At 41.7% G+C, this 144,179-nt stretch overlaps 4 protein-coding genes and 1 long non-coding RNA gene across 17 annotated transcripts; 2 read left to right on the top strand and 3 right to left on the bottom strand.

The window, feature by feature from the left end:
- The first annotated feature begins 20,618 nt into the window (after positions 1-20,618).
- Positions 20,619-23,438, top strand: LOC123470615. Its single transcript, XM_045171150.1, has 2 exons — positions 20,619-22,677; positions 22,885-23,438. Exons 1-2 carry the CDS (start codon positions 20,619-20,621, stop codon positions 23,436-23,438), a joined length of 2,613 nt encoding a protein of 870 aa, XP_045027085.1.
- Positions 23,439-32,948: 9,510 nt separating this feature from the next.
- On the top strand, positions 32,949-38,456 carry LOC116935489. The gene has a single exon (XM_032942787.2). The coding sequence runs from the start codon at positions 32,949-32,951 to the stop codon at positions 38,454-38,456; it is 5,508 nt and encodes a 1,835-aa protein (XP_032798678.2).
- A 1,454-nt stretch (positions 38,457-39,910) lies between these two features.
- On the bottom strand, positions 39,911-88,500 carry LOC116932107 (twitchin). 13 transcript variants are annotated; one of them, XM_045170893.1, is made up of 73 exons: positions 88,325-88,500; positions 87,005-87,487; positions 86,719-86,740; positions 84,091-84,253; positions 83,309-83,450; positions 83,010-83,160; positions 82,632-82,835; positions 82,152-82,453; positions 81,752-81,981; positions 81,361-81,672; positions 81,199-81,289; positions 80,917-81,089; positions 80,311-80,808; positions 80,153-80,232; positions 79,915-80,081; positions 79,831-79,850; positions 78,764-79,642; positions 78,176-78,205; positions 78,069-78,107; positions 77,655-77,852; positions 75,864-75,902; positions 75,229-75,264; positions 74,354-74,501; positions 74,225-74,289; positions 73,986-74,157; positions 73,549-73,688; positions 69,162-69,287; positions 68,924-69,068; positions 68,525-68,812; positions 68,303-68,447; positions 68,116-68,240; positions 67,675-68,028; positions 67,400-67,606; positions 67,169-67,309; positions 66,935-67,102; positions 66,719-66,843; positions 66,404-66,581; positions 66,096-66,243; positions 65,455-65,478; positions 64,786-64,922; positions 64,341-64,646; positions 63,947-64,249; positions 62,968-63,252; positions 62,585-62,896; positions 62,214-62,343; positions 61,953-62,125; positions 61,268-61,843; positions 61,023-61,189; positions 60,684-60,819; positions 59,680-60,570; positions 59,471-59,595; positions 59,246-59,402; positions 56,747-59,119; positions 56,374-56,655; positions 55,935-56,234; positions 55,711-55,846; positions 55,473-55,639; positions 55,198-55,330; positions 49,733-55,109; positions 47,627-49,628; positions 45,924-47,495; positions 43,717-45,792; positions 43,220-43,413; positions 42,953-43,130; positions 42,335-42,391; positions 42,024-42,075; positions 41,842-41,962; positions 41,630-41,726; positions 41,419-41,564; positions 41,127-41,283; positions 40,746-41,063; positions 40,562-40,675; positions 39,911-40,493 (listed from the first exon to the last, which is right to left on the bottom strand). In XM_045170893.1, exons 2-73 carry the CDS (start codon positions 87,315-87,317, stop codon positions 40,297-40,299), a joined length of 26,535 nt encoding a protein of 8,844 aa, XP_045026828.1. In that variant the 5' UTR covers positions 87,318-87,487; positions 88,325-88,500; the 3' UTR covers positions 39,911-40,296. The 13 variants fall into 13 exon arrangements, with proteins under 13 accessions (XP_045026828.1, XP_045026831.1, XP_045026834.1 ...); XM_045170896.1 differs by lacking the exons at positions 75,229-75,264; positions 75,864-75,902 and adding an exon at positions 76,525-76,569; XM_045170899.1 differs by lacking the exon at positions 42,335-42,391.
- LOC116932109 lies at positions 71,851-73,542 on the bottom strand. The gene is made up of 2 exons (XR_006644280.1): positions 72,989-73,542; positions 71,851-71,937 (listed from the first exon to the last, which is right to left on the bottom strand). It is a non-coding gene; the product is annotated as an uncharacterized LOC116932109 (long non-coding RNA).
- Positions 88,501-96,910: 8,410 nt separating the features above from the next.
- On the bottom strand, positions 96,911-98,947 carry LOC123470614. Its single transcript, XM_045171149.1, has 4 exons — positions 98,194-98,947; positions 97,703-98,138; positions 97,353-97,653; positions 96,911-97,297 (listed from the first exon to the last, which is right to left on the bottom strand). Exons 1-4 carry the CDS (start codon positions 98,945-98,947, stop codon positions 96,911-96,913), a joined length of 1,878 nt encoding a protein of 625 aa, XP_045027084.1.
- Positions 98,948-144,179: the final 45,232 nt, after the last annotated feature.

Genomic DNA, 144,179 nt, shown 5'->3' with positions numbered 1-144,179 from the left:
GATTTAATTTTTTAAAGCCACCTATTAGCGGGGTAGCGGGTTTTTTTTTTTTTTAAAGGGGGAGGGTAGACGGGGTGATAGACACGACAGGGCAGAAATGGGTAAGTCTAGACATTTTAAAAAATGCCTTAAGGTATTACGCTTTAAGGCAAGTTACAGGTCAGGACATTTTTGCAACACCCAGGGTGGTGTGTTTTTTTTAACGACAGTTGGAAATTTAGGGCTTGGGCTTGGTGATGTTGCTTACCGAAACAATTTAGTTTATTTTCTAGCTGCCTGTGAATGTTTACGTCATTGTCAATGGCGTAGGTGCAGCCGTTCTGAATGTGATGCTGGAGATCGGTGTTCGATTCCAGATGAGGTGATGAATTATTGTGGTTACGTTACGAGAAATTCTCGTTCATAAATAAAACAAGTTTTCATCGAGCAATATGTGCTTTTTTGTTTATTAAATAACTTAAAAAATAATAATTCCCTTCAATTCAAACGTAGTATATTATAAAGATACAATGTACTCACTTCTTTATTTGAGAATCGGTTGTGATTCAAGAATCTCGTAAACTTTACCCAAGAGCTCTACACATCTCCGGTTTTTCGTATATGGAAACATACGAATATCATTAGGCTATCACCGAATAAATTTCGCATGTAAAAAAAACCAACGAAAATCATCAACAAAAATGTACCTTTGCAGAAATCGTATACTGTTAACGATTTTTCTACGTTTAAACTAACAAAAACCGTATTATCGTTCGCAACATATGGTTTTCATTGGTTTTAACGAACAAAAACCGTTAGTAGCAGACGAACATACGGTTTTCGTTGGTTTTAGCGAACAAAACTCTTTAACAGCATACCATTATATTTTTCGTTTGTATTGAATGAACGAAAACCGAAATTAAAGATTATCAGTGTTATTATCTTATTGTTTTTTAAAGTTCGAAAAAGATGTTTCCGATGGAGGCATATTGGTAGGACTATGGCGTTAATTTAGGACGCATAAATGCTGATGTTGTGTTAAGCTCAGAGCTCACGATAAAACTGGTTACAAAAATATATTTGAAAAGCTATACTAGAATAAAGTGCAGGGATAATGGGGCTACGTGATGTAGGGGAGACCGAGGCTATTCCAGTCATGGGTTTTTCCGGTAAAAAGACTTAACTAAATATAGTAAACTATATTTTTTTATTTGCAAAAAAATATTTTATGTGTACAATGTCGTGCTGCATTTGTGTACTAAAAATCGCCTGTTCAACAACATTTGCTGAAATACATCTTGTTGTCCATATTGCAAGTTTCTTTAATGTCACATACATATTTGTTATCTAGATGTTTTTTTATTTTGCATTTATTTTTTATCTGGAATCGCGTTAGGGTCACTCATCGGGGCTAGTCCGGTCGACTTGGTATACAGTCAAAAAAGAAAATTGGCGGGTTTAACCCCCTTAAACCAGCCAGTTTTCTTTTCAGTTTTCACGGCTTGTTACCAGCTTGTTAACCGGTGACCTTCGAATCCGAAGAGTCACATTTTTTTCTGTTTTGACTCATGACGCACTGAGAAATTTTCAGTTTCAATTCCGACGCCGTTCAGTGAAGATGCTTAGCCATCAACGCAAACAAAGCCAGGACTAAAAGGAGCAAAACGGAGGAAAACAAATTAACAAGAAAAGGCGTAATTTTTCACGAAAAACACGAACAAATTCAAAATGAAATAACGGACAACGTTTGCGTCAAAACAACGAGGTCCGGTCATTCTGTTCTTCATGTTAAAAGAAACTTATAAATTTTCATAATAGTTAGAGCACCGAAAAGAATAACCCCAGGCCTGGGGTCAGTCCGGTCATTTAATGTAAAATTATGTTTTTCTTTAAAATATAAATTATCAATTCAGAAATTTAAAAAAAATATTATGAATATACAAAAGTAATACAAAAAATTATTAAATATCTCTCACGGTTAAAAATTTTTAGGGAAAAAACAAAAGCCGGTGGCTTGAATAGCCCCGATCTCCCCTTTGCGTTTATTGGAAATTGTTTGTATGTTGCTATTTTAATGTTGCTTTTGTATGAAATGCACAAAATTACCTTTATTTTGTTTAGCTTTATAAAATTTTTGTGATATTGCATAGAGATATTGCATAGACGAAGTTCCAAATTTCTCGTCTTTCCGCAGTTCCCTTCCTTGAAACGACTGACAATCCAAAACGCCATCTCTGGTGTTGACCATGCGTAGATCTAGATGTTTTGCTATGGTTACTACTACTAGTATACTTCATGCCCATTTTGCCCGAAAATCCTTCTCTGCTAGTCAAGACGCTTACCTTCCCTGCCAAGCCCCACCCCGTTTGCTAGGTCCGTCGTCCCACTAAGCAGTTTGTCCGTCACCCCTATTGCCAGCTCTGACCTTCCGCACGTTCACTAACTCTGCCAGTCGACGCGATCATCGTTTTCCCCTGTCAATCCTTTTGTCGTTCTCCCCACACAGATGGGTTGGGTAGGGTTAAAGTATTCAATGCAGTCCACCTGCCAGTTTCTGAACATTACTTGAAAGTTTTGAGTATGAAGTGGTAAGTATGAAGCATTATTCTGAATAGGACTACCAACTTTAAAACATTCTTTATGTCAATGTGACCAATTTATTTTCACTTTTCGTATGCTAGCGTGGAATATGACAGCGACCTGCAACCTTTAAATGGTTAGGGACGATTGCCCTTTTTTACAAAGGCTCTCCACGTTTGCTATAGCTGCCCCCCCCCCCAAAAAAAAATTAAAATCTATTGTTCCCCGTAGCTAATGCTCCCCAAACTAATGTTGCTCATACAAAATAACAATTGATCGCCATCTATGATCCAATATCCGATAGATCGGTACCCCGATCCGATAGGTAGGCTAGTCCGATTTTGCTAGGCCAGGTTTTTTTTGAGGGGCTGGTAGTTTGTCTAGTTTTAGTGTTTCTTATAAAGAATAACAATATTTATTACTGATTTATAATCGATAAAAACAAATCCATTGTTACAGTTCAATAGAAGACAAAATTTTCTATAATACTCATATTTTTTAAAAATTATTTGCATACCAAGTAAAGATATAATTGATAAATACGGCAATCCCTAGCAAGACAAGTTTTCTCTAATCCAAAAACGATTAATACAGAGTTGTAGATCTTTTTACGCTGATCATTTTTAATATAGAGTTTAGGGTGTGCAAATGAGCGGGAGTGTCCGTAAAACGCGTACAAAGTTTTGAGTTTTACGGAACTGACGCGCTGCCCGAGCCAGCCAGAAGGGGGGTCGGGCTGGGGGGATTGCGTGTACCCATGGGAGAGGGGACAGTGAAAGGGGGTTTACCTGAGCCACACCATACGGCCCCATGTTTTCCCTTTGCCTCGTATATTAACGGTGGTGTAATGGTTAGCCGGTTAGCCGGTGATGCGAAAGGTCCGAGGTTCGAATCTCGATCAAGTCGGTTAGGAAATCTTAGTTTTTTGAAAAATTGGCTCTAATACCTAACCAGCAACTATTGTGGATATGACACAAAAAATTTCATTATTTTCTATTTGCTTAACTATTTGCGATAAAGCTATAAAATTTTACACAAATGTGCACACGATAAACACCTTTGACCACAATTTATTTCAATTCAATATCTTGGACTTCTTCTTAATTAAGAATTGTCTACTTGCCCTCCTGCCAACGAGCCCTACTCTCCCCTATACTTCTTATACTAGGAACATCTACTTGCGTGACTCCACTCACAACTCGGCCATGTGACGAAGAATTTGAACATCAGGTTTATTGGGATTATAATTTAGAAAATTGACAATTCGTTAAAAAGGCATTACTTTTTGCTTAGCAGCACACTTTGAAGACTTCTCAGTACGAACCATAGGCCATGGGCTTCAAGAAAAAACAGAGAGTAATTGTAAGCGGGAAAAAATATGAGGATTTTTTTGAAAATCATCTAAGTCGCTGACAGCATCGGCTATGGCAGAAGAAAGAGAATGGAGCATGTTACTAGTGGAATTGGGTAATCAAAATATAACTTCCCCGCTTTGGATCCTGAGATTGTTCTGGTATGCTACTCTGAAATGTTTGAGATCCGCTTGCGTTTCTATTGGCTGGTTGAATTTTTGTCCCAAAAGTGGGTGTTGTCTTGGTCATTGATTTCGTGCCTTCTGTGTTGAACTTGTTCTGTGAGTTTGTCTTTTTCTCTTATTATTTCTCGTCAGCGACGATGCTTGCTGCGGTGGCGCTGTTTGCTGGCTTGCTTGGCTTGTTTGTATGAACTTGAACAACCAACTGCATGGTCTTTTCATATGGATGAGTTTTCGTTTGATATTCTTCGTTAACTGTTTGTGGAATGGTCTGGTGACTCCCAGGCAGTTGTCCAATTTGCTCGAAAGGGATACTATTTCTCCCTTCGGAAGCTCCAAATTTGTGGCCAACTGTAGTTTCCGTAGTTATAAGGATAGGTTTGCGGATGTCCGTGGTGAAAGTCTACTGGAATCTTAACAAAACCTTCTCGAGATGGATGGATAATTCTGTCACCTCGAGAATGAGGGGTTAATAGTCAACTTCCTCGTCTCTGTTTACAATGTGCTGCCTCAGAACGAAATCGAAGACTTCTTTTTGGTGGTGTGAGTTTTTGAAATTCGGTGATGTTGTAGATCTGTCCTACCAGGAAGATCAGAAACTGCCTCGCATGTGTAACGAATATCTTCGACAGCTCGGTCACCTGTTGATCCCTAATGGCCGTCGTCTTCTGGATCAGTCCACTGGTCTTCCCTTGACGTATTTTTGGAAACAGGTTTAACAGATGAAAATTCAATACTAACTTAGCGAGTAGGGAAGAGAAATTTTTCACAGTGGGACGTTAGCTTTGTCATTAGACCAAGTATTACGAGAGGGTGTTTTGTCTAATTCAGGTACCTTTTCATACCCTTTGTTTTATTTAAGATTGATTACTTGAGGTCTATCTTCTTTGCTTTGGAACTAAGGACAGGGGAAGAAGGCTTTTCAATTTCTTCGGTTTTCCTCTCTGATGTCTTACAACCTTGAAATTGATCCTGCAACGCTGAGAGACGGAAAACATTTTATTAAAATTACCTACTTGTGCTAATGGTTTTTACTGTTTTGGTAACTGACACTTTGGATGTAACCGACTGAGATTCAGGGGTTACACAAAATTCTATGTCTAAAAAATATCATACAACATTGTGGTTGAGTTCTAAAGATCGCTGCCACCATTATGTAAAGCATTCTCCGTCTCGGGTGTATGACTTTATGAAATTAAGACAAGTTTAATAAAATGAAAAAAAAAGCCCGTTACCCAGCACGTTGAATATACAGTCGCGGCTGTAAGTTTCTTTACGTGTAGCTAAAAAACCCGCCTTTTTACTGTGTATTGGCGGATGGTATGTGCCTATGGCAGAGGTTGAGATACCTTATTTGTTCTATTTTTTTGTTTCTTACACCCTACCCCTCCGCCCATATTTATACTTAACTCTTCTTTTATCGAAAATTACTATTTTACCACGATGTGTCATACGATTACGCAGCCCTATTATCTCACACTCTAGAGAAATGAATAAAAAAGACGTTTTCTGATTCAGTCAAACGATGGGACTTAATGTTAATTTCCATGCCCAAGTAAGTCAGAGTGTAGCTTAATACTAAGTCGTTATTGTTAACACGTTAAATAAGGTTGCTTACCGTATGCCACATCGTGATAAAATAGTAATTGATGTTAAGCAGAAAAATTAAGTAAATATGGGTGGAAGGGTAGGGGAAAGAAACAAAAGAATGGAACAAATGAGGTATCTCAACCTCGGCCATAGCCATATACCATCCGCCAATACACAGTAAAAGGGCGGGTTTTTGAGCTACATGTAAAGAAACTTACAGCCGTGACTGTATTTCTAGTCTAAGCCGTAAAAATTCAAAGAATAAAAATTCGAGAATACATAAATAAAAAAGTGGAACAGAGTAAAGTAAAAAACAATAAAAATTCCAAATTGGTCTTACCGCACGTGAGATGGAAAACGAGGAGCCTCAAATCAGGAAGCACAGGGAAGTGACAGGCCTAGATAAAAGCTGAAATAAGAAACACTCCACTTTAAGATAGCTACTAAGAGGGAACCACAACGATTTATGACACAATAAATGAAAAAGTTTGGAAAAAGGAAACTGGTTTACACTGAATTTAAAGGGATGCTCTAAAGAAGAGAACTTATCAACTCAAACGCAATGTTTTTACTTGAAAATGACTAAGCACTGAAATACAATCAATAGCCTGAAGGCAACTACTACTGATTCAACTCCATACAGATACATCCTCTGAGGAGAAATTGATAGGCTTTTATAGTTTTGGGGTTGTTTGTAAAAACATCGCTCTTCTGGGATTGATGCGACTTTCCGTCACTCTCCAAATAGAAATTTCGAGTTCCGTGTGAAAAATATACTTTTACAATAAATGGGCTCTGTGGGTCCAATAAAAAAGCATGTATTCATGCAAACAAATAAGAAATCGGAAAACAAACGGCAAAACCATGTGTTTCGTTTATTTTATACAAATTACACACCCGAACAAATCGTATCTACATGATGCAAGATGGAGGAATAGGAACCTTATGGTGGAGAAATAGGACTGAATCTGTGAAATGGGGTACTCATTCTACGGGTCCTTTTTTGGAGTCTTAAATCCTCGGGTTCTATATCTGGGACATTCCACGCCAAAAAAACCAATCGATGGCGCGTCAAAATTTAGATTTTGATAAAAATTGGAGTGTGTATTGGAAAATACATAAACGATTTATTGTCCAATTTTTGGATTTTTCATTTAATTAGTTTAAGAGTTATTCCGATGTAAAAATCGCATTTTTTCATTTTGCCGTGAAGGCAGAAAAAATTTTTATTTTTCTTTTTTCTTATTCTTGCCTCTATTTTTCACTCGATTGTGATTTTTAAAATGTCAATCGATTCCTTATTACTTTCTTTATATAGTTCATAAAATTATTTTCTTTTTAATAAAAAATTAAATGTATAGTTAAAAGAATGAAAAAAAATTTCTTCCAACTTCAAAATTCTGTATCACAGAATGCTTGTCGATTGAGAAACTTTAATTTTAACCACATGAAAGAAGAACTTTCATTTATCATTATATAAAAAAACCACGTGACCTTTTTTCTTTATAGTTGATAATTAATTCAATCTATAAAGGGCTCTTTTTGCATTTAAAGACATTTTTTTTAGCCCTGAGCATTCTCCCCCCATGAACGCTTGTCTCAAGGTCGTTTTTACGATATGAAAGAGGGAATCGCTCCCCTCCCAAAATGGCCGACGTTCATGGGGGGAGAATACACTACCGTCACAAAGTTTGGAAACGCGTGGTGGTTTTCCTTGCGTTTATCATGGCTCCTTACGGAATTTTGTAATTTACCGTTCAAAAGAATAATCTATTCCCACAATTTTTTTTTATCTCCAGGTTGTTCTAGTCTTTTCGGAAAAGGTTAGTGTAAAAGTTTGGGAACACATCAATTCCCCTCATAAGACTACGAGTAAAATTAGGAAGACTATAAAAATCATCAAAATTCTAGAAAACATTATTTTTTATTGAAACTTACACCCTAAGTAGATAATAGCTTCATCATAAAAGTGTAAAGTTTCAAATAAATGTAACGTCATCTAGATTTTAGTTCTAGAATACCAACTAAAGTAAAAGAGTGAATTGGGACAGCGTTTGTGCTAACAGTCTTCCTTATGGGGAATGCGTCTAAAGCCGATCTGCTAATTTCGAACGAAAACTCAAATTCGTTGGACACTTATGCTAATTCTGGACAGTTTTCTTTTTTAACGCTAATTCATTCATTCGATTTAGTTTTTAATTCTGAATCGATTAGCTTAAGACACCTAAGAGGGTGCAATAGGAAAATATTGTGAAATTTATGTTTTAAAAAACCGATGAGCTGTCAAAATGAAACATCGTCTGTTGAAGCCTCGTAACTTGCAATCGAAACTCACCCAAACCACAAAATATTTACTTTTCTAAATTTTATGATACCCTATTCTCTTTAAGTAGCCAATAGGACATAATATCTCTGGTAAAAAAACAAAAAAGTAAATGACGCTGAAATTTCGAGAAAAAAGCATTGAAATTTCTCCAAGTATGCCGTAATGTCCTAACTTATGAACCGAAAACAATTGTCCCAAATTTACCCTATCCTAACCAATTTCACTGTAATAATGTTTCTAGAGTGTTTCTTTATGAGGTGGTAAAATTTGTTACTACTGCAGGCATACAATTGAAATAATTAGTTAGTCATGTCTGACGTGACTGATTTATTTGCACACGTAAAACATTCACAAGTTTATGGTTAGTGCAAACAAGGGAAGATTCTGACCAGACTGTGTGGGTGGTGAACGAGAATTTGTGTTATGATCCGTCAGTCAGTCACGTCGGCTGCCCGGATATGAAATGATCACTAGTAGAAAGAGAGGAAGGATAAGTGGTAGACTACTTACAGTGCGGGTGTGCCCATGTCGACGTCTTATTGGCGCTGGGTAGAAGCCGCGGCGTTGAAGCAGCAGTGAAGGGGCGACGGTGGGGAAAACAAATGAACGTGACGTACACAACAAGTCTCAGCAGTGAAACGTTTATTCTCCTCCACACTTACCAAAAAATTTCTACACAATAGCAGGGAACACAAAATAAACAGCTACACACGATTGCTAAAAAGGAACTTACACGGAGGCGAAAGAGATGTGGGTTTTATACTACATCTCGGTTTGGGGACGCTTAAATTGGCGTGGGTAATAAAAAAGAAAACACAAGCCAACAATTCACGAAGGAATGTGAACTGGTGTGAAATAAGGTCAAGAGATAAAGTGAAGACATTGACACCTCGGTCAAACGGAAGAAGGTGATAAAACAATAAAATCGATAGCGGTGGAGCAAAAAGAGGTCAAGGGAAGGAAAAACCGTACACAACTTTAGCCAGAGAACTTCAAGTTTAAAACCATAAGGTTAGGTTTAAGAGTTCTTACACAATATTCATCTAATTGGTGACTGATTTTACTCTATTTTTACATATGCTCCCATCACGCTAAATCTGGACAGCAGACTACATAGATATGGATAAGTTATATACAAATTATTTGTTAAAGAAGTGGCAAAGTCATAAAGCATGGATCTGAAAAATCTAAGCATGATGATGTTAGAAATTTCAGAACCCGAACCTGATGGTTCAGGGACTGACAATTAGAAAAGAATCTTAACGGAGAAATAATGACAAAGATCGGCGTAACAAAAGAACAGAGACCGAAGAAGTTTAATGTGAGACAAGGAACAAAGGAGATGCTTCATAACAACGTCCGGTGCAAAAATATAAAAATATAATAGTAAGAGAACTAACCGCTAGATGGCGCCACATGGAACTGTTCAAGACAAAATTTAGTTCCCATCGTTAGATGGTTCCACTAAGAGCTGGGTATCTGGGTTAGAAATCCAGCGCTAGATGTCGCCACTGAGATCCTGTCGGAAGCTGACCACTAGATGGAGCTATTCGAACTAGTCCATAATTATCGATTAGTCCATAAGCCTCGACTAATCCATAAGCATCGACTAGTCGATAAGAGTCGATGACAGACAGTATTATCTAGTAGGAGATCACCAAACTAGAATTATAAGAGAACCCGTCATGAGATGGCGCCACCAGTAATTATTAGTAAAGACACTGAGATCGGAAACTATGATTAACCGGTTACTTCATCACCATGGTAACAAGGTTAATCAGTTAATTCGTTTCCATAGCAACCGGGTTCATTCACCTCACAAGGTCACGCGCGGAAAGAAGAATAGAAGATCGAGACATCTACGCTAGCGCCAAAATTATTGTTACGATTAATTAATTCTTTGTCAACGGTGTTTTTTGTAAACGGTATAAAAGGAGCTGAAATAGGCCTCATTAATACACACAATTTTTCCACCGATTTTTCCGCTTTTGGTCTCTTCATTCCGGTAATATCTCCTAAACTTACCATTGTTTTGTACTGTTGTTATTGCTGTTTGTGCTGCCTGCTGCTGGTTGTTTGAGACGTCATTTTTTGCCGCCACTGCTGCCACTCCATCGTTGCGCCATCCGCACCATCCAGCTGTACACATCCGAAAGTTTTTGCTGTCCCCTGCATTGAAGAATTCAAGACATCAAAGTAATTTAAATACTTATAGGGGAGACCGGACCCATATTGGACACTGTACCACCTTGTACAGTGTCCGGAAAAATAGTAAAATAAGTTTTAAAAATCTTATTTTTATATTTTATGTTATTTTTTATGCATTCTTCATGTGTTTAAATTTTCATGCATTTATGTCTATTATTTTATGAGTTATTATACAAAATAAAAAACACGGTCAAAATTTACAAATTTTTCCGTTCAATTTATTGAGTTAACTCTTTCATTTATTATTGTAAAATAAAACTACGTGCATGTATGTGTTCGGTAGCCATTCCTATACACGCTGTAAAAAAGAAAAAAATTATATGTGATGTACTGTGACAGTTATCACGCTTTTACCGGGATAGGGTGTTTTGGGGGAATATTGGACGGTTAACTTGGGTGAAATCGGACAGCAAAGGGAGTGGAATGGGAGGAGCCTATTCAACGCGCGAAATTTATAATTACAGTTGACTAACAGATACGTAGCGCACTCATTTTTACGATAGATAGCCAATAACTTTTAACTTGTATGTTTCTAGGTGCGTTTTCATAACAATAAATTTAGATTAAGATTTTGTTGAATTAACGGTGCATTTTATTCAAGTATTCTGCCAACTGATATTCCATTTCAGAAGAAAATATTTGCGAAAGATGAGTTTTACGTTTGATTTGTGCAGGAGGAAACAGCCCACTTGAGGAGAATCGTTTGGTATAAAATGCAACTGTAGATGGTTTTAGGTTGAATTTCTCCGCTGATTTCCTTATTGAAGATTTTCCACTCAAAACACCGGAAATCGCTCCGTATAATGATTCTTCAATTGGCTTTTCTCTCTTTGCAATATAATTCCTCGGCATGGTTTTGTTAGACAGGACTTACTTGCTTGAAGTAAGGAAACTGCAATGTTGGAAAAGTATCGTTGAAAGGTTGAAGGCTTCTTGCTTTGACTTGCTGGTAGGCCTAGTAAGGAAACAATAATGTTGGAAAAGTATCGTTGAAAGTCTGAAGGTTTCTTACTTTGACTTGCTGGTAGGAAGGAAACTGGAATATTGGAAAAGTATCGTTGAAAGTGTGAAGGCTTCTTGCTTTGACTTGCTGGTAGGCCTAGTAAGGAAACAATAATGTTGGAAAAGTATCGTTGAAAGTCTGAAGGTTTCTTACATTGACTTGCTGGTAGGAAGGAAACTAGAATATTAGAAAAGTATCGTTGAAAGTTTGAAGACTTATTGCTTTTACTTGCTAGTAGGCCTAGTAAGAAAACATTAATGTTGGAAAAGTATCGTTGAAAGTCTGAAGGCTTCTTAATTTGACTTGCTGGTAGGAAGGAAACTGCAGTTTTGAACATAGTTTATCGCTGAAAGTATGATTGCTGCAACTGGGCTGAATGTGAGGCAACAGCAGTAGGCCTACTACAAATTTACAATAACAGTATAATTATATTGAAAGTTTAAAATTCTGTAATAATTAACAAATGTTACAAATGTTACATTTCAATTACGAAAAGAGTCATTAACTTGTGCCATGTCAATGCCTAGGCCTACATCAAACGATTTACTGACTGGACATCGACAAAATTCTGCTGTTTCATTATTAAAGAATAAGCCACAACTATCGTCAAGCCAAAAAATTACATTACCAGTAGTTTCTTCCAACGTTATGAAGCACAATTCATTCACAAAATGCTCTCCTCGAAAACTAGCAGCCATTAGCCTATTCATACATCACGACAAAGCAATGGCTACCTGCCAATTATAAAGAATCGATTGATATCCAATAAATTTTAAGCTCCGCCCCCCTCCATGTTCGCTTATCATTATTTTCTATTATAAGAATTTTTTTTTATTTTATAGGAAATCACTTTAAAAAATTATACATTTAATTAGTTGTGGAATTACCTATATTCCAGATTTTTTTGGTTGAAATTACTTAATCCCATCCCTTTATTTAGACCCTGTCTAAAGTGGTACAGGTCACTGTACAATGTCACCCCGGGTAGGTCAAAAAACGACCAAAAATTCAAACCTCTATAACTTTTTTTACATTCAAGTTATGAAGTTGAAAAAAATTCAGGGGGTGCGCGAAGGGGTAAAGATTAGTTTAGTAAAGAAAAATTTCTTTTTTTTTTCTAAAGAATGGGAGAAAAGAGACGAAAACCGGAACTGTCCAATATGGGTCCGGTCTCCCCTACTCTATTCTTTTCTTGTACCTTTAGTTGTTGCTGTAGCGTCGCGGCAATAACCGCCATTCGTGTTCCGTTCTTTACGGCAAACTCCTTCTCTCATACGCTGACACCGTATAAGGTGTTAGGCCAAGAAAATATACAAAATTAGAAACACTGACACTCCGGTTTTAGGCCTATCAAATAAAAAAAACACATTAGAATACTTACCTGAGTCGGCAGTCTCCGACACTAAATCGTGTACGATTTAATAGATGAGTCAACCCTGATTAGTAACAGAATAATAATCATTATTATGATTTTCAACTAATTTTGTTTCATCACACGGATTTCTTACTTTCTTTGCCAGAAGTTGTTAATTCATCTTGTTTCAACATTGGCCACAAGGTGGCATCTTGGTTCAATACAGAGCCGCCCATGAAGCCTCAGTTGCACACAGTCGGTCGAGTACCTAACATGCTTTCAGAAGTGCACTGGTAAAAAGTTTAATTGGAAAAAAATGGCGATTGAGTTACAACCGCCTGCCCGGTTTTCGTTTGATGGAAACATAGCAACTAAATGGTTACTCTGGAGAAATGCCTTTATGTGGTACCTCAAGGCAGCGAAAAAGGACAAAGAAGATAAAATATCCAAGTCAGCGTGCCCATTACGTTGCTAGGCCACGAGGGCTTGCGAATCAACGAAACCATTTACTTGGGCTACACAAGGCAACAGCTCGAAAATCAACGCAGTACTTGACTAGTTTGACAGGCACTTTGGGCCTAGAAAGAGTCCTGAACAATAAAACAAGAGATTCTTTTTGATACGCAGCTAACGCTAGGCAAAGCCATCTAGATACTTCGGGCCTGTGAAGCTTCATCTCAAATTTCTGAGCAATGGCATCAGAGGCGGTTAACAGATTAACGATGAATAAGTCTGACCAGTCGAGTCAATCAAGACAAGCCGGAGGGCATAGCAAGCGTGGGCCGAAGGGCACATACAAAGACAAGGGGTGTGAAGGAAAACCAAGTCGAAACAGCCATCAGGGGACGGCGATAATCAACGACTGCAAGTGGTGTGGCAGCAGCCACCCAAAAGGGAAGTGTCCGGCATATGGGAAAACCTGCAGCAATTGTGGGAAAACAAATCATTTCGTGAAAGCATGCAGGAAAAAAGAAAATTTTGACAGCCTTTAGCAAAATGAGTTTGTGTGTGATAGCCTTGCTGACGGTCAAAGTACCGAATGAACTGTTAGTATGCTAGCTATCTGTTACTAAATTGTTGGTGGCTTATTCGGTACATTTCCGTCAGTGACGCGGGCGTTCCGCGTTCAAAGCTTGTTTGCGTTAGTAGTATTCAGAGCAAATCTAACTAATGAATATAATTAAATAAAATTTTGATGAAATATATAATATTTAAAATTTTGAAAAAAGTATTTATTCATATTTAATGATTATTTAATTCGTAACGATTACACTGTATAAACAGTTATCTCATCCAAGTCTAGAACGCGGATCTCCCGCGTCGCTGACGGAAACGTATCCAATAAGCCAATAACAATTTACTAACAAATAGCTAGCATACTGATAAGAATAATTTGGGGTTTCCATATGCTACCCGATTACCTGACCCCATAATGACAATAACGAGTAATGGAAAGACTATTTTGTATTGCAAAAATTGTTCTACTAGGCCGGGGGGTAGGGGAGTCTACCGATGATACAGTCTACACTTTTTCCAGACATTTAAAACCTAGGGCAAAAAAAAAGGTGTCTGGACTGACATTACCCAACCCCCCTTATAATGATTTTGCGCCAAAACCACCCTATCTTTCCTTAAAAAGGTAAACTATTAATATTTTCTACCCACAGATAGCTTTTTCAAAACAAATCGGTGTTCACCTTTTTGTGCAGGATACTGTACGTATCTGCCTAGATCCTGCAGATCTAAACAAGTGCATCAAACAACAGCACTATCCAGTCTCAACAGCCCAGGAGCTCTTTGCAAGGATCAGCAAAGCAAGGTTTTTCTCAACGCTGGATGCGACATCGGGCTTTCTTCAAATACAATTGACAGAATATTCAAGCTATGAGACGACATTCGAAACGCCGTTTGGTCGGTACAGATTTCTTCGCCTGGTTTTCGGCATCTGCTGTTCCGCATCAGAAATATATTAGCAAACAATGGAACAACACTTTGGGAGTTAGTTAGGAGTAGAAATATAATTCGATGACTTTTTTGTGTGGGGTGAAACACTTGAACAACACAACAACAGACTAAATGCAGTGTTCGACAAGTTCCTTGAAATCAATCTCAATCTTAACATCGACAAGTGCAAGTTTCTAAAGTCTGAAATTCAGTGGATTGGTCATGTTATCTCGTGTTATCCACTTCAGCCCGATCCTGAAAAAGTTAAAGTGATTCGTCATTTCCAAGAACCAACATCAAAGTCAGATCTGCAACGCCTTTTAGGCATGGTAAATTATCTCGCAAAATTTTGCCAACAATGTCGACTGTTACCAGTCCGTTGCGGGATTTGTTAAAAGTGGATGCAGAGTGGATACAGGACGAAAACCACCGTTAGGATAAACCACCGTTTCACGAAGTCAAAGACCTAGTCGCAGCCATGTCAGTGCTTAAGCTGTTTGACTCAACGTCACCCGTTGTAATATCGGTTGACGCGTCTCCTTTCGGCCTAGGGGCAGTTTTGCTCCAAAAGGTACAGCCAGGCGAGTTTGCCTCAAGAACCCTCTCCGGAAAACAGAAGAGATACGCCTAGATTGAAAAGGAGTTATTAGCAGTCCAGTTTGGTATGCAGCATTTTCATCATTACGTTTACGGCAACCAAGTCACCGTCGAAACGGATCATAAGCCACTTGTCGGAATAGTAGAAAAGCCAAAAAGTTTGTGCACGCCACGTATACAACGTATGTGCCTCCAGTTACAGTCTTCCAGCTATACCTTGGTCTGCAAAACTGGGAAGGAAATGTTCCTTGCCGACACACTGAGCCGGGCACCAGAACCACGAGAGTACTCTAAAGACCGTTCGCAATGCCACGAAGAGCGTATTAATGCAATGCTATCCTATGTAGTACCGGAACAGTCTTCGAGAGATAAATATGCAGTGGCTACGAAGGCAGACCCGACTCTTCAGCTCGTGTGGAATCTAGTAAATCAGGGCTAGCCCGAACACAAAAGAGACTGCCCAGCTCCTGCAAAACCTTTTTGGGACGTCAGGAATGATTTTTCTACAACCAATGACCTTCTCCTTAGGGGCCATCAAGTAGTAATCCCGATCAGCCTACAGGGGGACATGCTTAAGAAGATTCACGACGGCCACTTTGGTGAAACAAAGTCAATTGAGAGGGAAAAGAATGTGGAACAAATTAGAAATTTAGTTGTTGGGTGTGGCTTATGTCAAGAACGCATAAACCAAAACTGCTCAGTGGTCATACCGTGGTTCCAGTGGTCATACCGGATTATCCGTTTCAACTAGTGGCGGCGGACCTCTTTGAATTAGCCGGCAAGCAGTATCTGTTGGTTGTTCACTACTTCAGAAACTGGACCTGCGCCGTGCAACTCAAAACGACAACACGTGCGACAGTCGTCTTCGTTTGGTCTTGTTGTAGTCTCATCATCTCAGAGGAAGCTTGCCATTCATTTCCGAGGACCTAAAATATCAGACCGTAGACAGTAGCAAAGTCGAAAAATGTCTACGGAGCAGCCAGGTGAAAGCATCGTTTCCCCAGGTGTCCAAATCAATCCGTGACTCAATCTTCAAGGAAGAACTAAAAGTGTCATTTTGTGAGTTTTCTGTTATTTTTTATTTCTTTTTGGTGTGATATGTAAGGATTGGAAAGTGGTTGATACCAGGCTCAGTGGAGACCGTTTGAAAGCAACTGAACTCTTACGTGGTAAACACAACAGATGGAAGAATTTTTCGCAAATATTGGAAAGCGATCAACAAACAATCAAGCGACAAGGCAGTAAGAGGGCCGGAAGTTTTGAACGTTCTGTAACACCCTATTGTCCACCAAGACACTAGCACTCGTCATAGGTTTCAGCAGAAACGGACATTTGTCTTTCCCACGCTAACTCTGCCTCACATCACAGCAAGAGACCAAAACTTAATTAAATTAACCAGGTTTTTTATTTTTAATCACATTTTTGAGATATTGCTGAACCATCAAAGATCCCTTAAACTTACGCAATATCAACTAATATTGGAATCAATATATTCGTTTCATTTTTACTTACAAGGCTGTTGCATTTGTCACGAAAATGGTCACAATATTCTTCAAACCTGTGATTGCGATTCGTTTACATAAACTCCCATGACGCTAATTTAGGACAGCAGACTACATGCTAAATGACATGTTATACTTTTCTTATTTAATTCTTATGTTTTTTACATATGCTACCATGGCGCTAATTTGGGACAGTAGACTACATGCTGAATGACATATTTAAATGTTATACTCTTACTTTTGCTTTTATTCGTGAATAAAATACAAGTTAGACACCAGCTATAAATTAAATTTTCCTGATTTTTTATTTTTTATTACATTTTGTGAGATATTACTGATTCGTCAAATACCCCTTAAACTAGCGCAATTTCAACAAATATTTGGATTAATAGATTCGTCCAAGTTTTCTCTACAGAAACGTTGAATTTGTCAGTAAATTCATGTGACAATATCCATCTAACCTGTAACTGCAATTCCCATGTTTTTTCATAAGCTTCCAGACGCTAAATTGGGACAGTAGACATAATGCTGAATGACATATTTAGACCTTTTACTTCTTTTATATTGTTAGTCAAAGGTGGCTCAGTCGTAAGACATTGAATTGCAAAAATAGGTCAATGGTTTCATACCATTTGGGGACTACCAAAGTATTTTACTTATTTTTTATTTTTTATCTAATTTTGTGAGAAATTGTTGAACCGCCAAATACTCCTTAAACTAAAGCAATATCAACAATATCAAGATCAATAGATTCGTTTCAGTTTCCTCTACAAGACTATTGTAAGTACTCTCAACTTAAGTTAAAGCATTTTAAATTTTAATCGTAATTTCAAACCTCCTATGCTGTGCTCCCTTCCGCTTCCGAAGTGTCATTGACTTGACCTTATTTCTCTATCCTACCAGTTCACATTTCTTCATGAACCGGTTGGTTGTGTGTTTTTATGTTTTTATAACCCACGTTAACTTTAGTATCCCCAAGTTGAGATGCGGTATAAAACCGACATCCATTTTGTTCCCCGAATTAGTTCCCCGCTAGTTGTCGTGAGCAGTCGATGTAGCCATGGTTTCTTGGTATCTGTGTTAAAGCACTAGTGCCAAGTAGTCACCTACGGTGCTGCCCTCATCGGGCAGGGCTGTGGAAGGCAAGGGCCTTCTAAGTCGTCGTCGAGTGTTCTCGTTTTTGTTTTTGTCAGTCTTGTCCTTTTTGTAACCAAGTTACCTCGTCAGTCTATTCAATTTTTACCTTTTGATTTTCCCTGCCCCGTCTTAAAGAAAGTTCGTCCTTACGTTTGTCTTCTACGTTTTGTCCCCCCGTTTTTCTCACAAGAAAATACAGTGTGCTTAAATTCCCCCCCAAGTAAATTCTCTTACCTTTCTCTGCAACGCGCCTGCAAGCACGTCAGGTGCGTTACACAAGTGTTTGAAGGAAAAATAAACGGTTCGGTGTAAAAACTCGTTGTGTTACGTCGCGTCCCTTACCAACCAGCACTTTTCAGCCCCAACCCACACTCTTCCAGTTACATCACCACGGCTCCCGCCCAACCTTAATCTGACAAGTCTGAACTTGTCTGACCTTGGCTAAACTAATACCTTTTGGTTTTGCTATCGGTTACCCTCCCTTACACTTCCGCCACCCCATTTACACCTAAAGCTAATTGTTGGCGTTAGCGCCCTTCTTTTGTTTTACCCTTTTTCTGCATTTCCACCGTAGTCGAAGACGGAGGGAGATGCAGCAACGAGGTCACTCTGATTCGTTTTCGTCGTGGCTGCAGTCGCAATCTGTTGCTCCCTTTTTTTGTATTTGTAACCTCGTTCTTGTTTAATACATTCGCAGCGTGGCCCTTTTGGCCACTGAGTTAGCCACATTTTCATCTCGTTTATTTCGGTGGTTAACATTTTGGTGCATCGACCGGGAAACTTCATCGTTCGTGTTTATCCTCGCCATCGTCTGTCCATCCACGTGTTCATTCATCCCTGGGTATCCCGGCTCATCATTTTGAACACTTCAACAGGACTTAAGCATTCGTTATCTGGCAGTTTTGTCCGACCTATGGTGGGTCAATTCTTGTCAGTATTTGCTTATCTTGTCCTATTTACCATCGTCGATACCTATTCAGGGCCGTCGATTGGTAATTTTCGGTGTCCAATACACATTTGCAATCGTCGATACCTTTACAGGGCCGTCGATTGTTTATTTCATTTTCGTCTGTGCACATTTCAATCGTCGATACCTTTTCAGGGCCGTCGATTGATCCTTTCGTTTTCATCTGTGCATATTTCAATCGTCGATACCTTTTCAGAGCCGTCGATTGATCTTTTCGTTTTTCGACTATACACATTTTCAATCGTCGATACCTTTACAGGACCGTCGATTGTTAATTCCGTTTTCGTCCGTCATATTTTCAATCGTCGATACCTTTACAGGGCCGTCGATTGTTAATTTTCGTCCGTCATATACAATCGTCGATGCCTTTACAGAGCCGTCGATTGTTCGTTCCGTTTTCGCCCGTCTGTCTAATTTTCAATCGTCGATACCTTTACAGGGCCGTCGATTGTTAATTTTCGTCCGTCATATATTCAATCGTCGATACCTTTACAGGGCCGTCGATTGTTCATTTCGTTTTCGCTTGTGCACATTCACAATCGTCGATACCTTTACAGGGCCGTCGATTGTTCGTTCCGTTTTCCCCCGTCTCTCTAATTTTAAATCGTCGAAACCTTTAGAGGGCCGTCGATTGTTAATTTAATTTCGCCCATCTTTCTTATTTTCAATCGTCGATACCTTTACAGGGCCGTCGATTGTTAATTCCGTTTTCGTCCGTCATATTTTCAATCGTCGATACCTTTACAGGGCCGTCGATTGTTAATTCCGTTTTCGTCCGTCTTTCATATTTTCAATCGTCGATACCTTTACAGGGCCATTGATTGTTAATTTTCGTTCGTCATATTTTCAATCGTCGATACCTTATCAGGGCCGTCGATTGTTAATTCCGTTTTCGCCAATCTTTAATATTTTCAATCGTCGATACCTTTACAGGGCCGTCGATTGTTAATTTCGTCCGTCACATCTTCAATCGTCGATACCTTCTTAGGGTTATCGATTATACAGTGGTGATTCCCAGAAGAAATTTATTTACCTAGCGAAATGGCTCAACCACGGACACGTGACGGCAGCATCACTAGTATGCCAGATATTGGTATTCCGGTTCATCGTAACAGAAATGATACTGGAGTTGGCAGTCAAAGTGGATCATCAGATTCCAGAAGTCAAACGTCCCGTACAGCAGAAGAAAGAATTCAAGCAATCGAAGCGGCACGTGTCGAACGAGACACATTAGTCGTTATCCTTGAGCAACAGTGTCGTGAGATAGAGCAGCTGATTAGTAACCATGGTCGCCGTTCCATATTAAACCATCTTAAGACACAGATCCATATTCGTTTGGATCAAGTGCGAGATGTCCACTTCTTGTACAATCAAAGCTTATGGGAAGCCAAGAAGCCGATGACAGACGCCTATAATTATATTATAGGTATAGAGATTCGTGTCCGAGGAGTATCACAACAGGTAGATCATTACCTTGTTGATCGACGTAATTCGCCAGCTTCTTCTGCCAGTCGTGCTACTCGGAGCCAAGCTGATGAAGAATCTTTCTTCACAATGGATGAATATCGTTACAATTCACGGCCGCAAACGCCTGATCCGATGTTAAGGCAATCAATGGATAGAACTAACGATCGATACAGATTTGATACCTCTCGACCTTTATCAACGATTGGGAGCCCGCCCACGCCTGAGTATAATCCTAGACCATTAGAGCAATCGGGGAGAGGTGGTCCACCACCTCCTTTAATGCCATCGTTCAGCAGCGATAATTGGATTAACAGGCGAACACCTCCACCAAGGGGAGCTTCAGCGGGGTTCAGCCCAAATTGGCTAATGAATGCGTTACCTCAGATAAAGATCCAAGGGAATGGCAACCATTATCTCTTCGTTTAGGGACATGATCCATAACGTGGTACCATCGGACGCTCAACGCCATGCTTTCTTAAAGCAGCTACTCACTACAGAAGTTCGTTCCTACATATCCGAATACTTGGACAATCCGTCCACTTATTATGATGCCTTAGTAGAACTTAAAAAGCGATATGGTCAACCACAAGTGGTTGCTCGGAGCCACTTGATGGCTCTTATGAATCTTCCTTCGATCCGAGAGGATGATTCAGAGGCACTAGCCAAGCTCAAACGAACTCTTTATGGAGCCATGCATGCCCTGAGGACCGGCGGATATGAGCAAGACTTGGAATCAGGAATGACTCTGGAACACGTCGTCTCCCGTTTACCTCCGCGAATGAGAAGTAGCTGGGGCGTGAAAGTGTATCGGATGACTCCAACACGAGCTACTCTCAAGGACCTAGCAAAATGGATAGACGAGATGGTGATGGGCGAATTGATGACCAGGCCGTCTACTCATAGATTTCCAGCTCCACAGAAGGAAAAGAAAGCGGGAAGTGCTAAGCCTTCCACCAAACCAACTCCTCTCTTTGGTAAAGGTCCTGTTGTTTTTCACACCTCCACAACTCCACCAGTCAAGAGACCACAGCAAAGTCCTCCCTCTGAGAGTAATTCGTCATCGCTGAAGAAAGGCGTTATTAAGAAATGCATTTATTGTGATAACGCCCATTCGATAAAAACCTGTTCCACATTCAAAGATCTAGATGTTACAGCTAGAGTGGAGTGGGTAAAAGAGAAACGATTATGTTTCAGGTGTCTGATTGGAACACATCGGGGAACTGAGTGTCCCACCGAAATCGTCTGCAACATTGGGAACTGTTGTCAACGACACCACCCTCTATTGCACGGAGCACGTCGAGTTTATCCCGCGAATGCTTCAACCACTAAAAATGCAGATCAGCCATCAGCAAAATCGTCTGATGGTCGCGCAATGACCATTAAAAACAGGGATACGGCTATCAACACTTCCCTAGCTATCGTTCCTGTGTTACTTCAAGCTAACGGGGTGGAAATAGAAACTTTCGCTTTTCTAGATCCAGGAGCGACCGTTAACCTAATTCGAGAGGATGTAGCTAAAAAGCTCAAATACAAAGGGAATGCAAAGAATGTATCCTTTGGCTCGTTTCACGGCCAAGACCCACAGTTTCAATCAACTACGGTTAGTATGACTGTGAAGGCTCGTGATAGATCTTTCGAATCGGATTTAAAGCAGGTCTCTACTGTGCCGACTCAGTACCTAAAGTTACCATGCCCACCGAAGGAGTTAATGGAGATCCGAAGTCGTTACCCTCATCTCAAAGACGTAAAACTGGTTGATGTTGAAGAATTAACCATCCTTATTGGAGCGGGAAACCAATGGCTGCACTTACGTCTCGATGAAAGACTACCTCCTGTTGGAACCGACGCTCCGTTTGGTTTATTGGCGCCATTTGGTTGGACTTGCGTTGGCGATCTAACATTAGGGACGCAGCAACATGACTCAACGGTTTGTCGTTCGAACAAACCCTTGCTGACGGTGCAAAAACTCTGCTACCATGTACAAGAATCACCGACGGAAGCATTACTTTTGCGCCAAGTTGAGAAATTGTGGGAAACGGAAAGCTTTCCAATTGTAACTCCAGCTCAACCGCTAGAATCAAATGAGGATAAACTAGCGAGGAAGAAATTCGATGCAACTATTCAACTCGACGGAACCAGGTATGAAGTAGGTCTACCATGGGTTTCAGATGATATCGCATTACCCGACAATTACAATAGTGCATTGCGTCGACTTCTCTCTATCGAAAACAAATTCGTTTACAAATCTAATTTTGCTGAGAGATACAAAGCCGTAATCTATGACTATGTGGCAAAGGGATTCACTCGGCCTCTCAAAGAAAGTGAACTGAAGGGCACCTTTGGGAGAAATTGGTACCTTCCCCATCATGGAGTCGTAAATCCTCGGAAACCTGAAAAGGTTAGAGTGGTCTTCGATGCTTCGGCAAAGTTTCAAGGAGTTGCACTCAACGAAGTTTTGTTAAAGGGTCCCAATCTCATCAATGACAAAGGTGCTACCCTTCTACTCTTCAGAGAAAAGCCGGTGTCCCTATCTGGGGATATTCATCAAATGTTTTTTCAAGTTGGCGTGAAGAAAGAAGACCGTTCCGCCCTACGATTTCTATGGCGTCCACCTGGTTCTCGAAAAAGACCCACCGTATATGAGATGCGGTGACAAATCTTTGGATCGGTCTCATCCCCTTTCATCTGCTCTCAAGTGCTCCGACATATTGCTGACCTACATCGTGAAGAATTTCCTGAAGCTGCTGAACGAGTCTACAAGAACTTCTATGTAGATAACATTCTGGATTCCTTTTACATTGAAGAGGAGGCTAGTCGAGCGGTCAAAGATTCTACAGCATTGCTAAAAACGGGAGGATTCCATCTGAACCAATGGCTCTCTTCATCTCGACGAGTTTTGTCACGTGTACCAGAAGGTGATCGTAATCAGCATCGCCTGAATTTGGATCTAGAAGAGATGCCCACGGAGAGAACCTTAGGTGTTTTATGTGACAGCGAAAGTGACAGCTTCATCTTTGATGTTAAAACTGACGTCGAAGCGAGTACTAAGCGTCGGATCTTGAGTGCTGTGTCCACCTTGTATGACCCACAGGGGTTTTTATCACCAGTGATCCTTAGCGTCAAAAGAATTCTACAAGAATTGTGGCTTGTTGGTGTTGACTGGGATGACCAAGTTCCCGAAGTAATTCAACACCAGTGGAACAAGTGGACTACTAATCTTAGCCAGCTCGAAGCGTTCAAAATCCCATGAGCTTTAACTTCGTCTAGTGACATCCAAGACATTCAGCTGCATTCCTTTTGCGATGCATCCACCGTTGGATTTGGCTCTGTGCTATATCTACGAGTAACCTATCGCAATAATATCGTCGCCGTAAATTTCGTTACGTCAAAGTCCCGCTTGGCACCCCTTCGTCCGCTGACCATTCCGAAATTAGAACTCCAAGGAGCAGTTGTGGCACTACGCCTTGTGAAGTTCGTCAAATCGACCCTTCATATTCCAATCAATCAAATCATCTATTGGTCTGACTCTAAAACTGTCCTTCAGTGGATAGCCTCAAATACATGTCGCTTTCAGACGTTCGTCGCAAATCGAATATCTGAAATCTTAGAGCATTCTCAACCAACTGAATGGAGACATGTCCCAGGTATCTAAAATCCAGCTGATGAGTGCAGCAGAGGACTTTTCCCTGATGAGATGATGGATAATTACCGTTGGGTTAATGGCCCAGACTTCTTGCAGCAAGAAAAAAAAGCCAGACCGATAACCTTTAAACTTCCTGAACCTTCTGTCGAAGATCCAGAGGTATCAGCCACCAACTGGATTGGGCTCGTTTACGGCCCCGCTGAAGAAAATAGACTCCGCTCACTTTTGGAATGAAATTCCAACTATGACGTAGTGATGCGAGATGTTGCATGGATCCTTCGTTTCATTTCCAACTCAAAATTGAAATTGCTGGATCGTGACAAATCACGCATTGGTGTCAAATGCATTCAGCACGCTGCTAATCATTGCATCAAATCTGCGCCATTGGAGATATATTCCGAAGAAATAGAGGCTTTAAAGGATAAAAAGCCTTTAAAATTGAGTTCGACGCTGATTACTTTATCACCATTTCTAGATACAGAGGAATACTGCGAGTAGGAGGTCGCTTGAATTACGCCCCCCTTTCGTTCGACATCAAGCATCCCAAAATCCTGCCTCACGATCATCCACTCACGCGTTTAATCGTCATGAGAGAGCATGAACTCCTGTTTCATCCATCTCCAGAAAGACTTCTCAGCTCAATAAGGTCTCAATATTGGATCATTAAAGGACGAGTGGCTATAAAAAGGTATCTGCACAAGTGCTTTACTTGCAAACGCCATCGAGCTACTCCCTGCATTCCTTTAATGGCCCCGCGTCATCGTCTTATTCCGTTCCAACGTCCATTCACTCATGCGGGTTTGGACTATTTCGGCCCGTGCAACATCACCATTTATCGTCGCAAAGTAAAACGATACTTTTTGCTGATAAGCTGTCTCAACACTAGAGCGGTACACTTGGAAGTTGCAGCCTCACTCGACTTGTCGTCTTGTTTGATCGCCTTTGCTTCCTTCACCGCCCGAAGAGGTCGTCCTTCAGTCGTGTATAGTGACAATGGAACTCAAATTGTTGCTGGGGACAAAGCAATCCAACAAGGCATCGAGCGTCTCAAGGATCAGAATATCGTTGGTCAAATGGTAAACAAGAAATCGAATGGCATTTTTCACCACCATTAGCGTCACATTTTGGAGGCGTTTGGGAAAGTCTCGTAAAATCAGCAAAGGTGGCACTGGAAGCCATTGTGGAATCACGTCCGCTTACCGAAGAGCTGTTACGTTGTTTCGTGATTCAGGCCGAATCGTTGTTGAATGGACGTTCACTGACCTATGTCAGTGTGGACCCCCGAGATCCCGAACCACTTACCCCTAATCATTTTTTGTTAGTCCAGAGCTCGCCTAACGCTGAAGACGACGTCATCGAGGACGAGAAATTGTATTCTCGAAAACATTGGGAAGCTATGCAAGTCATGACGACACATTTTTGGCGCCGATGGCTTCAAGAATATCTTCCCACACTCACTCACCGTCGAAAATGGCTTTTCGATAAGAAGAATTTGGCTTTGGACGATACCGTGCTTGTGGTGGCCCCGAATTCTTCTAGAGGACATTGGCCTATTGGTCGAGTAACTCGGATCATCCCCAGTCCAGATGGAATCGTCAGGTCAGTGTTCGTCAAGACCTCTACTGGAGAATACCACCGCCTGGTGTCCAAATTATGTTTATTAGAATCTGATGTTACTGATGAATAATTGTTTTCTCTCTGTAATCAGTAACAGGCCCCGCTGTTAACAACAGAAATCGTTAGGATAAATGTTAATTTAATTGTTTGTTTTGTATGTCTGTATGTACGTGTGTTTGTGTGTGTGTGTTCGTGTCATTGCCGAGGGGCAGACAAGTCTGAGCTTGTCCGACCTTGGCTAAACTAATACCCTTTGGTTTTGCTATAGGTTGCCCTCCTTTACACTTCCGCCACCCCATTTACACCTAAAGCTAATTGTTCGCGTTAGCGCCCTTCTTTTGTTTTACCCTTTTTCTGCATTTCCGCCGTAGTCGAAGACGGAGGGAGATGCAGCAACGAGGTCACTCTGATTCGTTTTCGTCGTGGCTGCAGTCGCAATCTGTCGCTCCCTTTTTTTGTATTTGTAACCTCGTTCTTGTTTAATACATTCGCAGCGTGGCCCTTTTGGCCACTGAGTTAGCCACATTTTCATCTCGTTTATTTCGGTGGTTAACATACCGTTTATCCTTCCCTTCTTTCTACTAGTGATCATTTCGTATCCGGGCAGCCAACGTGACTGTCTGACGGATTCTAACATAAATCATTGTATATCACCCAAGGCAGACTGCCCAGAATATTTCTATGTATGTACTAACCGTATCGTGTCTCTTTGCCGTAAGCAAATAAATAAGTCACGTCAAGTGTGACTGACTAGTTATTACATATGGTGGCAGCGAAGTCTTTTTATCACCGTACAAAGGGGAAAAATGACATTTACGTGGGAATAGAAAATTCACGAAGAGAGATTTTTTTGTCGTTTTCAAATAAAAGGAACCCGCATAGGTTAGGAGGCGTATTGGGTCATTAACACTGCTCTAAAGGATATTCACATCGAATCACGCCGACTCCCGACACCCAAAGTTGTTAGAAAAAACCGTTTTTCTTGCTTAGCTGTTCTGGTCATTCGTGCATGTTCTGTTTGGAGAAGACAAGAGATCCCTGATCGCTCACGCAGTAGTGGAAGATTCTTGATGAAGGATTTCCTGTCTCCTCCTAACTAGTAGCACCGCATAGGGTATTAAGCGCCCGGAATAAAAGAACATCCCGTTCTAGCCTAGCCGCGCCCCGTCGAGTCCCATCATTCGTGTGTATCAAGCAGCTTAGTTGTCGTATTCCTCCCCTCCCAAAAATAGTCACCCCGGTGAAGAAACTACATACCGTAACCTCACGTAACACCCGTTCTGATAAGCATAATGATGGTTAAGGAAGTAGGCAATGTGGAAAAGAAAATTCCGCTCGTTGAACGTTGGAGGAGATCCTTCCGTCCGACCTATCCTTCCTTTAAAACGGGTACATAACCCAGTCAAACCACGGACAACCAAAACTACATCGACGAAGATGTAGTTTCCAGAGGAGTATTTTACTCCGCTGAAAGTATGCGAACATGCCACGAGAACGAGTGGGCACACTTGGGAACCGAAAACCTTACACACCCCAAGCAACCGCACCCTTTGTAAACTTAGAGCTCACTGCCGACGCGAATCGGAAAGAACAGATATTTCTTCACAACCAAAACCAACTTCCGAACCACGCATTATCTCTGTTTAAAGAATACAGCGACACGGAGGAGGAAAGAAGGGAGCTGTATTGACAAGCAAGCACCCTCCTGCAAAAAATGGACGTTTCCCTCATGCCCAGCAATAAAAAAAGAACCTCGTTCCACAGCCAGTACTGGCACACCCGCATTCACGATATTCCGGAAGATGAACTTATCTTCGAACTATAACACCATCTGGGGGCTAACGGCCGAAATCACCTTAACGACGAGCACACAGGAGTCGCATTGCTGTCCCTGCTAGTGCTAGACCCCTCTCTAGATACCCCAGTCAAACTCTTCAAATTCTTGAACCTACGGACAGGGTATTCGCCAATTCTACTCCGATCGTATGACAGCGGTAGCTATTCCACCTCGTCTATCGACGCTCCGACCCCGCCGCATAAAGCGGACCCACTTCAGAACATCGAAGAGTGGTTGTTTGACGTCCCAACACCAAAATTCGTCAAACCGGCCCCCCCCCCACAGACCTGAACAAACCGAGTTAAGCTTAGTACAAACCTTAAATTCTACTCCAAACGAAGAGCTGCCAGATAAATCCATCCCCCATCAAACTGTAGACAACCCCACGCCCCCCACTTCAACCAGTTCACCACAACCGACACCGGTATCCGGACCTCCTTGCCCCTCGTCAGTGAAGACACCATCAAATCGAAAGCTGTCTTTCCCACCGTTACTCCCCGTATACGGGATGGCGGCAAGTAAACCCCTTCCCGAGCAGTAAGGAACTTTCGGCAAAACATATGGAAGAGAGCTAATGCGGCTTTTAAAATCAGGCTTAGAAATGAGAACGGGGATTAAATCCACACTAACCCTCACCCAAGTGGAGCAAACCGGAGCCACACTTCCCTACGAACACTCTACACACATAAGTTCAAACACTTTTACGCGTACATGCGGCGTACAGCTCACCCAACATCCCGAGCAACCGAAACCAGTTAGCAAGGGTACTCGAATCTAGTACGATAGTTGGCTAGCAAGCTCCCATGACGCTAATTTGGGACAGTAAACTAGATATCAAATGACATATTATACTTTTTTGTAAATTTACGTCTACAATAGCCCAATCATAAGACGATGGAGTGCAAACGTGTATGTAAAAATGTATTTTTTCCTAATTTTTGATTTTTATCACATTTTGTGAGATATATTTTGTTCATCAAAGAACCCATAAACTAACGCAATATCAACCAATATTAGGATCAATCCATTCGTCTTAATGTCCTCTACAAAGCTATTATATTGGTCACCAAAATCTTGGGACAATATTTATCTAACCTGTGATTGCAGTTCTCATGTTTTTTACATAAGCTAATTTGGGGCCGCATACTACATACTAAATGACAGAGACCGGACCCATGTTGAACACTTCGGTTTTTTCTTTTTATGTCCTATCCCCCTAAAGAAATTACCTTTTTATTTTTACAACTCATTCTTTATTCTATTCCCAACCTCCTCTAATTTTTACACTGATTTTTAGATAAATACATAAAACTACTATTTAAAAAAAGCAACCCTTGACGTTTTTTTTTTATCGCCCTGGAGTTTTTTACGGTCAATGTCGAAAATTACTAAAGTTATAAATATTTTAATTTTTTTGTCTTTTTTGTCCTACCCGGGATTAACTTCGACAGGTGCATGTACAGTATCCTGCAAAAAAATCGAAGGATTGCTCCATGTCTGGTACCTTGTTAAATTCAAGGATTACCCAGACACGGAAAATCAATGGCCGCGAAGAACACCAATTGCAGAGCTCTAATAAGAACGTTAACCGCAGCTGAGAAAAAGTAAGTATTTTAAACATTATGTAAACAATGTTAGCTAATGATTTTTTAATATTAAAAAAAAATTGTAGGAAGAAGTAAAATAGCCCAACTCCAATACCACCTATAATCCACTCCCTATTCCATCCTCACCAACACCCACGTTTAATTTTCCTCCCACTTCCCAACCCTTGCCTATTTCATACATGCAAACTAACACCCAATCGAATTTTTGTGCAGGATACTGTACTAGGCTGGACGGGGTATTTACGGAAGGATAGAATAGACAAAAACTTTTAAAAACTTTTTATAGATAAAGATTAGGGGAATAATAACAAAAACAACATTTTGGTAAATGTAACTTAAAAAATAAAGAAATTTTCTTATACGGAAAAGAAATTCAATTTAAGATAAGGACAAAATAGAGGGGTCGGAACGAAATAAATTGATAATCAATAATTCGTATTTATCGCTCTTTTTCCTTAATTTTTTGCAATGCAAAGTGAATTGATGACCAAATAGTTTGTTTTCAGGTTGTAAAAAGTTATAAGTCCCTCCCCCTCTACGCCCCTTTCTTGTCCAACTTTACCCCAAAAATTGTCTCCCAAAATTAAATTGCGACTTAACTTTACCATTTTAAATTTGATTTTTAGTGTTGTATTCCAGACAAATGAATTATCTTACATACTGGAGTCATTACTTTTCTTTTTACTTTAATATCTTGGACACTCTAAATTCCACGGGGGAAAAATGTCCAAATTTTTAACCCCAATTTATATTTTTTTTTATTTTTTCAATAACTGAAGAAATAACTATAGGATATAATTAAAACTATACATAATTTAAGTTTACACTAATTCTAATTAAACATCAAAATTTTAGATTTTAAAAATATATTTTCTATTTTTAAAGCCACTGTCTAACCTGGTACATTGTTCAATACGGGTCCGGTCTCCCCTACGTTTCGTCGATTGTGGATCAGTCGGAAGACGTTAGTGTGCTAGCTCAATTTTCGATGGTTCAATACTGTTTGGCGATCATCTGTGAAATATTTTTTCCTCATTATTCGTCAGCATATGTTTCGTGTTGTCTGAGAATCCCAGAGAAGTTTAAAAAACTATTAATAAGTTGATCCGGCTTTCTGGTATGATTCTTACGATCGTGATCCTAGTGCTTTACCTCTAAGCTATCTATCTTCATACGGTAATTTATTATTTTGAAACCATGCTTGAATGAAACCCCAAAATGCAGTGTGAAATATTATTTTGGGGAAGTTTATTAGATATGATAGCAGTGTTCTGTCGAATAAGGAAAAACTTGATTCGTTTTGTGAACGAAAACGAATAAGCAGTATAAACGAATACGATTAACGAATAACGAATAAAAAGGACGTTTTATTCGCGAATACGAATAGTATTCGAATAACGATTAACGAATAAATTTTCGAATAAAAATGGAATTTAGGCCATTAAAAATAGAAAATACTTGTACTAAACAGCAATCAAAATAAGATTTTTTTGCCGAACAAAAATAAAACTATTTATTTGAAATTGTATTCGAAATCATACAATTTGGAGTTATAACGAATAAGAATAACGAATACGAGTAAGGAAAATTTTTATTCAACAAATAACGAATAAATATTCAACTTTTTGCGTTATTCTATCCGAAATTTTATTCGAACATTTTATTCGACAGAACACTGCATGATAGTACGGATTCTTCCACACTACATAAATACATAGAATGTATAAATAAAACACAATTGTAATAGAATTCCCATTCTTCAAGCATGGCTTCTTCACTTTATCTTCCTCACATCCCTCGTCAGACAACCTCCACTTGAACCCACCATAAGACTGCTAGCAGCAACAAAACGGACAAATTTCCCATCGACTTCCCAAAAGACACCTGCACCGCCCGAAGACATATTCTTAAAGCAGCCGACTAACACGGAAGCACCCTCGTCTAGCCGGAAACTTCCAGAACATCTTCTTACCTGTTCCCACGCCTAGGATATTCCTGCACCTGCACCGCACACGCCATAACATTCAACCCTTTTTAGATTAAGATCACAATGCATAAATAACCATAGATATAGAAATATTTTTACTAATTGTTCACTTAAACCTTAGTTAAGTGACCTGTCCGAACTGTTGCCACAGTTTGGGGGTGGCTTTAACACAGGACTATTAAACACTAATTTATACCTCAAACTCACGCTTTCTCCCGTAAATCTCACAACTTTAAACTATAATTCTTCCCACCCCTCCATGACTCATACTAGCGGATGGTTACCCTTTATCCTCCCTAAAATTCTACTTAAGTGAGTTGACAGAACTGTCAACTTGAGTCGGGGGTGGCTTTTGCACGGAGCCTTCTTTCCCTATTGTTTTCTTTATTCAGGTAACGGCCGCATCTTTTCCATATAAAAAGGCCGTGACTTTCCTCTCAAAAACAGTTTCAGTTCCTTTCGGGCTTCCGACGAGTTCCTTTTAGTTTCCTTTCCGGTTCCATTCCGAACCCTTTTCGAGCTCTGTGACTTAACAGCTCTGTTTAAAGTACCAGTTTAGTTCAGTTAACTTAATTCGGTGAACCAGGTATTCCCTCTCCCATTGTTCAACTGTTCCCAATTGGTATGTCACACCTCATTTAACTTATGATTGGAGACTTAGACTTAGTAACCAATACATTTGCATTGTGGATCAGCCGTCTCCTTTTTATTTATTTAAACCGCTTTTAATTTAATTATTTCGTAAAGGGAAGAATGAGTAAATACAAGATCCCTTTACACAATCATTAATTTACCGATGCTGAGGATTGAACCACAACCCTTCGCCTTAATAGCCTGGCATTCATCCACAGTGCTAACCATCTGTTTAAAAAGTTTTTCCCGCAAACCAATGCACTCCGAAAAGGGTGTCCTAAATTAGCGCTTTCACTGAACACGCAATCAGATGGGGAAATGACGGGAGCAACAAAGCAGTTTTTTTTATTTTATTTTTTTTTACTTACACATAATGATTTAAAAGTAAATTCCTATTACGCCGAGTAAAAGGGGCATGGAAATCGTGAAAAAAAAATCTACGAATAAACATGTGTCCCGATAAGAGACAACGGTTTTCAAAAGATTTGTCGTTTCGTAGCTGTGACGTAAAGTTTAGAAGAAAACAATTGAAGGAAGAAGGGCGAGAGCGTCAGACAAGATGGCAAGAAGAGGCTGCCAGGAGAAAAGGGGGCCTAAGGCAGAAGGCAGTAGTTTCTTTCCTTTTGTGGGGAAAATCGTAAAGGCAGACCTTTTTTTTGTCTGCTGAAAGATAGTCGCGTGGTTAAGGAGGCATTGCACTTATGTAAGTAAGAACAAACTACATCTTAATTATTTGTTGTAATGTTAATGCTCTGTGGACAACTGAATCATCTTAACCTGTTGAATGGCGGCTCATGTTAAAGAATAAAAGCTGAATGACCCCACATAAATTCTTGATTCACTGGTAAAGGCATGAGTACGTCACAATTTTTGGTTCCGAAACCCGGGAATATTCAGTTGTCCACCGATTAATCCTGTTCTTTTTATCACTGCACAACTAACCTTGCTTTGTCGTTATTACCAGTTGGGCTTAGGCCAAAGAGTTTCGTGTTGGCTCAGGCCAAAAAGATCACGTGCGGGCTAAGGTCCCAGGGCTCAAGCCCCAATACATATCAGAATTACGATTCCTGGAAGGTATAGAAATTTATATTACTAAGAAGTGGTATATCGCTGACGAGTTTTTTACGTTCACAGAAATCGTTACTACCAGTTGGGCTTAGGCCAAAGAGTTTGGTGTGGGCTCAGGCCAAAGGATCACGCGCAGGCTAAGGTCCCCAGTGCTCAAACCCCTAATACATCTCAGAATTACAAATTCTGAAGGTATATAAATTCATATTACTAAGAGGTGGGTCAAATCACTCACGAGTTTTTACGTTCGCAGAAATAGATCACCCACACAAATTTGACAGAGGTTTAAAACACCCCACGTTTAATAAAAGGGCTTTGCTCGACCACGATCAGTGAGAGCTTAAGCTCAGTTGACGCTAGGTGAGAACATGGAAGGCATTAACGTAGAAGAAGCTATCGCCAAGCAGCTTCTTAAGAACGCCGAAACTCGTCAACAAAACTTGCTGGATCGCATCATCAGCGGCCTACAACGGCAACCTCCACTCGAACAGAGAGAGTTAGCCATCTATAGGGAGAGCTTGGAGGCGGTGACGCAAGAGTGTCTAGAACATCATAAGAAGTACGTTGCAGCGGGCGAAGGAGACGCAAGCGAGCACAGCACTTACGAAGAAACTACAAAACAGAAAATCAACGAAGTGAATCGTACAATACAAGAGTCGCTTATAGCTAGCAAAAGAGCCTCCCCGACCCAAACATCTGACGAACACGCCAAACGTCGACGCATGGAACTAGAAAGGAAGCTTCAAGAGGTTAAAGAGAAGGCACTTCAAGCTCAAAGGGAACAGCGGGACATCGAAGCCGCCTTAAAAGAGCAAGAGGTTCCCAGGACCTCCACCCCTATCCGGCCAGAGTCACCTCGGTGGTCCAGAGTACAGGATATTTCAGGGATTCACAACATGACAGCAACAACAACGTCGACTCAATGGTTGGACAACTTCGTTTCACGAATGAGAGCCAATCCCTTTAACGGTGACCCCAAGGAGTGGTCGAGTTTTATCGCAGCCTTCGAGAGCTTTGTCCACGATACCACTTTGACCAACCAACAGAAATTGTTAATCCTTGGAGATGTTCTGTCTCCAGATGTAAAGAAAAGAATGGCCCATCTACTTCAAACACCAGGAACCTACGAGAGAGCCGTAGAAGAGCTTCGCCAAAAGTATGGGGGTGTGCAGCAATTGGTTAGATATCATATACAGCGCTTGATTCTCCTTCCAAGCTGCAGACAGGGCGATCATTCAGCTTTATACGAATTCTCATCAGAACTCCATGACACCGTGGCCACGCTACAGGCCCTAGAACAAGCCGATAAGTTGAGTTACGGGACTACCCTCGAACAAGTGTCATGCAAGTTACCTCCCGACGTAAGAAGCAATTGGGCCAGGTTTGCGTTCCAATTACGACCAAAATACGCTGACCTCAATGATTTGGACCAATGGTTAATCACATATACCGCTGCTGAAGAAGAGAATAGAAGAACCCAGCTACTTATGGTACCAGCCCAGGCGGTAACAACGGCGAGAACAAGGCAAGAGGGCAGACAACTAGAACCAAGGCCACGTGGATCCACCCATCTGGTCTCTACCCTAGCAACTCCTGAGACGCAAGATCAACCCTGTGGACTATGCCGGGCTCAACCAGGACACGGCTTGCCGAAATGTGCCGATTTCGTTAAAATGGCTCTGACTCAGCGAGCAGAAGCCGTGAACCGATTAAAAAATTGCTTCCGATGCCTTGGCCGCAACCACTGCAGCGCAGAATGCAAGAAGGACACCGCGTGCAATTTAGATGGCTGCAGAGCACGACACCATCACCTACTCCATGGCGCTTCACGGATCAGCGGACGCGGTACAGGAAGCACAGTAAGCCATCACTGCATCTCGAATAGCGGAAATCTTCGCCCCACCATCTTACTTGCGGTCTTACCGGTTCTTGTGTTCGACGGATTAAAATGGGTAAAAACATACGCTTTATTAGACAGCGCAAGTGAGTCATCTTTAATTCAGACGGAGATGGCCAGAAAATTGGGACTCGAGGAACGTACCAACAACATCAAACTTAAATCAATCCATGGAACCGAATCGGACATCTCGACAACCACTACCAGCTTCACGATCGCTTCAAGTGATCATTCGGTGGCCTACACAATTAAGAACGCGCTTACAATACCCGAGTTTCACCTCACAAAACGAAAAATCAATTGGCCGTTGGAAATCCCTCGTTGGAGCCATTTGTCCACATTGCCACTAGAAGAAATTGACACTTCGCTGGTCACCATCCTGCTCGGATATGATATCCTCGATGTACACCTAACGCTAGAAGTCAGGCGGCCGTCTAAGAGTGCACCAGGTCCCACAGCCATACGAACCTCCTTAGGCTGGACGGTAGTTAGTCGGTTCCAGTTAAATCAACCAACATTTCAAGAGAATGCAGCTTCAAGTCATTGCACGTTAACCCGATTGCATGAAGACCCATTGACAGCACTGGTAGAGAATTTCTCGTCAACCGAGTCGTTCGGCACAACCCCAGATGTAAGGAAATTAGTTTCTCCAGACGACCATGCTGCATTAGCATCCTATGCTCGGACGATTCGCCTGCTGGATACCGGACGGTATGAGATAGGCCTTCCGTGGCGAATACCCCGCCAAACCCTTCCTGACAATTCCCATCAGATATTGAAAAATTTCTTCGCTTTGGAAAGACGACTACTACAACAACCGGAATTGGCAAAGCGTTATTCAAAGGCCATTAATGAATACGCTGAGTTAGGATACGCCAGACAAGTTTCATCGGATGAATTAAAAATTGAAGATTTGGGAAGTAGGTGGTATGTTCCGCATCATGCAGTGACTCACCCTCACAAACCCAATAAATTGAGAGTAGTGTTCAACCTATCGGCAAAACATCGTGGTATCTCATTGAATGCAGTATTGTTGAAGGGTCCCGACTTCTATCCCAATCTGGTAGGAGTGCTACTCCGCTTCAGAAGTAAAAAAATCGCTGTTTCAGCCGACATCGCCAAAATGTTCCTGCAAGTCCGTTTGAGGGAAGAAGATCAGCCGTACCTTAGCTACTGGTGGAGACCACCTGGCGATGTTCGCCCACCACAAACCTTTCAAATGATGGTGCAAACGTTCGGTGGCGTCTCCTCGCCAAGTTCATGTCTTTACGCTGTGCGTAAGACGCTTGAGGACAACCCAGAATTTGAGGATCTCCGTAGCAAGATATTACGCCACATGTTTGTCGACAACTACCTTGATTCATTTGACAGTGAAGACACCACCATTCAGGACTGCCTACGATTAAAGGAACTGCTGAGTAGGGGAGGATTTCAGTTGAACCAATGGACTTCATCCTCTAGAAGAGTCTTAGCCGCTATCCCACCCGAAGAAAGAGACAAGCCAGAACTAGATCTGGATTTAGACGAACTGCCCGTAGAGCGGATGTTGGGAAATTGGTATGACAGTCAAACAGATGCCTTTACTTTCAAGTTCAAACCTCAACCAGAAGTCCGGTCCATGCGTCAGTTGTTATCGGCAGTCGCCAGTGTGTTCGACCCCATCGGTTTTATAACTCCGGTGGTATTAGTTGGCAAGCTTCTGTTCCAGCGAGCCTGGAAGAGCAAAAAAGGTTGGGACGAGGAACTGCCAAACGACATTTTAGAAGATTGGAACCGATGGAGCAGCTCTCTTGTATACCTCAATCAACTTGCCGTTCCACGTCAAATAGGGGGAGATGGCAGAGGAGTGAAGAGACAAATTCACATTTTTTGTGACGCCTCGGAAGCTGCCTTTGGAGCAGTAGCATACCTCCGCATCGATCAACAGAGCCGGGTACAGATTAATCTGGTGTTATCTAAAGCAATAGTGGCTCCCATTAAACCTTTGACGATACCGAAGCTCGAATTGCAAGCTGCCGTGCTAGGCTATCGGTTATCCAGAACCATAGTAGAAGAGCTGGAGATAACTACCGACTCAATATTTTTCTGGAGCGATTCACAAACTGTTTTACAGTGGATAAAATCTTCCCATTTTAGATTCGAGCGGTTTGTCGCCAACAGGATTGGAGAAATCTTAGAAACCTCAAACCCCAACCAATGGAACCATATCCCAGGCGTTCTAAACCCAGCGGACGAAGTGAGCCGAGGAATAAATGGAGGCGAACTTATAATCAATCATCGGTTTTTCACAGGCCCTGCATTCTTGAGAGAAAATCCAGAAAAGTGGCTTATTCCGACTGAAACTTTGACACTAGCACCATCAACATCAACAGAAGCAAAGAAGGAAAGTAACGACCAATTCCCGGCAAGTCCAGCGGAGATTATCATCAAGAGGTATTCCGACTTAGACAAGATCAGAAGGATGATAGCAAGACTAACGCAGTTCCAGCGATTTTGGAAAGCAAAAAGGGCTCACAAACCGAAGCCTTCACTTTGGCTACGAAACGTCGACTTGCAACAAGCACTACACGAATGCATAAGAACAGTCCAGCGAAGGGAGTTTAAAGGAGATATTCAAAGGCTTGTCGCTGGTATACAAGTACGTTCATCTTCTCACCTGAAAAAATTAACACCGTTCTTAGACAATAGCGGGATCATGCGTGTAGGAGGTAGATTGGAGCACGCCTTGCTGCCCTACGAAGCCAAACATCCAGCCATACTGTTGTTAGATCATCAACTCACAAGACTAATTGTCAAAGATCTGCATGTAAAATTTGGGCACGCGAAGACAGAAAGATTGTACTACGAGACGCGAACATGCTATTGGATTTTGAAGGGCAGAAGAGCAGTCAAACGCGCGGTAAGGAACTGCATGCACTGCAAAAGGCAATCCAGCACACCCGTCTACCCCATTATGGGACAACTGCCCCAGGAACGGTTAGCATCATGTGTACATCCATTTTCTAATGTTGGCATTGATTTTTTTGGACCTTATTTCGTGAATATCGGTCGACGCAGTGAGAAAAGATACGGTTGCTTATTCACTTGTTTGGTAACGCGTGCAGTGCATTTGGAATTAACGGACAAGATGGACATGGGCTCATTTTTGCTGGCATTCAGGCGATTCATCGGCAGAAGAGGAACGCCGAATACTGTGTTCAGTGACAATGGAACAAACCTGACATCTGGCCAAAGGGAGCTCCAAGAAGCGAAAAAACGGATCAACAGCATGGAATTAATAGACTGGCTCGCTAGAAGAGACATCCGCTGGAGATTTTCCCCTCCTGCAGCACCACACCATGGAGGAGCGTGGGAGCGCCTAATAAAGGCATTTAAATCTTCCCTGAACGCGGTGTTAAACGAGAAAAAGGTGAGAGAAGAAATCTTAAGGACAGTTTTCGTAGAAATAGAAGCGTTATTAAACGCCAGACCGCTCACACACCTCAGTGTTAACCCACAGGATCTCAGCCCCCTTACACCAAACCACTTTCTCCTTCTACGCCCACATCCCCACGTCCCACCAGATATAGTGGAAGGGAACAGTACGTTATCCAGGAGAAGTTGGATCGCGGCCCAACAAATTGTCACTCAATATTGGCGGCGTTGGCTAAAGGAATATGCACCCAACCTCATCGAGAGCAAGAAATGGATGAAGATGGAAAGAAACATACAATTGGGAGACGTCGTATTGGTCATCGATCACAGTACGCCAAGGGGAGAATGGCCAGTCGGGAGAGTAGTGAAAACTACGCCGGGCAAGGACGGATTTGTCAGGGCCGCCACCGTACGAGTGGTGATCAGGGATTCAAACCCTCAAACCAAACCAAGATATCGGGAATACACGCGGCCGGTCGTTAAATTATGCCTGTTGTTGTTTACTGACAACGACGACAAGAGTTTTGAAGGCACAACGAATTCTTCAGTAGCAGTATCCAAATAGAAGATCCCAGAATACTAACAATTATTATTATATTATTTTTTTTTTTTGTTTGTTTTTTTTTTTCCTTTTTTCCTTTTTTTTGTTGTTTGTTTGTTTTTTTTGTTGTTTGTTTGTTTGCTTGTTTGGCTTTGTTGTGCTTCAAAACTGGGAAGGTGTGTGACGTAAAGTTTAGAAGAAAACAATTGAAGGAAGAGGGGCGAGAGCGACAGACAAGATGGCAAGAAGAGGCTGCCAGGAGAAAAGGGGGCCTAAGGCAGAAGGCAGTAGTTTCTTTCCTTTTGTGGGGAAAATCGTAAAGGCAGACCTTTTTTTTGTCTGCTGAAAGATAGTCGCGTGGTTAAGGAGGCATTGCACTTATGTAAGTAAGAACAAACTACATCTTAATTATTTGTTGTAATGTTAATGCTCTGTGGACAACTGAATCATCTTAACCTGTTGAATGGCGGCTCATGTTAAAGAATAAAAGCTGAATGACCCCACATAAATTCTTGATTCACTGGTAAAGGCATGAGTACGTCACAGTAGCTTATAAGATGAAAAAAATACTAAATTGTCTTTAAAATTCTAATGGCTTTGAAATTATGGAGAAAAAATGCCAAAGAATATAAGTTAATTTTTTTTTTATTGCGTGGATGAAGCCAGACTCGATTCTAAGTCCTTATTATATTTGCATTATTTCTGTCTAAATGATGCAAAAAACACAAAAACATTCAAAATCAATCGTTTTGTTTTTAAATTCTGCATCGATTGGTGTAAAAATATTGAAAAAAAATTTTTCGAAACAACCTGTGTCAAAAATGAGCATGGGCTGTCCGAAATTATCAGGAATGGGGTTTTTTTCTTATTGTTAAAATGAGAACTTAAGTAGAATTTAATGGGGCAGAATTCTACTTAATATGTAGAACTTTTTTTTTCTATCTTTTGATATAATTAGTTAAAGGGTTTGTTCAATATTACTGTAGATATTTCTTTTTCCCTCTAGGTGTCAGCTAACAGATGTACACTGTTTAGGTTTTTCGCCTGTAAGCAAAACATACCGATTTCAATTACCGTTTGCTGGGATATTGTTACTTTTATCATCTGCCCTTTGGACGAATTGTGTAACCCCCCTTTTTCCTTTTAGTTTATAATTCACCTATGAGATGCCCCAATAGAACCTCTATCGGGAAACCATTCGTGAAGGAGAAAAAATTTGATTTTTTGTCCCAAATTAGCAGGAACCGTGTCCCAATTCGCTCTTTTACCCTACACTGCCGGGCTTCGTTTACAACCGAGAAGAGTACGCCGCGTTATGCCTCATTATTAGAAATTTTCTAGAAATTTTTCAATGGTGCCAAAAAATCAATCAACGATCTTTGTAAACTCAAACTGGGAATCGCTAAAGTCTGGGAAATTTACTATGTTAAGATAAAGTGGCGTAAAAGAAAACGTTGACAAGCAAAGAGAAAACAAAGTAAAGAGAGAACGCCATAACTCGTTTATTACAGCCAAGAGAGAGTTCAACTTTGAAAATTTCAAAAATTGAACCAATAAACGACAAGCTTGACTAAATACGATCAACATAGAGTTGTCACGTTACCTGACTAATAGATCATTGGCAGCGTCTAGGAACAAGAAAACAGACGAATATCTTCTTGACATTCTTAAACATCGAATGCCGGTAAGATCCAGTTTGAAAGCGCACTTCTTAATAAGGCGGTTAAAAGGGAGCGATAGGAAACAGACAAAAGCAAAGAAGCTTTGAAAATAAAAACATGTTTTAAAGATGAAATCAAGTTACGAGCGCATAATTTTTGAAAACATATCGATCGACTCCTCCATCGAGCAAGTTACCAACTTATCATAGTTCAGTGGCAGTAACATTGAGCGAAAAGGAAGCAGATGTTTCGCACTTCTTTCCGACGGCTGTCACTCCGTACTGGCCAACATCAGCTGCAGTAACATTAGATACTTCTAACTTGAAACGTTTCTTTCCATCGACACTCTGAACATTCTTGGTTGACGCCTCAAGAGGTTGGCCATCCTTTAACCACGTTACTAAGTATCGAAGAACGGAATTACATTGGTAAATTTTTTAATTTCGACGGAGTATAGATAAAACGAACCTCTGGTGGGTGCCTTGTCCGTTTCACATGTGAATACGGCCGTTTGCCCCTGTGCAATGGTGATAGATTGTGGAAAAGTTTTAAATGTAGGACTTTTTGCCTCTTCGTTCGGAACTTTTTGAGGAAGCAAATTCAAAATAGTTATTAAAAAGGTTTTTTGCTGAAAATGTTCAGACGAACATACCAACGACCAGTAGTGTGCACGAACTAAATGCCTCACCAACATCATTGAAGACTTCGCACGTATAAGTTCCCGCATCTTCTGGGAAGATTTCGGCAATCTTTAGTTTGCACAAATCGCCAACACGATCATACTCGAAATCTTTGCTCGGCTTGATTTCTTTTTCATTATGCAACCAAATCACGTCGAACTTTATGGCTGCCGTAACTCGGCATTGAAGAGTAACTGATTCGCCATCATTGACCGTCTTGGAAGAAACATGCTCAATTATTCGCGGAGCTCTTTCTTTGCCTGTCGTCCTGTGACATGCTTTTTCAGAGGCTAAAAAAAAATAAACAGGTTAGCAAATAAACATGTCATTGGCATATTTTCTCTACAATTTACTTTGTACAATTAAACGGCAAGTTGTTTCACTCTCTCCGAGACTATTTTTGGCTTTACACGTGTATAAGCCTTCATCTTCCGGATATACTTCATTGATTGATAGAGTGGCAGTACCGTTTCGATACTTAAGATCCAAAATATCCGAAGAGCTCAGTAACTATAGCAAAAGAATATGATGTAATAGAAGAAGGGTGTTAATGACATTTTGGTTTCATAAGCCAGCTTGTCGTAGACACGAGATCCATATCCCAACGGAAATGACATTAAAATACGGCAATTTCAATTTAATTACCTCGCCGTTTTTCATCCATGTGACATTAGGGTCAGGGTCGCCTTTGACAATACACGTAAGTTTCATAGCTTCTCCATCTTTAATTGTCATGTCACTCAGGGGTTTCACGAACTGTGGTTGACACATGAGTGAATCGGACGGCGGTACTGTGATACAAAATAACAAGCGCTCGTAAAAAAAATCTAAAGAAAACATTTGTAGTAATTATCACATTCTAAATCTTTGGTGGCCGTGCGAGAACGAGAAGTCGTGCTTCCACCGTAAGCTTTCTGTTGTCGCTTCGAGTTGGTTGTTTCCACAGAAGTTGACTGAAATGTATTGAAAAACACGTTACTCTGCTACATTTCCTGTTTACCTTCCTTAAAAAGCTAAGCTTAACAATTTACGCAGCACAAATTTCTATTGGCAAGGCTGTCTTCGTACCTGGCTGCTAAATGTGTCGCGAATAGAGAGATGGTTGTTGGAGCTCGACTGGTAAGACGTGCTTGATGCTAGATGTTGGGAGCTTGACTGATGATTGGTAATTGATGTATGGTTTTGCGAACTTTTTGGGGGACAAAATATCAAGTTAACAATAATAACTATTATTATAAGCTTGGTCTTACGTATAAGACTCGTGGGTGCGCGTGGTGGACTTATTCTCAACGTATCGTCGATCTGGAATAATACGGTAGATCGGAATTAATTTTCAATAGTCGTCAATGTATGTGGAAATTTAGCTAGGAAAAATAAACGCAAACGATGTGCAAGGAAAGCGATGGCTGACACGGTTTTACTTGCTGCAACTTGTAATGAGAAGTTGGTGTTGAACCTTAAAAGCTTTTTTTTTATAATTTTTTTTTTTTTCAGGAGGGAGGGGCAATTGGCTGTGTTATAATGTGAAACAAACAGTTAAGTCTTTAATTTTTCAAATTACCTCCGGAGCGAAGCAAGTTGTTGACCAAGTCGGCTTGATCAGTTGACACGTGGGCACCTTTATGAGTTGACAGTAGTTATTTCCAGGCGAGAGAGTAATTTTTAGAATAGCCCATTATAAAAGAGAACCATTAGTTGTTGAATGCTTTTGAGGAGGGAGACGGAGTGGTGTGTTAGGCTCGTCAGGCGATACGTAAATTTACGAATTTATATGATGCAACTTTCTCTTTCATATAGAACAATACGATTTTAAAATCGTGTACCAAGGTTTTAGGGAGAAAAAGCTGCTTATACCCAAATTATTTCAAACGATTTTAAGTAGGAAAGTAGTGGAAGTAGGATGTTGATTTTGTACTATTAGTATTTGGTGTAGCATAAAATGTAATAAAAGTGTATCCATTTTAATGATTTCTTTCAAAGGGTTCTTTTGGATATTTTTAGCAAAACCTTACTGTAGCCATTTTGAACGCCATCATTATGTAAAAGTACAGTAGATCATAATTTCGTTGAACTGCGGCATTTTAACCATACAGGCACAGTTACACCAAGATGGTATCGATGGCGGTAACTAGTGCACAGATGAATAAACATCACATAAAACCGAAGTCTTGGGCCCTACCTTCGACGATGACGACGCAAGAAGTTTCATCCTGACCGATGGCGTTGGTGGCGACGCATCGATAGTTACCCGAATCTTCTACTTTGCAGTTTGCGATTTCCATTGTAACAACACCATCCGAGTGCGTCATAGTATAATCGTATTTGGATAATTCTCGTTTGTCTTTAAACCATTTGACCTACAAATGATTCAAAAATCAAAAACATTACAGATAGATCGACTAACCAGGTCTTCGGGCGTCGTTGCTCAATCAGTTTTTGTTATTACCGTTGGTGCAGGTCTACCGCTCAGGCAACACAGGAGTTTGCATGTTTGATGCAACTGAATGACACGAGGACGGAGCAGGAAAGTGAATGTTGGCACGGAATCACGTTCATCCTGCCAAAGTTGATACTCGAGTGGCTTGCGGCGCCGGAGTGGAGTCATATCCGGTTTGTACTGCGGTACCTCTTTTGGTAGTGCTATAGAGAAAAAGAAGAAAATAAAAAAAAAAAATTCTAAAGGTGTGTTTTAGGTGTTTCAAAAAGCTGCTCACGCAAAAACAAAATTTTGGAAATGGATGACAATTATCGGGATTAAACTTATTTCACAAAATAAACATCAAAAATTTGCCACCCGACAAATGAAATGTTCTCATTTCGATTTGTCAACCAGATAGCAGATCATTTCCCAACTACGTACGTACACTCGTGTAAACGTGTCGTGCATAGCGTGTGAACCGGGAAAACCAAAACAAAAAAATAATAGAAAAACAATGAACTCACGTTGCACGTTTAGGAAAATCGGTTCTTCTCTGGCACCATAGTGATTGACGGCTCGAACGATGTACTCGCCGCGATCTTCCAGTTTGACTCGATTGATGACAAACGTAAAATCGTCCCCGCTGTAGCGTTTCATGAACTTGACACTCTGCTTGAGCTCGCTATTGTTGTGCGTCCAAGTGACAGTGGGCGGGGCAACTGCAATAATGCGGCAATAAAATTTGGCGCTTTGTCCTTCATAAGCGAATGCTGATTTTGGCCTGATGACGAAGCGAGGCGCTGCTTCGCGTCGATCGAAGGAGTATTCGTGGATGCGATATCGCTCAATCAACAACTTACGGAGGCAGCTATATTCTGAGAGTCTTCCGATAGGTACCAGATAATCCTCCCAGCCTGGATATTTAGCACGAAGCCTGTCACGTATGGCCAGGTAGCGCGAAGAAGAAATTGTGATGGACAAGGCGCTATGGTCGCCCAGCAGCCACGGGTGGAGAAGACACTCATGAGCTGTCATTCGCTTTTCTTTATTCTTGGTCAACAAATGACGGATAAAGTCTTTGCCTTCTTCGGAAACGGTTGAGAAGGCCTCTTCGTCAAAGTCCCAATCACAGGCCTTGACATTTTTCAGTGTTTCAATGTCGTTCTCGCCTGCAAAGGGGGACAGACCGCTGAGCAGGACGTAGGCCAGCACGCCGACAGCCCACATGTCTGTATAGAAGCCAACAGGTTCACGTTCAACGATCTCCGGAGCAGCAAACTCTGCCGTTCCGGTTGAAATCTTAACCAGCTGATTGGGGTCGAGCTTGGTGGCAAGTCCGAAATCGATCAGCTTGACTATCGTGCTGTTCTTCGTTACGCACATGATGTTCTCCGGCTTGACGTCCAAGTGTATAATGTTCTTCTCGTGCATGTGTTTAACCGCCTCACATATCTGTCGCATGTAGTTGATGACCTCAGCCTCGGACATGGTGTAACCGTCGGCAGTGATTCGCTCGAAGAGCTCACCACCCGAAAGAAATTCGTAAATGAGGACCATTTCATCGTCATCCTCGAAAGCGTCATGCAAGTTGATGAGTTTGGCATGGTGAAGTTGGTTCATGATATCGATCTCCTTCCGTATCAGTTCCTTCTCGACAGGCTGTGAAACGGGAATAAACTTGGCAGCAAAAATGTGACCGGATTTCCGCTCGCGGCAGCGGTGCACGACACCGAAAGCTCCCGTGCCGATTTCTTCCAGTATGTCGTATAGGTCGTATACGCTCGTCGTTTTAATGTCGACAGGCTGAGGCACATACTTGGAATAGATATCGAAAACGAATTGATCGTAATCGTTGATCTTCCCTTCACTTGCCGTGCCGCGAATTCGCTTGCCCGTTTCGTCTACTTGATACTGACGACGTTTGTGCTGCTTCGTGCCACCACCTTTGGTTTGAACAAGTGGTGTTACATCGCTGGCATCACTACGGCCATACACATTCTCGGCGTAGATACGGAACTCGTAGCTGTGACCGGGGCTCAGTGCTGTCGCGTTAATGGCGCAGAAACGGGTAGGCCCGACTCGGATCCAACTACTCATCGGATGTTCACGTTTCTCCACAATGTAGTTGGTGATGGCACTGCCACCATCCCACGTCGGAGGCTTCCAACTCAGGCTGAGCGAGTCGGCACCAACATTCTCGACGGTTGGGAAGCGAGGTGGCTCGGGCCGGTCACTAATCTGCAACTTTATGATCACAGAATCCATGCCCAGTTCATTCTCGGCCACGAGGCGATACGGTCCACTGTCCAGCTGAGTGACGTCACGGACAGTAAGAATGGCGTGCCTTTCTTTCACTTCGACGTGATAGTGAGCACCAGTTTCGATGGTTTCACCTTCACGTGACCAGATGATTTTCGGACGCGGATTGCCCGTGAATGGAATTTTGACTACTACGTTCTCGCCTTTGTCAAAGAAGGCCGTATCGCGGAAGCGTGGTGGTACGTTGATCTTCGGCACGGTTTTGATTATCAATTCAGCGCGGGTGGACTTGGCTCCTGCTTTGTTCACAGCTCGGCAGACGTATTCATCCGCATCTTCACCTGATCATCAGCACAAAAGAAATATTACTCGAAATTGTTTAGCAGTTGGTCTAAAGCAAGAATTGCTCCATCGAGGTATTGATTACCTCCTTTGACCACATTTGACCCAGACGGGCAAGACGAGCACTTACCAAAAATATCGTTGACCACCAGGAAGTAGGTATCGCCTTCTTTGCGCGTGCTGTACTTGGAACCATAGCTAATCTCACGCATGCCTTTGTACCAGGTGATAGTAGGCGACGGGTTGCCGAGGATGGTACACTGGAACTGAACGTTGCGGTTCTCCAAACCAAGAACGTTTCTCAGTGGAGTTAGAATTTCTGGTGGGCTGGCAGCATTGGGGTCCTTGATACGCACCGACGTAGAAGCCATTGATGGCGGCGATAGGCCAGCTTCGTTTTGGGCCAACACGCGGAATTCATACTGACGGTCTTCGATGAGGTTGCTAACGTTGAACTGCGTTGTCAGGCAGAGACTGAGATTGATGCGCTGCCATGTGGCACTTCCAGCTTCGCGTTTGTCTACCCAGTAGCCCTGGATGCGCGCTCCACCATCCGATTCGGGTTTTGTCCATGACAAGTGGGCGAAGTCCTTACCAACTTCGGTGACATTGGGCGTGCCAGGTGCCGTGGGTGGATCAAAGGGCGCCTTTGCTTTGATTGGATTGACACCTTCCAGCGCAGGACCCATGCCGTTATCGTTAGCGGCCATAACACGGAACAGGTATTCCTGGCCTTCGGTTAAGCCCTGAACGGTGAAAGTTGTGTCCTTGCACTGCGAGGAGACGCAAATCCAATGCGTGTGACTGACATCGTGACGTTCGACAATGTAGTGTGTGATACGTTTGCCGCCGTCATAAGCTGGTGGCTTCCAGTTGAGCGTACATTTGTGCTGCGTGATGTCGGACACTTCGAGCGGGCCTAACGGTGCACCAGGTACCCCCGTAATGTAAACGGTGAACGACGCTGATACGTCACCGCTATCGTTCTTAACTCTCAGCGTGTACTGGCCAGCGTCGCTTTTGGTTGTCTCTTTGATGAAGATGATGAGGTATTCATCGAAAACGGTGTACTTGATGCGTACCGTTTCCACAATCTCATGTCCGTCTTTGGTCAGTGACACTTCCATGGGTTGATCGCCAGAGAAATAAATTTTAATCTTTGTATTGTCTCCTTCGGGTAGATAGAGGTCACCAGGGAGGCGGTCGATACGCGGTGGGTTACCAATCTTCAGTCTGGCCGTGCAGCTTGCAGAGCCACTCATGTTGGTAGCCTCGCAGGTGTAGTCTCCTTCATCTACTTCCCACAGTTCAGAAATGGTAAGACGGAAGACGCCGTCACGCTCTTCGGTGTGAATCCGGCCTCCTGTGACTACTTCGCGGGAGTTCTTCAACCAGCGGCTACGCGGACAAGGCACGCCTGTAGCTTCGCACTCGAAAACGACTCTCCGTCCCATCGGCACTCCCTTACTAACCAGTGGTCGCACGAACTGCGGTTTTTCTCCGCCGGTCAGTTCGCGGATTTTCACTGCCGATGCACACGTGCTTGGTTCGCTCTTTCCAGCCGCATTGATGGCTGAAACACGGAACTCATAGTCCTGGCCCTCACTCAAATTGTTGACCGTGAAGTCGCACGCTATGACGTTGTAGTCGTTGCAACGGACCCAGAAAGCACCTCCCACCTCGCGTTTCTCGATGAGGTAGCCTGTATGAGCGAAACCAGACAAAGAACGGACAACAACCATATTATGAACAGAATAAATACCATGATATTACAGGGCACGTTAAGACGTTAGTTAAACACACACACACACACACACGCAAAGAAAAACTCACCCGTGATTCGGCTGCCACCGTCCGAAACCGGTGGTTCCCACCGAAGATCGACGTAGGTGCGTCCAACTTTGACGACTTGAGGCACACCGGGTGGAGCAGGCGCGGTGAATTTACCCTTTGTCTTGAATCGGGACGACGACGGCGAGGGTTTACTCATGCCGGCAGCGTTCTTTGCCCGCACGCGGAACTCGTACTCATGACCAATGAGCAGGTTGTGAGCTACGTAGGTGGTGTCCTTTACGAGGTAATCATTGACGATGATCCAGTCGCGATCCTCCTGTAGATCACGGCGTTCAATTTGATAGCCTTGTATCTTGGATCCACCGTCGTAGCGTGGCCGTTCCCAAGTCAACGTGGCACTATCGGACCCACTGTCGGATACGCGAGGCTGACCAGGAGGTTCGGGAATCGTGAAAGGAAATTTGGCTGTGATTGGGTCGTCGCTTTCAAGTGGGTCGCTGATGCCGTATTGGTTTTCGGCGCGGACACGGAACAGATACTTGCGATTGGTTTCTAGACTGAAAACATTGTACGAGCAGCCACGCACGAACGAACTGATTTTCATCCAAACCCCAACCGAAACGTCCATGCGATCGATAACGTAGTTGGAGATGGGTGAACCGCCGTCGTCGGCGGGGGGACGCCACGTCAGCGTGCAAGTTTCCGGGGTGATATCTGATACGTCCAGCGGCGCTACCGGTGCGCCTGGTTTACCAACGACCAGGACGCGACAAGAGGCCGAGTCACTACCTTCGGTATTAGTCAATCGGATAGTATACTTTCCGGAATCGCTGCGCTTAGCGCAACGATTGAGGTAGACGGTGGCCGTGGCCGAAGTTTCAAACCGGATTCGATCGTCCTGGATGACGTCTTCGTTATTGATGTTCCATGACGGCTTTGGCATCGGACTGCCGTTAAACGGCACTGTAATAGTGAACTCTTCTCCGGCAATGACCGTCATGTCGCGGATGCTCAAGTCGCTAGTGATCTTTGGCGCACAGAGTGCTGGTTGGCAGCAAATTGGATCCGAGTTGTCACTCCACGGTCCTTGGCCGGCCGCGTTGACGGCGGCCACGCGGAACTCGTATTCGTGATTTTCCGTCAAGTTAATGACGCGCAGAGTTAGCTCGGTAACAACAGCATGCGAAGCTCTTGTCCATTTATCTTCCCGGTAGAGGCGACGCTCGACAACGTAACCCGTGATGGCCGATCCACCGTCTTGGCGAGGTCTTGTCCATACGATGGTGATCGAGTCGCCACTTGTTTCTAACGAGCGAGGCATGCCTGGCGCGCCGGGGACATTGAACGAGTGTTTAGCCTTGATCGGTTCTTCGGTAGTGGCCGGCTCTGAAGTGCCATACTGGTTCTCCGCCATGACACGGAATTCGTAGTCGCGTCCCACTACCAGCCCGCGGACTTTCGATGACGTGGCGACCACGTAGCCGCTGACTCGAGACCAAGTTGGCGAACGTGGCTCCTTCTTTTCGACGACGTAGTTAGTGACCTCGGCACCGCCGTTATCCTTCGGTGGCTGCCAGACAAGCGTCAGGCTGTCTCCTGCAAAGTCCTCGGCGTGCAGGTTAAGCGGGGCCGACGGCCTGTCCAGTACGCGAACGTGGACGCTGACCGAGTCAAACCCGGCGTTGTTGCGCAGTTGCAATTTGTATGGCCCAGTATCTTTCCTTTGGGCATTTTTAACCACGATGGTGGCATATTCATCCATCACCTGCGAGTGGACGCGAACATCCGTTTCGTCAAACACCACGTCGTTAGCAAACCAAGTGGCCGTTGGTTTGGGAAACGCACGGTAGGGCACCATGATGGAGAAATCTTCGCCCGCGCGCACGGTGATGTCACGCATCGAGCCTAGGTCAATATGCGGCCGGTCTGCCTGCTCCTCCACTTTGACAGTGGGTGACGCGCGACTCGGAGGTGATGAACCCACGTCATTAACAGCGATGATACGGAAATGATATTCTTCACCCTCTGTCAATCCTGGAACCTGTTTGCCAACAGGAGCAAAAAACCGTGAGTGACGTGACAATTATGTGTTGAGTTATGAGTTCGATGATAAAAACATAAGCTTAAGATAGTGGTTACACTTACCGTGTAATTCGTTTCGCTGATCAGAAGAGAATTGACTTCCTCCCAGTCAACTGCAGTTTTGAGTTTCTTTTGAACGATGTATCCTTTGATACGCAAGCCGCCGTCATTCAGAGGGGGGCGCCACGACAGGGCGACGCTGTTCCTAAAAACACGGTCTAGTTTGGGCGCGTCGGGGGCTTCCGGCGCAAATTTCTGGATCCGAGCTACCAGAGGTTCAGTCGGTCGACTTGGTTTACCCGGTCCAGCATCATTGACAGCCACCACGCGGAACTCGTAACGGTTGCCTTCGGTCAGATTAGTCACCATGTAATTCGTGTTTGGCGTCGGGTATTGATTGACACGTAGCCATTCGCCTCCGCGATCGCGTTTCTCCACGTAGTAACCGGTAACAGGGCGACCACCGCTGAATGCTGGAGGTTCCCATACCAGCGTGCAACTGTTGGGTGTGTAAGATGCGATCTTGGGTTGGTCGGGTGCTTCGGGTGGGTCGAACGGACTCTTGGCCGCTACCGGTTTGCCGGTTAGTGGCTCCGAAAGGCCGTAGGCATTTTCAGCACGCACTCGGAACACGTAGCGCTTGCCATCTTCCAATCCCGTCTTTACAGTGAAGTTGATTCCTGGGCAGTAGCCCGGCAAGGGTCGCCAGTTCTCTGACAAGGCGTCCGTTTTCTCGATGATGTAGCCGGTAATCTCTGATCCACCGTCGTCCATTGGTTTCTTCCAGTTTAGCGTGATTCCTTCGGCCGACACGTTCGTGTAAGTCAGTGGGCCGCCGGGTGGTGCAGGCTTGTCCATCACCAAAACCTCCAGCTCTGCACTGTCTTTTCCGTGTGCGTTGTGAGCAGAGACTTGATATTTGCCAGCGTCGGTGCGCTTTGACGAAGACACGTACAACTTGGTACGATCGTTTTGCGTATCGGTGACGATGCGGTTATCTGAGATGGCTTTATTTTGTTTGGTCCACTCGACGGTTGGCGTGGGAGCACCGGACAGCGGAATTTCCACGTTAATGGGTTCACCAGCTTTGACTTTGATTCGGCGGCTGGTCAATTTATCGAGATGAAGGCGTGGTTTCTCGCGCATCGGTTTCGCCGTGAACGGATGCGACGCCTCACTGCTCTTTCCGGGACCGGCGGCGTTGATAGCCGTCACGCGGAACTCGTACTGGTGGCCATCCTGGACCTTGTCGTCATTAAATTCGTTCAAGCGTACAGGATCGCGGTTGACTTTAATCCAACGACCACCACGCAGATCACGCCGCTCAACGTCGTAGCCTACGATTGGCGAGCCGCCATTGCTGTGAGGAGGCGACCAGCGTATTTTGATGTGATCCTTGTCTGTTTCAATGGCGTCAGGCCTGCCTGGGCGGCCCGGTACGTCATACTGGTTCTTGGCTATGATGGGCTTATCTGTGTCGAGCGGGTCTGAACGGCCCTGCACATTTTCAGCCATGACACGGAATTCGTATTTCGTGCCCTCCATTAGGCGAGGTACGGTAGCGTGGGTATCACGTGGATCGACGTAGTTAACGGCCGGCACCCAGCCACCGCCGTGCGTGAGATCACGTTTCTCGATAACGTAAGCGGTAATGTCACTACCACCGCAATCTTTGGGAGGTTTCCACGAAAGGGTTACGCTGGAACTGGTGATCTCTTCGTACTCGAGGGGTCCGGTCGGTGGTCCTGGTCGGTCCATGACGACCAACAGGAAGGAGCCCTCGTCAGTTCCTGATTCGTTGCTTAAACGCAGACGCAATTCACCCGAATCGCTACGCTTCGCATTGACGATGTGTACAATGGTGTGATAACCAATAGCCGTGATTGTGGCTCGCTCATCCGTCTGGAGCTGGCGGCCATCGCACGACCATTCAACGTTCGGAGACGGTTCGCCCACGTAGTTGACGTCAACATGGAAGATCGTACCTGCCTTGATGCGGGTTTCACGGAGAGGTGTTTTGATTTTGGGCGCTAGATGGCGTGGACGAGCCATAACCAGATCAGATGGTTCACTCGGCTCGCTGTGGCCGGCTGCGTTGATAGCAATAACCCGGAATTCGTACTCGGTGCCTTCAATAAGATCTGCAGCTCGTCCCTTGCATTCTTTGCCCGGTACCTGACCGGCGTTTTGCCAGAACGGCGAGCCTTTTTCCTTCTTTTGAATAACGTAGCCGGTGACGGGTGATCCACCGTCGTTTGCTGGTGGTTTCCACTCAAGATCAATAAAGTCGCTGTCCCAATCGACGATGTTCGGCCGTCCGGGGGCGTCCGGCTCGTCGAAAGCATTTTTGGCGACCATACTGTTGGCCGTACCAAGAGGATCAGACTCTCCGATGCTATTGACCGCCTTGACTCGGAAGTAGTATTCTTTCATGTGGACTAATTTGGTAACATCACACGTGGTGTTGGACGCCACCGCCGATTCAGCCCATGTTCCGCGCGACGTGTCCATTTTTTCGATGATGTAGTGGGTGACGGGTGCACCTCCATCATCCAGGGGCGGCCTCCATGACAAGAGGCAGCCATCTTTCTTGACGTTGCTGACTAGAAGAGGCCCTTCCGGAACGGAAGGTCGATCCAGAACTGTGACGTTGGCTGTGGCTGAAATGTTGCCCAGGTTGTTTTCCAGCGTGACTGTATACTTGCCTGTGTCGGAGCGCAGCGAGAAAGGAATTTCGAACAGGATCTGACGCTCGTAGGTAGCCATGTGAACACGGCTGTCCTCTGGATGAACCGGCTTGCCATTTACCTGCCATCTAACGGTAGGTTTGGGTGCGGCCTGGTACGGTAGATTGTAGGCGATCCGTTGACCGGCGCGCACAACTATATCCTCCAGGAAGGACTTGTCGAGTTGTGGAGCCAGGAAACGGGCGCGAGCTATGATTGGTGCTGATGCGTCGCTTGGCTCTCCAACGCCAGCCTTGTTAACCGCCGTTACGCGGAACTCGTATTCTTCTCCTTCTGTCAGGTCTGGAACGCGGGCTTTTGTCTGCGAGCCGGCCACTTCGACCGCCTTCTCCCAGATGCCGAATTTGGAGCGTTTCTCGATTATGTAGGCAGTCAGCGGTGTGCCGCAATCTTTTTTGGGTGGATTCCATTGTAAATCGATGTGGTTCTTGTCCCAGTCGGTGGGCTCCGGTGTGCCGGGCTTATCGGGTCGCTCGTATGGATCCTTGGCCGTCACAGTAGACGTAGTGTTCAGCGGTACTGACTCGCCTTGTCGGTTGACGGCTCGCACGCGGAACTTGTAGTCGTGGTTCTCCAGCAACGCAACGCGCATAGACGTGCCCTTGCAGTCGCCCACCGTGATCCAGCGCATATTCTCCGCATCCTGTTTCTCGACGATGTAGTGTGTCACGTCAGACCCACCGTCGTCCTTTGGCGGCCTCCAGTGGAGGACGCATCCTGATTTGGTCATGTCGTTGACTGATAGTGGGCCTTCCGGTGCGGATGGTACATCGAGAATCGTCACCTTCACGGTGGCCGTGTCTTGGCCGTTAATGTTAGTGGCTGTCAAGGTATAGTCGCCAGAATCGCTGCGCTTCGAATCGATAAGTCTTAGTTTGATGCTGTAGTCTTCAATAGTTAGACGGATACGCGAATCCGCGACCAGGGTCTGGCCGCGAACTGTCCATTCCTTTCTGGGTGGCGGTTCACCAATGACGTTGGCGTCCAGATCGAACGCCTGACCGGCCCGGATCTTGATGTCGCCCAGAGTGGCGCGATCAATTTTGGGTGGCAGATTCTTGGGACGAGCAATGTGAGGCAGCGTCGGATCACTCGGTTCTCCTGGTCCGCCTCTATTAACCGCTTTGACACGGAATTCGTATTGGACGCCTTCGATGAGATCGGCCACGCGGCCACTGTTGACGTCACCCGTTACTTCACAGCACGGCTCCCACGAACCGCTGTACTTGTCTTTCTTCTCGATAATGTAGCCCGTGATGGGAGCGCCACCATCTGTCTCTGGTCGTTTCCACGAGAGCTGAACAAAGTCCGTGTCGTAATCGTTAATTTCTGGCACGCCTGGTTTGCCCGGCTCCTCAAACGGATTCTTAGCTTCAATGGCCTGCGCCGTCGTCAGTGGATCTGATTTGCCTTGCTTGTTCACGGCACGTACCCGGAATTTGTATTTATGACCGGGCGTCAGGCCGTCGACGTCTAGCTTCGTGGTCGGTCCACTGGTTTGTCCGGCTGGTACCCACCTGCCTGTTGCCTCGTCCATTTTCTCGACCAGGTAGTGGTCGACTGGGATACCGCCATCATCAGACGGTGGGTTCCAGTCTAGGGTCAAGCCATCGGCATGGACATTCGATGCCTTCAGAGGTCCGCCTGGAGTACCAGGTTTGTCGATGACGATGACATCCACATCGGCAGAATCTTTACCGTTGACGTTTTCGGCTGAAATGGTGTAAACGCCGGAATCGGCACGCGTGGCCATTCGAACGTTGAGTTTAGTATTGTAGTCGACTGCCGTGATGCGGATGTGGTCGGCTGCCTTGACTTCCTTTCCGCGCAACGCCCATTTTGTTGTGGGAGCCGGCTCACCACTGACATTCACGTCGTAGCTGAATGATTGGCCAGCTTTGATTTTGACAGGCGTCAAAGTTGATCGATCGATCTTAGGCGCCATATTGCGTGGTTTGGCCACGATGGGTAGCGTGGCGTCACTCGGTTCACCCGGACCGGCCGCGTTGACGGCACGAACACGGAATTCGTACGCTTGTCCTTCGATTAGGTCGAGTGCGCGGGCATTGGTTAACGAGGCAGGCACTTCAGCAGCCTTCTCCCAGTCTCCGTACTTGTCCTTCTTTTCGACAATGTATCCTGTTATCGGTGATCCACCATCCACAGTTGGAGCTGTCCATTTGAGATCGACGTAATTTTTGTCCCAATCAGTCGGTGTGACATCGGTGGGTTTGCCTGGTTCGTCGAAAGGATTCTTGGCTAAGATTGGCTGTAGAGTTTCAAGTGGCTCCGACTCGCCCTCCGTGTTGACCGCCATGACTCGGAATTTGTACTCTTTGCCTGGAGTCAATCCGACGACATCGGCAGTCGTCTCGTTGGCTCGGCCGCAAGGCATCCAGATGCCAGTCTGCGGGTCCAATTTCTCCACCTGGTAATAGGAGATGGGAACACCGCCGTCGTCTTTCGGCCTCTTCCACTTCAGTTTGCAGCCCTCATTGTGGATATCGCTGACTTGCAGTGGACCTTCGGGTGCGCTCGGCTTATCCGTCACCGTCACTGTCACCGTGACGCTGTCTCTACCGGAGCTGTTAGTTGCCGTAATGGTGTACTCGCCACTATCGCCACGCTGTACGTTGCGCATGATCAGTTTACTGTTGTAATCGACGCTGTCTATTTGAACTGATTTGGACGCTCTGGACGATTGCATCAATTTTGTCAAGAAGTTAGAAAAATGAAAAATGAATGAATTGCAAATGGTTTCAGAATCAAGCTAGGATTTACCTAATCGGGTTACCGCTCACTGTCCATACTGCAGTTGGTGGAGGTTCACCAATAATTCCAACGTCAAATTTCAGCATCGAATTAGCAGTAAGCGTCAAATCTCGCATATTCCGCCGATCAATCTTGGGTGCAACTAAAACAAAATAAATGAGGCATTAGGTTTCCATTCATAGCAAATCCCTCAATTCTTTTCCCCATTCATCCTGACGACTTCTAACAGTTTTTTTTTAAACGCCGAAATGCTATGATGAGGCAACGGATGGGTAGAGACTTACGGAAGCGAGCTTTTGTGATAATCGTCTTGGTTGCCTCACTGGGTTCAGAATTTCCGGCTTTGTTAACGGCGATCACACGGAATTGATATTCCATGTTCTCAATTAAGTTGACGACTTTGGCTTGACAGAGCGGATCCGATGTTTCCATAGCTTTCTCCCACATAACGCTATTAACAAATAATCGAAAACATTTGCATAACTTTAGAAGAATTTGAAACTTATGTATGAGACAAGTCACCTATATTTGTCGCGCTTCTCAATGATGTAACCCGTAATGACTGCTCCTCCGTCTGAAGTCGGTTCCTTCCAAGAAAGTTCCACGTAACTTGGGCTCCAGTCGATTGCCTCGGGATTACGGGGCGCAGACGGAACGGCTGAAAAAAACGAATACACAGTTTACTCTTAGGCTGTAGACAGTTCGACCATAAGATTTCCTTTGGCCTTCCCCAGAAAATGTATTACTGAAAGGGTCTTTGGCAATGATGGGAGCCATTGTCTCCAAAGGCTCCGACTCTCCCTCCTTGTTAAAGGCCTTAACGCGGAAATTGTATTCGTGGCCGGGTACCAGACCTAACACCTCCAGTTCTGGATCTTTGGTCTTTCCCACCGGCAGCCACATGCCACTATCGGCGTCGAATTTTTCCACGGCATAACCCTCGATGGGTTCACCGCCATCATCCTTGGGTTTCTTCCACTTGAGCTTGCATCCTTCTTTGTGCACATCGCTCACCTCCAGTGGTCCTTCGGGTTTGCTCGGTTTGGCTAAATTTTTAAAATACACATAACGAAAAGATGTGAGATAGACGTACGGCAAATGTAACGTTAGCTCAAATGCGAACATAGCCTTAATTCAATAGATAACCTTATTGTGGCTAAGGAAGGGCAAGCAAGGGCGACTTACAGACGACAATCACTTCGACCTCAGCCGTATCTTGGCCCCATTTGTTGATGGCCGTGATAACGTAGGTGCCTGTATCCTTTCGCTCCGCTTTATCGTTGAAGAACTTGGAGTTGTATGGCACATTTTCGATTCTCTTAGAATGGCTCTGCTGGACTGCTTTACTACCAAGAGCCCAAGTGACATCTGGAGCCGGCTCACCGATGATCTTGACATCGAACAGGAAAGATTCGCCCTCGCGAATCGACACGTTGCGCAAGTTACGGCGGTCGATCTTAGGTGCCACTACAGTCCCAGTCAAAATGAAGAAACGTATAAATATAAAAACGTAAGGAACGGAAACATTGTTTAGATAAAATATTCGAATGAACGTTACGTTTTCTGGGCTTGGTAATGACGGGTTTGCTGGCATCACTGGGCTCGCCTGGTCCAGCCTCGTTCACAGCGCGGACACGGAATTCATACGTAACGCCTTCATCGAGATTGTCCACTTTGCCCTTGCATTCGGGCGTGCGGATCTCGGTGGCCTTAATCCACCGAGTGCTTCCCTTTTCGCGTTTCTCCACAATGTAGCCGGTAATGGGAGATCCACCGTCCGTTGCAGGCGGAGTCCACTTGAGTTCCACAAAATGCCGATCCCAGTCTGTCGCTTCGGGGATGCCAGGTGGTCCTGGCTCGTCGAAAGGATTTTTAGCCACAATGGACTCTAGTGCTTCCAATGGATCGGAATCGCCTTCTGCGTTTACAGCTGAAACGCGGAACTTGTATTCCTGACCAGGTGTTAGATTGGCCACTTCCATCTTGGGATCTTTGCTTCTGCCCACCGGGATCCAGCGGCCGTTCTCTGTATCCATTTTCTCGACGACGTAGTACTCAATGGGCGATCCTCCGTCGTCAAGAGGAGGACTCCATTTCAAGGCGCACCCTTCCTTGTGTATATCATTGATCTTGAGTGGACCTTCTGGTTTAGCTGGCCTGTCCAGGACGGTGACTTCCACCGATGCCTCGTCTTTACCCGAACTGTTTTCGGCTTTAATGACGTAGGTTCCCGTATTGGGACGGGAAGACATCAAGACTGACAGCTTTGTACGGTGCGAGTCAACATCGACTGTCATGTTATCCTTGGTGACCAAGTGAGCTTTGTTTTGGAACCAAGTGATGGTTGGAGCTGGCTCACCAATGACACTGACATCAAACTTGAACGGCTGGCCGGCTTTGATAGTCACATTCTTCAAATTGGTACGATCGATCTTGGGCGCCAAGAAACGTGGTTTGGCCGTTACAGGATCGCTGGCCTCGCTGGGCTTACTCTGACCGGCTTTGTTAACGGCCCGAACGCGGAACTGGTAGGTATGATTCTCCGTCAGTCCAGTAACGCGGGCTTCCAACTTGTTGCCAACGACCTCCATAGCTTTTGACCACTTGGTGGCGTTATTGTCTTTCTTCTCTACAACGTAGGCGGTGATGGGCGAACCACCGTCCGATTTCGGAGCCGTCCACTTCAGATCGACCTGGTGTCGATCCCAGTCTTTGATCTGGGGCTTGCCGGGAGCGTCAGGCGCTTGGTATGGATTTTTGGCCAGCGTTGGCACATCGGTTTCCAATGGATCGGATTCACCCTCGGAGTTGACGGCACGTACTCGGAACTGGTATTCCTTGCCTTCGGTTAATCCACTGACTTCCGCTTCGGGAGCCTTTGTCGTACAAACCTGCACCCAGCGCCCCGTATCCGTGTCCATTCGTTCGACGACGTAGTTCTCGAGAGGTATGCCTCCATCATCTTCTGGCGGTTCCCATTTCAGTTTGCAGCCTTCGGCCGTTACCTCGCTGACTGCAAGAGGGCCTTTAGGTTTGCCTGGCTTGCTAAGGACAATGATTTCGATCTCGACTTGATCGGTACCCGAATCGTTCTTGGCGAAAACGCGGTAAAGACCTGTGTCCGAACGCTTAGCTTTGGTTATGATGAAACTCGTTCTGTATGGCTCATTGGTGATGGTCAGCTGATCGTAGGTAACTAGCTGCTCCTCCTGGCGGAACCAGGTCACTTGTGGCGCTGGCTCGCCTTGTACGTCCGCCTCCATGCGCAGAAGTTGTCCGGAGTGAATGACTTGCTTCATGAGCGTCTTACGGTCGATGTGAGGCGCTAAGAACCGTGGCTTGGTCACCACCGATTGCGAGACATCGCTCGGTTCGCTTTCTCCAGCTTTGTTGAGTGCAACGATGCGGAATTCATACTCATGACCAGGCTCCACGTCCGTTATTTTGGCGCTGTTCTTATCGCCGCTGACACGGGCGCACTCTGACCAACCTCTTACCTCTTTGTCGCGTTTTTGGACGATGTACTTATCGATGGGCATGCCACCGTCAGATTTCGGTGGTGTCCATTTGAGGTCGACGTAGTCTTTGTCCCAGTCCGTCAATTCTGGCCGGCCGGGCTTACTCGGTGGATCGAACGGATTTTTGGCAACAATGGTCTGGTCCGTTTCCAGCTCTTCAGATTCACCTTCCTTATTGACGGCCTTAACGCGGAACTTGTACTTTTTGCCCTCGTGAAGTCCGGTGATTTCTGCTTCGGGCTCTTGCGATTGACCGGCCGGTACCCACTGGCCAGTCAACGGGTCCAATTTTTCGATCTCGTAGTACTCAATGGGCGATCCGCCGTCGTCTTCCGGCTTTTTCCACTTGAGCTTGCAGCCGCTTTTATGGACGTTTTCAACCTCAAGCGGGCCTTTAGGTTTGCTTGGTTTACCTGTCGTCGTGCAAAATAGGGAAACGAGCTGAGTTAGTAAACAGTACCAGTACCATCAACCTAACCAGTAGATCTTGTGTCGAATGTAGCGAGGAAAAAAAGCGTGATAGAGAATTTCAAAAGTACCCAAAATTAGAATTTCCACTTCGGCTTTGTCTTCGCCCTGAGAGTTGGTGGCAGTGATGGTATAGACACCGCTGAGGGCTCTCGTCGCTCGGAAAATCAAAAATTTGGTGTTGTAATCCGAATTGTCAACGCGAACTTGTTCGTTCGATTGAACTACCTGTAACGGTTTTCAAATGGCACACAAAATCAAGAGGAAAACCATATTTCTTTATGGCATTGTTTTACATTGTCTTTCAGAGTCCAGGTGACAACCGGTGGAGGCTCTCCGGCAACGTTGACATCAAGGTTGACTTGCAGACCGACTTTAATCGTCACTTTTTGTAAATTAGTTCGATCGATCTTCGGTTTGACTGCAACCAGACGACAAATGAATAATCAACGCCAGTCCGACTCATTAAATTTTGCTAAGCTACTTAATGGGGAACTTCACTTACGGAAACGGGCTTTGGCTACGTGTGGTTTGGTTGAGTCACTGGGTTCACTCTGCCCTGCCTTATTGACAGCGCGGACACGGAACTCATAACGGTTACCCTCCTCCAAGTTATTGACAACGCCTTGGCAGATATTGCCGTTGACTTCGGCCGCTTTGGTGAAAATTCCGCCATACTTGTCCACCATTTCAATGATGTAACCAGTGATGGGCGAACCGCCATCTCGGATCGGTTGGTCCCATTTTAGCTTGACCATGTTCTCGTTCCAGTCGACGAGTTCTGGAAGACCAGGTGGTGCAGGTGGATCAAAAGGATTCTTGGCCAAAATAGCAGTGTCTGTTTCGAGCGGTTCTCCTTCACCTTCTTCGTTGACCGCCTTCACCCGGAAATGATATTTCTTTCCCTGTTCCAAACCGCTAACATCGAGTTCGGTTTTTTCAGAATCGCAACGACCCGCTGGTACCCATTTGCCAGTACCAAGTTCCATCTTTTCCAAAATGTAGCCTGAAATCGGTAGACCACCGTCGTCCTTTGGCTTGTCCCATTTAACTTTGCAGCCATCCTTGTGGACATTGCTGACTTCCATGGGCCCTTCTGGTTTCCCTGGTTTTGCTAAAATGTTTACTTCAACTGTGGCTTCGTCGCGGCCAACGCTGTTTTCGGCAACCAGGGTGTAGATGCCGGTGTCTTTGCGGATAGAGTCGCCGATCGATAATTTAGTATTGTGTTCGCTGTTGTCGATTTTGATGCGGTCTTGGGACTCCAAAGGCGCTCCAGCAAAAATCCACTGCATAGTCGGCGCTGGTTCGCCTTTAACGTCGACATCGAATTTCACGAATTGTCCACCTCTCACCACGATCTGTTTGAGTTTCTCTCTGTTGATCTGCGGTTTGACTGTAACAAAGAAAAATGGCATTTTATTTGTTAATTTTTTGTTAATTTTATTTTTTGTTTTCAAAAACTTTGGACCAAGTCTAGCAAGCAAGATTCATTCATTCATTTCTTACGGAAGCGCGCTTTGGCTATATGAGGTCCAGTTCCATCACTTGGTTCACCCTGACCGGCTTTGTTGACCGCGCGAACGCGGAACTGATATTGTTGACCTTCTTTCAGCCCTGGAACTCGAGCCTCACAGTCCGGTTTCTTGGGGGAGAAAGGCAGATAATAAAAAAAAATTTATTGGCTATGACGATCAACCAACGGCTATAGCATTTCGGATGTAGCTGAGATAAACGGTTGAGAATTTCGTAATAGTTGCGTTACGAAACCTTTTAGGCTCGTGAAATACGTACTGTACGTCGTATACACCTAATGTCAGTACGAAAAACTAGTTTTTCCTGTAGTACCTCGGTTGTCAGGATTTCTTCCCAGTTGCTTCCGAATCGTTCCTTTTTCTCAATTACGTAACCAGTAATGGGAACACCGCCCGTATGTTTGGGTGCTGTCCACTTGAGATCGACACGATCAACGTCCCAGTCGACAATGTCCGGAGTTCCTGGTTTTCCAGGAGGATCTGCAAAACGCCGTGTTAATTTATGATTAATATTATAGGATTAGAGCTTTTTGAACTCATTTGGAAAGATGTACTAACCGAATGGATTCTTAGCGATGATTGATTGGTCAGTGTCGAGATTTTCCGATTCGCCCTCGTCATTCACGGCCCTTACTCGGAAGCTGTATTCCTTGCCCTCCTGTAAACCACCGACATCCATTTCAGGCTCTTTGGTGCGGCCAACCGGAACCCAGCGGCCCTTATCCAATTTTTCAACCACATATCCAGTGATTGGCTTGCCGCCATCATCCTCGGGAGGTTGCCATGCCAACTTGCAGCCGCTCTTGGTGACGTCGGTGACCTTCAGCGGTCCCTTAGGTTTGGATGGAGCGGCGAGGACAACCACCTCTACCTGGGCTTCGTCTTTGCCGTGTTCGTTGACGGCAAGAATCTTGTACATGCCAGAATTTTTCCGTTTAGCATCAACCACATTCAGCTTGGTGTTATAGTCGACATTGACAATTTCAACGTTCTCCTGTGACAGGACTTCTTTCTCGCCTAGATACCACGTGACTGTCGGGGGCGGTTCACCTTTGATGTTGACGTCGTACTTGAACACTTTGCCAGCTTTGATCATGATTTGCTTTAAGTTGGTACGATCGATTTGCGGTTTGACTGCAGAAAAACACATTAAAAAAAACAAAACAATGAAGAGCCAGCCAGAAGATTGTCCAATAACTTTTTCGTAGTAATGACTAGTCTGGTGGTAAAATTTTGCGCTTACGTAGTTTGTGCTTCACTAGATGCATCTGCGTTGGCTCTGACGGTGGGGATAATCCAGCTTTGTTGACGGCTACGATGCGGAACTGGTATTCACCACGCTCTTTCAGGTCGACGACTTTGCCTTCCAGCTTGTCTCCAGGTACTTCGCCAGCTTTTTCCCAATCGGGCTTGAATCTGAGTAGAGGTAAACAACATTTATTGTGCACAATTTGTACGTTCGGCTATAAAACGGGTTGAAGGCCTTGGGACAGTGTTTGCATACTTGTCTTTTTTCTCGATTATGTATTTCTCGATGGGAACGCCTCCATCTACGGTTGGTGCTGTCCACTTCAAGTCGACACTGCGGTTGTCATAATCGACGATATCGGGCCGTCCAGGGGCAGAAGATTGTTCTGCATTTGTAAATGGAAATGCATCACAAGACTGGATTTAGCCTCTCACGTTCTGCCATCTACGCTATGCTAGTTTATGTTTTTGCATTCTCCTCTAGTTGCATGGCAAACATCACTTGTACGCATTTTTTGCCACGTATATTTTGGATATTATGCACTGCTATTCGCAGTCGCATTGCGACTATTTCTAATCCTCTTTCTTCCTATACAATTACAATCTATAGTTTGCGATATACTGTACCGTAAGGATCTTTGGCGACAATGGCATGTGTCGTGGTCAAGGGCTCAGAATCTCCTTCGTCGTTAATAGCGGTGACTCGGAATTGGTAACTCTTGCCCGGTTCCAGGCCTGTCACGTTATAAGTGGGCGGCTGCCGCTCTCCGTTGACTTTGCCAACGCGGGTCCATTTGCCCGTGCTCACGTCCAGCTTCTCAATTTCATATTCCTTAATGGGCAGTCCACCATCGTCTTCGGGTTTAGCCCAGCTTAATTTACAGCCTTCTTTGTGAACATCGGTGACCTCTAACGGTCCCTTTGGCGAGCTCGGTTTGCCTGAATTTGAAAAAGAGACAGCAAGTTAGAATCAAATTCTAAGCCGAGTGACAGATCAAGTGCGGATTTACCTAAAACAATCAACTCAACCGATTCGGAATCCTTCCCGGATTTGTTCTCTGCCTGTAAAGTGTAGATGCCGGCATCCTTGCGAGTGGCGTCGATAATCGAGAAATCCGTGTGATAATCGCGATTTTCAATGGTAATACGCTCGGTGTTGGTGAGTGCGATGCTATCACGCCAGACCCACACAATGGTTGGAGGAGGCTCACCAGCCACATCCACCGACCACTTGTGGGCACGGCCTACTTTGATGGTGATTGTTTTCAACGTAGTGCGGTCGATCCTGGGTTTCACTGTAAAATTGTTTCGTGATTTCCATGAACGGTTGTTATGATACATTTTTGGGGAATATTATTAGAGTACGGTACTTAATTTAGCAAAATTATCGACAAGAGATCACCATTACTTTTCATTACATACAAGTCCCTAATGCTTTTATATTTTTCCCCAAGTTTAGCGATAGTTCGCGTAAGTAGGCGCACGACAAAGATATCGAATCGGTTTGTAACTAAACGAAAATAGCAAAGCCGATTTCTTTAAATTGCTTTTTTCTACAGACTTTTCGGTGTGCTGCCCTCGGGTTGAGTTTACTTTACGTGTCCCAAGTGCAGTACGGAAAACAATTTCTATGCTATTGAAACAATGAGAATTCTAATTTTTTACGGATTAATAATTTCAGACTTCGTCGAATGAATCTATGGCTGAAATAGATTTTATTATAATAATAATAATTTTTTTTTTTTGGTTTTTTTTGTGTGGACGCCTAATAGCTATGGATGAAAGAACAATTTCTCTACAAATGTGATAAATACAGTCGATGATTCTCCCCATTGAAAGGGAAAAAACGTAATAATCATTCGCTAACTAAAATTTCCCAAGAAATCGCAAGTTATTTATAATCTAGCGCACTAAAAAAAAAATACTTTGTGCAACTCTTATACGTAAATAGAGTGAAAAATAAAATGTTTACTATTTGGTATAACTTACAATTTCTATGCTTGACAGTGTGCGTGTCCGTGGGTTCTGAAGGTTCTCCAAAGCCAGCCTTGTTGGCTGCGCGAACGCGGAACGTCACTATCTGGTTCTCTTTCAGTCCCTCTACTGTCGCTTTGCACGTCGGGTCAGGAGTGATGAGTACCTCCTTCCATTCAACGGACAGTTTGTCCTTCATTTCGATGATGTAGTGCGTTAATGGCCGACCACCATCGTTGTCTGGCTTGATCCAAGTCAGGGTGACGCTGGACACTGAATAGTCTTCGATAACGGGCTTGCTCGGTTTGCCCGGTTCATCTGCATGAATTTTCAAAATGGTTATGCAAGTTATGTAACTAACCGTGGGATCGATTCTTTTTGTTAATGCAACAAAGCAAGTGGGCCTTACCGTAAGGATTGCGAGCCATGATAGCCTCGTCTGTTTCCAAAGCTTCAGATTCGCCTTCTTTGTTCACGGCCTTGACGCGGAATTTGTACTTCTTCTTTGGCGTTAAGCCAGTAGCAGTAAAGGTTTCGTCGTTGGGGCCGACCTCACCTGCAGCAACCCATCTACCAGTATCCATATCCATTTTCTCAATAATATAGCCAGTAAGTGGTGAACCACCGCTATCTTCGGGTTTCTTCCATTTGATTTTGATGTGATCGGCACGAATTTCATCCGCAACGATTGGACCAGAAGGTCTTGATGGTTTATCTACAAATTGAACAATTGCCATTGATTGTGTAGCAGTCACATTGCATTAATATCGAGAACAATTAGAGCTCGCCGTGTGTGTTACGCGTTAAAGGCGAAATCATATGGTCAAGAAGTATAAGCAATCTGATTGACTCACCAAGAACAACGACATCAGCAATGCCCTCGCACGTTCCGGAGGTATTCTTCAACGTGATTCTGTACTTGCCGCTGTCGGCACGAACCGCTTTACGCACCGTCAGCACGCTGTTGCGTTCGTATTTGTCGACGGACACTCTGTTTTTGGAAATATATTTGAGCAAACGCATTAGCAAAATATAATGAAGAATGAAGAAAGGTGTCGGTTAAGTTAGGACTCGGTGTTTTTCACTGTGATGTGGCTGAATCACGAGCGTTATTTTCACTGAATGTTGTGCTGCTGTGTTCTGGTGCCGAACGAATCGCGGTGATTGGATAAGGGGGGTTATGGAATGTTTTGTGCTTTTGTGTCATTGTGCCAGTATATCGCGGTGATAGGCTCTGGGGGTTAGGAGATGCGGTTTAGGTGACTTATAAATCGACAAATTTTTAGTTAAAGATCATTGTTGCAAAAAACAAATTTTATCAATAAAAGAAAACAAATTATTCTTTATCATTAATCTTTGTTGAATGAATCGTGCCGTCATTCAGTGTGTAGGTGTGTGGGGTAAACATTTTATGGTGTTGAAATCGAGAATCGTGCCATTCGGAGCTCAGCGAAGAGCAAAAAACCGCTGAGTTTATTTTCGTTCAAATAAAGATTCCGTTGACGGTAACGTCACCAAATCACCTTATAGTCGACGTGTTGGGTATCCTGTGTTCGTTCGAGCGCCGCAAGAAGCCCAAAGAATAATAAGTCACGTTTAGAATCAATGAAATGCTTAATAACCCTCGGTATTTTTTTGACGTTTGAGTTAAAAAAAAAAAAAAAAATGGGTAGCTGTTATTTTTAAAAATGCCTCGACAGTTTCAGGCAAACTTTTTTCCTATCTCTTCTTGCCAAATTGTGTTGGTCAAACTTACCAAAAAAACTCACTTACTTTTCTTCCCCCTTTACACAGAATGCGAAAGCAGGCAGAAAAAAAAAATAATAAAAACTTGATGCAATGTTGATACAAAGTAATTATGGGACGACAAAAGATATTCTCACCCTATCGTTGGTCAACGAAAGACCACAAGAAGTCTAAAGTTACACACGTATGTTAGCCTATACTGTTTTGTGTGGGCCAACATTTTTTTTGTTTGTTTTGACTTTGCATTATATAGTTACTAACTATTTCTTCTCTCTCTCTCTCTCTCTCTCTCTCTCTCAATATATATATTGTATATTACCGTAACTATATTCTGAGCATTTACGTAACTTAATAACAACTCATTCACCACTTATGGTTACGGAATCTATAAGTAAGGAATGTGGAATGCGAGTTTTACCTTTCTCCGTCGATTTTGATCGATTTCCCTTCCAAATCCCAAGAAGCCTCAGGTTCAGGTTCACCGCCATATTTCACATCGAATTTAATAATTTGTCCTTTCTTGATCACCAACGGTTTCATTGCATCGCCAATGATGTATGGTTTGACTAAAAAAATAACAATAAAATAAAATATTACAACGGGAACAATAAGCAGTGAAGCAAACGTGAAAATAAAAACGCAATCGAAAAGGAAAAATGTAAAAAGTACAAGGAGATGAAATAAACGGCACCTAAATAACAGGATAAATTTGGGGCTTTTTCATACCGAAACGAGATTTGGCGATTATGGGTTTGGTAGCTTCGCTGGGTTCTCCGGGTCCTGCTTTATTGATAGCCTTGATACGGAACTCGTACTGCGTGCCTTCTTTAAGTCCGGTAACCGTTCCGCTAGTAGCATCGCCAGGGAATTCCTTTGCTGTTACCCAGTCATTTCCGAATTTCTCCTAAATCACCGGAAAATTGTGTGCCATTATAATTTCTGTAATGCAGTATCGCACACGTCGAGCTTAATTAGAAACTCTGGTTCCGTAGAGATCTTCTGACCACATAAGCACGACAAGGAAATGAGATAAATGCTCACCTTGTACTCAATGACGTAGCCAGTGATGGGAGAGCCTCCGTCATTTTCTGGCTTCGTCCATGTAATGTCGGCATGATCGACATCCCAGTCGACCACTTCAGCATTACCTGGTTTTCCAGGTTCATCTAGTAATAAGAAGCACATTAGTGAAAAGCACTAGTACTGTAACACCTATTTTGTTAAAGGCATTTTCAAAATTGCGAGTTCGAATTTTACCCCAAGGATCTTTGGCGAGCACGACTTTGGGGAATAGACCAGGTTCCGAATTGCCCATCTTGTTTACTGCCACAACGCGAAATTTGTATTCTTTTTTGTTGATCAAGCCCTCACATTTGTAAGATAAAGGCTGGTCGGATGGGAGTTCACCTACTGGATTCCATCCACCTGAGGTACGACAAACATGTGGATTGTGAATAATGATGAGTTGGTTAGCACAGGAGAATCACTTGCCTTTTACGGACAAATCTTGGCGTTCAATAATGTAATTAGTGATGGGCATACCACCATCGTCCTTTGGCTTTTTCCACTTGAGGACGCAAGAATCTTGGAAAATATCATGAACTGAAATGTCTTCAGGTGAGCCCGGGACATCTATTTTTTTTTTTTATGTGAAAAGGAAATGCAATAAGGTTGACACTGTAATACAAGAAATCTAATTTGATGTTTTTCAACTGTGTCTACCTTGAATGTTGAAGAACACATCTTTAGTAGTCTCTCCTTGAGCGTTTGACAGCTTTATCTGGTAAATACCAGATGACGAACGAACAGTTTTCTTAAGTTTCATAATTGCTTTATCCTCTTGAACGATGATTTCGACTTCTTTCACGCCGAGGCTCTTGCCGTCTTTCGATAATTTGGCTTCAACGGGAGATTTTCGAACTCCCGGCACTATAAACAATACGACAGGATTTCATCAACTGGGCATTGTCTTCGTCTAGAAGAATGGCTAGTCTTACCAACGTAGGGGACGTCAACAATCAACATTTTGTTGCTAGGTCCTTCGACAGGGGTATCAAGATTGATTTCAGGTTTGCCTTCGCCCTTGTTCACCGTTAGATGACAAGTCGACTTGAGTCGGCCAGATTTGCATTTAATTTCGCCTTCATCGGTTAGTTCGGCGCTGTTAAATATGAGCTGATGTTTGCCACCACCCAAGTTTTTGATTTCGATGCGATCTGACGGTTTAATAGCTTCTCCATTGATAAAAAATTCAGTGGAAGCTGTCTGATCAGCCACCTCCACCTCGAGGATTAACTTTTCACGCTCGGTGACGACAGTGTCTTTCAGTTTCTTATTGAACTTGTTAACGTCTACACAAACGCAAAAAAAAAAAAAAAATAAATAAATAAAAGGTTGTAATAATCGATCGACCCCAAGAATAAACAGATTGAACTTACAATCGACCGTCACCTCTGCTTGGGTTTCATCGGCGTTGGTATGGCAAGTATAATTTCCAGCATCGGTCATTTTGATCTCTTTGAAAAAAAGACGTCGTTTTTTGCCTTCCGTTTGAATCTGGATCCTATTGAAAACAAACAGATTAGCTAATGGTTCATCCAACCCATTTTTCTTTCAAGATTAAACTTTTTATCTGTGGGTTTGAAAACTTCGCCATCTTTCTTCCAGATTACACCAGCATCATCCTCATCCACTTCGCATTCCAGCATTACCGCCTCTTTTTCAGCGGCTTGCACGCTCAGAAGGGTCTTGGTGAATTTGTGCGGGAATTCTGATTTTCAATTTACATCACTTATGTTAAAAGATTCCCCCAAACCCACAAACAACAAATCTACGATGAAATATTACCGATAAACTTGAGGTGGCACGAAGTCTTGATATTCTGTCTTTCAATTTTACAGTTGTACTCTCCGTTGTCTTCTTTGATTGGTCCTTTGAAAATGAGACGGCAGGTGCCTGTGAGGTCTTTGCTAATTTCGAACCTCTGTCCATCGGCCTCAATCTTCTCTTCGCCTTTGTACCAGTTCACTGGCGCTTTGTGATGGCTAACCTGGCATTCCAGCTCAAACTCGCGGTTGAGATAAGCTTCCGCTTTCTTTGGCAGCTGGCGAACGAAGGAATAAACTTGGTCAGCTTCTATAAAGTGGACAAATAAAATAAATCGATATTACAGTTTTGCTATGGTAAAATTCGATGCTACTCTGAGCTAAGCGCCTTTTTTTTTTTTTTTTTTTTTAAGTGTCTTACCCTCGACAGTCAGGTAGGCGCTGCAGGTGATGCCACCAATGTCTATCGTATATTTGCCCATGTCGTCCACTTTGGGCAGAGTTATAATCAGTTTATAAACGTCATTTTCAACTGTCATTTTATGGCGAGACCCGGAGAATATTTCCTAAAAGATAGCGATATTGAAAAGGGAGGGATGTACTCGATGAAAAATGACGTTTCGAATCAGAGCTGGAAATGCTGCAAGAGCACAACGTACATCCTTCTTAAGAAACCATTTGGGTTTGCCGTTAGGTTTCGAGAAGATGCACTCGAAGACCACTTTCTTGTCTTTGCCTTCTTTGACGGTCTGGTCGATCAGAGGCTTCATGAAGCTTTCTTGTTTCTGATTGGGCAGAGGTAGGCCGTGACGAGAGCGAGAAATAAGCGGAAATACAAAAGAAAACGTAAGTGTGTTTCAAAAAATAAAACGAAGAAGGAGGTGAGGAAAGAAAAAGAACCGAGTTGCAGCCTCGATAAAAACAACGCTATATAAGTAACATTCATGGCTAAATATAGCCAGAAGCAATCGCTTTCAGTTAAAAGTACAAACTTGGAACTCTTTTGGCTTGCAACGGATTTTCTGTCTTTTGGAAGGGCCAAAAATTAAGCAAACAGAGATGAAGTAAAACAAAACAAAACAAAAATAATAAGAATTTGTTTTTAAAAAGTATAAACAAGAATCAAATAGAACGAACAATAAACGCAAATAAGTATTTTCAGGCAAAAAATAAAATAAAAATAGAGCATATACGTATATATACAAATATGAATAACCTAAGAAGGAAGAGTAAGAGACCTGAAGCTATTTAAAGAGATGACAAGCAAAAATTTCAAAAAAAACGAATAGCAAACAGATGTGTAACCGTTTACGTTGGGTACTGTGTACCGCGCTGTGTCTGTATACAAACGCATACATCCCAAGCGCTTTCAGCAGAGGAAATTTCTAAAATCTACAAAGCTTTCTAGACTGGATAGTAAGAATCACTAGGTCAGTTTTAAAAGTGTCTGACGTAGAAAATAGAAACAGCTTACAGCCTACGGCTGATTGAAATAAGGAAGAGACAGTGAATGAAGTAGTTGAAAAGTTTGACACAGTAACAGAGACAGGAAGGAAGAAGTATTGTTTGATGGCGTGAGACGACAGTCGTCTATTGACGATAATCCAAATAAATTCGGCATGATGGAGATCAAAGTGAACCAAGTTTGTTTTTGACTTATGAGGCTACCGTTCACAATGGAAAAAATGTCAGATGCCAAAACAAATTAGATGATGAGTGAGTAAAAACTGTACAGGTATGGCTCAACTCTTGGCACCTGTCCATGCAATGAATATAAACCATAAACACGATCATTTGTTGCTTGGGATTTGCTGGGCCAGTAAGTCTGGTCATCAGATATAGTTTTAAAAAATTTACGGCTGATGTAGTCACCGATATTCCTTACATTAAATGGTGCCAAGAAGCTAGCCAGCGATCAAAACCATAGAACTAGATGTCAGAAAAAGGACAGGAATCCGATCGCACAATCGCTAAGATGTATAAACGTTGAATAAAAAAAAAAGCAAGACAGAAAGAGTCTAATCAGAAAATAGAGCTAGTTAAGCAGAAAAACACATTCGCGCAGTTTCAGCATATTGTTTGCCGCTGTTAGATTGGGGCATAGTTTAAACGTGAGACGCCACAATTCAGTTCACTTGTCAAACGCTGCACGCAAAATCGCCGCATTCCAGTGTAGCTGTAAAATGCTGCCACCCTTTGGTCAATTGTTGTCTCCTCTTCTACAATAAAACGAAAGCAAGGGAACCAGAACGTGGCGAACGGGCGCTAGCCAAAAATCGTTATTCATTTAGCGGTAGAAATTCAAGGAGAAACTGTGCACTTTTAACCTAGTTCAAGAATTTAAAAAGCATATAGCGATTTAAGTGGTGCGCTCATTTCGATTTCCTTTTCAAGTGTTTTGACATTCGAAGAGGCAAGATAGAATTATCTGGAAAAAAAGCTTGATTTGTACGCTGCAGCTGGAAGGAATGAATGAAAACCAAAATAGTAAAGCACAAAATTGATGGTACGTAGTATGTCTTTTTACGGCACCTCCTCTCTGTTGAACGGTTGCAGAATCGGCCAATCGGGGATCATTTCAGCTAGTGATGTTCGCCGCGGGGTTGGCGCTTTCTCAGCAATCTGACGTAATCAACGTGATCGAATATGTAATCTAATAATGCGGTTCGAGTGTGGCGGAGTATTTAGGATTTTCCATGGCCTTTGATTGGTTAGCTATAATCAATAGTTTCACCTTTCACGAATCGGTGAAACAACTATAAGGGCTTGGGAACGAAAGCTGGTAAGCACGATTGCTAGTCTTCAAACATAGTGTTTGTAGCTTAAAAAAATAATGCTGGCGGCTTAAAGAAAAGTAGGAAGATGTCTAACTGCGACGCACGAGGACGCACGTAACCTCGAAACTCTTGTTTTATTTTAGAAACTCGTTCTGAGTAGAACGATGAGTTAGTTGACCTACCAATAGAAGTCTTATGGAGCGATTGAACAGATTTGTAGTTCAAACTACAAGACTATTCCCTCTGTTCTTCCTCCCAGAAAATGAAAAAGAAATAAAAATTACAAGGAAAAAAAAACAGCAAACAAAAACAAAAGTAAAAACAGAGCGCACACTGCACACCTCCCTTTCCCCATCCAAACAGAACAAAAAAGAAAGTAAACCGATGAATTAAAAAGTTAAAAATTAATTTGCGACGGTCCTTTATCTAAAGTGTCGCAGAAATTCCGTAGAAGTCCAACGTTAGAAGCGGTCACACCGTATTAATATCGTTACAAAAAAAAATAAAAATAATTAGTAAAATAAAAAAAAAAAAAAAAAAATGTTCACTACGGAGACGTGATCTATCACACCTCTATGGGGTCTGCTTTAGCCAGGACGGGCCAATCGGGTATGGTTTCCGCTAATGAAAGACGTCTTCGTCCAGCACGTTCAATGTCCTATAGAACATTGAAGGCATACCATATCGTTATGCCAATGAATGTGCACCAAATCTTTGAAAGCAACTGATGAAAAGAGAAGTGATGTTGTTATAAGAGATGACAGGGCTTGCCGATCATTGGTTTCTGAAAATTCTACTGGTTTCCTTTTATTTTACGGGGATCTTGGCCACCTCCAAAGAGTTTTAGCATCGGCAGGTCGAGCGAAATGAACCGACACAAGATGCCAAAAGTCCATGTCAAAAAATGCCACGACCCACGTAAAGATTCTAGGATTCCCATAAAAATCAAGGATCCCTGTTAAGATAGAAGAATCCGTATTTTCTTTTCCCATCAAACTAATTTAACTCGGATTTTATGAGAGCTTCCAATTTTCAAACAAGTCAGCTGCTCCGAATGGCATATCATTGCAGTCTTTTACAACAATTGTCCTCAAAATTTTCAAATACTTTTGAAAGCTCCTCTTATGTTTTGCAGAGATTCTGTCAACATCATAGGACTTCAGGCATCTCAGTGGGGATTCTGATACTTTTGGGGGGAAGTTTAGTTTGAGAGTACCAGAAATTGTGCAATCGGCAAGCCCCGAGAAAAGATTGGCTGGGTAAAGAAAGAAGGAATGGAGGCAAGGGAATAGGCTGAGCTAGGGCCACCACCTGTAAAACATCGCTTAGTAAAGAATTTACACATGGGTTTTGTAATCGAAATTAATTTCCACCTCTTTCCCCAGTAAATGCAATTTTCGAATCAATTTCTTACGGAAATACTAATTCTTACGGCTCATTCTTATCCTCAAATCAAATGATTTCACGATCTACCCGGTTAATACAACTGCACAAATTGTAAAGGAATTGAATAAGGTAGTGTGATATGCATTTCCATCTGCCCATATTGTTAGCAAGTTTAATTCAATTTATCTTGAAATCAATTTCCCACTGACGCGAAAAGACCCACGACGAATCAAATTAAACATCAGGGAGGTGTGTGGTAGAGATAGGTGGGTGTGGATAACAGTTAGGTAATGGCTACTGACAGGCACAAAAATGCATCAGACCTGATTTCTTCCCACGTGTTTTAAGATGAGGAGGTAATCGGCCAATGAGAGCCGACGTCCCTCGTTTGATGAGTAATTCGAGTGATCGGATGGAGACGAAGATTCCTTGCTTGACAAATTCTTGATTTGATCACCGTCAAACGGACAAGTTGTTTTTCGACGAGACAGGGTGAAAAAGCAGAAGACAAAATACAATAACTTCTTGCCTGACTTGAAAATGAAATCAGCTTTTTCGACACTGGTTGTCTTGTCCGAATAATGTCACCATTGTCTCATTTCGTGAGCAACCCAACGTCTTCACGTCACTCTCACGTCACTTGGCTACACCCATATATGATGACCTTACGTATTTACACATACTAGGGATAAATCATCAGTCACACGACTTAAATAGCAGTGACACTAACACTTTGGTATGTCACAGAGGAAAGAAAGAGATACAAAAGAGGACAGAAAAAGAGAAGGAGCTGGTCAGGTGAAGTGCACCTTCAACTTGTTTGAGCCAACTTCAAATATCTCTAGTCTAACTATATCGCATACGGTTAATCATGCAAGCTTACCTTTTCAACTTTCTTAAGCTGTGGTTTTGGCGGCTCCTCGACTTCTTTCAGAGTACCCCAGTCGGGATCTTCTTTATCCTTGCCCCATTTTGCGTATTTACGTTTCTTCAACATTGCGCGGAAATCCATTCCGCTGGCGTCTACACAATAACAATACCAATTCAGTTCATCAAATTTCTCACGTTTTTGTGGATTTTTTAAGAGCTGCCCTCGTTCAAGTAATGATATATATCATATTGACGAAAAATCAGCAGGGGATAAGTTTTTTTTTTTTTTTCATTTCTAATCCAAACAAACGTTAAATGCTAGCCCGTTGTCTCAAGTTTCGTTAGTTTGTTAGAAGTTGGAGAAACGAATCCCCGAAAATAAAAGCTTTATTTTTTACAGCTTTGAGCATTCGACCGAAATTGGGTGGAAACGGATTATCAGAAATATACCTGAGACGAAAAGAGTAGTTTCAGCCGTGTCTTCTCCATGTTCGTTGGTGACAACGATGCGATAATTTCCTTCGTCGTTTGGTTTTGTTTTGCGAATACACAGCGTCAAAGTATTGGTTTCGCCATCGGTGACGTACTTGTAACGACCTCCGTCCATGATCTCTGTGATGCCCTGTAAAGAATTCAACGTGTAAGAACTTGACGATTGGCGATCTACCGTTAAACGACATGGACTTTACTTTGAAGCAACGGAAGGTGGGCACTGGATTACCCTCCACACGAACAGTAATGTAGGCATTTGCGTCTGAAAAATGTTTAAATCATTGGCATTTCCGTCACCCACATCAAGCAATCTACACTATGAAAACCTTCAACGGCCGAATAGTTTTCTTGAATATCGACAATTGAAGGTGGACCGGGTGGACCCACTGGCCGGAGTGGTGTCGACGGTTTATCGATACACTCGCCCACATCAGCCGCACTTGGGCGGCGGGCGTCAGTGCTGGTTCTTCGTTTCTGCGAAGATTAGAATGAAAAAACACGATGATTATTGAGGAAAGCGAAATTTCATTAGTGTCGCGTGGTTCACGGTTGTACAGTGAGCGAATTGACATGCCATCACGCTCGGGTGCATTAACGACACCGATCACGTGCGCTATGGACGTGTAGATAAACTCAAGTGCAAATCGTGCTGCACTTCTTGAAGCAATTTACGGTTTTTTTTTAAAGCGGGCGTGTGATGCTATCATGACTGTTGACGTTTAGAAAGCGTACGTTATATGGCATGCAGTTCATAGATTGAAATTGAAAGAACTGAAAAACAATATGATTTTTCTGTTACTAAAACTGTTACACGAGCAAAATGGAGTTAGGATCACGGCCGTCACGTAAACACCTTGTAACAAGCTGGCTTACTTCAATACTAATCAAACTTATTACAACTAAAACAGCAAGATGGGGAAAGGAGTCATTTGTGCAAAAAACGTCTCCGCGATAACCTTGACATCAAACCTACTGTGCAGATACTCCACTCAAAATAGTACAGAAAAAATAATTCTAAAAAACGCCAACTCCTACAATTGCACATTTTGTGACAAAGGTTATGGGGAAGTGAGGTCAACTAAAACAGTGTTCTAGACTGCGCATATCGACGGATGGAGAACCGTCGTTGGTGCACATACTATACGGCACAAAAAGTGAACGAGAAGTACTTTTTTTTCTAGTTTTATTATTTAAATCTAACCTGTTTTTCATCCATTTCCCCTGGCCTAACTTTTTTCTGAAACGCCGGAAGTAGAAGAAAAGAAAAAGAAAAAATCGTTAAAAAATAGTATGAAATTGAACGAGAAATTATTGATAAAAAAGCGTTGCAAACAGACAGACGAAACAATTTTGCCTATAAATAATTGTCTTTGTCGATAAAAAAAAAATTATAAACAAATAAAATAAAAAAAAAGGGGGGGGGGGATAAACGGTTAAAGCAGAATGGACATTTTTCATAGATAGTTCTGCAGCATGCGGAACGTGGCCGGAATTGTACACAAGGTACAGAGCACCGCGAATCTGCAAAAAAAGCGCTTGTAAGCATTAGCGGCATTCACCATAATTATTTCAACGGATTCAGCTTTTTGGTTAAGAGATTGGTTCAAATCCCATTACCGCTGCGCTGCATAATTTCGAGTTTTTCGAAATTACTATTTAATAAAATGGCGTATCATGGACTAATTAAACATTACAACCTTTCTTGTCGCACTCAAATCAGAGCGAAGCAAGCTTTATAACGTAAGCGATTAAAAGAAGCTAGTATATGAATAACAAAAACAAAGCGAACAAAATCGGCCAGAGAAATCACGATTCGTTGGTGAACAGATGTCTCACCTCAGCAGCCAATTCACCCGGACGTAATTTGATTGATTGCTGGAGGCAAAGCACCAGTCATCGAATTGATTGAAGACACGAACAAATAAAAGCAAAATAAAAAATAAAAATAAAAATAAAAATAAAAATAAAAAAAAAAAAACAAAACAAATAATAAAAAAAATAAAATAAATAAATAAAACAAAAGTGATAAAAGGAAATAAAAAATATGAACACACAGAGACAGAGGGTGAGTGTTGAAGAGAAAAGGAGGGAGAAACAAATAACGAAACACACAGAAAATTTTGTATGGGGTCTGTTTTCCTAATTACCAGAGAAACTGAATAACTTCATCAAGTAGGGTTTCTAGCGTAAACAAACCCGTGAATAACGAACTTAACCAGTAACAACTAATTGTGTGATCTTAGTACCAGCTAATTCATCAGCAAGTAAACCACCTATCTAAAAATACACAGTTCTTAAAACGCTCTTCAAACTCTTGAAGACTTCACTCGTTTGCTGCGTCTCAAATAAATAGGAATAATTTTATACGTGTACTTAGCTTAATAACGAATGCGGTTTACACAACGGGTGAGAATGGAATCATGCGTTACGATTTCCAGGCGGATTATATTATTGTTGTCAATAAAAACGCAGCATGCTTTTCAAAATATTAGCTTACCCTTCGATCCTCTAAGAGCTCGCCCGGACGTAGTTTTCTATGCTCCTACCAAACAAACTCCGTGTCACATGTGCAACAATGCATTTTTTTTTTTCAACCACGACATGGAGACACACTTCATTCCCGAAACGAGTCGACAAATTTGGCATATTTTTGTTTCTATCTACCATAGCACACGTAAACTACGTGACACATTTGGGTTCCCAGTGATATTAACCTATAACATTAACTACACTACACAATAAGAAATATTAATTCCGCTAACAATTTTCATTATAAAGCTGTCCGCAACTACGAGGCAGAGTCAATCACCGAAGGCTAAGACTTTAGCTACAGTACCAAGCCGACAAATTTACACAATCATTAAACGAAATAGGCTCACACGTGCTTGCAGTCCAAGGTCTGTGCAAGATAACCTACAATATCTACTATACAAGCATGTATTATTGCGGATCAACGGTAGTAATGTGTTTGATTAACAACTTCAAGTTTAGGGCATAATGTGCTGACCAAAATTTTAAGTATATCTTAAGAAGTTTAGAGCCTTATAGGTCTATGTAACCGAAGAGTAAACAAACGACAGCCAATATGATACAGCCATAAATTGAGCCAATAATAACCAAATGAATGGGCTTGGCTGTAGTTCTCTCTTTTTTGTTTCCTATCATTAAGCTATTTAGCCGTTATACTTCTAGTAAACGTACCCATGATTTACGTCTCTTTTTTCGCCTCAGGGGTCCTTTATCAACTATTGTTGTTCAAATCTACGTCTCTGCATAATGTGACAGTACGAAATGTCAAAAACGGTTTGCAATGTAAAAAGCACCGTAGACTTTGGAGACTCAATTTGAGATTTCTCAAACTTGCCGGTATGTAGCTGTAATTACAATTCAAAAAACTGATAAGTGCCTTTTTTTTTTTTTTTTTTTGCCAATAAGGGACAGGTCATCCAGTTTGAAAATCCAGTTTCCTAAAAAATCCAATTAATCACCAGGGATGTTGTTCTTATGAATCTACGTATAAGCTCTTCTTAGCTCGCGTTCAACATAGGGTCTTGTTAAGAGGATAAGGTGACAAGAGTATAATCTAGAAATTGTGTCAGCATTATTGCGTTTCGTAGTTTCTCGTACCTCATCGGAGATGAGTAGGCTAGGACGACGTGGTTGGTCCTCGGGTGGAATGAGAGATCCTCGTCTGCTAGGCGGTCCTGATCCAGGTTGAATGGAGCCTCGGCGGCTTCCTGCTGGAGATTCCAGTTCCAAAACTTCGATCTTTGGGGCTTCTTTTTCACGCAACTTCGTTGCCAGATCTTTGGGCAGTTCGGGTTTCTGATTTAAAAACGTTTCATGTTTAACTCGCTGTTATCAGAAGACAAAATCTGGACACTTCTGTGTGCTGCATCTGAAGGTTGTTGTGCTGCAGCAGCTGGTTATTTGGCCCACTATAAGTCTAGCGCTATTTTTAGACATTAATGTGCTTCTCACTGCGTTGTTACCCCTTACACGTTTCAACCTCTAAATTTAGAATAATAGATTTGTTCTTACCTCGTCGTCGCTGGGTTTGACAGGTTTGAGCTTTTTGTCCTAAGAAAAAAGAAGCCTTTTACCACCAAGTTCTATGTAGTAGGCATGTGCGAACATTTAAATCTCACCTGTTCTTTGGGGGCGGTGTCCTCTTCTTTCTGTGAAATTATAAAGAAAAGAATCATGAAGAGTCCAAACAGAGACGTATGATTAACATTATGGGTGAATCGGTGCTTGATAACCAAAAAAATTGACTAGAGCTTTCACAAATGGAATAGTACACAACCGTGCACAGTTCATGAGGCATTCAGTTTTTCATACGATTACCCAAAACGGGTTATATTTCTCGTTGAAGTTTTCGTGCAAAAACTAAAAAAAATTCGGCAAAATCGAAAGTATATGGCAGGCGTGCACTATTGCAGAAAAAAGCAAACCAACGATTATGCAGTCCAATTTGAGACGTTTTCCCATGTACAAAGTGTTCCAAAGTGAGATTTGTCATATTTGTACCCAAAACCATATGACAACCGTAAAGCTGAAGAAGCGGAGATGAGATTGCGATTCAATAGCATTTTGATTATGGCAGCGAACGATTTTCGTAGTTGGAAATCCTTGTTACGTTTTTTTTTTTTTTTTTCTTAAATTTTTTCTGGAAGCAATGGCCTTTAGTTGAAATTGCTGCTGTTATCTGCAAGCTCGTTTTTGTATTAACTTACCTTTATTCTGGTTGGTTTTAATAATTTCTTTGTGTCGCTAAGAGTTTTGGCCACGTCAGATGATGGTTTGGAAACTAATTTTTCATGCTTTCCAGCTGCGTCGGTGGAATGTGATTTGTCCTGGCCTTGAGGTTCGTCAATTTTCGGTACAAGAAGTGTTTGCATGGAAGTTGGACCCTCTTTCGGTTTGTGCGTCTTCTTTTCGTTCTCGTTAGGTTTATGCTTTTCGTCGTTAGTTGATTGGCTGTTGATGGGTTCTGCTTGCTTAATGGCATTATTCGTAGAATCCACGGTTGTTCCTACATCCGATTTCAGATTGCTGCTCGTGGGAACCTCAAGTTTTTGCACGGGAGCACTCGGTTTAGCCATCGGTTTCAATATCTCGCTCTCCTTAGGGATAGCAGCACCATTTGAAAGATCATCCGATTTTTCACGCGATACTACTTTTTGTGCTTCGCCAAACGAAACGGAAGAGACAGCTTTGCTCTGGCGGTCGGATGACGCACTACCTTTTCTGTCTTGAAGTTGAGCGTCATTTGTTGCTGCATCCTGACGTGGCCCATCAGCTGGTTGTCGAATGGAAGTTTCGCCTATCAGTTCCTTGGTCGTTTGGTTGTCGATGTTGGATGGTCGAGCGTTGGGCACGTTTACGTTCATCCCGTTAGAGGTATTACTCTGGTTAGCCGAGGAACTTGAAGGTTTCCCTTTTGCGGCCATTTCCAGTGGCGCAGAAGAATTTTCATCAGGCGAAGGACGGGCCCCCATCACATCTGGTTCCTTTTCTGTTGGTGTTTCGTCAAGTTTATCCACAATCTCCTGTTGCGAAAGACGAACCTCTTCTTGGTGCACCTCCTCTTGTACTAACCCGTCTTCACATTTCTGAATCAACGGTTTGGAACAAGCAATGAAGGTGACATGCAATTCTAATTACCATTTTGGCTTAAGGGGCAAGACAACTCCACGATATCTATTTAGAAACATGGTTCGGGCATAATGCTCATAGCTAATAATCTATCATCGGCTACGCATTACTAACATAGGCTGAGACTAATGCCTTTGGCGCTTACCTTTTCCTTCTTCTTCTTGCCTGCGGGGAAGATAAAGCTATTAGCACAGACAGATCAACTTAAAAGATGGATGAAATTTATTACTGATGACGCTCAGTTGGGCAGTGCTCTCTTCTTTTCCGAATTCGTTAACAATCTGACATTTGTAGGTTCCAGACATCTCTGAGTGAACTGATTGGATGTGCAGCCGGGCCACGGTGCCGTCAAAGGACATGCGCATTTCACTGCTTTCTCCGATTCGTTTTTCCTCCCTTTATTTCAACGAAAATAACAACCCGTTTGAAAGGATCAATTAATTGCATTTAAAAATTAGCAATACAACCTTGTCCACGTAACTGTTGCCTTTGTGTCACTTGTCTTCAGTTGGCATATCAATTCGGTTGATTTACCTTCTTCTACCGACTAGCAATTTCAGTAAAAAGATTCACGCGTTACACATAAATGCTATCATCACTTTGTCCAAGCAGAGTAGTCTGTTACCATATTCTGGAGAGGTTTGGCCAAAGTTGGCTTCGAACCTTCGACTTTTTTTAGTGTCGCCTTTTCCTTTGGGCTCGGTTCTTCTTTGGTCTTTTCCGCCGGTTTCGGTTTCTCTACTTTCACCTCCTCCACCCGACTTTCCTTCTTCTCTGCAAGCACGGTGGTAGTTTTCTCTTTTTCCTTGGTGATCGTTTCCTCTTTGGTCTTTTCGGGCGATTTCTGTTTCTTCACCTCGGGTTTAGCCTCCGGTTTAACCTCTGGTTTTGCTTCGGGTTTCGCCTCGGGTTTCGGCTCTGGTTTCGGCTCTGGTTTCGGCTCGGGTTTCGCCTCGGGTTTCGGCTCGGGTTTCGGCTCGGGTTTCGCCTCATCTACAGGAATATCCTTGACTTCCACCGTTTTAGAAATGGCTTCGCCTTTTTCGTTTTTGGCCACTAGCTTATAGACACCACGATCACTTAGCTGAACTTCTGAAATCTCCAGTTGAACAGCAAATTCACCCTGTCAAACGAAAACGTTTTTTTTATAAAATTATGATTAGCTTTTTAAGTATCTGGCATCATGTGCCAACATGATCCACTTCATTGCAGGACGTTTTCCAACACATACCTCCGAAACTCTGGTGACATGAACCATGTGTTTAGAACTCTTCTGCACCACGCTCTGCTCCTTGTACCAAAGCACAGAGGGTTCAGATTGCGCCTTTACATGGCATTCTACCACAATGGTTTTCTTCTTTTCGATCCTGATGACTCTAGGAACATCAGGAATGACGGGAGCAACTAAGACAAAATATAAAAAAAAAAAAAAAAATAAGTTATCCATCATCTATCGCTCAGCTTCTTTTCTCCAGTGTCTCAGGGATGAATCAAACACCGGTAGTGAACTTACTTTCGATGTTTAGGTTTAGATTGGCATGAACTTCGCCATGAATGTTCTTGACCGTACATTTGTACAACCCAGCATCGTTCGGAGAGGGATCCTAGAAGATGGAAACGCACTTAGTTAAAGCATCAATCGTGATGGAAATCATCGAGGAAATAAAGAAGCTACCGAAAGTTCCAGTTTGATGATGTAAACATCCTTTTCTTGAACAACCTTAATAGAAATGCGTGATGACTCTTTGACAGTCACCGACTCCCTGGTCCAACTGATCGTGGGTTTAGGATCGGCCTTTACTTTGCACCACATGGTCACTTTTTTGCCATCGGCGCTGGATTCCATTCGAGGCTTCTCAACAAAGCTAGGAGGGTAGCCTTCTGGTTCTGCGTCTGCTTCGATGTTCAAATTGAGTTTGGCATTGGATTCTCCGTGATCGTTTTTAACGTGGCACTTGTAAGGTCCACCATCGACTTTGGACGGATCCTAAATCAAAAGAAAGCCATTTCCACGTGTGAATGATTCGATGTAAACGGAAACGGATGACCATGTCATTTTTGTTTACCTTGATCTGAAGAACCAGTTCGTAGATGTCGCCTTCGAGGGAAGTACACTTCATTTTAAACCGTGCAGATTCGCTCACTTGTGTTGAATCCTTGAACCAAGTGACGACAGGAGCGGGTTTGGCTCGACATTTGCATTTCATGGTTATCAGCGTTCCAGTTTCATTAGGCACAATTTTAGGTTTCTCAATGAATGTAGGTGCAATAGCATCCGATGCTTCCTCTTCGCCACCTTTATAGACATCCTTTTGTTATTACTACTGTCCACTGATTTTTAAATTGCAGTCTTAATAAAGAATGGGGGGGGGGGGCTGATGCCAACCGAAGTATTTCCTTGCATACATCAACTCTGATCACTCGAAAAAAAACAGCCAACGTACAGGGCAGATTTGCAGCATGTACCTTGAAAATTAAGCGCAATGTTTGCGTTGCTCTCCCCATACGCGTTGCAGGCATTACAACGATAATTTCCACCGTCTTCTTTTGTAGGGTTGAGAATCTCGAGAGCCAAGGCAAATGTGTCCTTTCCCAGAGGCGTTCGAGTCATCTTTACTCTAGAGCTGTCAGCTATAACCTTGTTGCCTTGGAACCAAGTCACTTCCGGACTTGGGTTTGCTTCCAAAAGGCATTCCATAATTAGCTTTTCACCTTCTTGCTTTATAGTTGGCTTCTTTGGGAAGCGCGGGGCTTTGCCCTCAGGGATTCTAAATTAAGAAGCAAACATTTCTCACTTATTTGTTTTCTAATTACAAACTATGCATATCAGGTGAGGAAAAGACTGTCACACGGACGACGGATAAAAAAAGAGATAAACCGCCAAATAAATGACAACTTCGCGAAATCTAAAAAAAATATTTAAGATGAATAAAAAGAAGAATTTACTTGGGCTTGCCACTTCCTTCGAAGTTCAAGTTGATTGTAGCAACTCCTTCACCATGGCTGTTTTTGGCTACTGCTTTGTATTCGCCCTCATCGGTAGCATCAACGCTAGCGATTTCGAGTGAAACTAAATAGAACAATTTAGCGTCCTGGATAACACTGACTTTATGCCGGCCACCCTCTTTGATTTGTTCTCCTTTGTGAAACCTAAGTAACCATCGAAATGTTAGCAACAATTGTTAATTTATTTAGCCATCAAGTCATAAATAAAAAAAAAAATAAAAAAATAAAGTAATCAAAAGAATAAATAATAAAGAAACAAAAAAGAAAAATTCGAGCAGGCCTGTGACTGTGACTATAACCAAAGAAAGGGGCAATTACCATGTAATGGTAGGCTTGGGCTCACCGACCAAGCGACATTCGAAAAACACCTTGGTCCCGTCGTCCGACTGGCGGATAACGGGTCGTTCCGTAAAGGTAGGTTTAACGTTGTCTTGTGTTTTCCCTTCGTTGGATGAGTTCAAGTAGGAGCCTAGAAAAAAATGTGAAATCAAAAACAAACGAAACAATAAAACGTAAAGACAAAAAAAAAATTACTGATAAAAAAAAGTAGAATTTAAGAAAAAGGGTAAATACGATGAAAGAAAAAAAAAACGAGAAAATCTAAAAATGGTTCTTACTGTCAAAGTTGAGACTGATAGTGGCGTTGCTCTCGCCAAGTTCATTTTTAGCCATTACTTTATACTTTCCACCATCTTCGACCGCCACGTTGGTGATTTCCAAAGTGGAAAAGTATGAGTTGCCATCTTTTTCGATCGAGACCTATATCAAATCAGCATTAGTCATCATAATCTTTCGTATGCACTTTTTATTTTTTATTTTTTCAAATGACATGTGATGCAAATTTCATCACGCAAAGCGCCTGTGATCTATCCTGCTCAAAAAATAAATAGCGCATTTGATTGAGTAAAATTCTAGAATCTTAATTTATTATAATATCATGTTCTGTTTTTTTCTGTAACACTTGCGTGTTATTTTCGAACAACGGTCAGCTTTACCCTGCCTACTGGTCGCTGTCCCTTTCGCTGGGGCAGGCGGTAGCCACAAATAGTGGATGACTAATGCTCTGGTATCTGAAGGACTGCACTATACGTACATTTTCACCGTTTAATATATCACTCTGCTCTCGAATGGAAATGAGATCAGATACCGGTGCTGGTGGCACTTAACCTTTATCTAGATAACAAGATGACTGACTTAAACGCGGCATGCTTAGTGGGATCGAATGCCCAAGCATTGGTTCTTCCACTAACATTACGTAATGTGCAGTAAAAAGTATTTACAGCATCCAAGCTACGTAACAACGATTAAAAAAACAAAAAACAAAAAAAAAACACCAACGTTTTCTAAGCACACGATTAAACTGCGCGTGACAATTGTGAGGAGACATGATGCAACTTACTCGGTATCGACCGCCGCTCTTGATCGCATTGCCGCCGTGAAACCAATTAACTTCTGGCCGCGGGTCCGCTAGAATTCGGCACTCGAATCGTAATCGTTTGCCATCTTCTTCTTGTTTAATCGATGGCTTCTGGGCAAAAGTAGGTGCGATTCCATCTATTTGCCTGTAGAAACAATAATATCACTTTCAGTTGGTTTTCCACCACAAAACATATAGATTCCTGCGTAAAAATGATTTTTGTCGTGATTTCTGTTGGTTAAACTGTCCAAATGCAGAACGTTTCTTAAATGACAACGTTTCACAATGATTAAGACGTACATTCAAAATTTATAAGCCCCTGGCCAGTAAAATGATTTCTAGAGAAACAAAATTCCTGAAGGAAGAGTTTTATAGTCAATATATCTGTGACTGATGTCATCGGTCTAACCATGACGGCACAAGTATTTTAAACAAAGAGATTCCTGTAACCAAATTTTGCATGCATTGCTACAACACTTCATAGTACCTGACCTTACTTAACATTCCTGTCCAATTGGACAACGACAAGAAAAAAAAAGTAATGTCCTGCACTAAAACCGGCTAAAACCCAAACGGCTTCCGATGGGCAACTAAAACAGCAGCAATACAGCAAAACACCAAATTTGCTATCAAATAAAAGTGTTAACATACAGGATAAGTCAACATTGGTGTTGTGACCATCTGTTCTAAATGGACGTAGCTCATAGGTGGGGCACGAACGAACGGCCAAAAAAGGACGTCAAGTTTATTTTCAGTCTGAGGCGGGTAATAGCAACATCAGCTGTAGTCGCAAACTAGAATTGTGTCGAACTCATGGCGGATGCTCCTGAAAACAGGAACGTGAAACGGAGCAGCGACTAGTCAATTCGCCTGGAGAGCTGTCTGAGCCAAATTCAAATTGGGATCGCAAAAATACCGGATTCGCGATGTTTCAGCAATGAATTCCTTCCCTCGTCCCATTCCCTACACTTTGAACACTGGCGACAGCTTAACAGGATGGTGAACAATTGAACATGATTGCGATTAATCCTGTACGATATAAAGCTATCGCGGCGACTTTGAAGATTTACACTTAGCCAGTTAGCATAGAGCTAATACCGAATCCTATTGAAGCTTGACGAAACCCGAAACCGTGCGAAACATGGAACACATCACTTAGTAAATAGCGTTATACTTACATTAAAGAAAACAGTATGAAAACAATAGGGTTATATCAGTACCTGGGAGCCATGGTCTTACAGAAAGAATTCGTTTACGGAAGAGCAAACAGAACACTAAAAAACTAGTCACTTGGTGCCACACTGTCTAAAATAGACCATCACTGTTGGAGAAAATTCAGACGACTTTGTCTTATAAGAAGACTTCAAGTCTAAACTTGTGAATAAAGGAGCGCAGAGGGAACGTTCCACCTTCCAATAGCCATGGACAGAAGCGACTGAGTTAAATGAGCGGCTTTATGTACGGCGTACCTCTGCGTTGCTAGTTCCTGACAGTGTCGCGGCGAGAGCTAATTGAGGGGACAGTCACGTGATTTCAGATCCAGACGCTCTAGTCATGAGTAACCTTTCCCAACACGAGTCGGACATTCTCGGTGCCCACGCCTCTACGACCGGAGATGAGCCGTGGCTGTTTTCAACTCCACAGCTTTTTTTTTTCATCCTACACTTCAGAATCTGACTTCTCTAGGCTACAGATAGATCTGTGCGCACGTACATTAAGAAAGGAGCAATTAGCGTGCTCATAGGACATTTTTAGTTTTAGCGAATGCGCTATCTACAAATCTATGTACGATAACCAGTGAAAAGTTGTATGACGTTGGCTACATTGGATGTTAAAAATTTTCCTGCTTTTACCAATTTCTTTTGATTTTGCGCTTTTTGTGGGGAGCCCATTTCATTATTCGATCGTTGTATGTTCTATCAGTAAGGAATGGTCAGAAGGCGATCGAGCAACAAATATCCACGAAAACATATCAGAAGTAGAAGAGCGTTAACGCTATGCGTAAAGCTTTGCGCAAAAGCCGAAAGATACGTGTCAAAAAAAATATATATTTTTCTTTTGCTAGGCATGCTGATTGCTCAGGTATTTATAGTCGCGGCATTCCCCACGACACATTTGTCTCTAACAAAGTTACAGAAACGTCATCGTAAAGTTTTTACATGTCATACTAGTAAGCTGTGTCTACAATTATAGAATGGCAAACCATAAAATAGATTACATTCGCAAAAGTCACCGCCGAAATGAGTTACGTTTGCGATTTTAGTGTGCGGACATCAGTAACTGATTCAGAACGATTCAAACCTCAGCAGTAAATTTTTCGAATTCAGTAAACTTGAGTTTTGAACCAGCAAAAATAAGATTTTCTTGTCTCTTAGCCTTTGGGTAGCCAACCCACGGGGTTTAGTGTTGCTTTAAGGTTTGACAGTTTAAAACGATAGGCAGAACATGGATAATAGGACAATAGAAAATAAAGAATGTTATCCTCGAAATTAGCGTAACTTTAAAACTATTCGCTCATCTTACATGTTAAATTCCATTTACACAACTAGAAAGTTAAAATAAAATATACATTTAGTAACACAAAAGGATAAATATCGAAACGTTACTCACTTTTCTTTGGGCTCGTCCGTTGCTATAGCATAAAAAAAAGAGAAAAATATTCAATCGTTAGAAAAATTGCATAGTATTTTAGCTGTTTGATGTGGTTATCGGTAATATTTAAAAAATTTTGCGAGCTGGAGAAAAATTTATGATGACAGCTAGTTACAAGAAAGGTAAATAGACAACATCGATTGAATGAAAAAAGGGGGGCGGAGAATCGAAATTTCTGAAGACGGACAGATTTGCACGAGAAATCAAATCAAATGAACACGTAATTCAATGAAAGTAAACTCACGGCTGAAATTCAGGTTGATTGAGGCTGCCACCTCTCCGAACTTGTTCCGAGCACTAACTTTGTAGGACCCAGCGTCTGTCTCAATGACATCATCAAGTTCGAGGACGACTAGGTACTTGCTAGAAGTTAGTTCTGTGGTTTTCATGGTGGTACGGTCATTCTCTTCCAGTTGGGTGTCACCGCGGAACCACGTAATCGCGGGCAACGGGTTTGCCACCAGTTGGCATTCAAATACCAACCGATTGCCATCATCTTCTTGGCGTAGTGTTGGTTTTTGGGTAAAACTTGGGGCCAATTCCTCATTCACGCCCATGGTGGCTTACTTGCCGCCTGTGTAGGCGTGCCACCCTCCCAGTACGGGAAGGGTGGGAATAGAGTGAATCTCTGTGACTGACGAACGAAGCGTCCCAATGATTAGAACATCTAACGACTCCCTCCGCGTCTCGCTAGATATTTTTGTCAGCGAAGTCAATAGATTGTGGGCTGGTAAAAAATAAATCAAATAAAATAAAAGATAAAATAAAAAATAAATAAATAAATAAATAAATAAAATAAAAAATAATAATAAATAAAATAAATAAAAAATAAACAAAAATAATAAAGTAAACAATATTATCTTTTGTTTGACATTGGAAAAAATATTATAACGTATTTTGTAAACTTGTGTTTGTGAACTTTTGTGTCCCTCCTCCCTTCTAGTTTACGTCGTCCATTACCCGTAAACTATACCACGTACGAGTGTTGCATCGCATTTCAATAGTGTCGTTACGCAAGATCGAAGCTCAGAGAAAACATATTGGAGTCTGCGACATATTAGATATAGCAGATTTTCATGTATCAACATGTTTGGGCTAGTTGGATCGATTTGAACGCGAGCCTAGGTAGAGGTACTATATGGGTAACAAGGAACGCAGTGGAGCCAGCCAGCATTTCCTCAACAGCGTACCAAAATTAACCTAGCCTCGCTGAAGCAAGCTCAAGGTAGGCTGCTCTACAACCGATTTCTGCTTTGTAATGTCGGGTTAGCTGAACAACAGAAAGACTGCATTCTAGAACGGGATCTGCATACTGCTGACATTGGGAAATATATACAATAAAATATATTTTTATAACTTTCCAAGTGTGATGTTAGCTACTCTGCGACTCCGTTTAATGTCGGAGACAATAAATCAGTTTTGATTATCCTTAACTTCTTGTCAACATTTTCTTTTTTTTTCTTTTTTTTTTTCAACGGATGTTGTTGTTTTCTTGGTAGTTGTTCGTCCTTGTTAACCCACAAGAGAAGAGGATGACGTGGGGGCAGATGCGTAAGAAACTTACCGTTTTTCTAGTTTCACTTCAAACTTTTCAGGATTGAAAGCACTGCGGCCACACGAGCAATTATTTAAAAATAAATTGAAAGATAGTGTCCGTATATCAAGCAAGTTTAATCAAGCGTGATTCGAAAAATCAGAGGTTTACGTAACCAGATCTCGTGGCTACAACACCTACTAGCCAACTGCAAAGGAGACGACTTACTGTGGAGGAGAGCAATCACTTCGATCCCAGAAGGCCAAGAGCAGTATTAGCAGCAGCAACCGTCAGCCAGTCTGTCCTGAAAATAGACTGGCCGACGACGAGACAGCACCAGTTAGACTTTTCAAAAAAAAAAATCCCGGCAAGCGGGAACTACAGCAACAATCTGCCGAACTCGCTAGAATCAAAAATTCTCTTGTCTTTCTTCACGTCGTCTCCCTCTTTGCTTTTTTATTTTATTTCGTGTTTTCATAAGTTTTCTCCTGCGAAGGGGTTGGACTAAAATACTTTTACAGGGAATCACGATTTTAAATCAGTAAGACACCAATTAAAAACGGAAAAGTTTGCCTCATTGGCCGACGTTTCAAAGGAATGTGAATATTCAATGAATTTTGTTGGGGAGAACAACATGAACGCTGCCTATGTGAAACCTTAATGCTCCAATCCTTGCAAGCAAGCGCAAAAACTTAAGTACATTTAAAATGAAAGCAAAAACTTGTATTCTGCATTTGAAACCCACCAGGGCGGGACGTTTTTTTATTTATTTATTTTTTAACCCCAGTATTATGTTACCATTTGAGAATCGTGACTCACGAGATTGAGCAGAAGAACCGCAACATCTTTTTGAAAATCGTTAGTGCGGCGGTGTAGTTGAAAACCTACTACTTAAAATAAACTGTACGGCGTTCTAACTGATCGAGCGTCGTTAAAAAGAACATATTCATTTTAGGTAATTCTTTCAAAGCTATCCGTTGAACCGAAGGCGGTTTCAAAAGCATAGACGCTAGGTAACGGGCAAATGCTGTGCGGATCGAGGGTGAGCTAATGTAGGTTGCTGCTATTGGTTGTGATATGTTATATATGCCGCCGTTTTTAGAAGGAGAAAGGGTGGTAAAGTATATATTTTGCGGCGGATCCTGCAAGGCGCGCCACATAGTTGGAATACTAGTTTAGTCCCTTCTAGCGGGCTAGTCTGAAAATAAACTGCAACCAAAAATAGCTCTTTAGGAAACACGCTGGATTTACCTTTCCGTATGCCACGCAAACAGCCTCAGAAAGGACGGCTTCGTATAGTACGTGACGTAAAAACAAAAAATATTGAAAATGAATCTGATGCTTGTCGTCCCAGGATGCGACTCGTATTCGTTTAGTCTCAGTGATCGTTGTGAAATACTCGCTTGCTAACTTCATTACCAAGCTAATTATGCTAATTAATCCTTAAGCTTAATCGAGCCATCTTTTGAGACAAAGCGCAATCTTTTGGGAAAGAATGTTTTCTCTTGTAGAATATAGTCGAAAATCGTATAAGGCTTACCCTAAATGTTCAACGCTTGTGTGATGTAAAGTCTTTTTGACGTAGATCTCCGTCCTAGCGTTTGTAGGTCTAACAAAGTATTAAGAAATGCATCGGAAATAAAAGAAAGATATGCAATTGGGTCGGCAATAAGACTAATAAAAAAATTAAGCGTACGCATACTAATATGTATTTAATATAAAATAACAATATACAGTAAGTGGCGCCATTCGATGTGTGCAAGACGTACTACTTGTACGAACAAAGCAAGACAATTAGCACAGTAAAATTTAGATTGGCGGTGAGAAAATACCAAAACCAAATAGGACTGGAGAAATAGGTCTGGAAATTTGAGTACTATTTCTCCTGTAGAAATAGGACTGGGGAGAAATAGAATTGCTTTTTAACCACATTTTGAGCACTCCTAATTCACCTTTGGCCAGTCCTACTTATAATTGGATTTAAGGATATTTCGCTGGCCTTTATCTTACATCTTCAAGGATAATTAGCCTCCAAACCTGAAGTCAAATTGCGTTGGCTTTATATTCCTACGCCCTTGAAAATGACCGTTGACAAAATGTCAACGCTTACTTCGCTTGCATGTTAAGAAATCCTTATCCTATTTAACTTTTTATTGCAGAATATTAACCGTTATTTTTGACTGAATACAGTTCATTTAACAAATAATTAAATTTAATAAATCTAAATTTGTTTAACTTTTTCAATTGTAAATTCTTCGTACATTCTTGCGACACAGAGGGGGTTGCGGGGGATCATTCGTATCTTGGAATCTCAGCCCCTTTGGTGAATCATTCCCCTCCCTAGAAGGGTGAGGACCACACCCATCGTAGCCCCTCTATATGATGCAAGTCGTAAGAAGAATAAATAATAACCAAAGTAAAATCGCACTCACATTTATGGAATTATAAATTTTTTGATAAATGAACTATATATTGTAAAAAATTTCGGTTAAAACACTGAAAAAAATTTTTTTATCATAAGGAATTCTTAAGCTGCAAGTGAATTAAGCGCTGAAATTTTGTCAACGGTAATTTTCAAGGACTGAAGGATATAAGCCAACCCGCTTGTCTTCATCATTTCCCCTCCCTTGCCTACCGGTTTGGAGACTCATTGCCCAGAAATATGATAGAGTAGGAAAAAGAAAATAGTCATAACTTTAAGGAGAAATAGAACTGGCAAAAGGAGAAATAGGACTTCTTTAAAGATTAAAAAAAAATCAGTCCTAAATCTCCCAGTCCTAGTTCTACAGGAGAAATAGGACTGGAAAATTTCAGTCCTAGTTCTACAGGAGAAATAGGACTGGAAAATTTCAGTCCTATTTCTCCAGTTCTTTTTTGTTTCGGTCCCATTTCACTGGCTACCGAAATTTAAATCTAGAATATAACTAGATGCCATCACTACGTCCAGGAAGTTCCCGATAGGGTCCAGCCTGGTCGCCATAAAATCCCGGACACAATGCTCTTCCGGTATGATTCGATTCGCCCCCAAAAATAGCGGAAATCGAGTTAAATTACTCAATTGGCTTACGATTTGTTATTGGTTTTAGTTTGAACGTTTTAGAGGTATTCAACAGAATTGAATACATACAACTAAATGAATGCAGAAGATCAACATACTTACTGGTCTCAGTTAATTCACCAATCAAGACTTCAGCTGAATTGCTCCATGTCCATGCTAGCAGCTAAAATTCCAATCGAAGTGACTGAACAACGTTTCCGAAATCACCGCACCATCAACGCCATCTATGGTGCAAAGTCTCAGAAAAAAGTAGGGGGGACACCAGTTGTGCATCACTGGGTATTCCACAGGTTTGATAGAATCCCTATCGGGAAATAAGCGAAATCAACGGTTAGTTGAAATCACCTTACGAATAGAAGGATATGCTGTAGGCCTATGGACAATTTGGCATCAATTTTAATTTAAATTCCCGTGTGGCGTTGCCATAAAAACACAAGTTCTAATGGAAAAAATAATTGGTTGTAGCATGGACTACTACATCTAGAGGACGGGACTCTTTTCCTATCTCGCCGTGTTAAAGCCCGTCGGGTGGGTCAATTTCACGGGGAAATATATAAAACACATCAATCGATAGAGCTTTAAAAGGCGGTTACAATTATGCAAATGGATTTTAGAAAATCTTTGAAATGAAATAGATATTTAAGTTTTAGTATTAGGAGAACGAGAAGAAAGTCGTTTCACCGGTGCCCCCTAGCGACTAATGTAAGTTCTAGTTACCAAGTCCTTGTCAAAACAAACAAAACAATACAAAGGTTCGACTGCTATTCTAGAAACGTTTTGTGTGTGACAGATTTTTTGACAAATTTTGCCGGTCGCAGACGTTTAGTTGTAAGAGCTTCTGGAACTTGGCCGCTAGGTAGCACCGGTGAAACGGACTTTCTTCCCTTTCTCCTGTAAGGAAATTACAAATATCTAGAAAACTATTAATTACAAGTATAGGAACATTTATTGAGTCAACTAATAATTTTTTGTGCTTTTTTCACTGCTGATGTAAAAAAAATTACATGGCCGACATAGGAAACCTCGAAGAGTCTCGTCCTCTAGATGTAGTAGTCCATGTTGTAGCAGACAAAATATCAACTTGATCTCGGTCGTCGGGGCGAACCCTGCCGTCTTTCATGGGTACACAGAAAAGTGGTAGGTAGCGCTCGGCCCCGCACCAATCGCGGAGCTTTTTAGTCGATCCGGCGGAGGGATATTATTTTTTGGTGCAGTGATTTCGGTGATCGGTGCCATCCCCGATTATCAATGAAAGGTCATCCCAATTTTTTTCCAGCAATTTTTTTTCCTTCTGAAGAATTTAGTTTTTCCTTATTCCACTTCTTCTCTCAACCTTTCGGTACCAGCAGCATGGTTTTGGGCCCTTTAAAAAACAGATGAAATTAAATTACTCATTACCAAGATATATTTTCTTAAGCTAAGTAGCTTTATGTCATATAGAGCTTTATTTTCAGCTAATCAAGCTAATGCTCCAGCTTAATGTAAAAAAAAAACTTTAATAAGATGTGTAATTAGTAAGAAATAATAAGTAAAGGTCTCTTGGAATTGTAATTTTCAATACCCTTTATGACATTTTTTGAAAATGCAACAGAATTCCAAGAGATCGTTCCTTATTGCTGATTAATTACACAACTTATTTAAATGTTTTGATAGGAACGGTCTTCTGAAATTTTGTTATATTTTCTAAAATTGTCATAAATGGTATTAGTCCGAGAGCCCGGGCTCAAAAATTTCAAAACCTTTTACGAAAAGGTTTTGATAGCTTAATCGATTCGTCCCAATGAGGACAGATGGGAAATGGCCGTCTGTCGAATGTTGGTGGGGGCGTTCGGGAGTTACAGCCTCCCAAAGTCGCGAGGTTTTGATAAAAATCAAAACCTTTTACGATGAATAATTTTAACACAAAAAAAAAAGCGTAAAAAACTGTGTCAAATGGTATGCAGACAGACGGTGGAAAATGGGGCGAAGTAGGGAACAGACGCAGATGTGTAACTCTTTTGACACACCTGTCACTCATTTTTTGAAATGGCAACACTGCATCGTGGCCGGGAAATTTAAAAATACTAAAATAATATTTTTATTATTATTATTTTTATTTGACATTCTAAAACGTTTTTACAACAAAATTGTTTCTAATAATATTCGTAATAAACGCAGATTTAGAATTGGCAACATGGTATTGTTTTTGTGTCATTTGTCATTACCGGTCATTACACTAATTACAATAATGTCGTGATAAATAATGCGTAGAAATGGCTTCGAACATAATAGACAATAAAAAGTGTGTGCTACATTTGAACGAGAATACTGTGAAATCTGAAATCCATGTTTTCACAGAAGAAACACTGGAAATGTGCAAAGAAGTGCAGTTAGTGTATAAATGTCGCCCTAATTCAAAGTACAATGTCATTAAACTTCGTTTATTTCGAAGCAGCGCAAACTTTTCAAACGGGGAGCCCTCCGAACAAAAAAAATTGTGCGTCGACGTCATGTTTGCCCGCTCCGATTCTACGCTAGTCCTTAAGTGGAGTGATATTACTATACTTCAAGGCAAGACAGGCACGCGACGGAATTTCAAAAAAAAACGGGAGAAGGTCGGGGGTTTGTAATCACACGCACGCATATATAGAAATATATGAACAACAACAACAACAACGAAGAGGGGGGGGGGAAAGAAATGCACATTTTGGAACTGATTTTTCGTTGGGATGGACGCGAGTAATTATGTTTGCATCGAAAGAGATTTAAAAGAGAAAGACAAAATGTCGTGTATATAACCTGCGTGATTGTTGGAGGCAATCCAAACGGGATGTCTGATGCTAACTATACATGAGATTTATATATACGCAGGGATGAAAAGAAAAATGTGTAGATCTATACGCTTGCTGGGTGGCTCTTTGTCCGCTGGTCCGAGTTTATGTGTATAGGCAAATCACATCACAATAATAGGAGGATATTGGTCACGGGGGCTTGTTATTATATGCTCGTGTGAGCCCGGTGGATAAACTTTTAGCTTATAACATGCAGTCATTCTTGTTCAATAATCTTATAGCCATCTAAGCAAGAAATTCCTGTTGCATTTTCTCCACAACAAAAATTGTGGCAAGCGTGATAAATCTCACGTTCCGTGTCTATACCCTTCATTTTTCTTCCCTCTCGTTTTGATTATTAAATTTGTTGTTTATGCGCAAAAAGTCAATCGAATCGACCCGAATTCGCAGAAACAACAACAAAAAACACGCGTTTATATACGAAAGGAAATTGAAATTTAAGAAAGATAATTCTTTTTCCATAACGATTGCTTTCTATGGTTTAATTTAATAAGCCAACACCATACAAATAAAAAGCAAATGTTCTTCCACTTTTTTTTTATTCGGTTTGATCCCCCCGCCTTTTATTTTATGTTTTTGCTGAACTGTCCAGAGCACCTCCCGTATTCGTACATAAAGCCGGCTCATCGTTTTCTGTATGTGTCGTAGATTTATTACATCCACTATGTTTGGAATGCGTTTGTGCCTCTCTATTATAAATACGCTCTCTTGACAGCAACTGACGTCACGGAGCTTGCCCCCCCTCAGTGATTGATGTTGTAGAGCAAAGGGGGAGGAAAGAAAAGAAAAGGAAAGTGTGTCAGGATGGTGTCACCGCAAAGAAGACGAACGAAAAAGAACACGCGACTTGGATTGCTCAAATGTTGGCCATAGAGTGTTGAATGCATTTCGCTGCAGGACACACGCGGAGAAATGGACAAAAGAGCCTGACAAAGGACATCAATTTTACGCTTACAGCTGAGCACTATATACGATCAAATGCTGTGCAGTTTTTCTTTATTTTCTCCCAATGAAAACGAACGGACATTCCCATTAGCAAACTACATAATACACACTTTAAAAATGAATACTTACAAGATTCTCTCGTCTCCAAACTGGAGCAATTTGTGTGCAATATTTATGGAAAAAAATTTTACTTTCGTCAATGACGCAAGATTGGAATGTTTCATGAAGGTGTATAAACCGTATGGGAAAAAACCATTGGTCGGTGTCAAGGGGATAGATTTTGCCTTGCTTCCGCCTTGTCATTCTGTTTTAATGCAGCAAATCAAGAGGGCAAATTTAATTTGCTCAATATGGAACAATGCAACGAAAATGAATTCCCGAGTGTTTCCCCCTAATGAAAATGGATGGGTGCTAGAAAATTCGAAGTACACCCTCAATTGGTTTGAAGGAGAAATGACACCACCAACACTTCAAGATATGGTGGTCGAAGAAGAAGATCTTATTGCGGAAGGAGACGACGAGGATTTGCTAAATGAATGCGAATCAGACGAAATGGAGGAAGATATAATGTCTGATGAAGATTAAACTTTTTTAATGTTATTTAAATGCAACAAAATAGTCAACCAAGAAGTCAGTTTTGTAACGTTTTCGCAAAGATGAACATTACAGTTTTTAATAAAATTTTTTAAAAATCATAATCCAAACATTTTATGTTACTATAAACTAACACAACAATGTTTTTTAAATAACTGTAGAATTGAAAAATGATATCACAACATAGGCCTACGCACTAAACTATAAACATCGCTAGTATTAGTATTTTTAAATTTCCCGGGCACGATGCAGTGTTGCCATTTCAAAAAATGAGTGACAGGTGTGTCACAAGAGTTACACACCAGCGTCTGTTCCCTACTTCGCCCCATTTTTCACCGTCTGTCTGCATACCATTCGACACAGTTTTTTACGCTTTTTTTGTGTGTGTTAAAATTATTCATCGTAAAAGGTTTTGATTTTTTATCAAAACCTCGTGACTTTGGGAGGCTGTAACTCCCGAACGCCCCCACCAACATTCGACAGACGGCCATTTCCCATCTGTCCTCATTGGGATGAATCGATTTAGCTATCAAAACCTTCTCGTAAAAGGTTTTGATATTTTTGAGCCCGGGCTCTCCGACTATATTGCAAACACGTAATTTGAAGAGATTTCTATCAAGACATTTAATAAACTTTGGATTTAATAAGATGTGTAATTAATAATGATAAGGAATGGTTTCTTGGAATGGTGTGTTTCCAATACCAGATGTGAAAATTTTAAAAATGCAACACAATTTCAAGTGACCGTTTCCAGAGATAAGGAGATGGCTCACTCCACGTAAAGCCCAGCAGTCGACATTTTCCCTCCTCCCCCTCTCTAGCAGACGAGTTCGACTGCGCTGCTCCTTTCGGCCAGCTCCGGAATCATGGTTGTACTTGGCGGTCGAGGAACCGTCGATTGCGCCACATGACGCTGCCGCTAGCAAATTTGATTCGGTAGGAACGGTAGCGGCCGACCGCCACGATGACGCCCACACGAGTCCAAAGTTTGGAATCCGGGTCTTGGATTCGTACCTGTGTGCCGATCCGAAGTGGTGACAATGGGCGGGTATGAGCATCGTACCGAAGTTGTGTTTCTGCAGCTGCCGCCGCCTGTCGCTCCCGTGCTATCATGGCGTCCTTCCATTTGGGAGCGTAGGATGATCGATGTGCTGGGATGACTGAGCGGAGTTGGTGGCCGATTAAAATTTATGCCGGCGATGCACCGCTCTCGTGGGGGGTGTTCAGAAACTCCAGGAGTCCCGCCAGAAAATCTTCCGATGATAAATCTCCGCCCGTCTTCGCCACTAATTCTTTCATCGCCTTCACTGCTGCCTCCGCATGGCCGTTGCTCTGGGGGTAATGAGGGGTAGAGTTGCCCCACGCCACGCCCCAACGTTTCAGTGTCTCTTGGAAGACTCCGGCATCGAATTGAGGTCCATTGTCCGAGCGGAATCGCATGGGCACGCCCAGCTCGACGAATTTGTGCACGACTGCCTGGACTACTTCTCGCGCGGTGGGATCGCGTCGCCATTGGTGGACTACTGGCCAACCCGATAATCTGTCCGCGTATACCAGCACATGGAGGTTTCCGTGCTGGAACAAGTCAGCCGAAACGTCTTCAAATACGAATGCCGGTAGCGGATCTGACATCAGTGGCTCCTGGCACAGGCTCGGCCGCCTCTCCTGGCACAGGCTCGGCCGCCTCTCCTGGCACAGGCTCGGCCGCCTCTCCTGGCACAGGCTCGGCCGCCTCTCCTGGCACAGGCTCGGCCGCCTCTCCTGGCACAGGCTCAGCCGCCTCTCCTGGCACAGGCTCAGCCGCCTCTCCTGGCACAGGCTCGGCCGCCTCTCCTGGCACTTGCAGCAGCGTTCGACGAGCATCGTGACGTCGTTCGATATTCCCGGCCATATACCGTCTGCTGGGCCCGTCGTTTTGTCCGGACGATGCCCTGGTGGGCGGCGTGAAGTTTTTGGAGAATATTACGGCGAGATGAAAACGGCACCACGATGCGGGATCCGAAGAGAACGAGGCCATCTTCCGTGGACAGTTGGTGACGAATGGACCAAAACTGACGTATGTAGTTAGACATGCGAGCACGGTCCGTTCCGAAACCCGGTTCAACTGCCGCCGCTAGGGCCGTGTAGTCCGCGTCCCCCGCGGCCGTGGATCGCAGATCGGCCAGCAAAGCGTCCGACAAGTGTGCCGGCGGAGCTGATTCGTCTTCAGAGTTGCATATAGCCGCGATCGACTGAATCACCACATTTCGAACGGAAGAATTGAGGTCTGCGCCCACACGTTCATCTTCCGGCGCTGGGTCGTTGACTGGGGCCCGTGATAAGGCGTCTGGAATGGCATGTTCCTTCCCCTTTCTCCACACGGTTGTGAAAGAGTACGGCGACAGTCGCTCTTTCAGACGCTGTATTTTGGGATTGTCTATGGCATCCAGAGTATACTTATCTAAGATTGCTACAAGGGCCTGATGATGCACCATCAGGGTGAAGTTGGGTAGACCGGATAGGTATAAGCGGCACTTCCGGATCGCTCATTCGACTGCAGTCAGCTCCAGCTCCACGAAGGCATATCGTGACTCGACATCGGAGCACCATCGGGAATTGGCATCCACTAGACGCCAGCCTCCGTCGTGTCGCTGCAGTAGCGCGTACCCCATTCCGTTCTTGCGCGAGGCGTCGACTTGGATGATCTGGTTCAAAATGGACCACCACGGGCGGGGAGGTTAAAGCCAACTTAACGGCGGCAAATGCCCGGTCATGGTCCGGCGTCCACACGTACGAGTTTCGGGTGCTAAGAAGGGGTCGAAGGGGTTCCTTCGCCGCTGCCACCTCCGTCGAGAATCCGGCGAGTTGCTCCACCAGGCCCATGAATGATCGTAATTCCGAAATGTTAGTCTGCCGGGAAAATTGAGACAGGGCCTTCAATTTGGCCTCCTCGATGGTAATTCCGCCGTGCTTGATCTCGTATCCAACCCACAACAGACGATCGCGGGCGAAGCGAAACTTTTCTTTGCTGAATGTGATACCGGCGTCGCATGCCGCTTGGAGGACTTCACACACTCCCATCACGTGCTCGAGGAAGGTGCGATCAAAGCAAAGCAGATCGTCAACCACACGCACCGTATTTGACACTGTGGCGAACGCGACATCCGCCCTCCTGTTGTATTCGTCACCCGAGCAACTAAGGCCCATGGACGTGCGGAGGAACTTATAACGGCCCCACGGCGTCATAAGTGTGGTTAAATGTTGACAGGAGGGATGAAGGGGAATTTGGTAGTATCCGTTTGCGACGTCGAAACTGGTGTAGAATAGGCACTCGCTGTCTATTTCGGCGACCGCGTCACGTGGAGTACGCGTAGGGTGAGTTGGCCGCAGGACAAACTTATTTAGCCGGGTATGGTCGACACAGATACGGATCTTGTCGTTCTTGGCATTCCTAATCACCACCAGGGGGGCGGCCCATTCCAACGCTTCGGTTACCGGCACGATCACTCCCTGCGACACCAATTGGTCCAGCTTGGACTTTCTTCCGGGCGATCACTAAACGGGATTGGTCGGGCGCCGTACACATAATATGGCACTGCATCGTCCCGCAATTGAACCATCATGTCTGGCCCCACAATTGTGCGTAATCCATATTCCTGGTCAAACACAGATTCGAATTCTGCTGTCACAACCGCCTCGATTTCCACGATCTGCTCCGCTGATGGGTCCAAAGGTAAGTCAATATGCCGTAGAAATTCCCACTCTGAAGGTTGGTTCGGCTGATCTGCTGCCTCCGTCGGCGGGATCTGAATGGATTGAATTGGTGTCAGAGGCTGTGGGTAATCTGCGTGGATGATTGCGAGATTCACGCAGTCCAAACGGCAGATTAGCATTCCGCGGATTTCCGGGCAAAACACCACCGTCATACGAGTACACCGGCCGCCATAACGGACGGAAATGTCGTGCTGCCCGATGGATGGAAGTGGAGTGGTCGATGTTGCTTGCGGACACCTCTAGTGTCGAAAAACTTCACGGCGATGTCACCATTCCCCTTCTGCGGTCCTGGAGGAACCGTTGGAACGACTTCGCCGAACTAAGCCAGCTGGCAACATACCCTGGGTCGGAGCAGATGGCGGCTTTCCGGATGGCTCTGGACCCAGCCATGCAACAAGTTGTCGAGGTGGCGCTGGGGATACCGCCCACCACGGTCACCACTCCGGATTTTGTACTGGACCGTATCGCCGATTACGTCCGCGCGAAACGCAATATCGCCCTCGACAGAGTCGCCTTTGAAGAACGGCGGCAAGGTCCATCGGAAACGTTCGACGATTTTTATATCGCACTCCGACGTCTAGCTGAAGCGGCGGATTTATGTGCAACCTGTTTCGACACCCGTCTAGTCACGCGCATCATTGCCGGTACGAGAGATGCTGAAACAAAGAAAAAGCTGCTGGCAATGAGCCCATTTCCCGCCCTGCAATCGACAATCAACATTTGCAGGAGTGAAGAATCCGCGCGGGCCAATCAACGATCTTTAAGTGGCCATTCCGGCATATCAATGATCCAGAAAAAAATTGATCGCAACGGCAAGTCTGTCCAAAACACGTCATTTTGAGACGTCTGAGATGTACTTGGAACATACCAGATTTTCAAGTTTACATTCCTTGGACGTCTTTTACGTATGGGTAATGTCCGCTTCACCGAGATCCGATACTCGTACCTATCTCGTCCCATTGGAAAGACCTTGGACGTCGTTCGGACGGAATTCGGATGCCAATGGAACAAGTGAGATAAACGTTTTGTATACGAATAGTATCGTCATTCGTTCTCAATTTTTCCGCTGCATATATTGATGAATTTGCGGGAATCGCGCTATTTTAGATAAAATAAAGAGACCCAGTAATTTATCTAAAAAAACTCAAATTTATTTTATTTCTTCAGGTACAATATGAAACTCAAGATAGTCAAATTAATCAATTACAACATGAAACTCAAAATAGGTAATTTAATTTGTGCATTAACAATCGCACTTTACGTAAAAGTCAGTAATTAGTAGTCGCCATCATCTTGTTGAAGAAACGCTTGCAGTCATTATTGTCAACACTGATGACTCTTTGAAGTTCCAAACGATGAGTCAGTATCGGTATCTTTCCTACCGATAACAAATCAAACATAAAAATGTAAATTAATAAGACCAAAAGTAAATTTAATGCCGTATTACGTCGTAATATGTCGTATTATGTTGTAAATGTAAGTCGTAATACGTCAAAGCAAACCACTCAGAATTTATAAATATCTTTCAGCCATCTAGGGTTAAAATTGTAGAACGTATTGGTTGACTTGCTCGTGACTCACCTACAATAACAGAGATACTATTTTTCAGCTTTCCCAAACGAGGCAGAACACAGACGCTACAATCCAAGTCCAGAATGAGCGTAAACGTTGCCAAGCACTGTTTGATGAACAGTAGAGTAAAAATATTTTTTCCATAAATTACCAATAAACAATAAGAAATCTACAATAAGAAGGATAACAAAAATAGCAAATAAAAAATTATTCTAAAAAATAATTGAAACTGCTTTAAAAATTTATTGAACTAGCCATCTAGTGAGCGAAACGTTAACTCTCTCGTAAAAGGGAGTGAGCAAATTTCCCCCGCTGAACAAAGACGTGATAATAACGAATTTTTCTAAGTGTTGATAGAGAGCCAAAAGAAAAGAAATGGGACGGGCTAGGGAAATCGACGTGGGACAAACGAAATATAGCGGAAAAAAGGAAGTACTTTTTTTTTCAAGGGATTGGATTGGAACATCTACTGGATGAACTCGTCGCAGCGGTGCCATTGGCATGGCTTTAGAGCCACTATGGGACAACAATTCCTATCTGGGAAAAAGTGTCTTATGGTCGGTAGTACCAAAGCAAGGGAAAATGATAAAAGACGAAAGAGTCTTTACACATAACATTGTGTTTAAAGAAGGTCTGGTTTAAAATTATCACGCTAACAACATTTTAATTGTATGATGTATTTCAAGGAACTAACTTCCGCATCAGTCAACAGACTAAAAAGGAGCACCGGCAGGGCCTAGGGGGTAGTTCCCGACGGCGCTCAACCGTGAATTTTTATTTTATTATATTATCACATCAGCATAGCATCAGAATAAACGACTGTGTTTAGCTAAGCCCTAGCTTATTACCGCATGGATAAAAAAATTTCTTATTTCACGTCATTAGATCCGTCGTTTGTATGTTTTATATTGTCACACTTGACTTTAAAGAATGTATTAAATCTCAGAAAAAAAAGAATACACAAAAAATGAATTACGCTCTTACTTACTAGCTACGCGTCTAGCGGAAGAAGAGAAGGATGAGGGAGAAAATAGTGGGTTTTATACTAGCCTTGAAAATACGCCCTTTCCCTAAGGCTATCCGACTCTAATGTACTTTCTTATTCTATTCTGAAATTTCTACTTATTAAAGAGTAAGGCCCGATAACATAACAACAAGTTTTAACATTCGTAACTACAGCGTCGGCTGTAGCGTCTCTAGGAAGAGATAAGCACATCTGCTATTGTCCCCCCGTGACAGGTCCCCCCTCTTTAAGACAGGCGAACCGACTGTACTACAAATAGCATAGAAAGTGGAACAACATGATAAAAGGTGGGAAACTGGAAACAGTAAAAGAACTGGAAGATTTTTCTAGAGTTATTAAAAGATAGCTGAAGAGAGGTAATAGCGCGAGATGAAACAACGTTACGACGAAGGTCGTAAGTAAACATTGATAAAAGATTATCAAAAAGGATGAATCACAGTAAAATAAAAATAAAATGACTATTTCAGATTGCTTGTTCAGTGTTTTTTCAGCCTCCACAGTAAAATGTTCACGTACTATGTTACGTTTTAGAGAATCTTCGTGTGTTTGAGTGCGCCCTTGTGCGTTTTGTTGACGCGACGTTTGATAATCATTGGAGTCGCTACAGCCGGTTACATTCAAGTGACCGTGTGTTTTTCTTTACAGTGCTTGCGGAAGTTCAACGAACTGGTGCTCGCTTGAATTTTTGCCATCTGTAAGCACCGTTTGGTTTGGCGATTACTACTTCAGGTAAGGACACATTTTCTTTTTCAATTTTCTTGCTTTCTTTTAATAGGAGCTTTCTTTTTTCCTTTTTGTTTTAGCACGTATTCTGGATACGCCAAGTATCGCGAGTTGTTTTCTTTAACGCATGCACGTCTTCTCTGGTGGTTTGAATCGGATGAAGACATTTACCACCCAACTCCGCATCGCCCCGAATTTTACACTGAGATTACACAGGCTGAAATGGACAACCATCTCACCGCGCGTCAAACATAGAACGATGTTTTGACGTCGTTCAACATGGAAAGTCTGGGGCCGGAAGATTTTCCACCTACTACGGGAGTTTTTCCATAGTTTACCTTCTCTTCTTCACTATGTCAAAGACCAATTAAACAAAGAGTAATGTAAATTCTTCTGTGAACTTTAAAAAAATACACTTTTTTCTAAACTGGAACAGTCTTTTTCCTTTCTTCAGCACAATAAAATGGCTACACTTCTTGCGTCTTTATCTCCTCCCTCCCGTGGTCTCCGGGGGGAGGGTTGTCGTACCGTTCATGTGTGGCTAAGTGCACACTGCACATCTTGAGAAAAAATTTTACTGAAGGTAGGACAACTGCTTCTAATTTTGGTGCCATTACGTTGCCTTCCATACTAGCTGGGAAAACCCACCTTTCTGTACGAGCACTGCATCCCAAAGGTATTTCCAACATTCCTACATGGGGTAATGTTGCTGTTCTTAGTGGTGACTGCTCACAACCAGATGGACACGAAAGAACAATTTCATGTGGCTTTGTTGCTGAATAAATCCATTGGTTGGCTCCCATGTAAACGTTTTCAGGGCCACGCCATTCCGTAAATTTCTTTCTGCATTGTGTGCTAATTCTTTGTGTATCATTCAGGAACACAGCTATTGCGCAGGATTTTCGAGCAGTTATTTTACTGATGCTGGTGTGGAACTTGCAAAGAGGGGGTCCTATCTTGCTGCAGTATTGAACATCATCTTTGGAAAGTTCCAAAAACGTTTCGAGGTCTGCGGACACAGCAAGGTAATATGGTAAATTTCCGAACAAGACGCCATGAGTTTCATTATCTATTGCTCCTGGCAGGTTGATAATCTGGAAGAGCTTGTACTGCTGGGCGTGGTCCAAAATAGGAACATGTATGAAGAGGCGAAATGAATTTTCCATAGCCGCGCATTGCACATGTCTAGCCATGCTATAGACACATGCCTACGTTTGGTCCTTGTCTCCTCGACAACGGTCTTCAAGAGCTGTGGGTGCTCCTGGATACCATGGACCCCCGGGAGGAAACTCTTTTGCTCGGGAGATAACCAGCCAAGATCTGAGCCACTTTTGTGAGTCTCTGGCTGATTACTCCCGAGAACAGTTTGTAGATGGTCGGAAGAAGGGAAATTGGCCTGAAGTTGGAATAATCGCTAGTGTCTCCTTTCTTAAAGATTGGGACCGTTCGTGATATTTTCCAACAGATAGGAATTCCAATCTTCCAAACTATTCTACAAGCTGTTTCCAGTCAAAGTGCAGTCAGGAGATGTATTTGTAGCCCGGCGAAGTTTAGCCTCAAACTCTTTTTGGCTAGCCGCACGATTGAGGAAGTCCATCTGGTCCCTTGAATGGTACCAGTCGCAGGTGTCGTAGAGTACCCTCGCACTCTGGCACTGCTGCGGAGGTAGACTTAAGCGGTGGTAAGTCCTCTCGAGGTATTCCTCCGCAGATTCAACAGGGCCATCGTACGAGGGTGAACGATCTCCGAGCACCTCTCCAACGGCTCTTCTTGGGTAGATGTTGAAGAGCCTTTGAATCTTCCTCGCTTCATACGCCTTGAGCTTGATCTGTCGTCGGGCCTTCTGCATCTGCCGGTTATGATTTCTTTTTCTACCATTAGGGTTTCCTCGGGGTTTTTCAGGGGTAGCGTCTTCTAAAATCTGTGGCCCTGAAAAACCCCACATAACAATTTAATGCAAGAACTCATCCTTAATCTGTCTTACTAGGACGTGCAGTACTGGACCGCCAAAGGATGTTATAAGGACGCGCTTAGGCCACGGTCCTTTTAAAAAATTAATCACTTCCCTCTGAAGACGTCTTATTTTGATCCATTTTTTTAAAAGCCACGTTTTCACAATTAAAAGTGTAGCGTTGGGGTTAAACTTTGTAAGAAGAACGTACACCACATTAAATAATAATCCAGAATTGCTTTTTCAATACGTAGTGATTAACAATTTACTGGTTAACAAGAAGAAGCTCAGTCTATGATGCGGGAGTCCAATGATCGAAACTCATAATAGTTATGTTTCTCTTCTGGTATTTTGGTCAAAGAGCGCAAGGTATAGATTTATTAAATGCTAAATTTTATTCAAATATTCATTTCTTAATGATGGAAGGCAAAACTATTTCAATGTTCAGTCTAAATATATCTATATATAAATGGATGTTGCGTAGATGGTTAGTTTTTGGAGGGGTTTCCGGAAGGGGAATAAACATGTATGGGGTGGGTGTATTTAAAAATATTACTACAATTACATAAATAAAATAAATGGGGAAGAGTCTACTAATCTACTGGGTATGGAGTTACTACGGGAAGAGGGGGGTTATCCTCAGCTTCGGGGTTTGGTGCACCATGTTGGAAATGGGCACACACCATATCCATTGATCCCTGGATCGCTGCCAATCGGGCCTTGAATCGGAAGGCACCCCAGGATCTTCCGTTGATTCCAAGAATCGAACGGATTTCGTCGTTCCTGGGGTACCATGATCCAAGAGACCCGACAACCAGGGGGAGAATCCTCCCATGCGAAGAATATTTATCATATTTCCGCTGGTAGGCATTCTCCATACTCCCTGGTTGGTCATAGCAGACCACGACGTCGACCATCACCCGGGAACCGGATAGTTGAAATTCAACATCCGGTCTTAACCTTTGCCCGTGGATGGCATTGTTGATCGTGACGTCGTGTCCTCTTGACTAGCAGCAACTCCAAGAGATCTTGGATGGTATTGTGCCTCTTGGTGGCGAGCTTGAGACCTTCTTCACAGTGGTTAAGCACATAAACCCAGTCTCGTTTTCCTTTCCGCATCGGCGGCAACTCGTATCTTGCTCCTGTGAGCAAAACCACGAGTGCCCCCGAAGAGGAAGGATGTCGAGCCGGGCCCTGTGAAGATATCTCCAGTCTCGGAAGGAGAGGGGCGTACGGCAGGATACCAGGCGAGCCATGTCTTTCGACTTGTCTTACAGGGAGAGGCCAGTGGAAACTACTCCCTGGTGGCTCTTGTCGGAAACTAGGTCCCTGGTATAGCGCTGCCGAGCTACTTTGCGAAGTCCGCGGACTGCCTTTACTGGGCTTACGGAGACGTCATCGGCGACAATTCTTAGATTTTCGTCGCCGGATACATCAATCCGCACTCCCAGTCGTTTGGCAGAGAGCCCCAGATCCATGGTTCCCGAAAGATATTCCCCAACTGCCAACACTCCTGGATGCTCATTTCTGAACCCTCGCCGGATGGTGTCATGGAGCTGCTCTCGGCATATGTTACTCACTGTAGGGTCTCTACAAGTGAGGAGCTGAGCAGCCCTGGCGATGGTCCAGATATCGGCATCATCAGTGAGGCGGCATGTTCCTAGGCCCCCAACCCGCCGGTCCGCGTAGAAAAACGGGACCGTTGCGTGATTGGGAAGGTTGCAAATAAGGCCTAGAAACTTCCTGCACTCAGTGTCCAGTTGGGTAAGGCAGTATTTCAGGACCCGACCCGAAGTGAGGTAATGGGAAAGGGAGGGAAGAAGGTGGCTACGGAAGATTTCAAGTTTTTGCCATGGTGCGAGGTGGGAGGCGGCAATCTTGTCGAGGTTAGGGATAAGGTCAGTTGGTGGTCGGAACCGCAATTTTCCTCCGATCGGTGTACCAAGATATGTTTCTTGGTCGTCTGGACCCAAGCACCGAATTAATTGATCACCAATTCGGCACTGGGCGTCAGACGGCTTGCCTTTGTCGAAGACCAGACAAGGACACTTCCCGGCATTAAATTGCAGCCCCAAGGTGTTTGCGGTGAGGGTAAAAACGTTTAAAATGTTTTGGAGCTCGGAGGGAGAATTTGTAACCACGGCAATGTCGTCAGCATAGGCCGTGGTTTTCACGAGCGAGCCAAATAATAAAAATCCGGGGTTAATATTGGATTTTCCGGCCCTGGCGAGGGGCTCGGAAGCAAGGTTAACAATAATGGAACTAAGAGCGTCACCCTGGCGAACACCTGCTGTCGGGAAAATGCTGATGGATTCTTTCTAGTGTTGGCGACTATCTAAAGTTTTTAACGATATATCGATATTTTTAGATAAATGTTAGATAGTCGATATTTTTAGATATATCGTTGTATCGATACTTTCCAAGTAGTTTTTCCGATACTCAATAGATGGCGTATTGTCAAATACAAAAAATTAAGAATAGATCCATACCCATCGCTGGTTTTGAACTCTGAACGTTTGCCATTCGATTGCTGTCTTCATCCACAGAGCTATTGAAAAGATAAATAAGTGGGCCATGCAAAGAACAATTATTTTGTTACCGAATATCGATATAAATTGCACAATACAAATCTGAACTGATCATCGTCTGCTTTTCTTAAGGCTAAACAGTATGTTAAAAAGCCAGTTTTATCTATATTTTTATCGAATTTTCCATCCAATTTTTTTATTTTTCATGCTAAACGAAAAAATTAATACGATTTCTAATTGCAAAATAGTCCAAACGCAAAGAACACGAAAAATAAATGAAATAATAGATGTGGATCGAGTGAGATTTGAACTTCGATACTTTGAATCCCAAACACTGTATGATACCACAGAGCTATAGTGGCCTGCAATATTATTCAGTTTATGCTATAGTTAAAGTAAACTATATGAATGACAATCGATATAATTTTCCAAATAGAAAATCAAATAGAAAATAGTAAAAGTCAAACCTTCAAATTATCAACGATTACGACTGTCAAATCACCATTTTCCCAGACTAATGTGCAATAAAAAAAGTTATGTTGTTTAATGGGATCAAACACGGATCCTTGTTGTCATGAGCATCGTCTTATATCACTATGCCATTCAAGTTGGTAAATATTGCGTAAGTTAAAAAGAATTGACTGTTGTTGGTTAGTATCGATACAAAATGTAGACGAAAATCTAAAATTATCGTCGTCTGTAACACTATATTTGGCTGGAGATATCAGGGCTGCCACAGCAATGACTAATTCTTTTTTAATTAAATTAATTTCTAATTCAAATTACAATAAGAAACATAAGAATTCAAAAAATATAGGTCTGTTATGCAATCGATTTATAAAATCCCATCAAAAATCATTTAAGCAAGCTTTTCCCAACAATAAAAACGCTGAAAAAGTTTCTTCGATCAGGTTTGAACCCACTGCCTCAGTATCACTAGCCTTGTATTATACCACTGCGTCAGCAGTCTATAGAAAACTTCAGCATAAAAAAGATTAATTGCTGTTGGGTAGTATCGATACAAATTGTAAACAAAAATCTAATCTTTCCGTCGTCTGCTAGCTTTCAAATGCGTTAAAAATGTATTTTCAAGAGCCAATCATCAAGAAAAAAATTACAGCCGCTTCTGGATTTGAACTCCGAATTTTATGATCACATATCAAGTCGTTAAACTTAGCGCTACTACAAACTTGATTATTACAAATTCTCGCCGCCATAAAGTTCTTGTTGACGACTATCGATGCAAATTAAAAAAAACTGCAATTTTTTGATTTTACTGTTTCAGGCTTGTTAGTAGTACCGTGGTTACCACAACTCACAATCCCTTTTGCATATATTTTTAAATATTATGTTAACCGTGTTTTTTATATTGATACAATCATGTACGCAGTATATTTTTTGGCCAGTAGATGGGGATAATTAGATACTTTATCGATAATCGTATCGTTATCTAAAAGTGGGCGTAGATAATTTGTATCTAACCAAATTAGATAATCGCCAACACTACTGTAGAAGCTATGCACTGGATGATAAAATTAGTTAAATAGCTACACTATTACAAGGCTGAATTCAAGAGTGACCTAACTCGTCACGTGCTGATGTAACTGACCTAATGAAGCTCCTAGCAGACAGCTTTTATATTTTTTTGTATTCTCAATGTTGCCATGTTTATCGGATATTTCACAACAGATTTTATAATCAATTTCTAATTTACTTCGGATTTTAGTAAAATTGTAATTTTGGTCTTCGAATACCGATGAAAAAAATTAATATAATTTAATATTAGATGAATATGTAAATGCCAAAACGACATGAAAGAATGGGAGCGAGACTTTAGACCCCTTTGACATAAGACCCCAGGGGGGGTCAACCGTAGACCCCCACGTTGCGACGCAAGACCCCCAGCATTAAAAAAAAATATTTGTATTTGTTAATTAATGGACAACGCAAAACCCCTAGCCCCCGACGCAAGGTCCCTGTGTCTTTTTTTTATTTAATGTAACCCCGACTTAAGACCCCGTGCCTTAAAATGTCTTCATATATTACCGACTTTAAGTCCCTGTCCCCCGACACAATGTCCCTGTATTTTTCGCCATTAAATATTATCCCGACTCAAGACCCCGTTTTCCAAATTGTGCCAACAATTCCTAACTTTAAACCCCAGACACAAGTCCCCGTAATTTTTGCAAACGAAATATTTTCCCAACCAAAGATCCCTTGCTTAATCATGTTATAGTAACATCTACTTGAAGCCCCGCTTTAAAACCCCCGAAATTTTAAATTAACCTAAAAAAAATTTTCTTTTTCAAAACCATCTTTTCTTCCACAATTAAAGAAAGCGGCATCATTTCTAGGGATTACCGACTCTAGAATAGATCGCACACTTCAGCTTTAAAATATCCATTAAAAGGATCTTAAAACAATCATTAATACATCCATGCATTTTTAGCAAAAGTGATTGAACAGAGAACGGATTACAGATAGCTGAATTTGTTTTTATTCGAATTTAATTTTATGGGTCAGATGAGGAAAGAAATCAGATCATACTGATGAATAAATAAAAGTACTTCAGGGAAAATAATTGAAAATTTGAGCGACTGGAGTACGGCAATAAAAGCATGGATAGCTGGAACTTCATCGATATTTTCAGCTGAAAGCCGGCGTCTACGAACAGGTTGACGATGAACTGGAGCTGGCTCTTCAGCAACTATACCAGCCTGGCCCTCTAGATCTGGCGAATCTGCTGCGCTGCCCGAATGGCAATGAAGTCCCTCTCTGTATTATCATTAAATTTTTGAAGATGTTCTAGTGAATGAGGAAAAGAGCGCATTAATAATAATAAGAAAACAAATTACAAACATGTGTAAAAAATTTACGTATGAAAGACCAGAAATTTTGATGATGCGGAGCGCTACGTGCGTTGAACCAGTGATTAAAGGATTCAACTTCATTGTTGGTTCGATGATCGTCGCCAGAGATGCAAAAACGTTCAAGGCCTTGGATTGTGAACCAATATCCTCCCATATATTGGAAAAGCCGTGCTACTCCAGCTCTTGATTGCGGATTCTCGGCAAGAAGAGCATTTTCGGTGCGGTGTCTTATATTCTGCAATGAGAAAAATGTCAAATTTTTCCATGGATTAAACCCAGTTATATCACTATGTTTTACCTGGAATGCTTCGTAGGCTCGATTCAACGGTAGCAATGCGAGGGAAATTAGCTTCTTCACGATACTCCTTATGACCCCACCTGATCTATAGGCCCTTTGAAGTCCTTCTTTGTAGGCTCTACGATAAATAGCCTAAATAAACAATTAATGATAAGAAAACTTTTATTTTATGTAGAAAATTCTTAAAAGGGTACCTGCGCATAGTGAAACCAACAGCCACGGCTTCTTGCGTTTGGAAAAGCTTGTTGCATCGTACCCATCATTGTTAATTCGAAGTCGGAAATTAATACTTCTACTTCAAATTGATCCCCAGGGTTGACCTCTTGAAGAATCTGCAGTATGCGATCGATAGCCATACGATAGAGTTCAGCTGTTTTGTTGGACATCAACACGTAGGAAACAGGAAAAGACTATGAGACCAAATTTTAAAATTGCTAGAGTAATGAAATCAAGTTCCAATTATAAATATTATATTACCTTCCCATACGCCAGAACGTGAAGCGTGAAAAGTTCATAAAACAGGTTGGGAACCGTTTTAAAAGTTCCATCTGATCGGATTTCTCTCGTTGTGCGAATTTCAGGCAGTAGGGCCAGCAAGATGAAAATAAAAGCATTCCCAGTGTCGGTCGACACTCTTCCATGAAAGAAATCTGCTGATTGGTTGAGTGTTTTTCTATGGAAGACACAATTAATAACATTAGTTATAGGCTTTGAAAATAAATAAATAAAAAGGTTATTAAGTTGTACCTGTACATATCAGAGCCTGTTATAGTTCTCTCTGCTTCATCAAACGAATGCGGAATCGCCGACTGCAGACAACGCCTTGCTCGTTGTATAGCTCTTTCTAAATTGGGATCAAACCCAATTACTGCATTTGGATGTCTATGAATGTAAGAAAAAAAAATAGTTTGAAATACTATAGCGTACCAAGGTTGAAGGGAAACCTACTCTTGTCTGGCTTGTTCAAAAATCACTCTGGGGCGTAGAGGCTGCGAGGTGGAGGTGATGTTGACGAGGTGGTGGTACTCTAAAATTCATCAGTTGAATCAGGCTCTCCTTAATTCAATGTGAGAAGGTGGTATGCCTTTCAAATGTTTTTGTTTTTTTCCTATTTCAATTTTTGAGTTTTCAATCGGGGACTTCAAGTTGATGTTACTTTAAGTATAACATGATTAAGCAAGGGGTCTTGGGTCGGAAAAATAATTCGTTTACAAAAATTACGGGGACTTGTGTCTGGGGTTTAAAGTTAGGAATTGTTGGCAAATTTTGGAAAATGGGGTCTTGAGTCGGGATAATATTTAATGGCGACAAACACAGGGACATTGTGTCGGGGGACAGGGACTTAAAGTCGGTAATATATGAAGACATTTTAAGGCACGGGGTCTTAAGTCAGGGTTACATTAAATAAAAAAAAGACATTGGGACCTTGCGTTGGGGGCTAGGGGTTTTGCGTTGTTCATTAATTAACAAATAAAAATATTTTTTTAAATGTTGGGGGTCTTGCGTCGTAACGTAGGGGTCTACGGTCGACCCCCCTGGGGTCTTATGTCGAAGAGGTCTAAAGTCTACGTGCCGAAAGAATTAGTATTATTTTATATATATATTGGCCGGAAGAAATTACAATAAGTCCGTTTCATAAGGATTAGGGATAGCAGTAAGCACAATCGTATCATACTTTTCAATCAATAATACACATTTTTTGCTGACGCTCTCAACACAAATAGCAACAAGCTCCTTACCCCTACCCACTATCCTAGTAGTTTGCCTAGCTATTTTGTCTATCAATATGGAACCAATTCGAGGGGGAGAAAGTACGTCCTTTCGGACCGTTCCAAATTTGTAAGCAAACAAAAAAATAGGTGGTCCAACGAGCGAAGCATGATTTTCAACGACAAATATTTTTTTCTATTATAAAAAAATCGTCATTCTTCAATAAGGAATAACAATTTATTCGCTTTGGGGACTTAGCATAGCTAGAAGTGGTGAAAAAACCTCCATTCCTCAGCCTAACTTTCGGATAGAAAACATAATCTTTGTGAAGCTCTAATTCAATTTGTTTCAGTTCTGCCATAGCGTTTGACCCACGGAAAAGATTTTTCAATGCGACGACTTCTTCCGCCACTAATTTTCTCTTGGTTGATTTCCCCCCTCATTGTATATCTGTTGCGGATTGTCAAAGTCCACCTGAAGAGAGAGTTTCTAAATTTGGAAGGCCCGTCAGACGGCCTATTATTTTTGACTTGTAATGTATGTTGTAATTGTAAACTTTGTGTAGGCCGCCAGGGGCGCTGCCAAGCAAAGCCTTCTTGGTGGCCGATATCGGCAATAGCCGTTGTTAGAATTTTTCCCCGTGTAGAAGCAGACGCCATTATTTGTGTCAAAAATCGGTTTCAATAAAATCAGTGGTAAAACAAAACTCACAAAGGTATTTAATCGCAGGTATTAGCGTTATTATTAAGATTTAATATTTTTCATGGTCCTTCGAACTTTTTTGAAACTGACGATATCGTCCAAGTAATTGACGTAATTTTAAGTGTATTCTTTGAGTGAGAGATTTAACCCGTGTTGTAAGGAATCACGTGTTGGGAAAAATTTTCAGCCCACTATTAATTTATAGTGTAAGGTTTTTTTGACCTATCTGTTTCCTAACTAACCATTCCCATTTGGTCCTAATCGCCGTTGTCACACTACTCTATAGGCAATGCTCCCTAGGCAAAGACCATACACCTTCGAAGAGCACCAGAAAATGAGAGTATATTAAGTATACGTTATAGGTTAAGATCTCTTTACTAACCCTGTTCCACAGTACCTGGGGAAAATTAGTAGGTTAGAAGAATTCCACGCACAAGTAAAGTTTGGGGAACGACCTCATCCACTGCATCCTACACCTACCAGGCCCTATCAACCTCTACCACCTGGAGTGCATATTGACGAGAAGTTGGCTATCTATGAAACTGGTTTCTACAACGTTGCCATCAGATATCTGCCTCGCAGGGATGCTGTAGTAGTCACCAATCTTAAAGTCAATGCAGACAAGGCCAGATATCTGGAATCACTGAAGCCAGAAGACCAACGGCAGCCAATAGTTGTGGTAGAAGATCAGCAGATCTACCCTCACATCCCACTTCCATCAGGGCCATTGGTACATCCAACACCGACGCCGGCACCGAGACTGATACCACCACCAGGTACGCCCAGTAAGAACCATCATTGTTTCTAATATTTTCGCAGCGAGGGCAGGAGTACCAGAAAAAGACAAGGAGAACGTCAAGGTGGCAATTAAAGACCGTGCTGAAGGCCAAGTGGTCACGGTGAAGAGAGAGAAAGAGGAAGAATTCGTTCTTCAGGTATTGGAGTCGGAATTCTAAGCAAGTGTGGCAAGAAGAAATCCTCAAGAAGTTGAATTTTAATTTCAAGTCATTAACAAGGTGTGCGATTTCGCAAAAATAAAGTCTTTTGTTTCTTCTTAAATTCGTTTTTGTGTTGCTTTAGACAAATTTTTCATATTACCAGTAGAACTCCACAACAAAAATGGCTGCCAAGAGATTGAACCAAGTAACGTTGGCGGTGACCATAGAAGTTTTGGAGAAAGAACTTCATAAAGACTTGAAGAATTATGAAACCGCAGCTTCTGAAAACAGATTGCAGGAAGCTGAAACTGCATTTGAGCTGGCCGATGACAGGATTAAAAGACTAATCAGAAATTACGAAACAATCATCCCTATGTTGGATGCCCCCGAAGCTCAACAGAAATACCTAGTGCAGCATGAAAATACGTCGACCGTTTCCACAAAATAAGCATCGACTGGAAGAAAAAGAAACCAGTAAAAATAACAAGTATGGCAAGCCCCATACTCCAAGTTGCAGCTCCAAGTGGAAGCAATACACCTCCATGTACTACCGTTACTCCACCGATGAATGCGATGCAACTACAAGTACCTTCAACCCCGTAGAACATCGCACATCTCTTACCACGGGTAGAAATCACCAAATTTGATGGGGATCTCAGCAAGTGGGAGGATTGGTGGGCAATCTTTCGCACACTGATCCACGAGAATCCGCCAATGAGACCCATCGAGAAATTCAGCAGACTGAAGCTGCATTTAACGGAGGACGCAGCTGGTGCGATATCGTACTTAAATCTGACAGATAACAATTATAACAAAGCAATAGATATTTTAACTGGAAAGTACCACAATCCGAGATCGGTAAAAGCAGACCATTATATTACCATAACAGAACTTCCAAGAGTAGAACATCAAGAGAACTTTAAAGGACTACGGAAACTACATGACAAGGCAATGGGCCATGCTTTGAACCTCGGCAGTTTAGACCAACAAACAGCTCAGAATGAAGCAATTATGGAGATCTTGACAAGACAACTGCCAATTGAACTAAAATCCCGATGGCATGGAAAAACCAGGCAGTTCCACAAGACATTTACAGATTCTTTACCTTCATCGACTCAATAGCTGGAGATTGGGAGTATGCTTACTCAACCGAGAAGCAAGAAAAGAAGAAAACAAGACCAGAAGCAAGCGAAAAGACGCAAAGAGTTACATTTGCCATGACACCTACGGCAGCTGAACTAGCAGTCACAGGCACTGCTACAGAATATCCTAGGGACAGGAAACAGTATGCTGCGGTCAAAAGAAGATGTTTATTCTGCAATGATAAAAATTCCCCGGCAAAATGTGATATCACTCTAGAGAAGAAACTGGAGCTAATCAAGAAAGAAAAAAAGGTGTTGGAAGTGCCTGGGACAAAATCATCAGGTGAGAGAGTGTTGGAGTACAAGAAAGTGCTACAAGTGCGGACAGGGTCACCACACGTCTATCTGCAACAAAGCAGTAAAGCCGAAATCGGTGACAGCAACTGTGGCAGCGTCTCCAATGTTAAAAGTAGCAGATGGCACTCCTTTCTCAATCAAAGCACGCCTATTTGGTGGCGTATACGTCCAGACGGCAACGGTGGTAGTGGAGGGTCCAAACGGGTGGCATAAAGCTATCGCATATATCGATCAAGGATCAAATGCAACCCTTATTAGGAGTGAATTAGCACAAACTTTTGGGCTACAAGAAGTCGGAAAAATCAATCTGAAGCTGCAAGCAGTGTGACACATCCATCCAGAAAAGGAAAGAAGCGTAAGAAAGCTACGACTTCGCGGAACAATCCCACAGGCGGAAGATATTGAACTTGAAGCAATAGAGCAACCCGAAATCGGGAAAATTGCTGGGTCAAGTAAGATAGAATTCGTCAGCGAACTTTGGAGACAAGGATACCAACTAGCCGACGACAGAATACTGAGCGGAAAAGCAGGACCCAGCCAAATAGACGTCTTGATCTGAGCGAATCAAGTTTGGAAGGTTCTCGGCTCAAAACAGATCGTGTCGAATACAGTTATTCGAGCGATAGAAAGTAAATTGGGATGGCTACTACTAGGGCAAGATGAGAAGGTGGCGTTATCGTCTACAACGGCTATCAGCTTTCTCTTAAAAGCTAAACTAGGAACACCCAAAGATTGACATGAAGACACTGACCCGAAAAAAGAAGAAATGGATTTTGCCAGATGGTGGAAACTAGATAGTCTAGATCCACTGGAAAAGGTGTCACTTTCAGTACAGTGAAAGACCTATTCAGAATCCATCATTCAAGATGATGATAGACGTTATGTAGCACCACTCCCATGAAATGGGAACAAAAAATACCTTAGCAAGAATAAAGCCATGGCAGAAGGTCAGACAAAGACACTGATAAGAAGATTGGACAGAGACCAGGAGATGAAGACTTCATACGAAGCCGAATTCGGCAAATTAAAGGATCTTAGGTTCATTTACACGGTTCTGCCCCATCACCCGGTTGTCAGAAAAGACAAAACCACCAGTAGAGTAAGGCCAGTTTTCAATGGTTCAGCAAAACCGAAAACGGGTTTCAGCACCAATGATTGTCTAGAAGAAGGACCCAATCTGAACCCGGACATTCTTGACATCATGTTACAGTTTAGGCTCAACCTTATTGCCTGAACAGCTGACATTAGGCAAGCGTTTCTAATGGTGAAAATCCTTAAAGAAGACGCGGAAGCGTTAAGGTTTTTTCTAGAGGATGAAAACGTCCCAGGATCACTGCAACTTTATAAATGGAACAGGCTTCCATTTGGACTCACATGCAGCACGGCAGTGCTCAGGACCGTCCTGAAGAAACATTTGGAGTCCTATGAAGGTGACTTAGCAGAAAACAGCAAACAAATTCTACGCCATCTATATGTAGATGACTACTTGTCAAATGCATCTACAGTAGAAGAAGCAATGGCTGTAATCGGAATTGTGTTGAAACTTTTTGCTGACGCAAACATGGACTTAAGAAAATGGGTGACAAACAGCCAACAGCTGCGTAGATATCTACAAAAACAAGGCCTAACCAACGACTCAACCAAGTCGCACTCATGTCTTAATTTAGACCCACAAAAAGTGGATGGAATACTAGCACGGATTGCTTTTATTTCAAGGCAGAGGTTATCGTAGACGCAGCAGCAAAAGTTCAAATGTTGACTAAACGAGCTTTTGCAAAACTTTCAACAAAATTGTTCGATCCACTTGGATTAATGGGACCCGAAACGCTCAAATTTAAGCTTCTTTTTCAAGAATCGGGGCAATTCAAGATTGGATGGGACGAGAAGGTGCCCAAAGAAACGGAAAACCGATTCAGAACAATTGTTAAAGACTTAAAATACACCGACAAGATACAAGTGCCAAGGATGATTTCTATGGCACCTAGCAAACACACGCAAAAACTGCATGTTTTTTGTGACGCTTCAACCAAAGCGTATGGAGCTGTTGCTTACGTGAAATCCAGACATCCATATTTCATTCGGCTAATTTGCTGCAAAATCAGAGCAGCACTACTCCCGAAGAACGACGTATCTCTACCACGGTTAGAGTTACTTAGTGCCGAACTCGGCAGTGTTTTAGCTGAAAGAATTGTCAACGCAGTTGACAAAGTAAATTGGGAAGTGCATATATGGACTGACTCCATGGCAACCCTTGGATGGATTCGCGGAGAAGCAAACCGTGGGAAGATGTTTGTCAGAAACAGAGTCGAAGCCATCCAGAAGAGGTTTGGGCCAGATCACTGGAAACATTGTCCGGGCAAGGACAACCCAGCAGACCATGCATCAAGAAGCTTGACAGCAAAGAAGTTAGTTGCGGCTTCTTCCTGGTGGCGAGGTCCCTCCTGGCTGAAACTGGAAAAGACGGAATGGCCGCAACAAGATATGCCGACATCAGAAGTAATTCAATTGATGGAGATCGAAGCAAAATTGAAGCAGGAACTGCAAATCCTTGCAGCTAATAGTACTTCGGAATGTTTTGACGTACAGTATCCTGCAAAAAAAGGTGAACACCGATTTATTTTGAAAAAGCCATCTGTGGGTAGAAAATATTAATAGTTTACCTTTTTAAGGAGAGGTAGGGCGGTTTTGGCGCAAAATCATCATAAGGGGGGTTGGGTAATGTCAGTCCAGACACTTTTATTTTGCCCTAGGTATTAAATGTCTGGAAAAAAGTGTAGACTGTATCATCGGTAGACTCCCCTATCCCCCGGCTAAGTAGAAAAATGTTTACAATACAAAGAGTCTTTCCATTACTCGTTATTGTCATTATCGGGTCGGGTAATCGGGTAGCATATGGAAACACAAAATTATTTTTATCAGTATGCTAGCTATCTGTTACTAAATTGTTAGTGGGTTATTGGATATGTTTCCGTAGGGCACGCGGGAGATCCGCGTTCAAAGCTTGTTTGCGTTAGTAGTATTCAGAGGAAATCTAACTAAAGAATATAATTAAATAACATTTACATGAGATATATAATATTTAAAATTTTGAAAAAAGTATTTATATATCATTAATGATTATTTAATTCGTAAACAATTACACTGTTTTCATAAACGCAATAATTTTGTAATCAGTTATCTCATCCAAGTCTCATCCAAGCGGTCATCGCTTGATAAAAATATGCATGGAAGGTTTTTTATATCCATAAAAAGTGCAAACACGATTACATTTGAACGTCGGACCATATATGGTACCTCGTTGACCACTCCCATAAATGACCAAAACCCAAATTTACTACGTTCATAAGGATTCGCTCCGCCTGCACAAATAAGGATCGTGATTGTGTTATTGCAGATGTATCCTCTGTGACGACTTTCTTCATAGAGTTTGCCAGAAACTATATCACCAACCACACCATCTGATGGTTTGCAGCTTCTCGCGGATGATCCATATTGCTTTACGTAATATCGTATTTGCTCTTCGACGGGCAGCATGATTGTGTAGCAACCACCGTGAATATTTTTGACGTTCTTTATATAGGGATGGCAACTTGGCTGTTCTTTGATAGGATTTCAATGCACTCCAGTTTTCAAAGTTTCGGAACATTTGTTGCAAAGAAATATTTTTCGTATGGTGTTCTTCAGATGAGCAAACTTTTTTGGAAAAGATATGGACTTCTGAATGCATCTTCCACGTCGTTTTCTGGGAGAGCGATTTTCAATAAAGCCAAGTGGTCCTTCAGCGCACAATTAGATGGCCCATGTTTCACGTAAAAAGCAGTGCTTAATAAAGCGAGATATTGTTTCTTTGCCTCTACATTGACTAATTCCTTCTAAAAGTTAGAGTTTGATAAACAAGAAATAAATTGTAATTCACTTGATCATCGAAATCACCAGAATTACCAAAATGTCGTTGTCGTCATCATCTTCAGATTCTCCAAAATCATTTGTGCTCCAATCAATCAAATCGTAATCTAAATGATTTTGATACTGGTCTTCTTCGCTAAAGTTACTATCCATCGATAACATCAGTTGAAATTCACTAGGGACTTGTAAGCCTTCTGTAGGTTGGAAAATAATAACTGTAACAGATTCAGACGGTTCTCCGAACTTAGGTGAATTTCTATTCCCCTTTTGGTTTTCGTAAAACATAAAACATTGTTTAGTTTAAGTCATCACTTGTTGTAGTATGTATTTCTTGTTTGTGCAAATACAACAATTTTGTGTCAATATGCAAAAATCCCACCAACCGGTAAGCATCGGAAGCTAACTCGATGGAGACGTAACTGACGCAGATTCATAGCAGCGTGTTATACCGTCACGCGAACTACTCCCCTTTCGGACTGCGTATCTCCGTGTCTTCCTTAGAGCGGACTCCTGGTAATTTCTCCACCATTGTCGCAGTGTTGTCCAAGGTGCGGGTGACTCATATCTGCGAAGAGAATACCACTCTCCGTTTTCAACCACGACAATATGGTAGTCCTTCGGATAGGATGATATTTCTTCTTCTAAGATATAGTCCGTAAATATTGGCCTTTGGCAGAAAGATAACCAATCTTGCAAAAGATGGCTGCTTCTTGTCGAAATTGAATTCGTTTTTGGGTAATTTAACGGAAATAAATGAGGCCTTTTTATTTACTTTCCGTGGAAAAGCCAGTCAATGCTACCAGATAAAATGCTATACGATAAGATAGAGACCTTTAAAGTAAATACTTTGCCTTTGTAGGTCTTGAGATATCATGCAGCTATGACATTAGGTGAAGAGCCAGAGCAAACTTTTGCTAAAATGTCTCGTTACTTTTCTTTCACTAAACGAATGTCAAAAGCTCGTAAGTCTATTAGTTCTTTTAGAAAATATCTTTTTAAAATTTTTCTCATGTGGTTAGATCGGATATCATTTTTCAAAGGCAATTTTGTACGAGAATGCATGCAAGGAGAAGCAAAAAGTTATTACACTAATTAAACGTTTAAGAACTGTAATTATCTAAAATTTATTAACACACATCAAGAAACGAGAGATGCGATTTGCATGTTTCAATTATTTATTACTAGAATTTAACATATATATATGTTGTTGTTTTTTAAAGGCGGGTGTAAAAAAAGAAACTCACCAGGAAAAACACTTGTCACGTTAAAAGTAAGATCAGTTGAACTAATTGTGTTGCTTGCTGAAAATAGAAATTTTCATTTACCTGAAGATGTGTTGTAAAAGGAACTTGGATGGAACTTATTAACACCTGGATTATAGACAAGCGCTTTAAAGAATACGTTACTCAAACGTCAAAAGCTGAACTTGAACACGATGTTACACAACTATATCACGGTGGATATAAACTATCCATGGGGAAGGTAGTTTTTAAAAATGCCAAGTTTAAACTAAACTTAAACATCTGTGCTAACAGAAGCATCGTATAGCTTTGACATTCACACATATAGTAGTAAATTAGATTTCGATTCGTTATTAAACCACAATCACGATACGCAAGTTGTTTTTAACGCGAGGCTTAAAGTTTTTGAAATAAACGTAGAAAACGGAGCGGCAGTGCTTGCGCGCCAGAAAAACGTTGGTCTCATTTATTTTCTTTTAAAATACTCGTTAATTTTGGTTAATTCAGCAGACGTGGAAGATGGAATTCTATTTGAAGAGGAATCGGAAAAATTTTATTGTTGTAAGGTTAAGTCATAATTTAATTTTTAATTTTGGAAGGAATTGGGGATTTTGGGGTCACTTTTGACAATTTGTTGGGTTAAGTTGGACAAATAAAGAAGTGGAGAAAGGAGAGTGGAGGGGGTAGTTTATAACTTTTAACAAGCTAAAACAATCTATATGGTCATTAGTTTACGTGTCATTGCAAAAAAATTAGGGAAAAAGAGCTAAGAATATGAATTATTTATTCTCGATTTATTTCGTTCCATCCCCCCCCCCTATCTTGTCTTTATCTTAAATTGAATTTCTTTTTCGTAAAAGAAAGTCCAAATTAACCCTACCCGGGTCTGAAAAGAAAGACAGAAAAATTCAAAACTTTTAACTTTTTTTGCTTTGTTTAAAACAGTAAAAAAATTAGAGGAGTTGGGGAATAGAATAAAAAATTATTCGTAAAAAGAAAAAGGTAATTCCTGTAGGGGGATAGGAGATAAAAGGGAAAAGCTGGTGTCCAATATAGGTCCGATCTCCCCATATATAATTTCATCATTTTGGATTTTGCAGAGGTCTCAACCTGGGCCTTCACTTTGGCTGTTTTCAATAAGATGACGACACAGTTTTCCCAGCCTTCGGCTTGCAGCTCTACAATCTTGTTGAATTACCGAAGGAGGCAGGCTGGAAATGTATCAGGCCAAAGGATATTTTATAGACGGACGTTTGCGATGATCTTGGCAGCCGTAGATTTAAGAGAAACTTAAACAGTCCATTCTGGAACTCTTTGGCTTGGATTTCTCTTTCTTTCCAGCATCCACTTTCTTAAAGGCTTCCAATTCATCAAAGATGGTCATTCCGATTGCTACACGATTGTGAGACAGAAGATTTTCTGGATCCTTCAAATTCAGTCATGTTAGTTTTTGAGATGTCCAGTTCTTCCAAATCAGGTTTCAGTATTTCTTTTTTAAATGTTCATGAGGATATTACCGACTTCATCATAGATAAATTGAGCTAGTGGTTTCTGCGACTGAAAAAGGCGCAGAAAAGGATCATCTTCGTTGGCAGCGCTGATGAAAAAGGCTACTTTGACACGCAGAAAGCGATCCTTAAAAGGAACCTCTAGTTTCTTCCACCTTGGCTGATTGGGTTCTTTTGTGTCCACGGCTGTCTCGATATATAATTTTAGAGCTGGAAAACTTCCAAGAATTTTTTTGCAATGGAGACACTTTCAATCCAACGAGTGGTGCAAGATTTGGGTGGGAATGTTACCTTGACGTTTGGGAAATTTCCCTCTGCAATTTTTATTTATTTCTGATTTCTGATTTTTAAAATCTTAAAATTAAATAAGCCCCCAAAAACAGGTATGTTACTTTCACTTTAACTGGTTAGACGTGCAGCATCAATAATATTTGAAACGGGGATTAAGAACGTATCAACATCGTCTTTTGCATTACAAAGTATAAGGCAGCAGATCAGAAATAAAATCCGTCTAGAGGTTTTTGATCTTACCGTGTGTAGACTAATATAAGTATGATTTCCTTAAGCTCCTCTTTTCAAAATTGGATGTCCAATTCACGTAATGGAGTTGAAAACTGAAATGATTAGCAGGGCGACAGCTGAGACCATGGGCACAAACACTGTGTAAGACCAGCCACAACTTTCTAAAAATATTCAACCGAAATTGCGAACCGGCCACTTTTCTCGTAACAATTTCAGTCCTGCCAATTCCTTCTTCTTATTTCTTGTACCCAATAAGATAACTAATCATTTCCTAATCAAGCAGTGATAGGAAAAGGAGGCCGCGCACGCGCGCGCAATGTATTATACGAGGAGAGAGGTGTGCGCAACACGATCTTCGTTCTGGACCCGAATAAGACTGTGGACGAGTATCGTTGCGACCAGTGTTCAAATATGCATCCACGTAGCCTATGTGTGTATATGTATATGCATTTTGTTGGGAACTATACCTTACTCTTCTAAGTATAAGTAGACAAAATCAAGTGGAACAAAGTCTATTCAAACCAGATAATTAACCGTAGAGTCGGATCACAGGGAAATACATGCAGAGAGCAATCAACACGCCGTCAGACTAGCAGACGAACAGGGAGAGAGACCCCTTTTGCATTTGCCAAGGGGAGGAGGAGAGGACAGCGTTGCCACACACATATATATATATTATCAGTTTGCAATCTCCAACACCTCCTCTCAAACTGAGTCTCCCATACCTCCTCTTGAAGCAAATTTTCATATAGGGTTAGGATAAACAACGAGGATACTGAGCATTGGACACATATACCACTTGTCAACAAAAACACTTTAAATCAAACTATTGAGTGATATAGAGAAGGTCCATCTAAGAGAAGACTCCAAACATTGTTGAGATTATTATTCCTTATTCGTTCTACAGTCCATTACACCGAGCTTCTGTCTGAGATACTGATAACTTGGGGTAGGTAACGCCTTCGTGAAGATATCCGCCACCTGGTTCCGAGAGTCGACAAAGCAAGCATCAATTACTCCAGTCTTTTGTGCCTGCTGTATAAAACGAAATCGATTTGTTGTTCTTTACTTGTAATGACTGGTTCCATTTTGGATCCATGCTAGTATCTGAACAAGAATCCTAAATTTATAAGTCGTTCCTTTCTCAATAATTGTTTTGAGAAAAATTTGAACGTTGTTGAACGTTGTTGAACGTTTGTCAGTCTCAGCTAGTGCTTACGCGTTGTAAGAGATCGTCTGCTGAGTGACTAAGCGTTCCTATGTTCACTAACTGTTACATCGCTGTAAAATTTGGTAGCGTTCTTATGATGGATCAAGCACCTTCGAGTAATCTGGCAAACATCCTGAACAAAGTATCGGACTTTATTATATCCACACACATGGCCATTTGCGTGACGGCAACTGCTCTCATTTTGGGAGCTTTCATTGGGATGATCGTCATCGGTCAAATAAATGGCAACAAAAGACAAGAATGCGAACAAATGACCCCGGCCCCGCAAACCATGTCTGCACAGAATGTGATGCAAAATCCGGCTCAGGAAAGATCGAATCTAGATATCACCTCTTCGACAAGTTCTTCTTCCGATAACCCAAATCAAAAAACGAACAAAGAACTCCAAATTTTCACAGAACCCAACCCACACGATGAAGCCTAATTTCATCGCCTAATCTCGAAAAATATTTTCTTCTTTTCAAAATTCTCCCAGCATTCGCAAAATAGTTAGCAGTGTAAGACGAAATACATTCCGTTGGTAAAACAAGTTTTTCTTTTTGTTTTATTCGTTGTTTACTAGTTTAAGCAATAGAGGCCTGAATGTTCTCCACAATGAATAATACAGCCCGCAAGGTGGAATGGTATGGAACTGTGATAGCTTTAATTTCGTGATTCAGAATTGTACATGACATGCGTCCGTTTTTCACGTCATCCTGAATGAACAATTCTTATACGTGGCAGCGAATAGCTGAGAAGAGCCAACCTAGTGAAGTTTTAAGAAATGCTTTGTGAAATATCGTCCTGTATTATCAGCATGTTAGTCGGTTCAATTGCCATCAGTCTGTCATCTTCTCGGGAAGGGTTACATCCGGTCGTAGACATGATTACAGCATTTGATTGTTCCGTTGACGAATGTTTATAATTGCCGACTGGATAAGACAGTCGTAGGCGAATCATAGTTTAACAGTTAATTCCGGGACTTTCGAGACAGATAACTATAAAACGTAATTGTAGAGCCGTTGCTGCTTATTGACATAAAGGACGATCTGAAAGCGTTGTTTGCATCGGGGGAAATCTCAAATCATGAGCTGTAGAAGAAAACAGTTTCTTATCAGGACATATCATCATCATGTTTCGAATTAGTTTATCCACCAAAATTGCACCTGCAGTCAACCCTCATGTGAATATTTGTGTCCTTGAGATTTGCGACGTCAAGAAACTCTTAATAGCTCGTGGCTGCAATCAAGTGAACTGATTTTCTTACCGACAAATTTTACTTTCATAGTACTGCATTGGAACACTGAAGTCGTATTAAAGTTAGTGATTGTGATTTCTGTTGGATTGGTAACGCCAATTAGTTTTTATCGAAATATTTCGTTTTCAATTTTCATGTCATTGACTCATTGCTTCTGTTACAATCGATAACTTCGTTGCCCAAAGGTATCGATTACTAAGTGGCTGTTTTGCTTTTCGCCTTCATAGCAGCAGAAGCGAAAGAAGGAATATGGCCGGTTTGACGTGTCGTCGGGCCGTTAGTGTTGGCGATTATCTAATTTGGTTAGATACAAATTATCTACGCCCACTTTTAGATAACGATACGATTATCGATAAAGTATCTAATTATCCCCATCTACTGGCCAAAAAATATACTGCGTACATGATTGTATCAATATATAAAACACGGTTAACATAATATTTAAAAATTATATGCAGAAGGGATTGTGAGTTGTGGTAATCACGGTACTACTAACAAGCCTCAAACAGTAAAACAAAAAAATAGCAGTTTTTTCTAATTTGCATCGAAAGTCGTCAACAATCGTGATTAATCACGGCGAGAACTTGTAATAATGTATTATGCAGTAGCGCTAAGGTTAACGAGTTAGTCTGTGAATAAAAAGTTCGGAGTTCAAATACAGAAGCGACTGTATATTTTTTCTTGATGATTGGCTCTTGGAAATACATTTTTAACGCATTTGAAAGCTAGCAGACGACGGAAAGATTAGATTTTTGTTTACAATTTGTATCGATACTACCCAACAGCAATTAATCTTTTTTATGCTGAAACTTCTCTATAGACTATTGGCGCAGTGGTATAATACAAGTGTAGTGATATTAAGGCAGTGGGTTCAAACCTAACCGAAGAAACTTTTTCAGCGGTTTTATTGTAGGGAAAAGCTAGCCTAAATTATTTTTGACGGATTTTCTAAATCGGTTGCATAACAGAACTATATTTTTTTAATTCTAATGTTTCTTATTGTACTTTAAATTAGTAATAATTTTAATTTTAAAAGAATTAGTAATTGCGGTGGCAACCCTGATATCAATATTAAACAAATTTGCTATCTAGCCAAATATAGTGTTGCAGACCACGATAATTTTAGATTTTCGTCTGCAATTTGTATCGATACAACCCAACAACAATAAAATCATTATTGTGCTGAGTAATGTCTACAGAGTATTGGCACAGTGGTATAATTCAAGGCTAGCGATTCAGACGTATTGGGTTCAAACCTGAACAAAGTATGTTTTTCAGCGTTTTTATTGTTAGGAAAAGCTTGCTTAAATATTTTTTGATGGGATTTTAGAAATCGGTTGCGCAACAGACCTATACTTTTTGAATTATAATGTTTCTTATTGTAATTTGAATTAGTAATTAATTTAATTTTAAAAGAATTAGTAATTGCGGTGGCAACCCTGATATCTATCAATATTAAACATATTTGCTATCCAGCCAAATATAGTGTTACAGACGACGATAATTTTTAGATTTTCGTCTGCAATTTGTATCGATACTACCCAACAACAACAACGTCATTGTTGTGCTGTACAAAACACACAGAGTATTGGCACAGTGGTATAATACAAGGCTACCGATGCAGAGGTATTGGGTTCAAACGTCAACGAAAAATGTTTTTCAACGATTTTATTGTTGGGAAAAGCTTGCTTAAATGATTTTTGACGGGATTTTCTAAAGCAATTGCATAACAGACCTATATTTTTTAAATTCTAATGTTTCTTATTGTAATTTGAATTAGTAATTAATTTAATTTTAAAAGAATTAGTCATTGCTGTGGCAACCCTGATATCAATAGTAAACAAATTTACTATCCAGCCAAATATAGTGTTGCAGACGACGATAATTTTAGATTTTCGTCTGCATTTTGTATCGATACTAACCAACAACAGTCAATTCTTTTTAACTTACATAACAGTTACCAACTTGATTGGCATAGTGGTATGAGAAGAAGCTCATAAACCAATAACCAACATAACATTTTTATTGCACATTAGTCTGGGAAAATGGTGATTTTACAGTGGTAATCGTTGATAATTTGAAGGTTTGACTTTTACTATTTTCTATTTGATTTTCTATTTGGAAAATTTTATCGATTGTCGTTCATATAGTTTACTTTAAATGTAGCATAAACTAAATAATATTGCAGGCAACTATAGCTCTGTGGTATCATACAGTATTTGGGATTCAGAATATCGAAGTTCAAATCTCACTCCTTCCAGATCTTTTATTTCGTATGGGGTATTAACATTTATTTTTTGTGTTCTTTGTGTTTGGACTATTTTGCAATTAGAAATCGCCTTAATTTTTTCGTTTAGCATGAAAAATACAAAAAATTGGATGTAAAATTCGATAAAAATATAGATAAAACTAGCTTTGTAACATACTGTTTAGTCTTAAGAAAAGCAGAAGATGATCAGTTCAGATTTATATTGTGCAATTTATATCGATATTCCGTAACAAAATAATTGTTCTTTGCATGACACATTTGTTTATCGTCTCAATAGCTCTGTGGATGAAGACAGCAATGGCATGACAAAGGTTCAGAATTCAAATCCAGCGATGGGTAAGGATCTATTCTTAATTTTTTGTTTTTGACAATACGCCATCTATTGAGTATCGGAAAAACTACTTGGAAAGTATCGATACAACGATATATCTAAGAATATCGACTATCTAACATTTATCTAAAAATATCGATATATCGTTAAAAAATTTAGATAGTCGCCAACACTACGGGCCGTCCACTTGTGATTTTGTTGTTCCCAAAAGTTCAGTATCTTCATGAATCTCACCCTATGTAATCTTGTTGGGTGTTAGCTTCCATCTTTGATGAGAAGATCTTGAAGGCTTTGGGTACCTCAGACCTTTGTTTGAGCAGCTGAATTTCACACCATCCCGAGTAACCGTCTTTGAAGATGACATAGTAGCGTTCTCCATCTTGTGTAGCTCTTTCCATAGGCCCACAGACGTCCGAGTGTATCACTTGGCCAATCTAGGTTGTTTTAGTACGTGTAGATGAGAATGGGGTTCGACACATCTTCCCTTGTAGACAGCCGTAACAGTGGTTGGATGGACAGAGATCATTGAAAAGCGCAAGTCCTTTTACACTGCCAAGGAAAGCCATCTTGAGAACCTTCTTATAGTTGAGATGTCCCAATCGTTGATGCCAGAGGGAAAGAGGCTCCACGTGAGTGACCACCAAGGCTCTCTCAGTTCTGATGTTGTGTTCCTCTGCACGGATATCCAGATAGTAGAGACCCTCTTTTTCGGACCTTCTCCCTTGCATAATGATTGTTCCATCTCTTGAGAAGGAAACAGTATTGTTGCTAAAGAGCACATCAATTCCAGCATTAGTGGCTGTTCCAATGGAGTAAAGGTTGATCCCCAGGCCTGGGACGTATAACACTCCTCTCATGGTTCCGCTAAGATTTCTCCCGTTAACTGTGGCATGTAGATTTACATCTCCTTGTCCTGCTACTAAGAGTTTTGCCTCTCCAATCCCGGAGACGGTCCACTTGTCATGTTCAACTGGGATGAAATTGCCAAGCAATCCTCTATCGTCCGTCATATGTTGGGTTGCGCCCGAGTCTGCGTACCATCCTATAGATCTTTATATAAAATAAAAACAATAAAAGGGCACCTCAAATTTTGTTGTTGTTCTCTTACGGTTTGTTGTTGTTGTTATCTCTTGATTGCATTGCCGAGTAACTGTGTTCTCTTCGACCCCTGTTTTCGTCTCTCCGGTTTCTGTTATCATGCCGCTTGTCTCTGCTCTCAGAGTTTCTGTCGTGATGTCGGTTGTTTTCTCGGTTTGATGGCTCGTACCTTCTTCTTTTGTAATTTCGATCGTCTTCTTCTCTTTCTAGGCGGCGCTTAAATATTCTACACTTGGCTCTGACGTGAGAGTCATCTCCCCATTCCCAGCACTTTCGCTTCTCTTCATTTCCTCTTTTCAACTTGTTGTCCCGGACCGGAAATGCCTTCTCTTCAGATTCTCCTGAGTTTTTGTTTTCAGATACTCTCATGCTCACCAGAGCATTAGACGACTTTTCCTCTTCACTCTGCTTGACGTATTTCTCCAATTTAACAAGACGGGTTGTCAAGTGTTTCAGGGTCTTCTCCTGTGCTGGGGTACTGTCCCACGCTACTACAAAATTCAGCTTCAGGCTAGGTGGAAGAAAATCCTAAATCCTTACTATGGGCAGGGTTATCAAGTAAGCAACAACCAGAATAAATACAGTCACATTTCGGATGAAAAGAAAATGTTATTTGAATTATTGACACTTTGTTCAAACAAGAATTGATCGAGATAATAGAGTTATCCTTTTTAAATGGCCTACTGTATGATTGCGTGGTGTACAATTTACCGCTAATAGCCAAACATTCAGCAAAGTAGGCATTATGACACCTCAATAACAAACGGTACTTCCGTTCTATAGCTATTACAATTTCAGTAATCATAACCATTTTTTTTTGGGAACCAATGGCAGAAATGCGTACTAAGTTACTGGTGGCCGTTGAAAAAGAAAGTGGGCCATCCATTTTTTTCATAAAAAGTTTGAATATTCTCGGTTGACAGTGAAATAAAAGTGTCGAGAATATTCTCGTAACTTACTAGTGCATAAGTAGTTACGAAATATTTGTTTTGCGATGGCGTTTGTTCCATGGAAAAGTCGTTTGATCAAACCACCCGCATCTTCATACAAGAACGCCGAATAGGCCCATGGTGCACCCCAGTTTTTAGTACCCTCTATAACATGTTGTAACTCACATGTTCTTGTCCATACAATTCGGGTATTAATGCAACAAACTTATGTATCATTAGGTGGGTAATTTCAATTTCGGATATTGTGACGGTCTTTTGCAATAATATTCTCGTTGCACTTACAAGCAGCATCCAGTGTTTATAATAGACTGGGGGAAGCAACTTCTTTAAGACAACTGCAGAATAAAACAGGAGAAAGTTACGATATTCGCTAGCTTTCCAGTCACTGAGATGATGGCTCATACTTCTAAAATCACGACGAATTTCATTAGGTACTTTCAAATTAGCTAGCTCGTCATCGATTACAGAGGATTTGGGAACGTATTAAGGCTGGCCTGAGCTTCCTAACCATAGATTTATGAACTGAGGAACAACACCCAAAAACAGACAGTGCATTATGTCTGGAATCAAACCAGTGATAACATTTTAAAAAGGCATAAAAAAAAGTATGGATAAAGTCTATTTTACCCGACCAAATATACTTTATTGTTACTATACTTTTACTGAATTCAGAGAACCAAGTATACTGAACTGATCTGTATCTACTTGTAAATAGTGTTGGGGATACCGATACCGATACAGCGATGTATCTATAATTTTAGATATTCGATATCAATACAATCCGATTCCGATGTATCTGAATATCGGATCAGCGCCATCTAGCGGTGGAAATAAAAACTCGATAAGCGGCAATATATAGTATAATAGATATACTTATATTGACGATTTATGACGAATCCTCCTCTTCATCCTCCAGTACAGATATCTCTAACAAAACAACCTAGCAGAAATATTACAAGTCCATTTCCTCTAAAATCTTGGGACTTGAACCATCGATTCCCGGGTTATTATCCTGTACCATACCACTATGCCACCACTACATGTTCAAAAAGTGGGAAGTAGGGACGAGATGAAGTTCAATATATCGATACGTATCGATACGAGAACCAAATGGAAAATATTGAAAACAAAGAAAATCAAAAATAAAACCCATCTTCGGATTTGAACCCTAAATGTACATGTTTCCAGTCGCAGATCTAACCAGTACTCCAAAATTTCTATTTATCTTTTGCAAAACAACACATAATATTAATAAACAGTTCTGTTTCAATTTTTAAAATTTATCTTCGAAACTTCAAAACATTATTTATTATTATGACATTCGCAAATTTATTAATAGATGTTTTCATTGCTTTTATTTAGTATTAGTATATATTTAGTAGTATTAGTATTCTCTTCAAGAATTGAGCCCCGGACCACAAATCCACTCTCCGCTTACAAACAGATATGCCATTTTACTAAAATTAATTTTACAAACTAAAAAAGACATGATTTTAGGTTTGTCGATAATTCCGATACGGAAAACCAAAACAAAATTCAGAAAGCAAAAATATGTAAACTAATTTCTCGGATTTGAACTCCGGGTACAGTATCCTGCACAAAAATCCGAACACCGATTTAATTTTTTTAAGCCACCTATTGGCGGAGTAGCGGGTTTTTTGTTTTTTTTAAGGGGGAGGGTAGACGGGGTGATGGACACGACAGGGCAGGGTTGGGTAAGTCTAGACATTAAAAAAAAATGCCTTAAGGTATTACGCTTTAAGGCAAGTTACAGGTCAGGACATTTTTGCAACCCCCAGGGTGGTGTGTTTCTTTAAACGACAGTTGGAAATTTAGGGCTTGGACTTGGTAATGTTGCTTACCGAAACAATTTAGCTTATCTTCCAGCTGCCTGTGAATGTTTACGTCGTTGTCAATGGCGTAGGTGTAGCGTTTCTGAATGTGATGCTGGAGATCGGTGTTCGATTCCAAATGAGGCGATGAATTATTGTGGTTATCTTACGAGCAATTCTCGTTCATATATAAAACAAACTTTCATTGAGCTATATGTGGTTTTTTTTTGTTTATTAAATAACTTAAAAAAATAATAATTTACTTCGTTCTAAGAAAAATAATATTCCCAGCATATGCGAATGAAGAATATTATAAAGATTCCAAATATATTGCAATTCTTTATCGTGAATCGAACACTAAATTCCGCCGTCGCAATTAGAGGCTCTACACATATGCCATCGGTATCGACAAAATTGTGCACAGGCAGCTGTGTAATTTATTTTGGGTAAAGAATATTACAGAGCCTAAATCCAACATTTCCAACTGTCGTTTAAAAAAAAACACATCACCCTGGGGGTTGCAAAATGTCCCGACCTGTTACTTGCCTTAAAGCGTAATAGCTTAAGGCATAAAAAAAAATTCTAGACTTACCCAACCCTGCCTTATGTGTCCGTCACCCCGTCTACCCTCCCTCTTAAAGAAAAACAAACAAAAAACCCTTTACCCCGCCAATAGGTGGCTTTAAAAAATTAAATTGGTGTTCGGATTTTTGTGCAGGATACTGTACCTCATGTTTCTCTTCTTCACTATCGCAGTTGGAACCAGGTAATAACTGTTCAGCAGGATAATAGAGAGTTAGTAATCCGAACAATTCCAAGAACGAAGTTGCTGTTGGTTTGTCACCTCACCTGCCACTCATTCTAATAATTCTGAAGAAACGCTACAAATAAATGAGATTTCATTACATTCACTTCTTAATTCTTTAAATAAATAAATCTAAATTCAAACCTCAATGCAATCTTGATTTCATTTCCCCGTGAGCCCATACTTGTAATTTTCTTAAAAAAGAAATTCGACGATGTCAGCAGTACTCTGTATCGTTATTGTTATGCCGTTTAAAGTAACTTTTGAGAGGAAAGGGTCATATTGTAAAGAACCAAAACCATCGCATCCATGCGATATATACGACATATCCATCAATCGCATATATGCGATGGATCACGGGAGTTTCTCAACCGTATATACTGTTTATAAAACTTGTGCACCATTTTCTTCTAGCAAAATCATTGCTTTTAGTTATTTTTGGAAGTTGCGCTCCAGATGCAGCATTTTTTAATGCAAACACGGCAATAGGTTGTATCCACTTTTCCTTGTATGGCCGAAAAAGGAGAACTAGAGCATGATCTGCTAAATCAGGGATTTTAATAGACTCTGAGGCTGTTCATCTTTATCATCATTGTCTTTTTTCTGCCATTCTTCTTTTAATGCTGATAAATGATCTGTATTATCCTCAAATTGTTCTTCGCTTTCGTATAGATAAGTAAATCCCTTATACTTGAAAGTATTTTTGTAAAATGTAAATCTTGGATGATGGACATTTCGTCCCACCTGAGGGAACCGTATCTTTCGGATAGGGGTTTGTTTCTCAAATTCTTTACAATACATTACAATGCAAAATCATTGAAACCAAACTGATAATAAGCTACTTGAAATTTTCCTTAGAGTATCCCTGCAGGGTAGGGGGAGAATCTTGTTTATTCGAAGATGTTCATAGGTAGCTGGGTCCTTCACCCGTATTAACATGCATCAATCTCGTATCTAATGTCCTTCTTTTGCTTATTGACACACCCAGACTTTGCGGTTATTGTCCTCACTACTACTTTCTCCTAAAAAAGCAAATTACTATTAGCAACATATTGATTGGTAAACACGGTATCAGTAATGTAATGTTGTTAAACGTTATCAACATTTATTTTGGATTCGTATGATTTCAGCAGAGACGAAGATGCCATTAAAAAATGTGGTTACATGTAATCGATAAGTAAACCGCAAGTTGTATGACAGTAAGGTAAGGGTCAAAGTGTAAACAACGTGATGGAATAAAGAGGTGTTAATTAAAAAAACACCTTTAACTAGTCAGTAGTCACACAGTCGAACAATATGGGGACAAACTTTAAAAAACGTTAGGCCGGTTCGTCAGAAAAAACGTAGCGAACAGTGAACGAAAGCTGGTCGATATGACACAGGTCTGGAGTTGAATCAACGCTTATTGTGTAGTACTTTGCGAGTTTTATTTCTTCTAAAATAGTATTTATAAGCTTCTCGCCCATCATATCAATAATTTCTTCACAATTTGTCGACGAGAGGTATGAGGTATTTCCTCTGCCGCAATTTCCATATCTCTTCAAATGCTCGCTAAGAAAGGCGTCAAACAGACCTACAAGCTCTAAAATGCCGAGATAATTTCTGTTTTTATTTGATCCCAAAATTTAATTGCTTCTTCTAAAAGCAAGCCCTCTTGAAGAGATAAATTTGATTACTGCAATAACTCTTCGTAGAACTTCTATCCAATATGATTTCTCAGCTTCAAATTGTTCGACGAGTTTTGAATTGATAGTGCCCATTTTTCTTGACCTTGCTACATAATCCATCATGCAAGTGCGATGCTCTTCACTCGTTTTATGGCCCGCTATCATTTTATGCATGTGTTTCCAATCATTAAACCCCGATTTTGAAAAAGAATTAGTTTTAGACGCGCTCAGCTGCCTTTTTCCTTTTTAAACTTCCACTGTCACTTTTCTTCATTTTTTGTCCTAGTCGTTGGCTCTCAACTAACAGTGCTAATTCTACGCAAAACACCAGTCATAAAACCCATCGAGACACTGCCTGACGCAATGATTGACTCAACTAATTCAAGGCGAACGACCCCTCCAGCGATGCATCCGCATCCGGCTTAAGAAGCCGAGGCCTAAGGGTTAATACAACATGACCTAATATAACGTTGAGCAGACTGGCATGCATTAAGCGCTGGTTCAGTGATTCTAGGTCTCTTACTATCTTATATGCCTAACAATTATTAGAACATTATTTATAAAATTTATCGTTTATCTTAAATGCCAAATTTTGTTTAATTTAAAAAGAATTTTTTTTGGACAGTGACAGTCGTCGGGCGTCCAACCCCCCCAGCTCTCAAGGCCCCGGGCAGCTGCCCGGGTTTGCCCAATGGGTAATCCGGCACTGCTTATGTCAATCTGTGTGTGTACACGAAATAGAATTTCAAACCCTTGCATGTAATGGAACTCATACAATTTATTATACTCTATCGACAAAGCTGTCTTTTCGTCCCCTAAATTGGATAGTCTGGTTATGAGAGTGGCCATTGTTCTTCGATTGCCTCTTTTTAGTTCTCAAATGCTTTCACTTGTACTAATTATGGTTTTAGATGACAATTGAAACAGGACATGAAGTACAGACACAGCATGAGCACTTTGGCTACATTGTCCTTTTGCCATGTTAACTATAGAATAGTGTTGGCGACTATCTAAAGTTTTTAACGATATATCGATATTTTTAGATAAATGTTAGATAGTCGATATTTTTAGATATATCGTTGTATCGATACTTTCCAAGTAGTTTTTCCGATACTCAATAGATGGCGTATTGTCAAATACAAAAAATTAAGAATAGATCCATACCCATCGCTGGTTTTGAACTCTGAACGTTTGCCATTCGATTGCTGTCTTCATCCACAGAGCTATTGAAAAGATAAATAAGTGGGCCATGCAAAGAACAATTATTTTGTTACCGAATATCGATATAAATTGCACAATACAAATCTGAACTGATCATCGTCTGCTTTTCTTAAGGCTAAACAGTATGTTAAAAAGCCAGTTTTATCTATATTTTTATCGAATTTTCCATCCAATTTTTTTATTTTTCATGCTAAACGAAAAAATTAATACGATTTCTAATTGCAAAATAGTCCAAACGCAAAGAACACGAAAAATAAATGAAATAATAGATGTGGATCGAGTGAGATTTGAACTTCGATACTTTGAATCCCAAACACTGTATGATACCACAGAGCTATAGTGGCCTGCAATATTATTCAGTTTATGCTATAGTTAAAGTAAACTATATGAATGACAATCGATATAATTTTCCAAATAGAAAATCAAATAGAAAATAGTAAAAGTCAAACCTTCAAATTATCAACGATTACGACTGTCAAATCACCATTTTCCCAGACTAATGTGCAATAAAAAAAGTTATGTTGTTTAATGGGATCAAACACGGATCCTTGTTGTCATGAGCATCGTCTTATATCACTATGCCATTCAAGTTGGTAAATGTTGCGTAAGTTAAAAAGAATTGACTGTTGTTGGTTAGTATCGATACAAAATGCAGACGAAAATCTAAAATTATCGTCGTCTGTAACACTATATTTGGCTGGATAGTAAATTTGTTTACTATTGATATCAGGGTTGCCACAGCAATGACTAATTCTTTTTTAATTAAATTAATTTCTAATTCAAATTACAATAAGAAACATAAGAATTCAAAAAATATAGGTCTGTTATGCAATGGATTTATAAAATCCCATCAAAAATCATTTAAGCAAGCTTTTCCCAACAATAAAAACGCTGAAAAAGTTTCTTCGATCAGGTTTGAACCCACTGCCTCAGTATCACTAGCCTTGTATTATACCACTGCGTCAGCAGTCTATAGAAAACTTCAGCATAAAAAAGATTAATTGTTGTTGGGTAGTATCGATACAAATTGTAAACAAAAATCTAATCTTTCCGTCGTCTGCTAGCTTTCAAATGCGTTAAAAATGTATTTTCAAGAGCCAATCATCAAGAAAAAAATTACAGTCGCTTCTGGATTTGAACTCCGAATTTTATGATCACATATCAAGTCGTTAACCTTAGCGCTACTACAAACTTGATTATTACAAATTCTCGCCGCCATAAAGTTCTTGTTGACGACTATCGATGCAAATTAGAAAAACTGCAATTTTTGGGTTTTACTGTTTCAGGCTTGTTAGTAGTACCGTGGTTACCACAACTCACAATCCCTTTTGCATATATTTTTAAATATTATGTTAACCGTGTTTTTTATATTGATACAATCATGTTCGCAGTATATTTTTTGGCCAGTAGATGGGGATAATTAGATACTTTATCGATAATCGTATCGTTATCTAAAAGTGGGCGTAGATAATTTGTATCTAACCAAATTAGATAATCGCCAACACTAATTCTTTCCCAACGGCATAATCCATCCGATTTCCCGAATATATGTCCACCAGGATGCTCCGGAGGTTCTCTGGTATTGGAAGTGATGTGAACAGCTCATTCAGAACGGCGTGAGGCACAGATCCAAACGCGTTGCACATGTCCAGCCATGCTATAGACATGTGATTTTGTTTGGTCTTTGTCTCCTCGACAACCGTCTGTAAGAGCTGTGTATGTTCCTGAATACCATGGACCCCCGGGAGGAAACCCTTTTGCTCGGGAGATAACCAGCCAAGGTCTGAAGCGACTTCCGTTACTCTCTGGCTGATCACTCCCGAGAACAGTTTGTAAATGGTTGGAAGAAGGGATATTGGTCTAAAGTTAGAATAGTCGCTAGTGTCCCCTTTCTTGAAAATGGGGACAGTTCGCGATGTCTTCCAACAATTAGGAATCCCTAGCTTACAAACCATATTAAAAAACTGTTTGCAGCAGAATGCAGTTGGGGTCGATGGCTCTAAGATGACGGTATTCTAGGCCATCAACCCCTGGTGATGTGTTGGTAGCCCGGCGAAGCTTAGCTTCAAGCTCTTGTTGGGTTGGCACACGATTAAGGAAGTTGATCTGGTCCTCTGAAGGTTGGGACCAGTCGCAGGTGTCGTAGAGTTCCCTCGCACTTTGGCACTACTGCGGAGATGGTCTCAATCGGTTGTAAGTCCTCTTGAGATATTCCTCCGCAGCTTGTACAGTACCATCGTAGGAGGGTGAACGGTCTTCGAGCACCTCTCAAACGGCTCTTCTTGGGAAAATGTTGAAGAGCCGCTGAATCTTCCTCGCCTCGTACGCCTTTTGCTTGATATGTCGCCGAGCCTTCTGCATCTGCCGGTTTTGGTTTCTTTTTCTTTTGTCAGGGTTTCCTCGGGGTTGTTCAGGGCTAGGGTCTTGTAAAATTTGTGCTTTAGGGAGCCAGTCAGCTGTTAACGTTCGAGGACGTCGTCTAGGTCATGTAGAGTCTCACAGCTCAAGAAGGCAGGAACCCAGAGACTGACAAAATCGTCGTCTCTTTGGCTCTGCTCTTCTGAGCTGTTGACTACGTCCTCGATTGCTTTGCTGACTGAGGACAAAGGTTAAGGTCTCCGGGTTAGGTGAAGGGTCTAAAATCTCTTGAAATAAAATTGTGGGGCTAGTATTTTCTTGTGGGGGGAGTTCATAAAGCCAACTAAAATTTTGTGTATTAAAAGAGGAGGCAAACTCCCTCCCAAGATCTAAAATAGGGCTAGCGGTAAAATTTGCTGGGGATATGACATTACCAAGGGATTCCTCGATCGCTGGGATTTCCACCACGGATAGCTCATCACGCTCGTCTTCTGCTGCAGTAACATCCTCTAGAGAGATCACTGCAGCAGAAGAGTCACGGTTGGAGCCATCCATACTGGATATCCCAGCAAATCGGATGGAGGGTGATGGGTTGTGATTAGAATGTAACCTTTGGTAATGTCCTTTTAGTGTAGGGCCAACTCCAGCAAATCCACACACTCCGCATTCCCAATATTTAACTAGTCGGAGTGTGTGGGCTGTCTCTAGGTGTCTGTGGATACTACCCATTGCTCTGGTGTTAGTTGCCAAGGTAGTCCACTCACACCTAGGACACTTCGTGGGTTTCCCAGGGTATCCCAGGGATTATTTTGTCCCCTTCAATTCTAGAAGGGGAAAACGTGGGGAGAGAAGAGTGAGCGGGATTAGGAGACCCCTGCGAACCATCCATTACAGATGCAATGGTTAGTTCGAGGGATTGGCGGAGAATACGGGAGGAAAGGGACTCAGTACAAGGTCTTGCATGTCTGCCGGCTGAAATAAACGAATTAAATTCCTTTATACAGCCAAGGCAGACATACTGGGTTGTGTACTGCGCCCCTCTCCTAGAATGTCTTTCTTTTATGTGTGTCTCCACCAATTGTCTCTTGCGATCCCCAGACCAGGGACCGCTACCTCGCTCACCTTGACAGGATTTCTCCCCACATTTTAAAATGTTTGGCAGAGGAACTGGGATTTTAATGATTGTCTCATGGAGTCTTACTCTAGTAGCATTTCTACTAGACGCTCCTACCTCTGCCATTGCTACCCTGGGCCCACTTACATATGAAAGAATAAAACAGTAATTCGTATTGACTAAAACCAAACAAGTAAAGCAAAAATCGGTAAAATATTGTAAGAAAAATAAAAAATAAACCATTAAAAATCTGAAGAGAAAATTCTAAATAAATATAGAAAGAAAGGATTTTTAGAAATTTGAGAAAGAAAAAAAAATAGCAAAATTGATGTTTTAAGTACTAAAAATTAAAAATAAAATAATTTTGTGAAGAATAAAAAAAAAATTAAAAACAGAAGAAATTGTGAAATAAAAAAAACTTAAGTGAAGAATAAAAAAAAAAAAATTAAACCGAATTGAACTGGAACAACCTGTTAGGAGCTGGAAAACCCGCAACACAAGAACCCAGAACGTGCGCACGGGAACCTCAAATCAGCTTATCGGAAATACTGACAAACAACGTCGAAGGAAATGATCCATTTGAATATTGTATGTTAATTCCCATGTCGTCTTAACAATATAAAAGTGAATTTGAATTCTATTGCTTCAACTTGTCTTATTGAAACAAATAGGGCGAGATCGTCAATTAATCGTTGTATAATTGTTATAATCGCTATCAGTGGTGATTCGCAAAGGAAACTTAAGGTATTGGAATCTCAACCACGGACACGTTACGGCAGCACAACTAGTATGCCAGATATTGGTATTCCGGGTCATCGTAATAGAAATGATACTGGAGTTGGCAGTCAAAGTGGATCATCAGATTCCAGAAGTCAAACGTCCTGTACACCAGAAGAAAGAATTCAAGCAATCGAAGTGGCATGAAATTGAACAACTAGTGAACAACCGAAATCGTCGTTACATATTAAAACACCTGAAAACACAAATCCATAGCCGCTTGGAGCAATTGCGAGATGCCCATTTCTTGTACAATCAAAGATTATGGGAAGCTAAAAAGCCGGTGACAGATGCCTATACTAATATTATAGGCATAGAAATTCATGTTCGAGGAGCATCACAACAGGTGGATCATTACCTTTGTGATCGACGTGACTCGCCAGTTTCAACTGTCAGTCGTGCTACTCTTAGCCAAGCTGATGAAGACTCTTTCGTTACGGCTGATGAATATCGTTACAATCAGCAACCGCAAACGCATGATTCAGTGCCAAGGCGTCCAATGGATAGGACTATTAATCGATATAGATTCAATACCTCTTGACCTCTATCAACGATTTTGAGCCCATCCACGTCTGAGCATAGTCCTAGACCATTAGAGCCATCGGGGAGAGGTGGTTTACCACCTTCTTTAATACCATCGTTCAGCAGCGATGATTGGATTAACAGGCGTACACCTCCAACAAGGGAAGCTTCAGTGGGATTTAGCCCAAATTGGCTAATGAATGCGTTACCGCAGATAAAGACAAAACCATTCAATGGTGATTCAAAGAAATGGCAAACCTTTATCTTTTCGGTTAGGGACATAATCCATAAAGTGGTACCATCGGACGCTCAACGCCATGCTTTATTAAAGCAGTTGCTCTCTACAGAATTTCGTTCCTACATAGCCAAATTCTTGGACAATCCGTCCACTTATTATGATGCCTTAGTAGAACTGAAAAAGCAATATGGTCAACCACAAGTGGTTGCTCGGAGCCATTTGATGGCTCATATGAATGTTCCATCGATCCGAGATGATGATTCAGAGCCACTAGCAAAGCTCAACGGAACTCTTCATGGAGCCATGCATGCCCTGAGGACCGGCGGTTATGAGCAAGACTTGGAATCGGGAATGACTTTAAAACACGTCGTCTCTCGTTTACCTCCACGAATGAGAAGTAGCTGGAACTTGAAAGGGTATCGGATGACTCCAACACGAGCTACTCTCAAGGATCTAGCAAAATGGATAGACGAGATGGTGATGGGTGAATTGATGACCAGGCCTTCTACTCATAGATCACCATCTCCACAGAAGGAAAAGGAGGCGGGAGGTGCTAAGTCTTCCACTAAACCAACTCCTCTCTTTGGGAAAGGTCCTGTTGTATTTCACACCTCCACATCTTTACCAGGTAAGAAACCACAGCCAAGTAACCTCTCTGAAGGTCATTCGTCATTTCCATCGCCAAAGAAAAGTGTTCTCAAGAAATATCTTAATTGTGATAACGCGCATTCGATAAAAGCCTGTTCTACATTTAGGGATCTAGATGTTACAGCTAGAGTGGAGTGTAAGGGTGCCAACGGTTTTAACAAACCGAAATTTTCCAGCACCGTACCGAACCGTGGACCGAAGTCAACAGATCCGGAACCGAACCGATCCGCTCAGCACGGTAATGGCGGGGTTTCACGGATTCAACAAAAGAACGGGCTCCGTTTCGCACCGTACCGTTGAAAATTGATGGGAAGGGGTTAAATAGTATAAACATACATTATTGTCGGCTGCTGGCAGTGTGCATATTGCAGTTTTAGAAAAACGACAGTGATAGTGCCTTTTTTCCAAGATGCCAAAAGAGAGTTTAGCGAAAACTAAGAAATCGTGTGCGGCTAATTCTATTACCTACAATTTGCCTAGAAAGGCAAAAGGGAAGTCTAGTGAAAAGTAAGGCCTATACTGACAATATTTTGCTGCTTATTTTATTTTATGTTTTATTACCAGTGTTGAACCCATAATACCTGATATTTCTGAGGCAACTGTTGAAGCTACCTGTAGTGTAAATTTAGTTCACGATGGTGTCGAGCCAGTACCAGAAAATATTTCTACTGAAGCCGTTAACCAGATAATAGCCAACGAACTTACGTCTAATTTTGGCTTTCACTCTGGTGATTCGACGAATACTACTAGCCCTAATGCTGAAATAGGAGTTATAGACCAGGTAGCTGCTAGCTGGGATATGAATTTAACACCGAAAACTGGAATGCTATTAGGAATACTCCTGATCCATTCGTTTCAGAAGTATCCGACACAGACCTATCGGAATCGGAATCTGTTGCAATCGTTGGCCCGGTTGAAAAAAGTACAGGTATTAGATTTTCCCAATAGAATAGTTAATAAAACTAATCCAAGTCTGTTTTTTAATGTAGAAAACGCGGCTGCTTGTTTTTCAAATAACAGAAAAAGGTTCTCTTGGGTGTGGAACTATTTCAAATTTGACGAGCTGGCAAATAAGAACATTTGCCAGCTTTGTGGGTAATTTAGGCCTATTAAAATACATGCCTTGCGCGATAACGTTCCATGATTTTTTTAAAATTAAGCTCCAAATACGATGCAAGTAAAAGCCAAGGCAGTACCACTGCCATGGAGAAACACCTGACTGGAACACGAGGGGGCCATAGTATTCCGAAAGGATCGAAAACTTCATTAAAAGGATTTGATTCTACTTTAAGAGCTATATTGGTAATGGTATTTTTTTTTATTACATTCGGCTTTTATAAGGTGACTTCAAAGCCTAAGAGTCAGAGCAATTTAAGGCGATGCATAGCTCATTGGATAGCAAATGACTATGTGTGCAATAGATCAAAAATTCCGGCTTTTATTGTCCCGCACATCGGTACATTCAGACATCAGCGCACTCCATATATTTTCAAAAAAAGGGATAAAAAGAGAAATTCAGGTAGAAACCGCCTTATGAAATTATTCCTAAAAACTAACTAGATTTTTCCTGTCCCAGAAAATTCCGGCTAAACTTTCTTTCACCATGGATGTTGTCTCTTCTAAGTATCGGATGTTTCCTTTCTTGGGAATTACGATGCATTGGATCCAGTACGGAAAGATGAATGTCTTAGTTTGACTCATTTGAAAGGGCCTCATTTGGGAGAAAATCTTTTCGAAACTTTTATTGAAGTAGTTGAAAAAGATTTTGGTTTGCTGCATAAGGTAAACAGTTTCACGGATTTCAACAGTTCTAATACTCAATGGTTTCATTATTATTGAACTACAGATTATGTCCGTAACCACTGATTCCGCTTCGTCCAACTTTTCTTTTATGCGTCTTCTGAGCGATTATTACGTTTCCAAGAACATTCATCATATAAATCGTACAGGGTCGCGCATCAGTTGTTTTGCGCACATACTGAATCTGGCCGTGCAATCCTTTTTAAAGCAGCCAATACAGAACATTTTTAGCAACAGCTGAAGGTTTTGATTTAGAACTAGAAGATGACGCAGAGTTTGAAAATGAGGATATGGTCGCGTCCAATAATATAATCGGAAAGGTACCTTTTTAACGATTTCCAATTCTACGCCCTATATTAAATTCGTTACATTGAACAGCTTCGCAGACTTGTGAATTCTATTAGAAGTTCTGGTCAGCGAAGGGAGCTTTTTGAAGCCAGTTGTGAAGATGTAAATGTCGATCCATTACAATTAATCATCGACTGCCCTACAAGGTGGAATTCGACCTGCGCTATGATGGAAAGAGCACTAAAGATGAAGCAAGTTTCTTGTAGATAACAGTGTTCCACTAGAAGTACAATGAGACTTCCATCAAGAAACTTTCACTGTGTTCACGAACCAACACAGTTGGCTCGTGATAAAACAACTATAGTTATAATATGCTTTTTTTACAAGGATTACAAAACCACTAGCGAAGCCATGGGAAATACTAGATACCCAACTATTTCCCAAGTTTTTCCGTTTTTTCATCTATTAATTCACAAACATAATGCTTATTTAGGCTGCAAAGCAACGGAAAATCCAAATTTTAATGACCCTTGAATCGTCTGGGAAGCCTAAAATCCTAATTGAAGCGGTTTTTGAAGCGCGTAAGAAGCTTATGAAGTATTTTTACATGGCAAACAGTTCGGATTCGCTTCATTATGTTTCAACAAGTATTTATATCCAAAATTTTACAGCAAACCGTTAATGTATTGACACTGTTCTTGTAATCCAATTGTGTAAAATGCAGTCTTAGACCCAAGGTTTAAGCAAGAGTATTTCCGACAGGCAGGATGGCCGACAAGAAAAATGAATGAAATGCGTGAGAAGGCTCAAAGTCTCTGGTTGTCAGTATACAAACCAATACCTCAAAGAAGCACATATTTAGCAAAAGACACCGTGAAAGAATCAAGTATTGCAGATCTTCTCTGGTCTGTTTGCTCGTCTGAGGTAATGTCAGATCACTGATTTGGTTGTACTACTCAATTAATTATGTCCTCTTTATTAGACATTTTTGCCGTTACATGATGAGGAAAACAATAACTCCGATGAGTTCCAATTATACTTAAAAGAGCCAATAGTTCAAGCCCGTGGGTTTACGGACATTATTAATTGGTGGCAGGTTCGTTTGTTCAATCTATCATTTGGGAATCTTTTGTAACATTAAACATTTTAGTCCCAAAACCTGAAGTACTCAAACTTATCAGAAATGGCAATGGACATCTTGGCTAAACCTGCAACGTCCGTACCTGTCGAAAGGGAATTTTCCGGCTTAGCCGACATAATAACTCCTAATCGCGCAAATTTAAATCCTGCAACAATCGAGACTTTACATGAGCTCAAAGGATATCTTAAATTTTGTGGCGAAAAACTGTTAAAACTTACGTTAATGGATTGATAAAACGAAGGTGT

The sequence above is a fragment of the Daphnia magna genome, linkage group LG3 (genome assembly GCF_020631705.1).
Source record: "Daphnia magna isolate NIES linkage group LG3, ASM2063170v1.1, whole genome shotgun sequence".
In the NCBI taxonomy this organism is placed as follows: domain Eukaryota; kingdom Metazoa; phylum Arthropoda; class Branchiopoda; order Diplostraca; family Daphniidae; genus Daphnia; species Daphnia magna.
The sequence above is the reverse complement of the archived record's forward strand: the minus strand, read 5'-3'. Positions and strand labels throughout refer to the sequence as shown.

What these genes read in the sequence shown, in the direction of transcription:
- LOC123470615 (XM_045171150.1), top strand. Translation starts at nt 20,619, where the DNA reads ATGATCCATAACGTGGTACCATCGGACGCTCAACGCCATGCTTTCTTA. An exon ending in CAATCTCATCAATGACAAAG is followed by an intron (nt 22,678 to 22,884) that starts GTGCTACCCTTC and finishes TCTGCTCTCAAG; the next exon opens with TGCTCCGACATATTGCTGAC.
- LOC116932107 (XM_045170893.1), bottom strand. Translation starts at nt 87,317, where the DNA reads ATGGGCGTGAATGAGGAATTGGCCCCAAGTTTTACCCAAAAACCAACA. An exon ending in ACACCGCCCCCAAAGAACAG is followed by an intron (nt 78,108 to 78,175) that starts GTGAGATTTAAA and finishes CTTTTTTCTTAG; the next exon opens with GACAAAAAGCTCAAACCTGT. An exon ending in TGCTGATGTCGTTGTTCTTG is followed by an intron (nt 64,647 to 64,785) that starts GTGAGTCAATCA and finishes TTCAATTTGTAG; the next exon opens with ATAAACCATCAAGACCTTCT.
- LOC116935489 (XM_032942787.2), top strand. Translation starts at nt 32,949, where the DNA reads ATGGAAGGCATTAACGTAGAAGAAGCTATCGCCAAGCAGCTTCTTAAG.
- LOC123470614 (XM_045171149.1), bottom strand. Translation starts at nt 98,947, where the DNA reads ATGACGCCGTGGGGCCGTTATAAGTTCCTCCGCACGTCCATGGGCCTT. An exon ending in TACCCAACTTCACCCTGATG is followed by an intron (nt 98,139 to 98,193) that starts GTGCATCATCAG and finishes TGGATGCCATAG; the next exon opens with ACAATCCCAAAATACAGCGT. An exon ending in CTGTGCCAGGAGCCACTGAT is followed by an intron (nt 97,298 to 97,352) that starts GTCAGATCCGCT and finishes GACTTGTTCCAG; the next exon opens with CACGGAAACCTCCATGTGCT.